Source organism: Tenrec ecaudatus, chromosome 17 (assembly GCF_050624435.1).
Source record: "Tenrec ecaudatus isolate mTenEca1 chromosome 17, mTenEca1.hap1, whole genome shotgun sequence".
Taxonomy (NCBI): domain Eukaryota; kingdom Metazoa; phylum Chordata; class Mammalia; order Afrosoricida; family Tenrecidae; genus Tenrec; species Tenrec ecaudatus.
In genome coordinates this window covers 60,685,148-60,829,326 of record NC_134546.1, presented here as the reverse complement: position 1 = coordinate 60,829,326, position 144,179 = coordinate 60,685,148, and the positions used below count along the sequence as shown (strand labels likewise).

The 144,179-nt window shown below is 44.3% G+C and overlaps 1 protein-coding gene and 1 non-coding gene across 6 annotated transcripts; both read left to right on the top strand.

Annotated features, from left to right (window-relative positions):
* Positions 1–24,529: 24,529 nt before the first annotated feature.
* GLCE (glucuronic acid epimerase) lies at positions 24,530–139,206 on the top strand. Of its 5 annotated transcripts, XM_075535253.1 has the most exons (6): positions 24,532–24,671; positions 29,106–29,250; positions 83,334–83,425; positions 126,723–127,318; positions 128,322–128,567; positions 135,595–139,206. In XM_075535253.1, exons 4-6 carry the CDS (start codon positions 126,736–126,738, stop codon positions 136,617–136,619), a joined length of 1,854 nt encoding a protein of 617 aa, XP_075391368.1. In that variant the 5' UTR covers positions 24,532–24,671; positions 29,106–29,250; positions 83,334–83,425; positions 126,723–126,735; the 3' UTR covers positions 136,620–139,206. The 5 variants fall into 5 exon arrangements, with proteins under 5 accessions (XP_075391369.1, XP_075391368.1, XP_075391372.1 ...); XM_075535254.1 differs by lacking the exon at positions 29,106–29,250 and having other exon boundaries at positions 24,530–24,671; XM_075535257.1 differs by lacking the exon at positions 83,334–83,425.
* LOC142431240 (small nucleolar RNA SNORA49) lies at positions 124,429–124,560 on the top strand. Its single transcript, XR_012780777.1, has one exon. It is a non-coding gene; the product is annotated as a small nucleolar RNA SNORA49 (small nucleolar RNA).
* Positions 139,207–144,179: the final 4,973 nt, after the last annotated feature.

Below are 144,179 nucleotides of genomic sequence, written 5' to 3'. Positions count from 1 at the left end.
AGGGCTACTAGCATTTCAGTAATGCTGTTGGGGACTGACACCCAGCTAGATCCGTGTGCATGTATTGATTCCCTATTTCATCTTCTCAACACCCTCTCTTTTCTCTGATAAGCTCACACACTGGGTTACACAGTTGATAAAGGACAAACTGAGTCCGGGTCTGCCTGGTTTACCACGTGGGCCTCCTCTTAGACTTCTTCTTCCCCAGAAAGTATTGAACAGCATCATCTAATACATTTAGGCAATGGCAAGCCCAGTTAGGGGAGCAGTGTTGTTGTGTTTTTCCTTTTTAATTTTAACAGGCTTACTGACATATAATTCGCATAGCACACAGCCCAATGGCTTAAACACATAACGAAGAGTGTGCCATCATCACACAATCAATTTAAAAGTCTTTTTCCCATCCTTGTCCTCATTATTAGGAGCTGCCCACTTCCTCTCAGCACCTCCTGCTATGACCCTAAGGAACTATTAATCTAGTGACGGTCTATAGATTTACCCATCCTGATTTCATATGTAGAAAAACATACCCAACCACCACCACCACCACAACCACCACCACCACCTCCACCACCACCTCCACCACCTCCACCTCCACCACCTCCACTACCACCACCACCACCACCACCACCACCACCACCACCTCCACCACTACCACCACCACCACCACCACCACCACCTCCACCACCACCACCTCCACCACTACCACCACCACCACCACCATCACCACCACCACCACCACCACCACCACCACCACCACCACCTCCACCACCACCACCACCACCCCACCACCACCACCACCACCACCACCATCACCACCACCACCACCACCACCACCACCATCACCACCACCACCACCACCACCACCTCCACCACCACTACCACCACCACCACCACCACCACCACCACCACCACCATCACCACCACCATCACCACCACCACCACCACCAACACCACTACCACCACCACCACCACCACCAACACCAACACCTCCACCACCACCACCAACACCACCACCTCCACCACTACCACCACCACCATCACCACCACCACCACCACCACCACCACCACCACCTCCACCACCACCTCCACCACCACCATCACCACCACCACCACCACCACCACCACCACCACCTCCACCACCACCACCACCACCACCACCAACACCACTACCACCACCACCACCACCACCTCCACCACCACCACCACCACCACCCCCAACAAGAATAACCAACAGAAAAGACTAAAATCTAGAACAAATTCACAAAGGGCCAAGAAGGAGAAAGAATGATAAGCTGTTCAATTTTAACCTAACTACAGATGCATTGATCCATTTTCCAGTACGCCCTGCCTGATGGGCACATCTCTGATCAATGGCCAGAGGGGGTTCTCCGGAGGTGGGATCCACATGGGACCCCGGGGAATGGCTTTCTCGGCCACCCATAGCCTTGGCAGTGGGTTCCTAGCAAGGTAACGTGTCCCTCTGTAACCTGACCCCATTCTAGCTCCTTCTTGACTCGGACATGGCACTTTCCATGATCAGCATCACATGGGACCTCAAGAATACAGAGTCTTAAATCCTGTCTCTCATGTACTGTGCACAAGTCTTGGTGCTGGGACCCAGGGATCTCTATTTTCGAGTCTCCCGTGTGATTCTGATGATCAACCTCGCTTGGTGGCTTTGTTCAAGACCATAGACTTCGAGGAGATTGGCTTCTCTCTACTTCCACCCACCATCCTTTAAGCCAGTGCACACCTCAACATCCCGATGAGAATGTTTGCCATGATGGCCCCTGGGAATGTCCCTCTCACCTTACTCCAGGACACCTTTGACCTCCACCTGGTCTTCTAACATTAGGTAGAATGGGAGTTTAGAAGCTATAACCAAACCAGTGAACCAGTTGCCGTCAAATCAATACTGACTCATGACAATCCCCGTGTATCAGAACACATGCGCACATTAACCACTCGTACAACCCAGGGACTCCAGACACTGTAGTAGAGACCCCCATAGCAGTTCTGCCTCATAAAAGACCTCGCACTATCTTCCTGTCTTTCACAATGGGGGTGTTCCCAGGCACTGAGCTGCTGTGCCCTGCTGTGTGTCTGGCTGTGAACTTTCAGCAGCTCAGAGTCAAGCAAGAGACAGAAAATTTAAGTGTGGGGTTCCCGGAGGGGTGGATTCCCCAATAAACAAGGGAAGTCTTGACTTACTTGTACTTCCTTCCTAAGAACTTACTAGAACTTACTTACCAATCACATAGTTCACACGAGATTGGTGAATAAAGGCAAGTAAATCTACGCTTACCTTCCTTAAGGGGTCTTCCATTGCTGTGAGGGATTGTCAATTTGGAAAAAGTCTTGGCATCTGTAGAACGTGCGTTGAGGTTAGGAGAGGGGCAAATATCAGCAATACAGAGAAGCAGAATCTTGGATGTGATTAAGAAAATAAGGAAGAAATCATGCACGATGGGTTATTAAGAAGGCACAATTGTAATCTTGCACTTACCTTATTTCACTGGGAATTTGGCACTGGTTCTGGGGTCATCTAAGAAGCCACGCTAGGATAGGAAGGTAACTGAAGGAAGCCTGGATGTTTTCAGGGTCACTGCGTCATGGAGACTCACACTGCCCCTGTGGACACCAGAATGAAAGGCGGCCCGGTTCTGCTTCATCCTCGCCATCTTTGTCCATTCGAGCCCAGAGTTGCAGCTGGCATGGCCGTTCACCTCACTGAGGGTCTCCCTCGGGTTCACGGACTCTCCCGCAAGCCACAGGATGTCCTTCTCCGGGGACAGTTCCCCACGGATCACACTAGACCTAACGTCTGTCGGATGAAGTCTCTTCAGCCTCGCTTCCCAGGACCTTTCTGGCCATATTTCTTCCAAGACCGAAGGAATTGCCACGAGCTGTGGAGTTCGAGGCAAGGGCAGCTACCATAATAAACGAAGCAAGCACTGGTTTATGTGAGCTTTTCCCCTAATCTGATGTGAGCAGTTTCTCATCGTTAATGGGTGCTCATTTTGCTGGCCCTCCACGGCACCGTCCATATTCTTCCCCAACACCACCATTCAGATGCATCCACTGGGTCTTCTTGCCTCTTCCTTCATCGTTGACCAGCCTTGTGGGAAGATTCCCGAGTCTGGTCAGGTGCTTGTTAGTCTCAAAGTGGCAAGTTTGCTTTCTAACACGTTGAAGAGGTCGTTGGCAGCAGATGTACCCAGTGCAATGCCTTGTCTGGCAAACTTGGCTACCAGCAGCAACTTTGCCCCCGGGAGACTTCTCTGCTCCAGGTATGGCGGAGAAACTGCCCTCTGGGAATTTGGGGTCCAGGTTCACACACGTGAAAAATGACATAGTAGCGGAGGGTGCAAGTCACATTAAACAGAAGAACTATCACAAGGCAAAAGTGGCCACCATCCTAATGGCAGCCTTCATTTGGGGCCCAAACGCAATGTGTGCCCCACACTGTGATAGGTATTTATTTTATAGGCTGGCTCTCATTAAATGTTCACGACAAGCTTCTGGGATTACTGAAGGTCATCTAGCTGGAAAGCGGTGATTAATTGTCAGAGGGGTGGTGGGAAGACCATAAATTATGGGCAGTTCAGAAGGAGAGAGCCTGTGGGTGGCGTGGTCTGGAAAGAGCTTCCGGAAGGAGGTCAGGTCGTGAGACCTGAAGCTCGGTGGGGGTTGTGAGAGGGACCTGGGAGCGCAGAGGCCAGGGCGAGACATAGCCAGGGAGCAAATGAGTAAGCAACCCCCCCCCCCCTTGACAAGTCTGGGAGCCATTAGACACCAGGACAAATAAGCCAATAATTGTAGGGCTGAGGGGGGTAGGGCATGGTGGACACACCCAGTAATCATTCAGGGAGAAAGGACGAAGCAACAGGCCGGCACTGATGGCAATGTTGTGTTTTATCTGTGCATGTACACTTAATTATAAGGAGCGCTGGTGGTGTAGCGGTTACGGCTTGCGCTTCGATCTGTAGGGTTGCAGTGGAAAACTCCCAGCAGCTCCATGGGAGAACGACTGGGCTTCTGACTCATAAGCAGTCGCAAAGACCCACAGGGGCCGCTATGAGTCGGTACGGACTCGATGGCGGTGAGCTTGGCGTACATACACACGCATCCCACGGTGGCCTTTGGAAGTTCACGGGGGACATTCTGTGATCTTTTCACTTCATTTTCCCACAAACTTACAGAAGCGCTTTCACGTAGGTATATGTTACCACAACAGGGAGGGAAGAAAGAAAGTGAGGCCAAAGCCAGCAGCTCCCACACGGCTCAGGACAGGCTCAGGGAAAAGCAATTTGTGCCGAATGCCTTTCAATAAGGTCTGTATCTTTTTATCCAGGCGTCTCCTCCGAGGATTTACCCTAAATACAAACTCAGAGACAGTGAAAACTGGAAACGACGAACTGTCTCATAATAGCAGAATGCTTGAATACACGGTGGCATCTCTGCGTGACTACATAGTCTGTAGATCCTGAAATACATGTTTCTGAAGCATTGCAATGGCCTCAGAAAATGCATTCTCAAGGAAAGAGGCAGAAGGGCAACGCTGTGGCTTAAGCTCCCCCTTTGACATGGTGTAGATTGCTGGTGTGTCTAAGTGTCCTGGAGTCAACAGCGCCCCCGTGTGACAGAGAGGAACTGCCCTGCGGGTTTTCTGGGTGGCAATCTGGCCTCAGACTGCCAGGTCTTTCTAGCACAGAACCATCGGTGGGTTAAAACCACCAATCTTTTCGTTAGCAGCCAGGCGCTTAAATGCTGTGCCACCAGGGCACCTTTACAGTGCCATATCTCTGATGTCAGATGACGCGAGCACATGTCATGCGTGTGCATGCTCACTGCGATAGTTTATTGTATACGTCTGCTACTCTTACTAATCCATGGTGGCAGGGATGGAGGTTATGCATGGGCACAGCAACATGGACTTCCACTCACCAAGGCTGACTTGGCCACTGCCACTGCTGAGTGCCCCATTTGCCAGCAACAGAAACCAACATTAAGTCCGAGATATGGGACAATTTCTCGGGGAGATCAACCAGCAGCTTGGTGGCAGGTTGATTATATAGTACCACTTCCATCATGGAGGGGACAGCGGTTTGTTCTTACTGGAATAGAAACCTACTCTGGATATGGATTTGCCTTCCCTGCACGTGATGCTTCTGCCAAAACTATTATTCATAGACTTACAGAATGCCTCATCCACCGGCATGGCATCCCACATAGCATTGCTTCAGATCAAGGAACTCACTTTACAGCAAATGCAGTGCAGCAATGGGCCCATTCCATGGAATACACTGGTCGTATCATGTTCCTCATCATCCTGAAGCTGCCGGCTTGATAGAACGATGGAATGGGCTCCTAAAGACACAATTACAGAGCCAACTAGGTGGCAACAACTTGCGAGGCTGGGGCAATGTTCTCCAGGAAGCTGTACATGCTCTAAACCAGAAGCCAATATATGGTGCTGTGTCTCCAGTAGCCAGAATTCATGGGTCCAGGAACCAAGGACTGTAAGCTGGAGTGGCACCACTCACTATTACTCCTAGTGGTCCACTTGCAGCATTTTTGCTTCCTGTCCCAACAACCCTGCGTTCCTCAGGCCTGGAGGTCCTGGTTCTGAAGAAAGGAACTCTCCCACCTGGAAACACAGCACGGATTCCATTGAACTGGTGGCTGAGAATGCCTCCTGGCCACTTTGGGCTTCTCATGCCTTTGGATCAACAGGTCAGGAAGGGTGTCACTGTACTAAGTGGTGTGATTTATCCTGATTACCAAGGAGAAATTGGACTGGTGTTACATAATGGAGGTAAAGAAGAATATGTCTGGAATCCAGGAGATCACACAGGCTGACTCTTAGTGCTACCTTGCCCTGTGATTAAAGTAAATGGTAAATTACAGCAACCCAATTCTGACAGAACTTATAATGACCCAGACCCCTCAGGAAGGGAGGTCTGGGTGACCCCACCAGGCAAAAATCCACAGCAAGCTGAGGTGCTTGATGAGGGCAAAGGTAAAACAGAATGGGCAGTAGTAGAAGGTAGTTCTACCTATCAATTATGACCATGTGATCAATTGCAAAAGCGAGGTTTGTAATTGTCAATGTATTTCCTTTTATGTGCTTATTGCATATCTTTTCTTTGTTCAGGTATGATATATCAGATACAATTGGACTCGGTGTGTTTTCATTTATATGTATGATAGATGATTGATGATAAGTATAAGTGTGATTTCATCAATGTCCGGAAATTATATAAATATATATGGCTAAAGAATTGTGTACAGGTGCCAGGTTGGCAAGGGGTGGACTGTGATAGTTTACTGTGCCAGCCTGGCCGATAAACACAAGTGGGATTAATTGAAGAGAAGCTCGGTGAGCCTCGCCTTTCTTGACTCTTGCTCTTTAATCATCGGACCAGCGTGCGGCTGCCTTGCTTGTTCTGTGCCTCAATTTAAAGGGTACACTACCTGTGGGATGCATAGCCTGTGGACTGTGTCACTGTAAATTTAGTTCCCTTTAAGCCCACATGATTGGAATGCATATATCTGGAGCTGGGGACCGACAGTTGGTGACAGTTGGTGACCTGCCTTGCTGTTTCCTGCCTAGATATATATAGCCCAGCTCTCTCTAAAGAGGAGGAACTGGCGGCCCTCAAGACTTGAAGGACTGCCAGTGTCTCACAACTCTCTCAGGGGAGTGAGTTGCACTGAGCCATTTGTACTGCTTTATAATTTAACTGTTCATTTCTTGTAATATATATCTATCTATCTGTATATAATTTAACAGTTCATTTCTTGTGATATATATATATATATATAATTACTAACAATCTGGTTTTGTCTCTTCAGAGAACCCTAACACACTCACTCAGGGGAAAAGACAAAAAACACCAGCGTATGTTCCACAATTATCAGTACAGAGAGTATTACTGATGACTGAATATTTTCTTTGTAATTGAGTATATTTTCCAAGTTGTCTTCAGTGGGCATTTACTTTACAGTCATGAAAAAGACTCATCGTTAATCTTTAAAAACCTTGAATGTACAGATGTGCTTTACACAATTGATGTCTGTATGGATTGTGATAAGAGCTGTATGAGCCCCTAATAAAATTATTAAAAAAATAAATACCTTAAAGTCTCCATACTGTGCTTTGTACACTGTGTAGCAAAATCCACTGCCATCGAGTCAATGCCGACACCCAGTTACCCCTTAGGACAGGGTAGAACTGCCCCTGTGAGATTTTGAGACTGTAACTCTTTATGGGAGAAGAAAACCCCATCCGTCTTTCTCCTGCACATTATAAACGACTATACATTCTATATTATAATAGATGTACACATGGTACATGCAGTATAATAAACACCTCGCCTTGCCTTTACAAGACAATTCCTTCTTTTCCTCTGGTATGAAAACACTAACATTCCAGTGAAATGATTGCTCAGTGATTCCTCCCTTCATGGATTTTTGTTTTTTTGAAGTTCATTTGCACCTTCTTCTCCTGGGTTCCTGTGTAAAGCCCCCAGCCCTGTGGCTCCCCTTGATGGGAGCGCTCTAGAGCCCCTCATTAATGTTCTCGGGAGTCATTTAGATCAATCATCCTCCCCGGAGCCATAAATCTTAAATGAACGACACCCTCATTTCAGGCGACAGGTACCAAAGCCTCTTTCAAACTTGGTGATTTATGGGTCTGTGGCCTTCCGAAGGCTAGGAGTCCTTCATCAATATCCCCAGGGCCTTCCCAGGTACAAGAACGTATCACATCTGATGGAAAGACATTACTGTACTCGGGTCAATAGTTTCCACCTTTATCCTTTCTGCTTGGTTTGGCTTGCGGGTTTATTTATTTTTCTTCCTGCCATTGAAATAGTTGGGGTATTAGCTGAGCCAGAGAGGCAGTGCATTAAATATAACTTGATCAGAATCCCCGCCTGCCTTTGCCCTCGCTGCTAGAGGGGCAACATAAAGGTTAATAACAGGGAACAGCCTCCGCACGCTTAACCACAGCGCAGCTCCCCATCGCCAAGTGACAATTAGGAACCCTCCCTGAATGCCAATGATGGGTGATCAAACCGAGCTTCACCCAAACCAGGCAGACCTCTGCATTAGCTCAGCTCTCCATTCATCATGGATCTGACAGCCTGCAGAGCTCGGCGTTGAGCCTGCAGCTCAGCCTTTCTGTTTCCCCCGAGAAATGATGTATGCCACGAGGAGCGAGTGGGGGAGGAGCAGGGGAGGGGGAGAAGAAGAATGAGATGGCTTGTCTGAGGCATGCTTGGGCAGCAGCTCAAAGCGTCTATTTGTGACTTGAAAAGAAATATCTCACAGTGATCTTGCTTGTCCCTGCTTGCAATGTGCTGGCTCTCAGGCAAGGCCGAGGATGGCCCTACCTCCGATCGTCCTCTCTTTGGAAGGCAGCAGGGAAAATTGGAAGCAGCACCTAGCCAGCCGTGTGATGTTTTTCCACTGTAGGTCCCTCAAGGTCTTAGGGTTCCATCGAGGGTCCTCAGCGCCTGCAGAGGTACAGAGGTGGGAGGTTAGCAAAGGCCAGGCCCGGCAGCAACCTGTAAGCCTATTGCTTTTATTTGTAGACTGATCAAACATCTACAGGGCATGTCAAACACAGTAGCCTCCCTTGATTCGCACAACTTTGTGAGGAATCGGACACATATTGCTGTCTATTCCGGTTACTGTTATTGGTAACAAATCACTCCAAAACTTGAAAGCATTAAGACAACCATCATACATGAATTCTTTGGGGGCAAAAATTCAACTGGACCCAGAAGGAAATTCTGTTTTCTTTTTTAACGATTTATTGTGAGTGAAGGGAAGGGTTACAGAGCAGATAATCCATTCGACATTCAACAATGTGTACTCCTTTTGTTTCAACTCATCCATTGTGACCCCCTCACCATCACTCACCCCACTTCTTCCTTCTTTCCTCAGGTAAATGTAGCCCTCTGGGGGGCGGGGGTGTCAGCTCCAAATGTGAAGGGTGACTGGGAGCCATAGTCTGGGGAGTCCCACCAATCTCTATCCAACCAATAAACCTGGTCTCTTTTATAATTTTTAGCTTTGTTCCACATTTTTCTCCCATTCTATCTAGGATCTTCTGACAGCATATGTTTCTTGCCTCTGAGCCACACAGCCAGGACCTCAGTGGAGACCACTTCTTGGATGGGTCCTGAAAACCCAGGATCACTTTTGTTGTCTCCTTTGTTCTCTCCAGCTGACTGAAAACAGAGGCTCCACCAGTTAAGAATTACAAGGCCTGGGAAGAGGGAGGGGCCAATGGATAGAAGGAATAGCTCCCTCTGGGTTCCATTCACCATGTGGAAGACAGAGCCTCTGCTGAATACTTGAACTGACGGGAGTGAGAAATAGAGCTTTGGTTGTGTTAAGCTACTGAGATCGTGTTGGGGAAGAATGTCCAAAGCAGTTGACCCACACTGGCATTAGCCAATGAACTATGACAAGTTTCTGGGAAGACCCAGCAACAGATGGCAGTAGGAAGTCCATGTGGGGAAAGAAAACTCAATAACTAAAGATGAGACAAGCAGGTAAAAGGGCTCATCTTTCGTCTCACCTGGCAGCCAGTGTCTGCAAGGTGATAGTGGAGCCATGGCATGGCTGAGATGGACAGGGTGGAGTCTTGGACTCCATCTGGCACTGGGCTTCCTGTGGATTTCAGCTCTGGAGCACCCAGTTGGCATAGTGAAATACCAATCCTCTAAACCAGAGGTTCTCAGCCTGTGGGTGGTGACCCCTATGTGGGTCAAACGACCCTTTCACAGAGGTCTCCTGATTCATAACAATAGCAAAAGGACAGTGATGAAGTAGCAATGAAAATAATGTTATGGATGGGGGGGGGGTCACCACAACATGAGGAACTGTATGAAAGGGTCGCAGGATTAGGAAGGTTGAGAACCACTGCTCTCTACCACCCCTCACTATGACAGTTTTGTTATATGACATTGTGCATTTACAACAATAATAGAGAGTCTGTCCTATGATTTCCCACCTGAGCAGCATCCATCTGCTGTCTGAGATGAGAGTAATGCTCACTGTAGCGAGCAAGCTGGCGGGGCCAGGATTCTCAGTTGTGGAATGCCACGAGTTGGCAGAGAATGCATTCATTCTCCATTTTGTGATCCGATGTGGTCATCCTCCATTTTTGTGTAACACCAATTTTCACCTCATGACCAGGTCTTTGGAACCTACTCACGTTGCTGTTGGAGGGGAGCAGATGTACTTTAAAAGAAACAATGAGCATATTCAGAAAGGAGTCAGGCAGATCAGGGTAAGAGGACGAAAAGGCATGAACCTGGTGGCCCGTGACTTCAGAACAAAGCAGATTCTGGGACACAGGAGAAGAAGACAAATGAGTTTCCTTGACCAAAGGATAATGTCAGAGGACTGCTTATCAGGGAGACAGGCATTGTGTTGACTTGTACTTATATGAGGATTCAAAGTCAAAAACGATCTCCTTCAGTATGGACTGCAATTCAATGTAAAGAAACAAAAATCCTCACAACGGAACCAATAGGTTGATACAAAGAGAAGAGACAGAAGTTGTCAAGGATTTCACCTTGCTTGGATCCACACAATCTATGCTCACAGGAGTAGCTGCGAAGAAAGCAAATGCTGTATATTGCTTTGGGCAGATCTGCTGTATACGATCTCTTTAAACTACTGAAGGGCAAGGAGGTCACTTTGAAGCCTAAGGTGCGCCTGACTCAAGTCAAGGTATTCTCAATCGCCTCCTACGCGTGTGAAAGTTGAACACTGAATAAAGAATTCTGTGGAAGAACTGAAACATTTGAATCACCGTGTTGGTGAAGAATGTCCAAAGGGCCATGGGACTGCAACAAACAAATTCTGTCTTGAGCCACAATGTTCCGAAGAACTGAGGGTGGGGAGACTTTGGACATGTTATCCAGAGAGACCGGTCCCTGGAAAAAGACATCGCACTTGGTAAAGTAGACGGTCAATGACAAAGAGTAAGATGTTCAATGAGATATGCTTACACGGTGGCTGGTTACCCAGTGGGCTGGAACAGAAATTGCCACGATGGTGCAGGACTGGGCGGTTTCCTTCTGTTGTGCAGGGGGTACTATGAGTAGGGATGGACTCCATGGTACCTAACAACAAGAGTGTTCTTAGTAACTGCAGTCTGAAGACTGCAGGGCCAGGGAGCAAAGCCAGGGGCAGATTAGCGAACTGGAACTCAGAACACGAGGTAAGAGTCAGGAGGTGACCAATGTATGCAGATGGAAAGAGATGGTAGGACTGAGAGTTGACAGGATCAATCAGAGTGAAGGCCGCTGGGATGGAATTTCATGAGCAGCCGACTGCCTTCTAATAGCGATTCCGGTGGACTTCAAGGATGCCAACCAGGAGAAGGGGCACTGGGGAGGTCAGACAGACCCTGACATCCATCAGCAAGGACGCAGCCTATCTCCTCCCTTGTACTGCCGTGAATGATTGATACCAATGGGTGGGTAAGGCCTGGCTTCCTCTGTCTTCCCTACAACCCACATCTTCTCACACGGAGAATCCACCTTCATCTAACTCAGCAAGTAGGACCTAGCATTATCAGGCTAGCTGGGGGCACTGGACAATCATCTGTTACTTAGACACCCACAAAAGAGTTTCCCCAGGCAATGAGCTGCAAGGTTATTAACATTTACATTCTGCCCCCATGCCCAGGAGTTTGGCTTGCTATGTGTGAGGGACGAGAATTCTGCAAGTTTAGCGCCGTGAGACACGCTGTGCTTTGATGGGATAATTAAGCTTCTCGTCTAGAAAACCCGGGAACTCAAAATGACCAGGATGGGACATTGGGGTGCACACATGGTGAGGTCGGCCCCGAATCCTGTCTCTGTCAGGGCATGACCAAGTAGTGGTATTGGTTACTTCTCCCCTCCTCACAGGTTAGAAGGCTTCCGTGTGACCAGAAAACAATGATTTGGTTTGACCTACACGGAGCATCGGCTAGGCTACACATGGGCGGCCCCTGCTTTCTAAGACTTATCTCCTTGCCGTCCCACCCATCCTGCCCGGCTTATCATTCTGTCCAAAGTCTGCAAAGCAGTCGACTCCAGAGAAGACACTTGAGAAGTGCTGGAAGACACAGACTGCTGCTTTCTCCTGTCTCCCACCAGAGCAGAAGGTGAACCCCAAGGGGAAAAGCTCTCTCCAGAGGACCTTAGCTTAAACCCTACATAATCTTGCAACTTGAGTTATTTTTGATAAGTGACAGCTTTTGTTTCTTCCAAGCTGTATTCCCTTTTTCCTCCTGGGGACTTGTTGAGAGAAGAGATACTCAAGTGATTTGCACTTTGCGAATATCTGGATGGTAGTGTGTGTGGACGGGGAGTGGGGGGTGGAGGTGGGGGTGGCGGGGGTGGCAGGGAGGAGGGGATGGCATGAGGAATCGCTTAGACCAAACAATGTAGGTCACCATGGAAACACTCCTTAGAACATATGGTGGGGAAAGCAATCACTGTTCACACGGTTCATATGTTGCCGAGATATCCAATCGCCAAATTCAATTGTGGGCCCTTCAGTCATGCTCCGCCCTCTAAATGCCCGGGTGGCTGTGACCGGAGAGCTCTGGCTATTAGGAAGCCCTTCTCTTCCATGGCTAACCATCCTTATTAAAGAGAATGCCTTAATGAAGGCAACTTACTGTTGCCCTGTTGGTTAATTTGCAATCAGTGAAAGGTCAAGCTTCCATTAACACGGCGATTTTAGTAAGCAATTCCTAAAGTATTTTTATTCTGACAGCAGAGGCTTCTAAAAATATGACCCAAAAGCACATTGGTTTGACTCGTGCACTGGGAAAACAAGAGGTCTATCGTTCTCTTTTCACATGGAAAAGACAGGGAAAACCACCCTTTATTATGCAAAAGGGGCGTTTCTCAGACTTGCTTTTCTGACGGCCACCTCCCCTCCCCCGCCCCAAAGAAGTCTATAGGTGTGGATGACCCCAGGCCAGGAGTCATGGTTCCATAGGGCCATGTAAATCAAACCCCTGGAGGTGGCTGATGAACTCTTTGGTGCAGGTGGATCTGGAGGAATGTCACAAGGAGAGGAGCCGTGACTTTGACAGGTGAAGCCTCAGAGATGGACAGTCCCCACAGTTCTCGGTCTGGCCGGGCCTCAACCTCGTGACCCTGGAGAATGCAGGTGTTGCCTGCCCCCATGCACACTCCCCAGGCATCCAGGCTTCCCATGCAAACACGGGTGCCGTCCCCATAAGAGCTTAAGAGCTAGACTACAGACCTGGCCCACACCCTTGGTGCTCAGCCGGATCACCAGGCCCGTGCCAGGCACCCTAAGGACGCCCAGAAGATCTACTTGTGCTTCCTTTCTCCCCTGCTGGCTGATCCTGAACACAGTCCCAATACCTGATATGCGTGGGCTCAAGACGGACAGAGCTTGCCTGATACAGAAACCAAGTCTCGATAAAATAACCAGTTTCTGTACATTTACTCCTTCTTACAAATATTTCTGTGTGCAGCTACTGTGGCATTCTCAGATGCTTCCCCTTCCCCTCCCTGTGGCTTTTCTTCTCCCTATGGTGGGGATCAGATACCCCCTGTCTGCCCTGCCTGGAGACCTGGGAGGTTGGAGTCAGGGGATTGCATCTTTGTGCCCACGAGAGCGGCTGCATTGCTTATCCAGGGGTAATTGGCATTTAACAACTGAGGTCTCATTGTGGCAACAAACGATTTCCTGTTCAAGAAGTGGTCGACATCAGTTTGTAATCGGAGATTTTTTAAAAAAATCACTTTATTGGGGGCTCGTACAACTCTTACCACAATCCCTACATCCATCTATTGTGTCAAGCACTTTTGTCCATTTGTTGCCCTCATCATTCTCAAAACACTTTCTTTCTACTTGAGCCGTTGGTGTCAGCTCTTCATTTCCCCCCTCCCTCCCCTATCCTTCCTCCTTTACAAACCCTTGATAATTTATAAATTATGATTATTGCTTCATGTCTTACACTGTCCGATGTCCAGAGGAGATATTTTTGAAGTAGGAGACCATCTCCTGCATCTTAGAGTCACACCATCTGGGAGCCACCTACTTGGAATATGCATAAAGTTGGTCCCTTCCTTGCTTATCCTTGGGAACTACATTCTCATGCAAAGTCCCGTCTGAAAGCGCAGGTGCCTCTCCGAGAGGGACCGGAAGAACAGTTATTGCTTTTAAAGTGATCAAATTAGAGGCTAAATTTACCAAAGTAGAGAAATAAATTTATTCCAAGTACGAACAATGCTCTTAGTTACTCTCAGATCATTTCATAGCATACAAGGCCTGTCTGATCAGGCCTCGTCTTTAGACTCTGCCTCGACCACTGGGAGAAAGCCACATCGGAATTTTGTCAGACCTTCGATGAAGATCCTATCTCATCTCAGCACATCTCTGCCTAGACTTTTCTGCTTCCTTTTTCCATGCAAACTCAGACCCCTGCTCTAGGTCTCATCTTAAATGAAACTTCTGCTGGTCTCCTCTGATCCCCGGGGACATAACCCAGCAAACCAGGGGCTTCCATAGCTCTTATCATGACTGTGCTGTCATTTGTCCAAGGAACCTATGCATATGCTGGAGATTTTACAGCTGCATTGCCTATTATTATGTGCCCAACATCTAGCAGAGTGCTGGCTCATTAAATATCAGTGGAATGTATCTACATGGCCAATTTTAAGTACTGTGTCTCTAAGTCATCAAAACCTTTTCAAGAATTCCCTGACTTTTTGGTAATAAAAATGGATTAATTAACTCTGTCCTCCAGAGACGTTTCCTACCTTTGAGGTCCTCTCTTCTTGGGCAGAATCGACAGTTGGGTTGTGCCCTCATTATCTCATGTCTGGGCTTGCCCACATGTCAAACCAACCTGTGAGTTGCTACTGGTTGAAGATGTCCCAATACTGGTTTGTCCAGGTCACTCTAATGCTTAAAAGCCTCGGAGAGAGCAGAGTGAGCTACACAATAAAGTTCGTCTCTGCCTGTCCTTACAGCCCTGACCTATATTTCGGATCCACTTACATTCCACAGTGAATTGTTGGTTCTACTGAATTTCCTTACAGACTCTAGGCTTTTGAATAGATTACATACTCTGTCTGGAAGTTTCCCCCATTACCACCCTGTTGCTTATCAAGGTCTAGGTTATCAGTGACCGGTTCATATTCCACTTTTTCTGGGCAATAGTTCCTGGCCACTTGTGTTAGGCCTTTCCATGGTCAATGAAGAGGTTTGCCTCAATTTGGTTTAAGTGAAAAAAAGATCCTGCATGGGCTCATACTTGGTAAGTCCGGGGATGCACTTTAGGTATGACTTTAGGTGAGTGTTCTATTATTGTTAATTATTATTTCATCCTAGTTGATTTCTGAGTTAGATTTACCACTAAGAGGATGCTGGTGAGTTCATTTGGTAGCTCTGGAAACTCATGGCTTAAACTCACCAGCTTAGCAACCTAAGTTCTCGCTTTTTAAAGTTCTAACAAAAATAAATAAATAAAATTAAAATAAAGTTCTAACAAAAAGCCCAGAAGAGGCTCTCATTGGCCCTGCTTGGGTCACATGTCCACCCTGAACCTATTTCTAGGGTGCTCCGATTGACGGTCCGAGTCACGTGTTCACTTGGTGGACGCAGCCTCCCAGAACTGTATGAACTGAGAGACGGAATTGAGTGGCTCTCCAAAGGAAAACGGAAATATTGTCATTAGAAGAAAGGGGGGATGAGAAGCAGGCAGGCAAACCACTCCACATGTAAGTGGTCTCTCTCGACCCAGACTTCCCGTTGCCTTTTTGTTGTTGTTGAGAATATGCACAACAAAACACTCAACAATGAAACCGTTCCCCCATGCTCCATGTCATGGGATGGATTATCTTCTTTTTTTTAAAAAAAATCCTTTGATTGGGGCTCCTACAGCTCTTAGCACAATGCATCCCCCATCCATCGTGTCGGCACATTGGTCCACCTGCTGCAGTGTTGTGATGATCCCCACGCTCCTTTTCTGAGCAACCCCTCCTCAAGTTACATCGACTCCTCCCTCCCCTAAGATCTCTATTTAACTTTCCAAGATGCTGTTATTACTGTCGTCCCATAAGAGAGTTCTTAAAGAGCATAATGCTCAGCATAGATTTTTTTAATAGTTATAAACAGTTCTATTCTTTGGTTTTGAGGCAACTTCAGGGGGCTTTTTTGTTTGGTTATTTCTGTTCTAAAGTTTAAAGATTATCTCAGGGCAATAGTTTTTCCAAGCTTCATAGCTCCAGGAATTCCGAAGCCCATGAGAATGTGAAATTCTCCTCTAGGCTGCCCCTCTTTTGATCGGGATCCTTCTACGGAATCTTTGATCAAAATGTACAGGACGTAGCCAGACACCGTCAAGTTCTTCTGGTATCATGGGAAGAGAGGCCGTTAGACGTGGAGACGAGACCAAGTGCTGAGTCTTGGAAGTCTGCTTGTAAGAGACGAGACCAAGTGCTGAGTCTTGGAAGTCTGCCTGTAAAATTCTAAGATGCTGGGCACTGTGAAAGGGCGTTCGATTGCTCTTTTTGCGTATCCGCTTATCATTTCCCTGAGTGGCCCATGGGTATCATATGGCTGCCCTAGCCCCAAACACCACATCTTCACACCCCCATTCCAAGCAGATGGCAGAAGGGTACCGGTGGAAAGGGGCTTTCCTTAAGAAAATGGCCTGGGGGGTGGGGGGAGAGAAAATGTTCCATTATTGTTTGTGCGAATGATTGTACAACTCTTCTCCATATGACTGAAGTATTGAATTGTGTGCTATGTGGATTAAGTGCTAATAAAACCTAAAAAAGAAAGAAAATGGCCTCGGAGAGCACCTAGAACACTTGCATAAGACTGAGAAGAAGCCGCTAAGAATGAAGATGTGGCCAAGGGAATAGAGTAGCTGAGATGGGGTTAGTTCAAGTAAGAGTCACTCCTCGGGCTGGAATGCTCAAGTATTGGCTAGGCAACTCAGGGTGACTGCCCTGGATTCTTCTTTCTCCACTCATCTGCTAGGGATGGAGAATTTACGCGTGCAAGGAGCTGCGCGTTTATGACTGTTCCTTAGCCTCTGAGGCTGCTTTACAGCAGGCATGACGGCCTCTACTTTGCATTCTGCACACTGCCTTACAGTCAGTAGCTGTCCGATGAGGGTTCCTTGTTTGATGGCGCCATGTTGAGAGTCGCTGTGGGGTCTTGTGGAGAAGGCTCTCTCTCTGCCCTCATTGCTAAGGGGCATGGAAGACAAAAGTGTTTGCATCATTTGAATAAACACTCCCTGCCGACAAGTCCATGGCAGCTCATGGCAACCCTAAGCGATGGGGTAGGACAGTTCCTGTGTGTTTCTGAGACTGTAACTCTTTAATGGAGTCGAAAGGCTCGTCTCTGACCCATGGAGCAGCTGGTGGTTTCAAACTGCTGACCTTTTGGTTAGCAGCCCAACATGTAACCACTACACCACCATGGCTCTCAAGTGAATGTGTGTGTGTGTGTGTGTGTGTGAGTGTGTAGCTGCAAACTATCTTCTGGTCAACTTGCAAATTATTGGACCATTTTATTTGCATAGCCCATTAGCAGGCTATTTACATATGCAGATGGAATTAGACAGGCCATATATGAAACTCAGCTAACTGGTCTCCTTTTTATGCGGACCCTGCTTCCCTTTTCATGTTATTGCAAAATACCCCCTCCCTGGATCTTAATTCGCAATCTTAAGACTTCAGAAATGGAATCCAGGAACAAAATGACCATCTTCTTGCTGTCAAACACAGGATGCTCCAATAGGGGCACAGAAGGGTGTCAGGGTGCCCATTTTACTTTGACACAATTTCTATCGACAACATTTCCAATTCCTAAAACTTAATCTGGATAGATAAGAGGACATTTGAGATTTCTGCCCCACCCCCCTAGTTTCATGGTTTCCCAGCTGACTGGCTGAAAGCAGGATGTTTACAAAGCACTCTAAGCGATGGAAGGGAAAGGCTTCCAGACCTACTATTATCTGCCTCCAAGTGGCTCCAGAGTGTTGCACTCTGCCATTGCTGTGCCGCTGTGAACAATTGAAAGCACCGGAATCTTTGTTCCCACCACATGCCCACCCCTTCCATTTTCTTCAGGGGGATCACCACTTGAATTTTAAATGTAGCAAGTTAGGACTGCAAGCCATTGTCAGAGGCTCTTTGGCTAGCAAGTGATGAGATTTTAGGTGGCTGTCCAGGAACTTGGGGGGGAGGGGCAGAGCGGGGAGGAAGAGCAGATAGACCTACTCAACCCTCTTGTATTAGCCGCCGCTTACTGTGCAAAAAAAAGGCCCCAAAGGAAGTAGCTCGTACCAAGAAGCCTGCACTGCCTGGCACTGTTTCTGTGGGCAGGACCCAGCAGAGGCTAGGCTGGATGGGCCTGCCTCAGATTTCTCACCAGGATACAGTCAAGGTGATGGTCCAGGGCTGGAGTCATCTGAAGACTTGACGGGCGGGGCTGGGGCTTCTAGGCTGTCTCGCTCTCATAGCTGTTGCTAGTCTTGCCACATGGTTTTCCGCTGGAATCTCCTCCGGGCATGGGAGCTGGTTTCCGCCACATAAGTGAATGAAGAGAGAAACAAAGGGAGAGGCTATCACACTTTAAATAGACTCCTTATATACTAGAACATAAGTTACATACGTTCACTGCTACCATAGTCTATTTTTCAGAAGTGACTCACTAGGAAACGACAATTAAGCTCCACCTATTGAAGGGAAGAGTTTCAAAGAATTTGTAGTCATATTTTAAAACTACTACCAAGTTTGCTGCCATCAGGCCGATCCCTACTCATAGTGACCCTATATCTAAAAACCCTGGGGGCAGAGTAGGCTATGTGTTGGACTACCAACAGCCAGGCCAGCAGTTCTATTCCATCAGCTGCTCTGTGGGAGAACGAGGAGGCTTTCTACTCCTACCAAAAGTTACTGTCTCAAAATACTCCAGGGGCAACTCTATTTGGTCCTATAGGGTCGCTACGATAAAACCACAAAAGGTCTCTTTAATTTGTCCCTTTTTTGTTTCAGTATCTGCAAAAAGTTGGTGGTACAAATAGGTAATTTACTCAACTGTTAACGGAAAAGTGGAGGTTCCAGTGGACCCAGACCTACCTGGGATAAAGGTTTGACCATCGAAGAGGTAGTTAGCTTACTGTGCCAAACTGGCTGATAAACACATGTGGGGTTAATTGAAGGGTGGAGGGATAAATGGCTCAGTGAGCCTTGCCTTTATAGTTCTCCAGTTGCTTGCTTTGTGATGGTCGGACCAGTGTGTAGCTGCCTTAGCCAGTTCCCTGCTTCAGCTGGCAAGGCTCACTTTCTGCAAGACATCCCCGAGGAGAAGCCGCATGGACCTGCCCTGATGCAGCCCTGGGTGCTGGAGCAGCCGTGTGGAGACCCCTGCCAGCACTGAGATGCTTACACATTCACTGATATGGCTTTCCTCCCGCAGTTTCGGTGTCATAGTGTATGTTTTGTGAGATGGAGGAGGACTTTGTGGATTGGTGTCCGACATATGGGTTAATGATGGACTTGTGGGTTTGGGCAGCACTGGGTTGGGATGTTTTCTTGATGTTTCTTGATCTTTAAATAAAACCCCCTCTTATCCGTGAGTTTCTGTGGATTTGTTTCTCTAATGTGCCGAATAACACAATCTACTACTGAAAAGCAACCACTGCACCCTGATGCAGCCTGGGTCACGACTCACACACATGCTGTCACCACGAGTCAGAATCAACTCAATGGTAAGTGGGTTTCTCTGCAAAAAACAATGGCAGGGATTTAATCTGGTCAGCAAATGGATGAATGAATTACCCACTCCCTCCGACTATTGGGCAAGTCATCAGAATTTCAGCTTCCTACCTTAAACAAGTTACAATCTAAAGCCAAATTCACTGCAATTTAGTCTATTCCAACTCATGGCAACCCTCTAGGACAGAGTTGAGCTATCCCTGTGGGTTCCAAGACTGTAACTCTTCTCTTCGTTAAAAAAAAATCATTCTATGGGGGGCTCTTACAGTTCTTATCACAATCCATATATACATCCATTGTGTCTAGCACATTTGTACGCATGTTGCCTTTATCATTTTCAAAACATTTTCTTTCTACTTGAGTCCTTGGTATCAGCTCACTCCCCCCTCCCCCACCCTCCCTCCCTCATGACCCCATGATTATTTATTATTTTTTTCATGTCTTACACCGACCGCTGTCTCCCTTCACCCACTTTCCTGTTGTCCATCCCCCTGGGAGGGGATTATATGTTGATCATTGTGATCGATACTCCCTTTCTCCCCCAATCTTACCTTCCCCTCCTGGTATCACCACTCTCATTATTGGTCCTCTTATCTGTACCAGTGCACAAGCTCTGGTCTAGCCGGATTTGTAAGGTAGAACTGGGGTCTTGATAGTGTGGGGGGAGTGGGGAGGAAGCATTAAAGAACTAAAGTTGTGTGTTTCATCATTGCTATACTACACCCTGATTGGCTCATCTCTTCCCTGCGACCCTTCTGTGAGAGGATGTCCAATTGTCTACAGACGGGCTTTGGGTCTCCACTCCGCCCTCCCCCTCATTCACATGGATGTGATTTTGTTTGTTTGTTTGTTCTGGATCGACTGTAACTCTTCATGGGAATAAAAGCCTCCCCGTTCTCCCATGGAGCAGCTGGTGGTTTCGAACTGTGAACCTTGTGGATCACAGGCCAACCAACACATAACCACTCTTCCACCATGGCTCCTTCCCTAAACAAATAGGTGCGCCCAAAGACTAAAAGATGCTGATGAGTTGGGTCTGAAAAAGCCAGATGTCTTCTTCCAGCTTTTCACACAGCACTCTCCTGTGACCTCCACGAGTCTGCAGGCCCGGGAGGCCGTTCTCCCCGGGTGTACTCAGAGAGCGGGATGCCTGTGAGGACAGGTTCTGAGTAGGACCAGAAAGGGTTGTGGTTGTCCTAATCTAGATTAATAGGTCAGCTCGTAGGCAGCAGATGGCAAGACCGGAGTAGGGAATTAGCTGGTTCTCTTCTGCTGCTGGCTGGCAAAGACTAGTCACAGATGGCGAGGGTGAGGCTACACGCAGACCCAGGCCTGGGACCACGCAAGTGCCAGAGCCTAACTACACTCATTCACAGCACTTTTGAGGTGTGCGCAGGCTCCGTGGGCAGGATTCTAGGCGTGGGTCTTTAGAGTGGAGACCATGGTGGTGTGGACTCCTTGGTGGCTCTTCACACACGACATGAGGAAGGAGCCCGTGGTACCAGATGGAGAGGTTGTGAGAACAGAGCGTGACTGTCAGGCCACAGAGCGAAGCATCATGCCATAGAGACAGATGGTGAGAGGGATGCCCCCGTCTGTCAGCGTGGCTTACTGCCTTTCAATACTCAGCCTGCCCGTGTGCCCTGCACACGTGGTCTCTTCGAGAGTTCCTGTTTCCGAAGTGTTTTTTTTTTTAATTTAGAAGTCAAATGTAAGTGTGTTCCAAGGTTTATTTCAGGAAAAGGGTGCTTCGTAGCTTTTCTTTTTATCATATTTAGAGACACCTGGGATTCTGATAGACGAATAAGTTAGAACTGCATAATTATGAAATTGGGTATTAGAGAAGATGTAACATAGAATAGAGTCGGGAGTCTTTCTAGTACATTGCTGTCATGGAGATACCAGTGTGAGAACAGAGGATGTGGGGAACAGGAGCCAACAGATTGCCTATACATGTCACGACCCGCCTAAAGGAAGTCTGAGCCTTTAGATGCACGCAGGAAGTTCCTGTATTTTAAAGGACTCCACTCTAACCCTTGCCTCCACATCCCTACTTACCGAGCAGGTATCCATTGAGTCAAAGAGATATGCCCACCGAAGCCCAAGGGATATACCCACTGAAGTAAGGTAAGCAAGCCGTACCCTTTCAGACCTCACTATAGGTGCCCAGGAGCCAGAAATCTGTGCTCAAATGGCCTTGAAGACATTCCCAGGGCTCTATGGAGGCTCTTTTCTGAATCTTGGGTCTAAGAAAGTGGGGGAGGTGTCAAAGGGTGAATTGTTTTGGGGAGGGAGAGGAAAGTGGAATTGGAACTGGGATATGTGGGCTACCATGTCCATGAAATGGGAGGCAAGTTGCAGGGTGGGGCTGAACTGACTGGGAGAAGGGAAGAGGGTGTGGGGTGGTAGATGGGCTCTTGTTTCAGCAGGAAACTGAGAAGTCTTAGGATTCTAAGTGTAAACCTGGTCTTCCAAGTGGTTATAAAAGTACATTTATCTAGGTAGAAGAATATATACATATTTGTTTTATACCTTTTATATATCAAGACATATGATATGTGAACATCATCTCTTCCTGGGTTCTATACATGTTAATGAGCCCTGATGACATAGTAGGTTAAGCATTGGGTTGCTAACTACAAAGCTGGTGGGAGGTTCAAACCCACCAGCCCCTCTGTGGGAGAAAGATAGACTTTCTGCTCCCAAAAGAGTTACAATCTTAGAAACCCTGTGGAACAGTTAGTTCTACTCTGTCCTAGAGGCTCCTATGAGTCAGGATCAACTCCATGGCAGTGGGGTTTTACAGGTTAGGGCTGATCTTGGCCTCCCATTTAATACAGAATCAGGTGGAATCAGTTTGATCTGGGTCTTCAAGTGCTTTGACGATTCCCACTGTTCTTCTGCAGGAATATCCCATAAGTCCAAGTGGTCAACCCATGGCGGGCTCAGGCCACATCCTTTCTTATGTCAGGGCTCATACTGTCTCTTCCAACCCAGGCCTCTCCTCACAAAGGACTCAGCATGTGCCCTGCCTGCATTTGTTTAGGTTCAACCTACTGTTGGGAAACCCAGTCCAAATCTCACAGGACCCCTCTAAAAGTGTTCATCTGAGCAACTTAGTAGCACTCAAAATGTAGGCAACCATGTGTGGCCATTTTTCTTATGAACATTAAGGGAGGGCTATAAGATAGAGAGAAGTCCGTACACGCAATAGCTTTCAAACCAGGAAAGAGACCCCGAACAAAGACACAAACAAGAAATTCTGACAGTGGGAGTAGAATCAGGAGAACGTAGGGCAGGAAGAATGTACCAAGGAAGAGATGATCTGCATTGTCAGAAGGCTGCAGGCAGGTCGGTTGAAAAAGATGCTCAAAATAGAACCTTTGTCCACCAGGAAAGAGGTCTTTTGCTACCACGGAGGGAACAGTAGATTGTGTTGGTGAAAGCAACAATGGCGGGGAAGTGAGAGATGAGAACGTGAAGGTGGCAAATGTACTTTAATGCTTCTCTCAAGAAGTTGGATTTTGAGAAGAACAGAGATCGAGTAGGTTCAGGGGCTTGCAGCTTGCGTGTTACTGTTATGCTCAAAGCATCGGGAGAATGAGTGAGTTTGTGGTGAAAGGAGCTGGAATTGAAGAAGAACTTGATCGTGGGTAAAGCACAGATAGTTAATTAAACAAAACCTGGGATCCAGTGAACTGGTGGAGAGGTTAACTTTGATGAAAATAAAAGGCACTTCTTGCTACAAGTGAGGAAAGGAAGACGAATGAAAGCAACAGAGAGACAGAAAGATGAAGAGACTGGACTTAACGAGAAGAGACTGGCTGTCCTTACAGAAGAAACAGCCAGAAGAGCCAAGTGTCCCGAGGCAGGTCCAGATTCATATATTTAAATATCATATTTCCCATTCATCCCTTGTACATTTATTCAATGGCCCGAGTGTGCCAGCCACGACTAGGCACTGAAATTTACGGAGCTGGGACTCTTCGCATAATTTTGTAATTTGTTCTGTCGGTGATTCAAGTGAGATTTACTTTCTATCCTTCTGGAAGTCAGAAATAGATGTATGAATCAGAAGAGAGTCCTTTGTCAGGCCAGCTGCCCCCCACCTGGGGTTTGAGAAGCAAGGGCAGGCAGAAAGGTGGAGGGAAGGAAGGGATGCATGAAAAGGAGGCTTAGACCCAGTCGATCCCAGGCCGATGCGACTTAAATCAGGGTGGGGGTGGGGGGGGCGGACCCCTTGCATCACTCAGGCCAAGCTGCAATCAAAGGTACCATCGCCTCGCTCTACCACTAGCAGGAAGACCGGCCTAAATCGGGTCTATCTACGGCGGCTGAGCAGGACCAGAAACAGAGCTAGTCAAGTTTCCAAGTGACCGTGGCGCGGAAATCTACTTCCTAAAGCTACTTCAGGTCCCGACTACCTACCTTTGCCCTAGGGTTGATGGATGAGGGCGAGGAGGGGTGGGGCGGGGGAGTGAACAAGCGATGGGCGGGGCACATTACCTTTTCTCTTTAGTCATTGGCCGTGGTGGGCACAGAGTCCCGCCCCTCGTGCCGCCTCCGACAGGCTCTCCGAGCGGTCACTCGAGGAGCCTCCGCCGCCGCCCCTTGCCGCGGCCACGCCCCTCGCCGCGGCCACGCCCCTCGCCGTGGCTGGGATCTCGCGGGAAGAGCGGCGGGCACGGCTGTGGCTCCGTCTCCCGGCGGCGCGCGGAGCGGGAGGGCTTGCTTCACACCAGCGCTTCCTCGCGGAGCGACTGGAGCTGCCGCCGCCGCAGGCCTGGGCCGTTCCTTCCCTGCCGCCGAAAGCGGCTTCTTCCCTCGGGCTCCGGAGCCCACTCGCCCCCCGACGCTGCCTAGGTGAGGAAGTCGGAGCGCCTCTCCGCTCCGCGGCGACCCTGAGGAGCCGGGGCGGGCGGGCTCGCCCTGGGGGCGGCTCCGAGGGGGGCGGCTCGGCGCTGCCTGGTGGGCGCGGGGCTCGGTAGGGTTCGGGCGTGCGAGGGGCCAAGAGGCGGACCGGTGAGGCTGAGGGCGGACACGGGAGGGCGGTGTGGAGGATGCCAGGACTGCTCGGGGGAAGGCGACGATTTATTGGGGTCTTGGGGCTCTTCCGGCTGGGGGGTGGGATGGGTGGCGGCGGCGTCGAAGGTCCCAGGGCTTCGGGACGGAGGGCGATGTGTCGGCGCCCCGGGGTTCCTCGAGGCGGGTTCCGGAACGAGGAGCCCGTTTCTCGGGACGACGTCGGGCTCCTCGAGAGCATAGGGTGCAGTTCAGCGAGGTCCCGAGCCTCTGAGGGGACAGATACAGGGACCTCGGGCGTCCTGTGAGTGGGGGAACGTCTATTTCGCTTTCTTAGCCGAGAAAAGCTGGAGCTGATTAGGGTTCCGGAAAGAGGGGTCTGCGTCTCGGGGTCCCCCGGGGCCCGAAGCCGCCCTCGTGGGTTGGTTTGGGGGGCGGAAGGGCGCCCGGTGGGACCGGCGCCTGTACTGGGGGTTCTGCTTGGCCCGGTGGGGGGCGGTCACTGGGCTTGGGGAGTGCGCGGCTGGCTGTCTTGGGGTGAGCAGGCGGGTTTGGGGAGAGCGCCTGGCTGGCTGCGGGTGGGAGGGCGTTTTGGTGACACGCTGTGCCCGCCCAGGAGAAAGTCCAGCCGGAGCAGGAAGCTGGGACCTTTTGGGGTCCCGTCTCTGGCTCTGTTCTCCAGGCGGGCTTTTCCTGGAGAATTGATCCCAGTGGTCTGGCGCGGCAGTCTTCTTTGCTCTGCCGCGGAATCCCTGTGGGGGCGTGTTGCTTCCCGCTGGAGCCCCGGGAGCCCGAGAGTTGGCAGCACCCCTGGCAGTCCAGGGAGGGCTCCCTAGCAGGCGAGTATGTGTTTAGGTGGTGAGAACGCCTGTCGCCTGGGCGTCGGTGACAGCACCTGAGCCCCTAGAGGCCGCCGAGGGAGGGGTCGGCCTTTCGGGTCCTGCATTTTTATATCTGCCGGAAGTCCTGCGAGAATGGTCGGCGGTCAAGTCGTGCTGGGAATTGCGCCCTGGCTTCCCTCTGTCCCTTGGAGAGAGAGTGCATTTGTGATGAGAGCTAACTTCTAGTTCTTTCTCTCGTATCTCAGAGCCAGAGCTCTGCGGACGCCTAGATACTTTCATACCTGTAAACTCTCCCTGCCATCAAGTCACATTCGACTCAAAGCGACTCTAAAGGACGGAATAGAGCAGCTCCTGTGGGTTTCGGAGACGGTAACTCTTTACAGGAATAGAAAGCCTTGTCTGTCTTCCATGGAGCTGCTGGGGGTTTCCAACTGCTGACCTTGGGGTAGCAGCCCAACAGGCAAGCACTATGTCACTTGGTTCTTTCTTGATCATTAATCCAGACTGAAGTAAAATTCAAATAAAATGATATATATAGTGCCCCCCCAAAATGGATAGGTTAGCAAGTCTTGGTGCTCGCCTAACAGTGGTGTCACCCTAAAAGCCACTGCCGCCCAGTCCGTTCTGACCCTTAGCGGCCCTGTAGGGTAGAGTAGAATTGCCCTCTCGGGGTTCCTAAAGCTGCATCGTTCATGGAAGCAGACCACCACATCATTCTCCCTCCCTCTCCTGGTGGGTTCCACCTGCTGACCTTTTGGTTAGCTGCGGAGCACTTCAACCATGGCGGCACCAGGGCTCCTTCCTCTTAACAACAACAACAACAACAACAACAACAACAACAACAACAACAACGAAGCTCCCAGCCATAGAGTCGATTTCGGCTCACAGTGATCCTACAGGTAGGGTAGAAAGAACTGCCCCTGTGAGTTTCCGAGACTGTAACTCTTCACCGGAGTAGAAAGACCCACCTTTCTCTTATGGTGGTTTCAAACTACTAACCTTGCAGATCACAGCTCAATGCGTGGGCACCCCCACTTAGCACAGAAGCCAAATGATGTCTAATGTGGCAAATAGGTCGCCTGGGGCCAGGACTCCTAATAGTTCTGTAAATCTGTAATTTGGGTAAACAGATAAAGTTGCGTATACCAAAGCAAACAATTATGTCTACTTTGGTCTTTTACTTTTTTTTTAAATGACATTTTTTTACTTTTGAATTAGATTAGGGATTGTGAACCTGATCCTTGAATTTTACAATAATAATTTTTTAAAACAAGGACATAGCACTGTTGAATGTTTGGAGGAGCTTAAATTTAACTCCCCTTTTTCTTTTGTCTTTTGGCCATCTGTCAAATCAAAATGGCTGATGAGCATTTGTTTATCAAAACTGGTCAGCTGAGCAGATACTTGGTGGGGACTGCAGCCATAAAGCCTAAGGAGACCTTTTATTTATTTCTCTCAGTGCTGTGAAGAAAGACCCGTGATTGCGCACGTTTCAGTAGCTTTTAAAAATTGAGCAGCGTTCATCATTTCTAAGTTGGATGGCAGTGAGTGAGAGAAACTAATCAATAATGATTCCCGTCTGCATGCACCCTACATCAAGAGGGCAAGACAATAAAGTACATTCATAAAACAATTGTCCGGTTACTGAGGTGAAGAGTTCTTAGGGTTCAGCTCTATTTTATAACTCTTGATAACAGGAGCCCGGATGGCTACTCCCATACAGTTACCGTCTCAAAACCCACGGGGCCGTTCTGCCCTGCCCTATAGGGTCACCGTGAGTCGGAATCACCTCCATGGCTGTGAGTTTGGCTTTTTTTGGTTTGAGATAATAGTCATTGTCTGCCATAACAGGAAAACCAGATGATGGTCTAATTACTAAAGGAAAATGAACTTATCAACTCTACTCATAGAGTACAGTTGTAGAGTTTGAGTGTTAAGTACAGATAATTACAGACTTTTAGAGGATTATCATTTTGTTTTATGTATGCACTTTTATGTATTTTTAAGGATTCACATCAAATTTACCAGTCTTGGAGGGGTTCTTCGGAGTGAGGTGGGGTGTTGCAGAAGAGAGTCTACTCCTCTTTTATACGAGTATATTAGTTAAATCAATTTCAGTGAGTTGGTGTTGCATTGCAAAAAGTGCGTATTAGAGAAGTGCAAACATTACAACATTTTGGTGAGTGTGCACATTTTAAAAATATGCAGTGTGTACAAGGTTTTTGTCAATGTTGCCACCTGTGGGTACTAACGGAACAAGTGAACAAAAGTGTTTCAAGAACCTGAACGTGTGGGGCTTGTTGGGGCTGGAGCTGAGTCTCCAGAACCTTTCCTCAGCAACTCGGTGATGTGATCAGTGTGTTTTATGGATGGTTTCTCCCCTGCTTGCAGTACCCATGCCATGCCACCTGGCCAACTGTTACATGCCGATAAGTGATCCATCTCTGCTTGCTTGGAGATGATGAGAGCTGCTCATTTTCAAAGTTACTTAATAAATAAAAGACCGAAACGTAAAGAAAACACACTTAGATGCTGGTCATCTAATGATATAAAGACCAAGAAATCTTAGGTCTTTTTCTTCCCCTGCAATATTTGTCTTCTGAGTTCAGAAAGGAAGTAGTTTGGGGTAAACAGATAAAGTTGAGTATACCAAAGCAAACACATCTGTCCTCCTAGGGAAGACTGAGGAGCCTGGGCAGGCAGCACAGTGGTTAAGCCTCAGCGGCTAACCCGAATGCACCCAGGTGATCTGCTTTCACAAGGATTACAGCCACGGAACCCTGTGGTGCGGATTTGCTTGATCATAGGGAGTCACAAGGAGGCTGAATTGATTTGTGCCTTTGCCCAAGGAAACAGGAATCGGGTGTGCTTTCGTGGCTGGGTAGAAGGTGTTCTTACCGTGGCACAATTTCTTTTGGACAAACACATGCACCTCAGAGAGATAAAGTTTTTTGTGTGTGAGATGTATAAAATATAAAGATCCTAGCTCTTTTATTATTACACTGCTGAAAATGACAGTGTCATTTTTTGTCATTCACAATCCTACAGTCATGAATGTCATATGCTAAAGTAAGTTCTAGAAAGGAAGTCGTAAGTCTGGGAGTTCTAATTATCACTCTACTACTGACCATGTGACCTTCTGTTTCCATGAGTAAACCATTAGAGCAAGAGGGGGCAAATCTGAAGAAAACACTCGCTGTTGAATTGACTCATGGCAACCCTGTGTCCGTAGTTTGCAAGACTGTAATTTAGAACCAGATCACCAAACCTTTGCCCCAACACGCCTCTGGGTGTGTTTAAAATGCCATATTTTCCATGAACAACCAGTTCCTAACCATCCGCACTGCCCAGGGACTCCTGAAGGAGACCCCTGTGAATTTACAGTTGAGTTCTAATGTCTGAGATTCTACCGCATTGGTTTTTCCTGTTGCAGATCTGCAGTACTCGGTGCTATCGAGTCAGTTCTGAGCCCTGGTGGCGTGGTGGGTTACACATTCGCAGCAAACCTCATGGTCAGCAGTTTGAACCCACCAGCTGTTCCTCCGGAGAAAGGTGAAGTTCTCTGCTCCAGGAAAGAGGTACAGCCTCAGAAAAAGGGACACTTCTGCTCTGTCCTCTCCGGTAGCTATGAGATGATCTCCCATGTTATACTAAAAAGAACAGTTGCCACAAGAGCAACCAGCCTTAGGCTACAAGTTCTTAAATATAATTTCTTATACATCTTACATAATTTTGGAAGCCTCTTCCTTTAAAGATGTATGAAAAATAGTCCGTTCTGAAGTATGCATTCATGAAGCCAAATGATTTCCTTTTGATAACCTCGGTGCGTCTGTTAAAGCATTATTGCTTTTCTTTTTCTGCTTCATGGATCTATAATAGGGCATCCGTGTGGTAATGCAATGTTCTTATGTAACTCATGTTGTAGACTGAGATCTCTTAGTGCATGCCTTCAGACGCGCCCCTTAAATTCATCCTTCATGTAGCTGCCATGGTCATCTAACGTAACAAATCCATGCGTGGGTTCTTTTTCAAACCCATCCTGCCCCATTACGTACAGTGGTGGTGGTGGCAGTTGCTATTGAATCTATTCTGATTCAACCCCTGGTGTGCAGAGTAGAATTGTTGATGGTATTTAGACCTACCTTTTTTATCATTAAGAGGAGCCCTGGTGGCATAGTGTTTATGCGTTGGGTTGCTTAACCACAAAGTCAGCAGTTCAAAACCGCCAGCCACTCTGAGGGAGAAAGTCGGGGTTTCCTACTCCTATAAAGAGTTACAGTCTGGGAATCTCACAGGGTCAGTTCTACTCTGCTCTGTAGGGTCGCTGTGAGTCAGCATCGACTTGGTGGCATTAGTTTTTTGGTTTTTTTTGTATCTTTACCAGGAGTCCAGGTAGTGCAGTGGTTAAGTGCTTGGCTGCTAAGGGAAAGGTTGGCCGTTTGTACCCACCAGATGCTCCATGGAGGAAAGATGCACCCTACCTCTATGAAGATCTCCACCTTGCACACCCTATAGGGCAGTTTTCCTCTGTCCCTCAGCATTGTCATGGCCCGAAGCTGTCCTATGGCGCTGAGTCTGTCATTGCAAGGGGCCTTTATCATGTAGCTCTTCTCCTGTGTTTATACTTGCCCTTGCCTTCAATCCCTCGTTCCAGTTGTGCTAAGGGGAGCAGTTGACTGAGGAGCCGTCCTGTTTCCTCCATCCGGATGCCTTTCCTCCTCCTGTCTTGCTGATAAACGAGCGGTATTTTCAGGACTCAGCCCAAGAGCGACCTGCTGTTCAGTCCTCTTTGTCCCGTGGTCCTCCTTCGTCCCAACCCTCCGAGTTAATCACGCTCAGGGTCATGTTTGTGTGCTCTCCTCTGCTCATTTGTGTGTATAATTACCCACGCCTTTCTGCACAGACGCAAAGGCAGGTGTATAGTTGTTATATATATAGATGCACTGCTTATTGATTGTTTGCACATAGTTGTCTCTCGTTATACATGTGGACCTTACAGCTTACATTAATATCGAAGATGAGTTAAAACCAAATCTTGGAATTGTCTAATTGTCCTAAAATTCGGCTTTTCCTTGCCCTTAAGACTGACATTACGGCTGTAGTCCTTCTTTTTATTTTTGAAGCAGGGGGGGCTCCCAGCACTACAGGAGTTAAAGGTTACTCTCACTCTGTTCAATTTACAGAAAAGTCTTGGCAAAATTTTAAGGCATCTTATACACAAGAGCTTCAAAAAGATCATGGAAGGAATAGATGGGATTACAAGATACTGGATTTTTGCCACACACTTTTTGAGCTCCTTCTCAGCTCTAAAATTGGCAGGAGAGTTGTGAACATTAAAGCTTGCATGTCAGTGATGATGGGTCGTTTACTCTGTCTGACTGTGCACTCATACTGACCCGATAAGACAGGGTAGAACTGCCCCTGTGGGTTTCTGAGAGAGGAACTCTTCTTCATGGGAGAGGAAAGCCTTGTCTTTCTTCCAAGGAGCTGCTGGTGGTTTTGAGCGGCTGCCCTGTGCTTAGCAGCCCTACATGCAACCATTGTGCCACTGTGCCTCAGAATCGACTCAGTGGCAGAGAGCTTGAGTTGGAGAGGGTTTTTATTTTTGAGTCTCCTGTATGGAAATGATTCTTGCCAATACACAAAGGTTTTTATATTGCCTTTCTAATTATGTCATATGCATCCCCTTTAAATTTTCAAAACGAATCCTGAATGTGATGCTATTTCTGTTATGAGGACATTGACTCAGAGACACATGGTCATCTATCTAGTGAGACACAGACTGTTCCTGGATCTAAGTCTGGCTTCATTGAATGTGTGTTTTATTTTTCTACACGGACTAAGACTGCTTCTTCAGTGTGTTTAAAATAATCAAGACATTTTATTAACCAAATAATTAGGTTGTAAGGTTTTATCCATTCTGTTTTTCCAAGGAAAGTGAGAATTTGAGATGGATTGGAGCTTCTGCCCATTACCACCGGGTTGAGTCTGGTTCCTAGGGACACTGTAGGGCAGAGTAGAACTGTCCTCAAAGGTTTCCAAGAGTGTCGGCATTGCTGAAGATCCCTGGTGGCAAGGCAGTAACGCGACAGAACAGCCATGGAAACGGACCAGCCGCCCTGAGGTTGGAAGATGAGGTAGTCTGCTTCTATAAAGAACAGCCTTGGCAGCCCGATAGGACAAGCCCACTGCACCACATAGGTTCGCTTTGAGTCGAAATTGGCTGGACACAGTGGATGGGTTTGGATTTGGAGAATTTAATCATGTCGTAAGCACACTGTTTAATTCAGCTCTCCTACGTTATATGAGGATGCACCAAGTAGTTGAGTTGCTTGTTCAGAACCACATAACTGGTTGAACTGTAAGGTTTTCTTTGTTATCCTGACTGAATACTGGTGATGTAAAACCGGTATTTGCAAGGAATGCCAGATGTGTCTTTTTTTCCTCCCAAGGACAAAAAGCCTAGAGTGGCTTTTCGAAAAGTGATGTTGCGGATCTGAGAGTCTTAAGGACATGGCTCAGAGAAAATCCTGACTTTGGATCAAGACACATGGAGGCGCCTCAGAGTCTTTACTCGTGTGCTTTCCTGGTCTTCATTCCTTTGCTTCCTGGTTCTCTCTGAAAGCATCTTCCCACAGTTTACTGATCTTAGGCCAGCTCAAATGGTTATGAACATCAGCCTTCTCAGTGACTATTTAAATGGTTGCCGTGGGCCAACCAACAGGGATGTGACTCACTCATAACCCCCCTGTCGGGCAGGGGAGCCCTGCCCCTGGGGGTTCCAGACTGTAACTCTTGATGGGAGTGGAAAGCCTTGTGTTTCTCTCATGGAGCTGCTGGGGGTTTGAAGCTGCTGCCCTGGCTGTTAGCAGACGAATGTGGAACCCACAACAGACAGCACGGCTGCTGGGCAGTTGCTTCTTGGGAGGGGAGGCAGTATCTACGGTGAAGCCTGTGGAAGCTCCCACTCGGGGTGTTTTCTGAGCCTCACAAGTGTCCTGCCCTTGCCAGGGCCCCATTGCACCGCTTTTCTGTCACTCGCTTTGGTGGAAAGTATTTGCATTTTCCCTCTCTAACAGATGTCCACCTTACACAGACTCTCGTTTTTGCAGGCTTCACTCTGTTTAATTGCAGGGTCATGTCATGGAAGTACGCTGTTAATTGCCTCTTTGGATGATGAGACTTGTCTTAAAAACTTGGACGTGTTGTCAAGAGAGACCAGCCCCTGCAGAAGGAGCTCATGTTTGGTCAAGTGGAAGGGCAGTGAAAAAGAGGAAGGCCCTTGTTGAGATGGATTGACCCAGTGGCTGCATCAATGGGCTCATGCATAGGAACAATTGTGAGGATGGCACAGGACCAGGCAGTGTTTTGTTCTGTTGTGCACAGGGTCGCTCTGTGCTGGAGCTGACTTGATGGCCCCTGACAGCAACATTGTCACAGACTGAATTTATTACCCACCCCCACCCCCAGTATGTGTCAGCTTGGCTGAGCCATGATTCCCAATGGTTTGGTAGTTAGGTAATGATGTACTCATCCCCATGATGTGATCTCATATGAATAGCCACTCAACGGTAAGGGGCCTGGGGTGGGATGTGCTCACCTTACTCAGATCTGACCTGCATCACCTTCTTCTTACAAGAGATAAAAGGGGAGAGAAGCAAGTAGAGAAGGACTTGAGGACCACCCAGAAAGAAAGAGCTGTGAGCTGAATGAGCCCCTTGCACTGGGCCCTTGTGTTGAGAACCTCCTAGATGCAGGGCAAGGTGGAGGCTGCACGGAGCTGTCCAGAGTACATCGCTTGTACTTCTAGCCTTCTGAACTGAGAGAAGGAATGTCCATTTGTTAAAGCCCTCCACACGTGGTGTTTCTGTTATACCTCTACCGGACAATGAAAACAGGTTGTATGTAAAGAAGTTCAAGTGGGATTCCAAAGAGTACCTAGGACAAGGGTTATTATTTCTGATACTGGGTGGATCTTGGCTGAAAGCAGAGTAAGAATAAGAGGTTTACCTGTGCTTTATTGACAGTGCAAGGATGTTTGACTTTTGTGGACCATCACAGATTATGGATAACATTGGGAAGGATGGGATTTCCACAACACTTGATTGTGCTTATGTGGATCCTGTACATAGACTAAGAGACAGACATCCAAGCAGAACAAGGGGATAGATACTGTGTGGTTTGAAATCTGGAAAGGTGTGCATCAGGGTTGTGTCTTTTCACCATACTTGTTCAATCTGTCTGCTGAGCAAATCACTTGAGAAGCTGGACTATCAAGGAAAACAATAAGTAGCCAAAAATATCCTTAGAAGTGAGGATGCTGAGACTTTGTCTCACATACTTTGGACATCTTCTCAGGAGAGACCAGTCCCTAGAGAAAACCATATGTGTGGTCAAGTTGAAGGGTCGTGAAAGAGAGGAAGACCCTCAGCGAGGTGGATTGACACTGTGACTGTAGAGATGGGCTCAAATACAGCCATGATTGTGAGAAGAACGCGGTGCCAGGCAGTGCTTCATCTGCGGCACACAGGGTCTCTGTGGGTGGGAACCAGCTCTGGGTGTGGCACCACAGAGCAACAATATAAGGATGCCCTGAGTGATACAGCTCTCTTGAGCTCAGAAAATCAGGAGTAGGTTAGGAAGGTTTCCATAGAGACGAGGTTGAGCTTCATGTCTCTTTAGAAGTTGTGATTTGTAGATAATAAAAATAGTTTTTCTTTCAATATTTTTAAATGTATAACTCAGTGACAGTCATCATGTTGCACATCCATTGCCACTGCCCATGTCCAACTATCCCATCACCTTTATGAAAGCTCCGTGTTCCCTAAGCAAAATTCGTCCTTTCCCTCCCTCCTTCTTCCTATGCTTTGTATTTTTATTGTTATTTCTCCTGCACTAATCCATGAGGTCAGGGACTTTATTTTATTCAGTTCTATATTCCTAGTATCTGAAACAGTACCTGGGGCAAAGTAGATATTCACATTTGTTGAATGGGTGAATAAGAATGGAATACTAAAGCGGGAATATGAAGATCAGCTGATCGAATTTTCTCTTTTCAGACCTAGAGAAGAGGAACTTTCCATGTTGGTTAAGCTGAATACATTCATGTAGCTACACATATGTAAGCACCAAGCAGCCGTGGTGGTGTGATGTAGTGGTTACACATTGGGCTGCTAACCACAATAATATAAGGTTACCAGTTCAAAACCCCCCCGCCACTCCACAGGAGATAGACAGGCTTTCTACTCCCACGAAGAGATACGGTCTTAGATACTCACAGGGACAGTTCTACTCTGCCCTGTAAGGTCACTAGGAATCGGCTTCAACTTGATGGCAGTGGGTGAATGAGTGATGTAAGCACTAACCAGATCAAGAAATACGTAGATTTTTTTTCTAGGACCTTGGACACCTCCCTTGAGTTCTGTCCTAGTCAGTATTTTCTAAAGATAACCACTCTTGTGGTCTCCATCACTATAGATTAGTTGTGCCTATTTATGAAGCTCCTATAAAAAGAATCATCATTTTATGTCTGGCTTCATTTGGTTCATTTGTGAGATTCATCTACAAATAGCATCCGTCCATTCTTTTTCACCGCTATGTACTATTCCACTGTATGAGTGTTCTACCACTGATGACTAACTAGTACTACTTCTAGTTCTTTTGTTATTAAGAACAAAGTTGCTGTGAGCATTTTGATGAGTATAAAGATTTATTTCCTGCCTAAAAAATGAGGTGTTGATCTCATTAAAAGTATGTGCCTTGGCATACACACATATACCTTTATCTTGTATAATTTTGGATCATGAAATGCTTTATGATCAGTTATTAACTAATCTTGTACTTAAGGTTATCTTGTATGCTGTAGAAAAAAATTCACATTTCAAGGTGAATTTCAAATTTTCTATTTTCCTATAGTTTTGGCAGAAATAGCAAAAACAATTCTTTTTGACATTGATTTTACTATATATTTTTCTCTGGATCTCTACAATTTGAAATCGTTTGAATTCACAGTGCATTCATAGCATTAAGAGAAAAACATCAATCAGTTTCTGATGTACACCATATCACTAACATATGTTGTGGGATATGCCAAGCAAAAGCATCCTTTGATGGCCTGAAGACACTTTAGAAATGGATTTAGTAGGTGAAGCATGCAAATGAGCACTCTTTCACCTAAAAGAAATCTCCAGAAATATTTTTTGAACTCTGAGAAAGTTTCTTTCCCTTTTGAAGTGACTTCTAAGCTAAGACTTGGCAGTTGAGTGAGTGGTAATCAAGGGGGACCCTGAAGGGAATGGGTAAATGGATACTCCAAATAGGGAGTGGCAAGTGCCTCTAAAGAGGGGACAGCAGATTTGGAGGCTCTGCAGGCACCAGCCTGACACGGAGGCCTGGCATCTCAATGGCTACGCTCTGGGCTCCTAACAAAGGACTGGCAGTTGGAACCCACCAGTTGCCCCGCAGGAGAAGAGACGAGACACAGTCATCTACTTCTGTAGGGAGTGCAGCTAGGAAACCCTGCGGGGAGGTGGGGTAGGGTGGGGGAGCTGTACTCTGTCACATTGAGTCACTATCACTATCACGGCACATAGACTAACAAAGGACAGTGGTTCTCAAACCGTATTGTGCACCTGAATCTCCTGGAGCAGTGGTTCTCAACTTTCCTCATGCCGCGACCCTTTCATACAGTTCCTCACGCTGTGGTGACCCCCTACCCCCACTGTAACATTATTTTCGTTGCTACTTCATGACTGTAATTTTGCTACTGTTAGGAATGGGGCGACCCCTGTGAAAGGGTCGTGACCCATTGGTTGAAAACTGCTGCCCTGGAGAAATATGAAGATCATCTGATCTAATTATCTCTCTTTGCTCTCTAGCAGCTAGCTTGATTCTAAGCCAATACAATTAAAAAGAAAAAAAGAAACTTCAGGCTATCAAGTGGTACCATTTGTACAGAAATTGGAGGGGTTGTTAACCCAAGTTTCCTGATTAACTAGGAAGGGGTGTTGGGATTCCTGAATTTAGAGTTCTTACCTGCTCACAGGTGATGGAGATGCTGGGTGGAGCGCCAGGGACCACACTTAGCAAACTACTGGAACATAAGAAATCAGGAGGAAGGAGGGAGTGAAAAGCAAAGGCTAGGTCGCAGTGAATCTTCTAAACTTTGTAAGGAATCTGGACTGACAAGGTGACCTGTTGACGGGCACTGGGCAGGACAGTGACCCTGTCTGATTTGTGGTTCGGAAACCACCGGCTACTCCGTGGGAGAAAGACGATCCTGTAAAGATTTACCATCTCGGGAACCCACAGGAAGGTTCTGGCTACCCTGACCGCTAAGGGCCTCTGTGCGTCTGAACTGATGGCAGTGAGTTTGTTTTGGCTGGTTTGTTTGATTTTGGTGGTCAGCACTGGTGGGAATAATCTTTCCAGGTAACCTGCATCGATAGTTGACACTGTACAGCACCCATAGTTAATGCCTGAGCAATGATGATCTGCCCGTTTGTTAACAAGTATTCTTTGTCTCACTAGCGTGCTAGGCCATCTAAAGGAAATATTTGGTTATCTGGATTAATTTGGATGTGTTTCTTAGTTAAAACAGTTCCTTCTAGCAGGGATTTTATTTGTTCTAATCAGTCTTACAATTTAACTCATAATTACATTATCAGTAGCATTTGATAGGATTTAATTTTTGTACAAATGGTGCTATTTGATAGCCTGACCTTTTTTAAAAATAGTATTGGCTTAAAATAAAGCTAGCTGCTAGATGGCAAGAATGATCTTAATGATACATAGTAATTTGGGCTAGTTTTGGTTTATCAACTGCTTCCATAAATGTTCATTGGAATGGTTACACTTGGTTTAGCTGTTTAAATACCACACCAGTTTAGTGTTGAAAACTTAAAATACAAAAAAGAAGCTAGCACTTGACTGCTAAGCTAAAGGTTGACAGTTCAAACCCACCCGGCAATTGCCCCCCCCAATCCCCCTCCCCCCACCCCCTGAAGAAAAGGCCTGGCAACCTCCATCCAGGAAGACTGCAGCCCAAACCCTGTGGGGCGATTCTCCTCTGTAACAGATGAGTCACAGTCAACTGGACAGCAGCTAATAGGAACAGCTAGCTTGTGTTTTCCACACTGATATTCTGAGATTTTAGAAACATGCAAAAGTTCAAAAACAAAAAGCGTGCACGTCTCCACCCAGCTGTACCCTGTCAGCATTGTAGTAAACACTCCTCCTCTCTTCTTCCCTGTGCGGAGAGTGGCTCCTTTGTATCTTGGCCCCTCCCTACCAAGCAGACTATCACCAAGATTGTCTTACATTGTTGAAGTGCTTTTCAAAACATGATTTTCAATAGCAGCATGATATTCTAGCGGATGAATATTTTTATCATGGTTGAATATTTTGATCAATATTTAAATCAGTATTGTGATAGGATAGTTACTGAGCCTTGTTTTCTCATGCTAATGACATTGATGAGAATCTGTGCATAAATCTATTTTTGCATACTTGCATGTTTTCTTAAACTTAGTATACACATGATCAGTCAAAGATAAGACCTTTCAAATAGTAGGTATTGCCATATTGCTTTTTAGAAAGATGTCAATTTATATGCCAGTCTTAAGTGCTATTTTCAAAAACTGTTCCTAGTTTGAGGAGCTTGTTTTAATTTGTATTTCTTTGATTCTGAGTGGACTTGAGTAAGGTACATGGTTTTAAAAATACTGTTCAATAATTAGATGTTAGAATATTTGGAATAAAAAGATTTTTAAGCCACCCACTGCGTTTAGAAGCAGTCATTGCTGGGTGTTTCTTGTGTCTATTTCCAGAGATACTGTAGATCATGCATGCATATATGTATGGATAAGTGTGTATGCATAACGTGTGTGTCAATGTGTGTGTGAACATGTATCTGTGTTTACCAAAACACTAGAGGAATTGTGGAGAAACATTTACTGAAATACTGTCTGGTTCAGATGTGGTATTCTATATTATATTGTGTACTAAAAATTAGAAAGGGTCTAAAAATGATTTGTATTTGGCTCCTGGCCCAGAAGGAAGAAAAGCAGGGTCTGGCAGCATTTGGCAGTAATTTTCTATAAGACAAGTGGCCTTAGCTCTTTTTATATTGAATCGATTCTTTGACAATAGCACTTCTGTTTATATTACTGCTTTTCTAATACTGTTCCAGAAGGAAAGCCAGGGTTTTGAAAATTAGTAGACAGCTGATACCTGAAAGAAACACTTGAAGGTACAAGCGACCTGACCGACTCCCTCACTCACCATTGAGTCAATTCCAACTCATAACTGCCCCTGTAAGGCCAGGTAGAACAACTCTTGGTGGGTTTGTAAGACTCTAACTCCTTATAGGAGTAGGAGTTTCACCCGTGGCTCCAGCTAGTGGTTTTGAACTGTTGACAGAAGCTACCTATGGAAAAGATATTGTATTTACTGTATCCTTAGGGATTTTAGGAAGGTTTTTTTTTTTTTGCTCAACTTTTAAAATTGTATTAGAAGTTTCATGACCTCATTACTTCCCAGTGAAAATGTGAGCTTGAATCGCTACAATTAAAAACTTACATTTTCCCAAGTTCTTCATTTACTTCAAGACCAATCAGCCATTATATAAACATTTGAATAGTATTGTGCTTAAGAATTTTTTTTTAACAAAAGATTTCCTGTAATAGTATAACCATAATTTGTCTCGTGCTTCAAAGACCTGTTTGTGCTCGATTTGAATGCCACTGCTACGTGACTGCCTTGAGCACTGAGTGTCAGGTTTTCGTTGGATCCTACAGAGAGTCGTTGCTTAGGGAGGAGAGAGACGAGCCTTTATGATCCTGTGAAGGTTGACGTCCCAGAAGCCTGCAGGCCAGTTCTGCTGTGTCCTATAGGATCCACTCAATGGCAGCGAGTGAGTGAATTTCCAGAAATAAAATTGTGTTGTAGATATTGTTCAGTGAGTACCAAGTAGAGTTTTAATAAGGTTCTTATTTGCTGGAATTCATGTGTAATGCTCCAGGTGAGTTATGAAACTGTAAAGGCTGTTAAAAGGAATTTATATGTAATGAAGGTTCGTAATACCTGGGGGGATTTTAAGAACGAGTTTGTCAGAAGTGGGAAAAATCATCCTTTCTTAAATGAATAATTCTGAAATAATTATATGTTTACTGACGAATTACAAAGCTGATAATTCCATGTGCCCTTCCTCCAGCTTCTAATGTTAACATCTTCCGTAACCCCGGGTAAACTTGAAAAAGCCAAACTCCTTGTCATCGGGAGTTGATTCCAAATCAGAGGGACCCTGAAAATGGAGCATCACTTCCCTGTGGGTGTATGAGGCTGTCATAGTTCAGGAGCAGAAAGCCTCATCTTTCTACTGCAGAGGAGCTGGTGGACTTGAACTGCTAGCCTACTATATCATGAGGCCTTCTTTATAACCATGTCTATTTCTCAAAAGTAAGAAACTCATTCTGATTTTTAGAAATTGAGTCTCTATATGGTGTTGTATACAATAGCCTGAATCCACTGTGCTAGCCACTGGGCCAGTCCATCTCATTGAGGGTCTTTCTCTTTCTCACTGAGCCTCTACCTGTGGCTAGTGGACATCCTAAAAATTGGTTCTTTGTAGGTGCTTCAAATTATTAAGTGCTCAACCATTAGCTGAAAGGTTGATACTTCAACCCAGAAGCATCTCAGGCCAGTCTAGCAGTCTGCTTCTGAGAGACCACAGCTTTGAAAACCACACAGGAGTTTTGCTCTGCACATATGTCTGTGTTATGAGTTGGAATCGACTCATGCAACTAAACCACGTATAGCTGCTATAGTATATACAGTATTGGAAAATAAATAAAAGTTGCAGGTAATAGTAATATGCACATTGCATCATTCCTAATAAAAGTCTCGTGGATTATTGAAGAAATGTATTGTAGGAACTCGGGGGGGAAAGGCACTGATCACTAGGCACCATCATGGGATTCTCCCCAAACCAAACCAGAACATTAACCAACTCTCTTTCTCAGAGTACATCATTAAATCCCAAAACAATCTAGTCAACTTTGAACTGCCCCTTTGGGTATCTGAGATCTTTATAGGAGCCATGTGTTAGGCCAGGTTGACTAGAGAAACAAATCCAGAGACCCTCATATATTTGTATGAAAGAGTTTTATATCAAGAAGCATCCCAGCCCAGCTCAAGTCCATAAGTTTATACTAGTCCATAAGTCCCTCTTCAGAGTCACTCAGCCACATGCAATGATACAGGATGCAGGAAGATCACAGGCTGGTGGGTGCAAAGTCCTGTGGATCCAATGACAGTGGCTCTCGCAGCAATCAGGGTCAGCCAGCAGGAGGGTGAAGGCAGGGGGGATTCCGGGGGGAGGGTCTTAGGATCCTCCTCATGAGAAGGCCCTGCACACAAGGAGTCACCATCAGGCTGTGACTTGATTGACAGGCTAAACTCCAACCCTACACTTTTATATATCTTCAAGGTGACATGAAATTATGTAACTTCCACAAGTAGGTAACCTCATCTTCTCGTGTGGATCGACTGATGACTTCAAAGTACTGACCTTGCAGTTCCCAGCTCAGGGCACGCCCCACTGTGCCCCCAGGACACCTTAATAGGAAGGATTGGTTGCTGAAGGGCGTCTTCACGGTTGATGAAGTAGAGGGGCAGTGAGGGAGGAAGACAGTGAGATGGATGGACTCAAATAACATGGGGCTCATGAGAAGAATGTCTCAGAACTGGAGGGCATTGTGTTCCATTGCACGTAGTGTTACCAAGTCTGATGGACTTGACAGCAGTTCTTTATTTGCTAAACTGGTCGGTACATGAGGAAGTGGTCTCGTCATTGTATATCTAGAAGGATGGGGACGTTTAGTAGCTTTTGAACTATGTGCTGGGAACTGGGTGAGATGCTGTGTTGAGATTGTTTGATTTGGACCTCATTTTCTCCATGAGTGACGGGCCCCTCATGGCTGTACAGATAGCATTTGGCAGTATTTCCTATGATCTTTGTAGATGAGATAGAGAAATGTGCCGGAGTGATTTTTGGAGGAAGGTGGAATTATAATGGATTCAAAGGCCATACCTCAGGACTGATGGATGGGCTTATGTTAATGTTAAATCTCAGTACATTCTTTCCTGGTGTGCCCCCTGACCAGACTGTCCCCAGTACCTAGTCAAGCTTTCTATCAATTGCTCTCAAAAGTGCCAGGGAGAGCTGGTGTTACACAGCAAAACCAGGATCTTCTCTTTACCTCCCTTGTTTCACTACAATATTCATTAGAAATAACACCTTTTGTTGCTGTTGGATGGTAGAAATTATGGGGTAGGAAGAAGGAAGGCCTAGGAAGGACCAGTCAGTCTCTTACTCCATTACACACATGACTATCACGTGTCAGGGCCCAGCTCAAAGGCAGTAAGTACAACAGCATATTTGGTATGTAGCTCTTTGCTAAGGACAAAGCCTTATACTTGAATTTTTATAAGTCTGAACAAATATAGGGTAAGAGGCTTGGAGCTCCAACAGCAGTAGGTGTTTTGTTTTGTTTCTTTAAAACACACCCTAAAATATATTGGCTGTATATCTCATCTGAAATTCTTGAGTCAGTGGTTACGTTATAACTTCCTCAAAAGCTAATGTTGTCTTGAAGCATATTGTCCAAAACACACTTGATTATCCTTTTCTGCTATACATCTGGTGTAGTCTTTCCAGTTCTGTTGGCCATATTTTAAGGAGGATGTTGATAAGCAGTGTATCCGGGGGAAAGTAATCAGGATGAAGCAATGTCTTGAGACAGATACTTGCAAAGTAATTGAAAACCTCTGAGGTTGTTCAGCCCTGAAGAAAGAAGAAAGCTTCTTTTCAAAGTGGGTAATTGGATGATCTTTAATGATCTTGACTTAAATCTGTGATTCTGTAACGCACGTGAAAGGCTGGCATGTGGAGGAGGGATTAAACCTATCTTTAGCATCCCCAGAGAACAGAACTAAGAGCAATGAAGAAATGTTAGAAGAAGGGAAATATTGGTTCCTAATGAAGAAAACCTTTCTAATAATTACAGCTAAATGAGAATGGAGTAGACATTCTCTCGTTGAGGCATTAAAGCATGTATTGAGTTGAGATTTATCAAGCTATCGTTTACAGACTTTTCCCCCCTTTACTCCAAGCTTTATTTATTTTCTCATTCAATTTAATTTCCCATTGCAAACCTTCTCTTGGGCGCATCCCTTATGTCCTCTGTGCCTTATGGCTTCATGTCGCATCGAATTTCTGTGAAAACTATGCTTTCTTGATTATCAGCCTCTGAAATGACCAATGAGAGGAGAGAGAACTAATTTAAGTAGATGCTTTTTCGAAGTTAATGTATAATTCTAAAAGAACCATTACTTAATCAATTTACTTTAGTATTACAGAAATGTCTCCGGCTATTTGGAGTTGCTCTTACATATGAATGGCTTAAGTATCATTAAGTTCAGGTATTTATATCATGTGTCCCTTCCACATTTCGTTCTAAAAACGTAGTATTGAAAACCAGATCTAAAATGAAGCAATGAACTATTTTATTCACTGACTCCTGAACCAGTCAGGGGCTTTTTCTCCCTTTGTGATGTTGCTCTTCATTTTCATCCAAAGACTACTCACTGGCACCCAGTCAGTACTGTTGTGAGGGCAGAACTGCCCCGTGGGTTTCCAAGACTGTCCATCTGTGAAGTAGAACGCCTCCCCTTCTTTCCTCAGAGCAGCTGGTGGCTTCAAACTGCTGACCTCGTGGTTAGCCGCCCGTCTCGTTACCCACTACACCGCAGGACTCCTTAGCTTTGGAATACTTAATCTCTTTCTGCTTATCTACAGTCTAACTTCCAGGACTTTTCTCTAGACCCGTGTCTTAAAAAGTTGCCTTGGGTACCTCCAGCTGAGCCTAGTATTTTTCTTCCTTTTCTGGCAGTAGGCTATTTTGTTAGCATTCTCTCTACATGTGTACTACACACAGTTAACTGTTGTGAATTCGTTTCTTACTGCTTTGCATAAGCAAGGATTTTTTTTTGTTTAATAAATAGGATTATAAACTCCTTGATTTTTGTCTTGCCGGAGACTGTAAAACTATATACTGAATGAAATAAAAATTCAAAAACTCAGTGATTGGATTTCTGTTATTGTTGAAACTCTTCGCAGCAGAAGTGGGCAAAGCCCTCTATGCACCACTTCATGCTTTACCACCAACTTTCCTTTCCAGTGTAGCTTTGCCTTTTCTGTTTAACTAGTAGATTTTAAAATCTGTAAGTAGAACTGTATCCATCTTAAAATTGAAACAAAACATCTTCACTCACCCGGATATTCTAATGCCACTGTCCCCCACCATTTGGGGGTTAACCTCTATTTTTCAAAGCATATACTGGTTTCTTTATAATCAGTCCCTCAGACTGACAGGTGATCTAAAAAGGCTTTCTTACACGGAGAAAGGGAGACAGTGGGAGAGATGAAAATAATAGTAATGTACAATCTATCGGGGTTATGAGGGTGGGAGGGGAGGGGGGAAGGAAAAAAAAGAAAAAACCAAAAGAACTGGTACCGAGGGCTTAATAGAAAGTAAATGTCTAGAAGAGAATGAGGGCAACATATGTACAAACATGCCTGATTCAACGGATGTATGAATTGTGAAGAAGCTCAGAAGCAACAAAGCCCACATGGAAGAAGCACACCAGCCGGTGTGATCACAAGGTGTCAAAGGGATCAGGTATCAGGCATCATCAGAACAAAAAAATCTTACCATAGTGAATGAGGGGGTGAGTACAGAGTGGAGACCCAAAGCCAATTTGTAGGCCACTGGACACCCCCTTACAGAAAGGTCTCGGGGAGGAGATGAGCCAGTCGGTGCGATGTAGCAACGATGAAAAATACAACTTTCCTCTAGTTCCTAAATGCTTCCTCATCCCTCCTCCCTCTCTACTATCATGATCCCAATTCTACCTTGCAAGTCTGACTAGCTCAGTGGATGTATATTGGTACAGATAGAAACTGGAAACACAGAGAATCCAGGGCAGATGATCCCTTCAGGTCCAGTGGTGTGAGTGGTGATACTGGGAGGATGGAGGGAGAGTGGATTGGAAAGGAAAGGGGGAACCGATTACAAGGATCTGCTCGTGACCTCCTCCCTGGGGGACGGACAACAGAAAAGTGGGTGAAGGGAGACATCGGACAGGGCAAGATATGACAAAATAGTAATTTATAAATTATTAAGGGTTCATAAGGGAAGGAGCAGAGGGAGGGAGGGGAAAAATTACCTGATGCCATGGGCTTGGGTGGAGAGCAAATGTTTTGAGAATGATGAGGGCAATAAATGTACAAATGTGCTTTACACAATTGATGTATGTATGGACTGTGATAAGAGTTGTATGAGCCCATAATTTAAAAAAAGTACGAGCCCCCAATAAAATGATTTTTAAACATAATAAAATAAAGAAATAAAAGACTTTCTTTTAAAATGAAATTTCTCTTCAGAAACAAAGACCAGGGGCACGTTCCAATGAACTGAAAAGTGCCAGTGGCATGCATGCTTTTTACATTGGCTGGTTAACATGAACAACAAAAAAATAGTGAAAATAGCAAATAACATTTTAAAATGCGAAATATGGCAGTAGCGATGTCTAATTGCTTCATAGATGAAGTAGCTTATAATCATTGGCTTTATATTTTTGTATTCTCAGTTCCTCATTACAGGAGCCCTGGTGGCATGGTGGATACTTGTTGGGCTGTGATCCTAAAGGTCGGCAGTTTGAAACCATCAGCCACTCCTCTGGAGCTAGACAGGGCTTACTACCTGCATAAACAGTTGCAGTCTCAGAAACTCACAGGGGCAGTTCTGCCCTGTCCTATAGGGTCGCTATCAGTTGGCATCGACCTGATGGCAGTGAGCTTGGTTTTGGTTTATTCCTCATTATGAGGAGACTGGTGGCATAGTAGTTAAGGCTGCCAGTTGCTAACCAAAAGGTCAGCTGTTCAAACCCACTGCTCCTTGCGAGAAAGATGTGGCTAGAATCTGCTTCCAGAAAGATTGACCACCTTGAAAACCCTAAAGCGTCAGTTGCTACTGAGTTGAAATTGACTCAACAGGAAAAGGTTTGGTTTCATTTTCCATTAAATCTTTGCCTGCCCTGTTGATGTTCCAATGTAGCACTTTTAAAAATGAACCCAGCCTGGGTCTATTTTGTTCTGATTGGCTTGCACTCTGGGAAGCATGAGCCCATGTCAGAGATCTGGTTATAGTTATTAGTTAGGGGCCTGTCTGCAGATGTTATTTTCCAGTAAGTATTTTACTTAGAAAAAAAATATGTTTGTGTGTGTGTATATATATACATATATGCACACACACACACACACCCAGGAACCATGTGAACTTATTGAGGATAACAGAACCTCTGACTAGCGCAGCGACAGGTGACACCTGGCACAGTGGATACTCTGGCTAGGGACTCTGGCATTGTGCTAAGAGACATGTAATGTGGTGTTCCCCTGCTTGTTTTAGAAGCTTAATTGTCCATTATGTACTAATGCTGTTTCAAGTAATTGTATTCATGCAGGCTGGATAATTCAGAGTCACATTTTAGGTGGCATAGGATGCAATTATATTTACATTACTACTTTTTACAGCCTAAAGGAACTTTGAATATGTGTCCGACCGATATCCTTCGGTAGAACTGTTTTTAAAAAATATTCCTTAATGATATAGAATCTTAATTAATATTTTTGTAACTTGAAGAAGGGGTTTATAATGTTTAACTTATTATAAATTCATTCAGCAACTTTGAAGATAAACTGTTATACTGTCGTTGTCTTCAATTATATTGCTCACTACATTTCCTGTCTCACTCAGTTTCTTGTTGAGTTTGAAAATGCATTGCAGTCACAGAGTTCAGACAATATTCATACTTATGGCGTTTATTAGGGAAGTTAACAGGCTCCAGTTCAGATACCTGCTCAGGGGACAGTTGTTCAGTCAGGGAAGTGTCTGCCATGCCTACAAGCTGACCTCTCTCTGGCCCCAAGCTTCTGGGCCTGGCCGCTGCTCTGCTTGTGCAATGTTAAAAAGCTTTGTTAGTGCTGCCAATACATACCCAGAAGGCAGGACACTGCACTGTAAACCTAAGTCCAAAGTCGTTCAACTGCTCCAAGAGTCAGCCAAACCCAGCTCTCCCAGTTAAGTGCCCAGAGGCACCCCATTCCATGACCTAGCCTCCTGGCCCCAAACACTCAGCTTTACTTGTTCTGTGGCCTGGGAGGCCCACCATTCTGACTCATGCCCTCACTCCAGGTTCTGCTGCTGCGCCTGCTCCTGTGCCACTCCTCTGACACCAGAGCGGTCTCTTGGATCAAGGAGGTTCAATGCACAGGGATCCCAGAGTCCAAAGGAAAGTGCTCACGCCCAACTCTTCCCTCTTGCTGGTTGTGAGTTCTTACTTCCTGGTTCTGAAATGGCTGATTTATACTCAGCAAGATAGCAATCATAAGTAACCCTGCCAATAGTCACTGAAGCATATAATCTGATCGTTATCTTCCTCCACCTTCTTACCCAGAGTCATCAGGAAAATGAAGGTCATTTGGTGTATGACTGGAAGAGCCTTATGACATAATTCAGTACATTGCATTATTTTATGCCCAACTCTTAGCCGTGTCTCATCCAGAGCATATTCCAAGTGTATCTTAGTGGAATAAATGAACGAATGAGGCCATTTTGGTGTATAAGAGAATTTGAGGGGAGTAACATGACCAACAGCTAAGGTTTCTAATACAAAGCAGTCAGCACAAGGAAGACCAGCAAGCCAACAGAAGAAGCAGAGGACATGAGCAGGTAGCTCACAGCACAAACCATATCAATGGCCTCAAGCTTATGGAAAAAGATAATAAGATTTGGACTTTTTGAACCATCCAACTTGAGTTTTCATGTTCTTGCACATGCAGCCATCTTAAGATGGAGCCTACACATGAACTGGAACACTCAGTCGACGGCCCGAAAGCTATACCCATTTTTGATACATATGACCATGCAGGTGTGAGTGTCCTATGAGGCTGTGGTCTAAAGAGATCCCCCACCTGACCCAGGAGCCAGAGGAGCTGAAGCAGTGGCCAGGGGAAGGCAGAGCAGTCACAGGTGAGCCAGCGATAAGTGACAGTGTGTGAGTTATTGATTGACTGATGCTTGCCTTCCCTTCTGCCCTCCACAGGGCAGACAGTAACTGTCCTCCTCCTGGATAGCATTCCCACACGTGAGGCCACCGTATGGGCATGTTATCATCTAGGAAAGTGTGGGATTGATGTGAAAAGTGATTCTGTACCATTGAATTGTATGTATATTGAGAATTTAGAAGCAAGTTAATGTGCCACTCCTGTAAATCAGTTTAGTATTAAAGAGAATCCTGTAATTAGCATTCTGACTAGAAAGGAGATTATAAAGAACTGAAAATTAATTTGTAGTAAAAATGTGTCCTAGATTCATTTAGTAAAAATTTCAGTTAGAACCACATTCAGAAACAACAAACAACTTTATTTAAGGCCGATTTTCTGTAAAAATTTGCTTAAAAGCAGTTTCTTCATAGATCCTTTGAGAATCTGTTACAGATTCTTGTCCAAAAGGGGAATCTACATGTACACAATTTTGTCTGTGTCAAGATATTTACCGATTTCCCAAAAGCCTATCTATGGGCCCCAGGTGAAGAATTAGATTTTATGTTGTAGATTTTAATAATATCTCCGAACATGATCTGCTAAATCATTCCTTCTCTCTAGTTGGTAGAACTCAGCATTGACCTTGCCCAGATGGAATTCTTTGCTTGCCAGTACTTGTTTCTATTTGGTTTCAACCTTTAGCTTTTTATCCTTTCAGTCACTCACTCACCAAATACTTCCTTACAGAGTAATGTGCAGAGTACTACAGAACAAAACCTCACGGCCACCGAGCTGATTCTTACTCACAGGGACCCCTAGAGGATGGAGTAGAACTGCCCCTTTGGGTCTCCAAGGGAAAGCCTCATCTCTTTCTTGAGGCGCAATTGATAGGTTCAAACTGTGGACAATTGAGGGTATTAGAATACATAAGACATGTGGTGTGTGTAGTCTTATAGGGGAAGTGATGGAAAGATTCAAGCTTTGTACACAGAACAGAGCTTGGCTGATGCCAAAAGAGCAGAACATGTTTTACTGCTTTGAGAGCTTGAAGTGATCAAAGATTAGAAAAATCTTCATGGACAGAGCTTGTAGAGTTGTTAGGGACTCTGATTTTATTCCTTAGCTACTGACTACTTTAGAAAGGTGAGAGGTTTTTCAATGATCCCTCTCAATATAACCTTTTTATTCCCCAATATTGTATTGTGTTTTCAGTGATTGTTTACACAGCAATTTACATTCCCATTTCATATATTTCTTCATAATCATTCCGTGACAATGAGTACCAGTTTCACAATGTTTCACAATAGTCTCCTTACTTGTGTTTTGGTGTATTTTTCCTACCCCCTTACCCCTCCCTACCTTCTCATCTTTGCCGTAGAGCCGTAGGTTCCCAAACTTATTTGCCCTGTCATTCCCTTTTCAGAAAAAAAGATAAGAAAAGAAATTACTCAATGTACCACTAGCAATTAAATGAAAAGTTTTTGTATTCTATAAAGAAGGTAAATTGATTCACATTCTGACGAGACATGAGACCATAAGGAAGGATACTGTTTGTTTTGCATCCCCCTGGATTGTTCCAGCCACCTGCCCCAGGGGGCAGTGTCACCTAGGTTGCAGACACTAGCGCAGTGGTTCTCAACCTGGGGTCGCGACCCCTTTGGGTAACATAAGACCATTGGAAAACAGTATTTCCCATGGTCTTAGGAACCGAGACACCACTCCTCTATCCATTTCCAGGTGGATGCACCCACATGAGGATAAACCCACAACTTAGCCATGCTATACCATTCTTTTAAGACAAAACTTTATTTATTTGCAATTAGAAATAAGTATAATATATAATTACATATAGTTTTGTGAGGAATGACTATGCCTTAAGGATGTTCAATTTGTAATAATGAAAATACATCCTGCATATCAGATATTTACGTGACGATTCATAACAGTAGCAAAATTACAGTGATGCAGTAGCAATGAAAATAATGTTATGATTTGGGTCACCATAACATGAGGAGCTGTATGGAAGGGTCGTGGCCTGAGGAAGGTTTAGAACCACTGCCCTAGAGTAATTGTTGACCTTTTTGATCCTTTCCATCTAATCTTGATACTGTGGCTGGTGCCGTATCATCCTTGTAGGAGGGTCGTGATTTCATCCATCCAGCGCATGTTTGTATGCTGCTTTGTGCCTGCTCCTGCTCTCGACCCTGGCAACACAACAGTAAACACCACTGCCCAAAGGCTCTGCTCTCCGCGAGCTCACTTTTGGTGAGGGAGACAATAAGGAAAATAAATCAGTAACTCTTCAGGAAGCTCAAAATCACTGCTGAGTGGACTCTGCCTCATGATGACCCAGCGTGTGTCAGAAGAGAACAGTGTGCTGGGGGGTCCGAATGGCTACTCTTTGGGAAGTAGAGCTTCAGGCCGTGCTTCCACGGAGACTCGAGCCAGTGGAGTGCTTAACTGCGCGCCACTCAGGGACCTCCTACAGCCTGTTAGGTGATCTGTCATAAATGGGAAAATAAAGCAAGGAAGGTTGGATTAGGAATATGAGAATAGCAAGCTTGAACATGCCTGAGGAATTCAAAGAACAGTGTTAGGATTAAAAATAGAAGTAAAGGAAGGAGTAATAGGGAATGAGGGCAGAAAGATACTTGTGGAAGAGGCCGTTAGATTAGATAGGGCCTTTTAGCTCCTTTTGATGTCCCGTGGGATACACAAGGAGCCCTGGTGGCATCATGGCCACTTCAAACCTACCAGCCGCTCTCAGTGGATGAAAGACGACAGGCAGTCTGTTCTTGTAAAGATCTACAGCCTTGGCGAATGTGTTAGGCTGGGTTGACTAGGGAAACAAATCCAGAGACACACTGTGTGTGTGTAAGAGAGAGTTTTATATAAAAGAGCAATTGTATTTGAGAAAACATCCCAGCCCAGAACAGATCAAGTCCCTAAGTCCGCTATTAGCCCAGATGTCCATAAAGTCCTCTTCAGACTCATGCAGCACATGCAGTGATGCCAAATGCAGGAAGATCACAGGCCGGTGGCTGAAAAGTCTATGGATCCAGTGGCGGTGGAAGCATCTTCAGGGCGCTGACTGCCATCAGTGTGGCTCCATGTGTCTTGTGAGCAAGTGCTCCAGAGGAGAAAGTTGAGGTGTTTACGTCCATACCGAGTTACAGTCTCAGACACACTCGGGGGCTATCATTCTCTCACTTGGAGGGTTGCTATGAATCAGGATTGAGTTAATGGCAGAGGAGGAAACCTGTAAAGGAGCAGACAGCCTCATTTTTGGTAGATTTGAACAAATAAACTTGTGGTTAGCAGCTGCTATCCAACACATTGTGCCTCCAGGGCTTCTCATCAATGTACAGATGATATTTGAAGAAATCAGACCTAATGAATTCATCAAGGAGTAAGTGCAGAGGGAAGTTCCAGGACAAGGAATGTGTAGCGGTCAGAGGCATGAAGAACCAGCAAAGGACCCGAGGTGGGGGTTCACTGTCACTATTTCAGAGTAAACCAGGAGAGCATGCTATCTTGGAAGTCAGGTAAAAGAAAAGTTCCGAGAGAAGTGATGAACCTCTCTCAGATGCTACTCGTAGTTCAAATAAAATGGGCACCTGCATTTGTTCAGGTTTAGTAATGTGGAAAACATTAGTGATACTGAGAAGAGCAGGTCTGTGTAGGATGATGTGGGGAAACCTTGGTGGGTATGGTTTCTGAGAAAACAAAGTGAGAAATTGGAAATGGGCAGAAATAATGATCACTTGAGGAGTTCTGCTGACAAGTGAAGAAAAGAAATGAAGCAGCAGCTAGAGAGAAATATCCAAGAGCAAGTGTAGTTGTTGTTGTTCTGTGCTTTCGATGAGGAGATTGCAGCATGCTTGTAGGAGGATGGGAAAGATAAGGGGAATTTTCATGGGGCCGGATGAGAGGTTAGTGACTGTTAGTGGGTTCTCGTGCACACATGCAAAGCTTCGTCTTTGCCAGGAGCAGAGTTCAGACGAACACTGAAAGCTAAACCAGAGTCTGGCGGAGTGAGGTCAGTGGGTAGATAGGATTGTGGGAGTTAATTGAAATTCTTCTCTTAGTGCCTTTGTTTTGTCAGTGGAATTGGAAACAAGGCCATCAGGTGAGAATGATGATGATGGGAGGGAAAGTTAGAGGAGAGAAAAGTATGAAATAGCCATGTGGGAGAGAGACTGAAAGAGTGACTGAATGAATCAAGAAAATTCAGTATAACTGCTGGGGCTCGTTTAAGATTCCTGGTCATTGGTTTAAAGAGAAACTAGTTAATCAAACACCGTGCGCGCGCGTGTGTACACTTATCTACGTTGAGCTGTGCCAATACCAACATGGAATAGGCCAAAACTGAGTTGAAATCAATCTTAGTCAAGCCAGATTGACAGGGTGAGAAGGAAGGCAGGGGAGGAAAGTGCTTAAGTGACTGGCTATGGATTCAGCTTGAATAAGGAGGGAATGGAGGAACTGGGAGGTGAGAGCAAGGGAAGAAGTGGTAGGAGCAACAGATTCGTGCGTTTTGAAGGATTGTTGGAGTTGGAATACTCCAGGGAGCGGTTCTCAGCCTGTGGGCCGCAATCCCTTTGGGTATCGAACGGCCCTCTCACAGGGGTCGTTGCCAGATTCATAACAGTAGCAAAATTACAGTTATGAAATAGCAACAAAAGTAAATTTATGGTTGGGAGGTCACCACAACATGAGAAACCGTATTAAAGGGTCACGGCCTTAGGAAGGTTGAGAACCACTGCAGAAAGGGATTCCATCAGTTGGTGTTTCAGAGATAGGTGAAAGGAATGACTTGGATGAGATAATGAGGGGAAAGGACACCTACCCCAATATTCAGGTGCGGTCATTTACGTAGTTGGGAGAGAAAAGACAGTCTTTGAGAAAGAAAGCTTGCGTAGGCAGGGGTGGAGTCAGGGAGAACCACCCTGGTTAAAAGAATTAATTTTAACCACAGAGCTGGCAAAGAACATCTCACATTGAGCAACATTATAACAGCAATAGGGCAGGGCAAGAATTGCAGTGGGATTTGGGATTTTAAGTTTTACTCTGATGTCTTCCTTTGTAGCCTTCTCTGGGTTACTTTGAATTTATAAGCATGCTCTGTATTTTCAGTATCTGGAAATTTTTCATGGAAATGAATGTCAGTCCTAAGAATGTGATCAGTAGTGCATGATTCAGTGTTTCCCAGGATGGATCCGGGACCATCAATAATGATTTTTTTTTTTTTACAGCTCCCCAAGTACTTCCCCAATTTAGTTGTAGCTCTGGGTATGCAGGACAGAATGACACTCCTCTGCTACAAGTCTCCCTCCTCCCCAAGTTTTTCAGCAGTATCCAAATGAGAGAAACATTGATGATAAAAAGTCAGCATAGGGTTAATCCTTTTCTTTTTCAAGTTTATTTGCTAAATTGTTTCATCTCTTTGAAAACACATCTGAGTTACTTTTAGTAGTGAAAGAGTACATTTAAAAAATAATAGTAATCCAAGAGCACATTGTGGTTCTCAAGCTAATGAGACAGTACATCTATCAGCGATAATACTTCTGTCCAACGAATAGAGATGTGAATGAGATAATGCACCTATCATTCATAGTTCTATTAGTTAGACCTTTTTTACAGTTTTAAGGATCAGAGAGCCCAGTCATACACAATAAAGAGATTCATTAATTGAGCATAACTGAAAGTTCAGGGGGTAGGTAGGCTTCAGGAATCGTTGGCCAGTAACTTGATGAAGACATCAAGGATTCAGACTGCATTATCCCACTGTGCTGTACATAACACTGGCTTTCTACCAAGATAGGGCTCTCTGCCTGGTTCCAGGAGTTGCTCAAGTGTTCTAAAGAGAAAACAAAACATGGCTTCTTCTAACAGAAAGGGCAAAATTAACCAGAAGCCACCAACAAATGTCTCCTCTTACCTCATTGGCTTGATTCCTTCTCCCTGAATCAATTTTTGGCAGCTCATGCAGGCCCGCTCCTGAGCAGCAGCCAGTTCTGAGCATTGCTGTCTCGCAGTTATGAGCTGGATACTGGAGCGGACAGACAACCAGTGTCAACTACTGTGGCTTTTCAGTTGTAATCTGAAGCTTTAAAGCATTTTTTCCTGTTATATTTTCAAAATGAATCAAAATATGTGTTGCTGTACTGTATGTTTGGAATTGGCCATTATATAAAGTAGTATAGCAATTATTAAACATTCCTTTCATGTAAAATTAATTAAAGGTTGGAGTAGTCAGAAGATTCGAGTTAGTTGACAATTTGAATCTGTACCTACTTGTGACCGATAATTGTTAACCTCCTCTCCTTCACCTCCAGGTGATTAATTTAGCTACCATTTATGGAGGGCTTAGTGATTGGATTTCTATCTCCTTTCCATCAAAAGTTGCCTGAAGCATTGTGGTGAAGTGGAACGTGAAGTGGATTATGATTAATTCTAATTCTAGTGGGGGTGATCAGGGTCATCATGACTTGGAATTGACCAGAAGACACTGGATTTTTGTTTAATCTGTTGTTAACCCCATTCAGTGATACTTTTATTTGAGATACTGGATTTCTATTCTTTTTCTTTGTTTTGAGAATCATTTTCTTCATCTTTAGAAGTCCCATGCAAGTCTTTTATAGAAATATTTTAGTACCATCATGTCTGCATTTTCTCTCACATCTTTGCCTGTGTGAAACATTTATCTGAACTGTCTTAATACCCTCCCCTAGTTTGATCATCACTTTCACTTCGGTTTTGTTAATCTTGAGTCATTTTTTTCTAGGTCATGTTTTATTGCTTCTTCATAGGTCTAAAATTGATTTTATTAGCTACTAATTGTGAATTTTATATTGTTTATTGAATTTTGTTTTGTTACAGTTACAAATGTTGCACTTATTTCTGGAAAGTATCTAATAAATTATTTGCAGAAGGGTTGGATTCTTTCATGACTTCTTTAAAAAACACTTTATTGTGAATTGGGTCAAGGCTTGCAGAGCAAATGGGTTTTCTAGTCAACAATCCATCCACGTTTTGTTTCATGTCCTTAATAGCAATTCCGCGATGTAACATTACTCACTCCACTCCTACCTGTGCTTCCGGTTACCACCCTTCCTCCTCTTTTAATTCTCTGCCTTCTGAACTTTATCCTTGGACAAATAAATGCCTTTCTGATCTCAAATGTTGATTGTTCTAAGTACTGCCACCTTCCTAGGGTTATTGTTTATGTGATAGACTTGTCTTTTGTTTGGCATAAAATTAAGGGGTGGAGGGGTGACTTCAGTACGAGGCCTGATGGGAGACTAAGGGCCATAGTGTCGGGGATTGCACTAGTCTCTTGTGACTGGGAAGATGGTCTTTTTAATGATTGCGATTTCATTCCATATTTTTCTCCCACACTAGCTCTAATGCCTTATTTGTAACCAGTGAGCATCAGGGTGAAAACTTGAGTACCTTCTACTCTAGCACTAATTTACTCTCACTACTAAAAGCCCTGGTGGTGAAGAGGTTAAAGTAATTGGCCACTAACTGAAAGGTGGATGGTTTGAACTCCCCAGCTGCTCCTCGAGAGACAGATGTGGCAGTCTACTCTGTAAAGATCTACAGCCTTGAAAGCCCCGAGGGACCCTTGTGCTCTGTCCTCTACCATTGCTTTGAGTTGGAATCGACTTGGTGGCAGTAGCTTTGGGTGTTGAATGCTAAGAGATGAGGTCCATCGAGGGTGCACAGTTTGTGGTTAACTAGTAACCTAAATAGGCTGTTGGTTTGAATCCACAGAGCAGCACTCCAAGAGCAAGGCCTAACAATGTACTTCCATTAAGACTATAGCCCCCCCCAAAACCTAAAAGACCCTAGAAACATTTCCACCAAGTACCCTGTGGAGATGCCTAAGACTGTGTTCTTTCGGAGGCACTGTTGACAGTCCCATGTATTCAGCAAGATTTCTCTTTTCTCTGCGTAGTTGGAAGCTCTGCATTCAGTTCCCCTCATTTGTAAGCTGTAGTAATAGTCATTTTATTTTCAAATAATTTTTCTTCCCCCAAAGTTGATTTTGCATGGTGTATCATGGGATTTCATCCTCCTGATATACAAATTGATAGTCTGCCACAGATCCAGTAGGACCTCCATACATTTTTCTGAGTTTCTTTCTCTGTTGCTCTCATCTCAAATAGCCTGTCCTCCACAGCCTAGCCATCTTGATGGCTTAGCCCAGTGTTTCCCAAAGTGGGTGGTATTACCTTTGGGAGGGAGCTGGGGGAGGGGGAGTGCTGGAACTATTGGATGGTGGGGACAGCAAAAGCAAGCACCTATACTTTATCCTGGATTATGGACAATAGGACACAATCTTTTAATTGCTTGAGGTGGGGACTCTGGGCAGTTGTTTTTTATGAAAAGCGGGTGGTGGGCCAAATAAGTTTGGAAACCTATAACCTAGACCAATTCTAATATGTATCTTTTCAACTTGGCAATATTGGGGATGGGTGGGGGTGTTCAGGTGCCAAATTACATCCCTGTATGAAATTACCTTTAAGTAGAAAGCTGGGGTGATGGTTGAATTCTCTCATTACCCTTTTCTCTGGGACCACAATCTGTTTCAGTCTTTTGTTCAGTCTGTAAATACGTGTTTCCTACATGTTGTTCATGTCTTAGTTGTTTAGGCAGGAAGATAATTACAGAGCCTCTTTGTTCAGGAGTAGAAATCTATCAACATTTCAAATTTTTCCCTTCACACTATAACTCTTCCCCTCTCTAAAGCAACCAACTAAAAATATGTGCAAAAATGTCAAAACCTCTCCTCTTTTCGCAGCGTGTTCAGAAGTTAGCTATGATGAATGTGATCAGACTCACGCACTCGGTTCTGCTCAGGTACTCACTTGTAACCACAAAATCTCCAATGTCTGTGATGAAGTGGGGGACCTACGTATTTGTAATATCTAATCCCAGTGAACTAAGCTTTGGACTAGAATGAGGCCAATGGGTACATGTAGGGAACACAATCTTGAGGAGGCACTCATTCTGGGCATCAGCCCGTTCCTGCACCACTGGGAGAGCTAGTGTCTCCTGGAATTTTGCACTCCTGCACTTCAGTCTCTCTCTCACCGTCTGTGTGGCATGTCCTTTCCTCAGTACTGGCTGAGAAAAGGCAGGACGCAGGGGAGAGGATCTGATCTGGCCACAGCCATGAGCACTAAAGCATTACTTATTTTTAGGTTAGTCTCCCCTGGCCCTAGGAATTAATCACTCTCCCCACCGAGGTCAGAGTCTGTTCATTCCACGTGGACTACTGCCCACAGGACTGCCAGCTCTGATTGCAGGTGGAGTGTCAAAGAGTGCCTGACTTGGCTTCATGAATGAATCTGCATCTCTAGGAGGAATTTTAATGTGGGTCAGGGACACATAACTGAGCTCTGACGGTGGGAAGAACAAAGCTCTGACTCTCACATGAAATGTACTCCTTGTGGGATTTTTTTTTTTTTTGGCTCGTGACAGTTTTGGATTGCTCTAGTGTGTTTTTTCTTTGCCCCTCCCCCCTTAGAATATTGAGGAAGCCCAGTTGATCTGAATCATGCAGCTGTGCCTGAACTGACCTTAGGTATACATCTGTAAAAATGGAATAGGAGTGGCATCTGACTGCTTCTGATCTTCCCCAGTTTCTGTGAAGCAGGGATCAGTTGTTCCTCCACCCTCTAACCTTGGGTTTTTTGTTTTTGAATCAGTTCCTCCCACAGTACTCTCCCAGAGAAATATCTTCTGGGTTCAAAAATTAATTGCAGTGGCCATATAAAATTTACAAACAATACTCATGAGTATGGAGTTTACTAGAGAAGTTAACAGGTTACAATTCAAGATCAGAAATACTCAGGATACTGGTCTTTGGTCAGTACCACCTCTTTGCAGCCATGCCCGAAAGCATGCTTCTCTCTGGTCCTCAGGCATATCTCTCAGGCAGATAGCCCCTTGGCCTCTCTCTGCCCTGTTCTAGTAATGTAAAGTTCTTGTAGTGGTGCTGATAAATGCCTAGGACGTACACTACTATGCCAGAAGCCCGGCCCCAAAGGCACTCAGCTGTAGCTCTTAGGGACTGCAAACCTAGCTCCCCCAATTAAGTACCCAGAAGCAACCTACTCTGCACGTGAACCTCTTGTCCAAAGGCACTCATCTTTCTCACTCCATGGGCCAGGAGGCTCACAACTCTGTCTCCTGTGCTTACTGCTTTTGCCACCACATCTCCAGTGTACAGGGATTGTGGAGTCCAAAAGGTAAGCTCTGCTCCTGACTCTTCTTTCTTGATAGTAATGATATCATCCCATTTTTCCTTCTGAAATGACTCATTTTAAACCTAGTAGGATGGCACAATTAATCAGTCTCCCTCCTCAGAGTTCCTAATCCCAACACCTACAAGAGTGCCATGTAATTTTTTTTCCTTATTAGTAAGCCAGCCATCCTTTAGAGGGGCTATAGATAACTCACATTTGAATTAGAATTGACTCAATGCCAGGGTGTTTGGTTTTTTGCTTACCAATTTTCGTACCCAGTCATTTGATAGACTATAGCCAGAAGAGCCATACATATCAAGGAATTCATTACATTGTAATAGCTAAACCTAAACTTAAGAAAGAAGGGCAAAAACAATTCATTTGTGTCATTTTTCATCCAGTTTTCCAAGATTGTTCAGATAGAGATTTAGGTAGAGTTCTAGCAATAATAATAAAAGTAATTTTACCTGGAATGGTCTCGGTTACTATTTCTGGTAGTTGCAGTACTAGTAAGTACCTGGTTAATAATTCAGTGACTTTAAAACTTTGGCCCTGTGTGCATAGAAAGCAATTGACAGTCTTATGCCATTATTGCTTTGGATATTGAATTTCTTGACCCAGTTATTGATTGCTTACATCTTGATCTTTTTCTTTTTTCATCTCATGAAAATATTTGCATATTTGTTTCATTTGAAAACATTTTTATAATGAGTTGGTGTATAAATACCCCTAATCCTGAAGGAGGAAACTTATACAATCAAATATTTGTAGACATATGCAGTTTAATCTTGTAATCACTAGGTGAAGCAATGCAGTGTAATAGAAAATAGTCGAATTAAATTGAGTTATTGTCCAGGTTGAACCACTTACTCTTTAGCATGTCATTTCATCTTTTTGAGAGTTCATTTTTTCCATATGTTAAGTGCGTGCATGTACGCGCAAGGGAATGTGACACTCTGTCTGCGTATTGTACAGTCTGGAGCCCTAGTAGCACGGGGGTAAGTGCTTGCTTGCTGTTCAGAATGTTGGTGATCTGTGCCCATCAGCCACTCTGTGGGAGAAAGGTATGCAATCTGATTCTGTAAATATTTATTGCCATGGAAACTCTGAGGGTCAATTCTACCTTGTCCACTATGAATCAGAATCAACTCGATGGCAATAGCTTTGGTTTTCATTTGGATTATATGTTCTGTACCAAGATTATGATAGAAGATGTGATGAAATCATTTTGAAAAGTTTGTAAAATTCTATATGAATACAAATTCTTAAATGATACATTTTTAAAATCGTTTTAGTGAGGGCTCATACGACTCTTACCAAATCCATCCATCCATCCGTGTGTCAAGCACATTTGTACATTGGTGCCATCATCATTCTCAAAACATTTTCTTTCTACTTGAGCCCTTGGTATCAGCTTCTCATTTTATCCCCTCCCTCCTCCCTCTTCCCTCCCTCCCTCATGAACCCTTGATAATTTATACATTATTATTATTTGTTCATGTCTTACACTGACTGATGACTCCCTTCACCCACTTTTCTGTTGTCAGTCCCCCTGGGAGGGGGTTATATGTAGATCATTTTCAGTTTAATTAAGTCCTGTTCTTGGGAACTGTAAATCCTATTTCTCATTTAATTTTTTTCTATAATAATGGCTTCATAAAAGGCAGGTGAAGAAAAATTAGGTTGGAGAATGTATAGAAAGCATATTAATGCAGAAGACCAACTTCACTGCTGTCCAGTCATTTCTGACTCCTAGTGACTATTAGACTGAGCAGACTGCTCCTCTGTGTTTCCGAGGCTGTAATTTTACAAAAGCAAAAAGCGTCCCCTTTCTCCCATGGAACAACTGCTAACCTGTCGTTAGTAGTCCACTGTACGCCACCACACTACCTTAGCATTTATAAATTACCTGTGGGATGATTTTCAATCTCTTTACAAGTGTGGGGTGGTGGTGTACTGTGCACCCTTTTTTTTTTTAAACATTTTATTAGGGGCTCATACAACTCTTATCACAGTCCATACATATACATACATCAATTGTATAAAGCACATCTGTACATTCTTTGCCCTAATCATTTTCTTTTTTTTTTCTCCACTTTTCTTTTTTTACATTTTATTAGGGGCTCATACAACTCTTACCACAATCCATACATATACATACATCAATTGTATAAAGCACATCCATACATTCCCTGCCCCAATCATTCTCAAAGCATTTGCTCTCCACTTAAGCCCTTTGCATCAGGTCCTCTTTTTTTCCCCCTCCCTCCCCGCTCCCCCCGTACTGTGCACCCTTAATTAAACTTGATTGAAGTGTTGACTGGTTTTTCATTAGTAGACTTGGTAAATCCTTAAGCATTAGATTCTGTGAAATGATGTATGTGGATATTTCACGGAAAATTGTTTTCCTCATTCAATCTGGTTATTCTTTGTTACCTAGGATGCTTCTGAACTGCGTTCCCTCTCCTAATTAGTATACATGTGAATGTAAACTAATTTAATACAAACCTAGTTTGAGTATAATCAGAGAGATAAATCTGTCAGAATTTAAATCATAATGATTGAAATATGAATGTAATATTTTGGTTTCTTCAATTATTCAAATTGCTTCCCTCTCCTAGAATATTCTTGACTGGTTCATTCATTCATTTATTCATTTATTTACATAGTGTCTACTATTGACAGGAATTGTTGAATAACAACATATACCAGTAAACAAAACAGACAAAAATCCCTGCTTTTGTGGATCTTACATTTTAGTAGAGGTAGACCAAAAAAAATACAGAGAAAATATGTAATGTGTCAGATAGTGATAAATACTGTACAAAAATATAAGCAGGGAATTGTGGGAGGGAATGTTGGCAGGCATGACAAAGAAGGTAACATTTGAATAAAGACTTGAAGGAGCAGCCTGTGCAGATATTGCAGGGAAGGGAGTTTTCAAGGAATAGCGAATGCAAAGGCCCTAAACAAAGGGCACGCAGAGAGTGCTCTAGAAACAAGGAGAAAGCCAATGTGATCCAAACCTGATGAGAGTAGTAAGTACATGTGCTTAGCAGAGAGCATGGGAGCTAGTTAAATGAAACACATTGGGGACTTGGTCTTTGAATCCGAGGAAGGAAACCATTGGAGAGTTTTGAGGAGAGTAATTACATCTGACTTATTCTGGTTTAAAGCATCACCATTGGCAAGGGAACGGGAGTGCAGGGCAGGAATGAATCACTGAGAAAACTCACGCTCGTCACTATCAGGTTGATTCCAATATATAGGGCTTCCGAGAGTCTAAATCGCTGTGGGAGCAGCCAGCTTCATCTTTTTTCTGAGGAATATCGGGTGGGTTTGAACCGCTGACCCTGAGGTTAGTAGTTCAGTGTTTTACCCAGTGGCTCCTACTCTTCGCAGTAACACAGGTGGGCTCCATTGCAATAGAAATGGGGGAAATGGTTGGCTTTGATGTTGAAGGTAAAGCCAAAAAGTTTTGTTGAAACATAAGAGATGCTGTGTTACTACTGGAAGATTAGAGATTCTATTTTCTAATATGAAAAGGACTATGGAAGAGGTTTGTGGATGGACTAGTAATGGGATTAATCAAGAGTTTGATTTTGAACATGTTGAGAAATGCATATTAAATTCCCAAGAAAAGCTGAGTAGATAAATAGGTGGGAATATTAAATAGGCTCTGTGGAGAGAGAACCAAATTTTCTATCAGTAGATCATTTGGGACCCGATCAGTTTAGGTGATGTTTAAAGCCTGCAAATTGGCAGAGACCACCTAAGGAGGGAAAATAAAGGGAAGCCAAAAGGACTCTCTCTAATGTCTGAGCTCCAGTGCACTCAGTATTCGGAAGATGGAGATGGGAACCAGTACAGGCAAGTGAGAAAGATGAGGACCAGGAGGGTGAAGGGTACTGAGACACACCCACACATGTCAACGAGGGTATTATTGTTTGTGTCAGCTGCTGCTCACAGGTAAAGTCAGATGAAACTGAAATTTGACCACTGAGCATTACTGGTGACTTTAAGAAGAGCAAGTTGGTTAGGTGGAGGGAGAGCCAGACTGATGGGGATTTCAGAGAAAATGAAAGAAGACGCAAGCATAAACAACGCTTGAGTTTTGTCCATTTCACAGCTTTTTTTTAAATCGTTTTATTAAGGGCTCATACAACTCTTGTCACAATCCATACATACATCAATTGTGTAAAGCACATTTGTACATTCATTGCCCTCATCATTCTCAAAACATTTGCTCTCCACCTAAGCCCCTGGCATCAGCTCATTATTCCTCCTCCCTCCACGCCCCCTCCTCCCTCATGAACCCTTGATAATTTATAAATTATTATCTTGTCATATCTTACACTGTCTGATGTCTCTCCCTTCACCCACTTTTCTGTTGTCCATCCCCCAGGGAGGGAGTTATATGTAGAGCCCTGTAATCGGTTCCCCCTTTCGACCCCACCCTCCCTCCACCCTCCCGCTGTTGCCACTCTCACCACTGGTTCTGAAGGGATCATCCACCCTGGATTCCCTGTGTTTCCAGTTCCTATCTGTACCAGTGTACATCCTCTGGGCTAGACATATTTGTAAGGTAGAATTGGGATCATGATAGTGGGGGGGGGCATTTAGGAACTAGAGGAAAGTTGTATGTTTCATTATTGCTATATTCCACCCTGACTTGTTCCTCTCTTCCCCCAGTCCCTTCTGTAAGGGGATCTCCAGTGGCCTACAAATGGGCTTTGGGTCTCCACTCCGCACTCCCCCCCATCCCCCCATCCACAATGATATGATTTTTTGTTCTGATGATGCCTCATACCTGATCCCTTCACTGGTCTTTTTAAAGACCTAGTTTGGGGTTTTGTTGATTAACCCCCCCCCCCCAGGTTTCCCTAGTTTGAATTTTATTGATTTCTAATAATTTTTGCTATTTCTTTTCATCTGATTGCTTTATATTTAATTTTGCTTTTTCCAAGTTTCCTCAGATAATCGTTCTGCTGTTAGATCTTTCCTTTTTAAAAAACTATATACATTCAGTATTATCAGTTTTCCTCTAAACACTGCTTTTGCTGCATCACATAAATTTTGACAAGCTGTGTTTAAATTTTATTCAGTTCAAAATGTTTTGATTTCTCTGAGACTTCTTCTTTGACCCATGTGATATTTGAAAGTGTTTGTTTAATTTTCAAATATTTCAGGATTTTCCATTACTGCTTCCTAGTTTAATTCCATTATGGTCTGAGAGCCTCTTTGTGATTTTTGTGCTTTGAAGGATTAGGTATTAGGCCCACGGTATAGTCTGCCTTAGTGAATGTTTCCTGAGAAGAAAATGTCTTTTATTATTGTTGGATGAAGTCTTCTACAAATACCAATGAAGATTCATGGTGCTCTTTAGTTCAGCTATATCCATACTGATTTCCTGCCTGTAGATTCTGCTGGTTACTGATACGAGGAATATTCCATCTCCAACTAAAATAGTGAATTTTTCAATTTTTCATTGAAGTTCTGTCAGTTTTGCTTTTCTATGTTTACTTTAAAACTCTGTTATTAGTTATCTTATATTAAGGATTATGTTTTTATTGGGAATTGACCTCTCTTTGATTATGCAGTGTTCCTCTTTCTTTATCCCTGGTAATTTTCTTTATTCTGAAATCATACATGTCTGAAATTAATACTCCATTAAAAAAATTAGTGTTAGCATGTTTTCTCTTTCTCCGTCCTTTTACTTTAAAACTCTTCTTTATATTTAAAGTGAATTTCTTATAGATAATATATGGTTGAGTCATGTTTTTTATTTTTATTTGGCCATTCTGGCCGTCTTGTCTTTCAGTCGATGAATGTAGATCATGTACATTGGAAGTGATTATTAATGATAGGGTTGTTAGTATCTGCTTTTCCTATTTGTATCTACTTTCTATTAATTGCCCTCGTTTTTGTTTTGTTTTTGCCTCCCATTCTCTGTTCTGTATTCTCCAGTTTTTAATGTTCTGTTTTCTCTTCTTAGCATATTAGTTATGTGTGTATTTTTTTAATATTTAATGGTTGCCCTAGAGTTTGTGATTTATATTACATCAATCTAAGTCCATTTTTAGTGAACACTATACCAATTCATGGGATAACAATACTTTATAACAGTATTCCTTCTTTCCATCTCTTTTTTTGTTGCTGTTATTTCACTAAATCATAAGCTATAATTACCCTAAACATTTTTATTATTTTGAACAAATGTCTTTAAACGATTAAAGTTAAAGTTTTATCTTAATTTTGTTTCTTCTATAGTACTCTCCCTTTTCTATTTTCTTTCTCTCTGAAGAACTTCTTGTAGTATTTCTTTTATTTATTTAATTTAATCATTTTATTGGGGAGTATTTCTTTTAAAACAGGCCTACTAGAGACAAATTTTCTCAAATTTTGTCTGAGACAAAGTATCTTACTCACTTTTGAAGGATAATTTTGCTGAATACAGAATTCTAGGCTGGCCCTTTGTTTTTTTTCTTTCACAACTTTTAAATATTTCTCTATTTTCTTATTTGTATGATTTTTGAAGTGAGGTCATGTAATTCATATTCTTACTTTCTATAGGTAATGCAGTTCTTATTCTCTGGCTTATTTTGTTTGTTTTTCTCTGGCTTATTTCAGGATTTTCTTTGCCTTTGATGTTCAGCTGCTTGAATGTAATATCTTTAAATTTACATTATTTCACATTTATACTGTTTGTTCTCTGGACTTCCTGGATCTGGGCTTTGATATCTGTAGATAATTTTGGAAGATTCTCAGCCATTATTACTGCAAAGTTTTATTTGTTCCTTTCTCTCCTCTCCGTCTGGTGTTCCCCATATGCTTACGTTATAACTTCTGTGATTGTCCCAGAGGGCTTGTGTTTTGTTTTTTAGTTCTCTTGTTCTCTTTCATTTTTATTTGGGAACTTTTTCTTGACATAGCTTCTAGCTCGCTGATAATATTCCTTAGCCATCCATGTCCAGCTACTTATGAGCCTATCAAAAGCTTTATTTCTGTCAAAGTGTTTTTTATTTCTGACATTTGTTTTGAATTTTTCTTGGAGTTTCCTTTTCATTGCTTACATTATATGTCGGTTCTTATATGTAGCCCACTTTTTCCATTAGATCCCTCAGCCATATTTATCATTAACCTTATTTACCATAAACCAATAAACTAATCTCATTGCCTTAAAGTCAGTTCTGACTCGACAACCTGTAGGACAGGGTAGAGCTGCCCCTGGGGACCAAGGCTGGCAGTTGTTTGGATGCAGACTGACACCCCTTTCTTCCAGATTGGGCCGGTGGGTTCAAGCCTTTTGAGTTATAGCCACTCATTTAACTGCTACACCAGCAGCACTCTTGTATTTATCATGGTTACTTTGAATGCCTGGTGAGATACTTTCAAAGTCTCTACCATGTCTGAGTCTGGTTCGCATGCTTTGTCTTTACAGAATGTGTGTATTGTGTATGTGTGAGTACATGTATTCTAGTATGTCTTGTGATTTTTTGTTGAAAGATGACAATGCTGTACCAAGGTCTGAGGTGTGTAAGTCTATGAGGGGGCTTTAAAAAGCCCATGGGGAAATTCTATTGTTTTTTACTTTCTTACAGTTATTTTAACTATAATCCCCTGCTGTCCAGGAGCCTATTGCTATGATGCTAAGCTATGAGGTATTAAAACAAACATTCTGTAGTTCTTTGATTAGATTTTAGTCTTTTAATGAGACTGTGTCCCTGAGCTGTCTACATACATATTCTCTCTCTCTCTCCCCCTCTCTCCTTTTCTCCCTCTCTCCACCCCCTCTCTCCCCCTCTCTTTCTCTCCTCCCCCTCTCTCCCCCCCCCCCAATTGGAAAGTCCAGAGAAGCTTGAAGGTGGGGAATTCACTCCTCAGTCAGTTGGACTTTAGTCAGACTCACTGCAGACAGCAATAAAATTGTTTTTCTTGAGGATAGGCCTTGGTATGGAGCATAGAGATTACTTCCCTTCTCCCCTGCTGGAAGCTTAGATCTCTCTCTCTCTCTCTCTCTCTCTCTCTCTCTCTCTCTCTCTCTCTCTCTTTTTCCCCCTCCCTCCCTTTTTTCCCCTCTCCCCCCTCTCTCTCCTCTCTCTTGGTCTGTCTTTTTTAACCTGATCTCTCCTTTGAGAGTTTGGTGAGGCCCCTGCAGTTAAAATGCACAGAGAACCCCTGTGGCTGGGCTCCCAGAGGGAGTCACTCTGAAGCTAGTGGACCTCTCCAGCATTTGATCCATGACAGCCTCCTGTTCTCTCCAGGAATGGCGTCAGCTATGAGCTTCTCTGCTTGGACTCTGATTCCTGGTAAGCTGTAATTGCTTATTAGCATCCTTTCTGCCACTCCTGTTTTGGATTAGTTTGCTCTGTGACCTCAATTCTCTGGTGGATCCCAGGAGAGTGGTTCATTTTTAATTATTCAGTTTTCCATATTCTCTTTTTAGACAGGAATGAGCACTATCCAGCTCTCTATATTTTGGACCAGAAACCCATTCTATCACATTTAATATATTCTGTTCTCTAGAAGCAAGTCACTAAGCCTAGACCACACTGAGAGGGGTTAGCCAAGCCCATCAATACCATCCAATGGGAGGGCCATGTTAGAAGTCTGCCACCACATTGCTTTTACCCTACAAGTGTAAAATGATGAATTTTTGAGTCTATTGATTGTTTTTCACATTCTCTCACAAAAGCTCGTATTTGGAAGGGGCTAATCAGAAATGAAGATTGGGTTTGAGGCTGTCAAACAAGAGTGACTTGTTATTCAGGCATGCTCTCAAGCCATTGTCTTGATAATTCATTCATGAATTGATTTTTTTAAAAAAATCTACAGGATTTAAAGAAAACAAGAATTTTGTTTTTAAAGTCAAATAGCATGTAGCTAGTAGTTTTTTGAGAAATTCAAGAAATGGTCTAGTAGCAAGCTATTTATACAATAGCTCGAGTTTCCAGCCTGTCGTTTTATGACGTGGATGGACCGGAAGTCACTGGGTTACTAACTCCTGGGCTCTGGACAACACCTACTTGCCGTTTAAACCGGCTCTGGCATGGCTCCCAGCACACCACAGGCACAGCCCAAAGCATTACAATTTTGCAGATGGAGCGTGGTGCCCAGGGCAGGAAATGTTTAGGGTCGAAGCCTAGAACAGGAGACTCCTGGTGAGCCTGCCCCTTGGGGAGGCTGATGCTTGAGATTATAGCTAGAGCGGTAGGAGATTGGCACACATTCGCAGTCTTTGAGTGGAATGTCGCCATCTTTGAGTGAGTTATCCACCCATCTTCTGTAAGACAGAGATTACGTTCTAGCAAGGCCATTGTTGCAGTTAGCCATAACTTTAAATATCCAGATCTGCCCTGGTGGCGTTTCATTGTCCAAGACAGAACTGGAGAGAGCAGACTCAAGGTCCTGACAAATTCCTCAAGACATAGTTTGAACAGCTTTTATTGGTAACCTCGGGATTCCCTGTATGTCAAAGGTTGTGCAATTAAGGTGTTGCTGAACTTGATTCTTTCTGTAAAATAATTTTTTCCTTTTACAAATAAGTTCATAACAGGCATCTGATTTTGGATGGCAAATGTTTCTTTTATTTTTATTAACAATTTGAACATTAGGACAATTTGTTCTTTAGAGGAAAAGTAGGGCATCTCATCATGGACTCATGCCATATTGGAGATAACTTGTTCAATCCTGTCTTTTTTACTGGTAAGAAAATAGCTACCCAGTGATATGCCCAAGTTGGCTGTTGGGAGAGCCAGGGACAAATTACAGGCCTAATTAACCTGATCCTTCAGTGCTCTGTACCATTTCACATCGTTAATAAATCATATCAGAATCATTTCAGAATCTGGGAGGAAATGAATATATACTCCTATGTTGCCTGGCTCTTATCCCTCACTTTCTGATTTATTTGATAGGGGGTTTGCACCGGACATTGAGATTTTTTTAAAGCTCTCCAGGTGATTCCAACATGCAGCAAAGTTTGGAAGCCAGTTGTAAATGGAATTAGTGTTTTTAAATAGTTGACTAGAATGAAGTCAATAGTGCAAGTTTACATCCATTTTGATTCCTTTAATCACATATTTGGCTAAGTTTTGTCCTGCATTAGGCCTCTACTCAACTACTCCCTGAGCACAAGAACACTTTGTTCTAATAACTTGACATTCCATGATACTCACCTTCCCGACATGATCGCTGAAGACAAAGTGGGTGCATAAGCAAATGTGGTGTAGAAAGCTGATGGTGCTCAGCTATCAAAAGACATAGCATCTTGGGTCTTAAAGGCTTGAAGATAAACAAGAAGCCATCTAGTTCAGAAGCCACAAAGCCCACATGAAAGAAGCACACCAGCCTGTGTGATCATGAGGTGTCGATGGGATCAGATATCAGTCATCAGAGACCCAGAACAAAAAAATCATATCAATGTGAATGAGGGGGAGCACCGAGTGGAGACCCAAATCCCAGCTGTAGACAATTGGACATCCCCTTATAGAAGGGTCACAAGGAAGAGATGACCCAGTCAGGATGCAGTATAGCACTGATGAAACATATAACTTTCCTCTAGTTCTTTAATGCTTCCTCCTTACCACTATCATGACCCCAGTCCTACCTTACAAATCCGGCTAGACCAGAGCATGTACACGGGTACAGATAAGAGCTGAAAACACAGGGAACCAGGACAGATAATCCCTTCAGGACCAATAATGAGAGTAGCAATACCAGGAGGGTAATGGTAAGGTCAGGGGAGAAAGGGACAATCTCTCACAATGATCTACATAGAACCCCTTCCCAGGGGGCTGGACAACAGTAAAGAGTGGGTAAAGGGAGACAGCAGTTGGTGTAAGACACGGAAAAATAATAATTCATAAATTATCAAGGGTTCATGGAGGGAGGGAGAGTGGGGGAGAGGTGAAATGAGCTGATACCAAGGGCTTAAGTAGAAAGAGTTTTGAAAATGATGGCAACATATGTACAAATGCGCTTGACACAATTGATGTATGGATTGCTATAAGCTGTAAGAGCCCCCAATAAAAGATTTTATTAATAAAAAATTTAAAAAGATTTGTCCTGAACAAAAGATTTCTGAATCAGGTTTTCTTTTCGCTAGTTTATGTTTTGTAAATGAGATAGCCTGCGATAAAATTCTTCTTAATCGTGAAATTGGAGACGAGTTCGTTGACACTAATCATGAAGGAGAAAGCTTCCCTGCCATCTGTGTTGTGGCATACTCTGCTGTTGTTTTAACTCGATAAACTTCTAATTACTGTTAAGCAGATTGTTTATGAGGTTGTTTTAATATTTTAGAAGAAGTGTATATAATGCTAAAGAGGCAAAGAAATGGTTCCAGATTTAAAAACAAAAGACGTTGCCTTTGAAAGTAAGTTAATCAGTAATTTGGGCACATGGGGTTGTTTTATAACACATTTTCTACGTATGTCCTTGCTAACTGCATGTTGCAAGGGATGTGAAATCACAGCGTGGTGTAACCATTCTATGGTGCTGGCCTGTACTCTGGCATAATGCTCACCACACACTTAACTCGAAAACATTCATGATTGGTGAGTGACAATTTGTTCTAAAATGCTAGTTTTAAATAGGACTTGTCCTTTGCATTGCCAAATGTGGAGCGTATGAAACTGAAGAGATAGAGATAAAAGATTGTCATCAGATAGAAGCATTTCATAATTTTAAGTCTTTTATGGAAACAGCAGCAGGCTGATAGCAAGAAGCTCTGTGTGAAGGTCACTAGAATTCAGTGTCACTAGAATTCTCATTGCTGCTCTCTTGCTGCCAGAACAAATTACTGTAAATTTAGTGATTTGAACAGAAATTGACCATTTGACGGCTCCGTAGATCTCACCGACCTAACATCAGATGTCAGCGTAGACAGTGGTCTCTTTTCTTGGTCGTTCAGATATTCAGTCAATGGAGCTATAGAACTGAGATCCCCCTTCCTTTGTGGCTTTCGGATAAGGGCCATTCCCTGCTTTGTCCATTTCATTTTCAAAGCCTGCTACAAGAGGTGAAGTCTCACACTTAAAGTAGCTCCCTCCTCCTCCTCCTTTCCTCCATCCCCTGTCTGACCTATGCTATGCCCCCCTCTTCCACTTGGTAGCACTCATGTGATCGGATTGGGCCCTTAGAATCCAGGAGAAGCTCCCCACCTCAAAGGTCCTTAACCATAGTCGCAGATGCAATTCCCATGAGCCATGGAAGGTAACATACTCGCAGACTCTAGGGAATAAGGATGTGGACATCTTAGAGGGTGACTGTTCTGTACATCAAATCAACAGTGGCGTCAAGGAGCCAATATTAATATGAACATAGTTGGTCTCAGACGTACCCAACAAATCAGAATGAGTGTTTACCATTTTCTAGGCATTGTACTGGGCAACAGGACCATCGTGATGATAAACAAGCTAGACACAGTCCATGTCTTTGTGCATGTAAAGTATAATGGTAACAATAAGGGTTGGATACAAATTCTTCATGTGTTTTATAGTCTTAATAACCAAAATCCCCAAATGTATTTGGCCTACTGCCTTTTTTTCAGAAAAAAAATTACATTATGCCCTCTTCCCCAAATTAAAAACTTTTTTTTACCATAGCATGTAATCCAGGATAAAATAGAAGTATCTGCTTTTATAGCCCCCCCCCCCCCCGGCTCATTTCAATGCCTTGCAGGAGGTGGTATTGCCCACTTTGAGAAACTGATGAAAACTCTTAAAACTCGTTCTTTTGGCCCATTCCTCACCCTTACCCACAACCCCAGTGCTGAGCGTGCCAGATGCTCACTGGATATTACCCACAAAGGCTGACTTTGTTTTCCTTGTGTTGAGTTGGGAACCTGGTTTCTCTCTCTCTTCTACTATTTTCTGCTTCAAAGGCAGCGAGGAATTTTCAGTTTGGCCATCCAGACTCCTGACAATTTAGTATGTAGTCAGAGAGACATTAAGGAATTTTTTTTAATGGCCTTAAGAATTATCATGCACTCAGTTTGACTTTTCTTAGTGAAGAATTTAGGATGCTAACTGCAACTCAGCAAATGCTGTCATTTAATAAAGTGGTAAATTTTTGCTTCCCCCTCCCCCCAAGTTCAACAGCCTGAAAGCGCTTACACAGTCAAAACAAAACAAAACAAAAACAACAGTTGCTCCAAACCAGTGCTCATCAATAGATAGCGAAGAACTGCCAACCCAGAGCAGACTGAAGCAAACTTCTCAGTAGGGCCTTCCTGTAAATGGATAAACTTTTAAAATAGTAGAAAAGATATACTATCTATTGTTTACTATTCTTAGCTTATCTTTCTCATCTGCTACTCCTTGTGCTGAGGCTATGAACTAGATGTCTGTCCACTCTTTGAAGGTGAAATCATGCAATTCTTAGCACTTTTTCCAAGTTCTAAAGATAGTTGTACTGGGTTTTCTCAGGGATGCTCATCAAGAGTATCTCCCTGCCACCTAGTCTGTCTGATTCATAGCAATCCTATAGGGCAGAGTAGAACTGCTTCTGTGGATTTCTGAGACTCTGAACTCTTTATGGGAGTGGACAGCCGCCTCTTGCTCCTGCAGAGCAGCTGTGGTTTTGAACTGCAGACTTTGTGGTTAGCAACCCAATGTGTAATCCACTACACCACCTGGGATCCTTAGTCAAATGCATAGTTTGTTCTTTATTATGTAATTTTCTAAAACAGCAATGGGGGATTTTAGTAATACTGATTTGTGTAAACATACCAAAGCCAAAACTGATGGCCTTCAAATCCATGCCAACTCATAGGTTTCCAAGACTGAAACCTTAAGGGAACTGACAGCCTCATCTTTCTCCTGCAGAGGAACTGGTAGTTTGGAACTGCTGACCTGGCAGTTAGCAGTTCAATGCCTAACCCAATACATCATCGTGGCCCCTCGGAATAAACATGTTATTAGATCCTGTTGAGTTGATTCGAACGCACAGCAACCCAATGTACAACAGAAAGAAATACTACTATCTTCATAATCGTCACTGTGTTTGATATTGGTTACAGTCACTGTGTCCAATCCATCTCCACTTCAGGTTTATAGATCGCCTACCAGGCATGAATTTCAAACTTGACCATCGCAGAACTTTTTACCAGAGTGGTAGCAAGCAGACTGCCACCTCTTTCTTCCATGGGCCACGTGGTAGGTTCAACGGCAACCTTTCAGTTAGCAGCAGAGCTTTCACACTCTCTTCCATCAGGGCTCTCCGTTTGGGCTACAGAGTATAATGTACAGGGGCTCTTGGGTACCTTGTTGTTCCAATACCCAGCTTTCCATCCAAAATCCCACTCCTCTTTGGCAAGTTAATGTTATTTGTGGACAATTTCTTCATTGATCTATGTGTTTCCAAGTAAATAAACAGATTGCATACATTTGTGAAAGGAAAATAAGTTCAGAATGCTGAATAGGAAATTCATTTGATTTGCTTATGTAGAGATGCATAATACTAATGAGGATGAAGGCAGGGTTAGCTGCTTTTAAAGACCTAGGTGATTTTATTTCTGATCATCTTTAAAATGTGACTAGATAATGCTCTCCAAACACTTTTAGATTTGGTTTCTCGGTGCCTAGCAAAGTGTAGTATCCTGATGGATTTAGTTCTTCTATTAAAACGTACTTATTAAATGCAAACTTGTGAAGAAAGCTGCAAGTTGAACAGCACTTTAATCAGTACCTTGGATGAGGTCTGGTAAGAGCAGATGCTGATCAAGAGAAAGACTGAATGTTATAACTATTTTACTATCTTTATGCTTCCCCAAGGAAAATGCTGCAAGCCACGGCATGAGCCAGGTGTGGTTGCTCAGCAGAGGGCTCATGAGCGGCAGGTAGGGTAGGATGGGCCAAGTTTCAAGGGACTGGGTAATGGAGCCTGTACCTGGTTGTTGGGTAGCTGACCCTAGAAAGAACAGGAAGGTATATGGCCGCCCACAAGTGTGAGAGTTCAATAAGGGGAATAATTAGAGAGTGGGTTCCATCGGTTTTTCTAAGAGGAAACTGACCAGCCTCCTGCCAGAACTTCAAAACCAGGTCAGGGCAGCATTTGTGGGACATTATATTATGAACTGTGGATGGTACAATGATAAAAATGACCGAGGTTTTCTTGATTCTCTTAAAAGCAGGGGAAAATCTTGTGGTTCTGGGCATTGAGAATATGAGTGACTTAACTACATGCCATGCCACAGAGAGACAGATGAACTTCACGGACTACCTTGAAAGCTTCTAACAGATACGTTCCATCTTTGGAAGTCAGATTTGAATTATTAAGGCGGCCTTTGTTTGTAAATGGAGTGTCTACTGAGCAGGCGCTATGGAGCGGGAGACATTCATATTTGCAGTGGGCGCTGATGGAGTGTCTACTGAGCAGGCGCTATGGAGCGGGAGACATTCATATTTGCAGTGGGCGCTGCTTTAATGGATAGCAAAACTCCCCTGACCTTTGTGAACTATTAGCAGGGACTAGACCCAGATGGCTTCGGCTGGAGAGGGTGTGGTTAGCAGAGTCTAGTCATCCATTTGTCCAAACGTGTTTCTGGGGAAACAGATCCTCTTGAAGCAGATCATTTTGCTTCCTACTGAATGTAATGCTTGGAAAACAAAACACTCTGTAAATGTTTCCATTTGAAGTTGAGACTGTTGCTGCCGGGTTTGTTTTTTCCTCTCCTCTTTCCCTCTGATTCTTTTAGATAAATTATAGCAATGCGAAATTGTTGCAAAATTGACTAGCACAACTAAGAACACCCGGGTCCTTAAAAGCAAGTAATCATTGCAGTTAGGGAGACCGGGGGTGGGGGGTGGGGTGGGGGGGATGGGGGGATGTAATGGGTTAAGCTTTGGGCTGCCAAGTGCACGGCCTGCAGTTTGAACCCACCAGCCATTCTGCCTGAGGAAGCGCAGAGTGCGCCCCATAAGGATTTGCAGTCGCTCAGACACGAGGAACGGTTTTACTCCGCTTCATAACAATAATAGTTAGTGAATATGTTTATTTATTTGTTTTACACCTAAGATAACTTTAGCAATCACGTGATTAAGTAATAACAATGAATGTTTGCAGAACAGCCCCTATGCTTCATTGTTAAACTCCCCCACTCCAATGAAAATGGATTTCAATGTTTTGTAACCCTAGGTATATGTAGTATAATAGTAATTCATGGGGAGCTTGTAATTCTGCTCTCTGAGCTGATGTAAGATAAATAAATTCTTACAGAAGAGTGTAATACTTCTGCAATATTAAGCTGTCTGGTTTACATCCATGCTTCTCATAGACATCTTCAAATAAAGCAACCCTTTTTTTAAAGGAGGATCAATCACATTTTCCCACTCCGTAGAATTATCTATTGGCTTTAAATCAATATGTATAAAGTGTTATTCATATTATTTTTAAGGAAAGCTGTCTTTTGTGATGTCACTAAGGAGGGACATTGGTGGCACCGTGCTTGAGGAGCTCGGCTGCTAAATGAAAGGTCAGTGGCGGCATGACCCACCTGCCCCCGTGAGCTCGCCGCCTAGGAACCCCCAGCGGGCAGTTTTCTGTTCTGTCCGGCTGCTCCACGTCGGAACCAGCCAGGTGACCGCAGGATCTGCTTAGACGGATGTCGAGATTTACTTTTCAGTTGGTTGGGATTGCAGAGGTTAGCAGCTCAGATTTCTTTGCAATCGCTACATCTCCTAGACAGCGATTCTCAACCTGTGGGCCGACTCCTTTGGGGATCAAACAACCCTCTCACAGGGGTCGCCCAAGTCATAACAGTAGCAAAATGACAGTTATGAAGTAGCAACAAAAATAATTTATGGTGGTGGGGGAGGGTCACCACAACATGGAGGAACTGTGAAAGGGTCGCAGCATTAGGAAGTTTGAGAACCACTATCCTAAAGGAACTGGCATATTTAGACTATTGTTCTCCCAGTGAGCAGGATATCAGGAAGTGAACAGAGCAGTGTGTTGCTCAACGGAGCTTTTTTTTTTTTAAATCATTTTATTAGGGACTCATACAACTCTTCACAATCCATACATATATCAATTGTATAAAGCACATTTGTACATTAATTGCCCTCATCATTCTCAAAACATTTGCTCTCCACTTAAGCCCCTGGCATCAGCTCCTCATTTTCCCCCTCCCTCCCCTCTCCCCCCTCCCTAATGAACCCTTGATAATTTATAAATTATTATTTTGTCATATCTTACACTGCCTGATGTCTTCCTTCACCCACTTTTCTGTTGTCCGTCCCCCGGGGAGGAGGTTATATGTAGATCCTTGTAATCGCTTCCCCCTTTCTACCCCACCCTCCCTCCACCCTCCCGGTATCGCCACTCTCACCACTGGTCCTGAAGGGATCATCCGCCCTGGATTCCCTGTCAATAGAGCTTTTACAGGCTTTAAAATCCAAGCAAAATATCCCGGAAAGGCCTTCATGACAAAGGCTTTTTGTTTGTTTATCAGTATCAGAAAATTTTACTCTGTCACTGAAAATGCAGTAAAGTTACACTTTGTGGGGTACAGTTGATGAATTTTAACATGTATATAGATTTGATGCCTCCTATTTGAGAGAAAGTTGGGCCTTGAACAAGGAAGGCCACAAGAGAATTGGTACATTTGAATTATAGTGCTGGCAAAGAATATCGAGAGTACCTGACTGCCGAAGAGCCAACACACCTCTGTTGGACCAAGTACAGCCAGAGTGCTCCTGAGAACCAAGGCTGGGAGACTTTCTGAGATGGTACAGACGGAGCGGTGTTTCCTTCTGCTGTGCGTGTACATAGGTTGCTCTTGAGTGGAAACAGCCTCCGTGGCACTGCACAGATGCATAGATAGATGCATGTAACTGCTAGTCGGACCCAGAACCTCCCACATGCTGTCCTTCAGTTGTTGTGCCCGCTGTCTCCTTCCTGCCATGCCCCTCCCTCTCCCCCAGCAACCACTGGGACTATAGTCTTGTCTTTTTAAGAATGGTCTAAAAATGGAATCATATTCAGCAAAGCACCTTTGACATGCATCTAAATGATTTTGTGTATCCATAGTTCATGTCTTTGTATTGCTGGTAGCATTTAATTATATGGCTGTACCAGATTTTGTTTATCCATGTATTCATTGAAAGACACTTGCATTGTTTCCAGTTTTTATGACTAGAGTTGCTATAAATATGAATTGTGAACTTACATTTTCTTTTGGGTAAATTCTGAGGAGTGGGATTTCTAGATCTTATGATAAGCGTGTGTTTAACTTTACAGGAAACTGCCAGATTGTTTTCTAAAACGGTTGTTCCGTTTTGTCCTCCTCACCAATGCACGAGAGTCACATTAGTGCTGTGCTATGATCCGCCATTTTAATACATTTATGGTAGTATCTGATAATGATTATAATTTGCATTTTCCTAATAGCTAACGATGTGGAACATCTTTTAGTGTTCTCTTTATTTTTTTTTTGGCTTTCAATCGTCTTTAGTAAATTGTTCATTTTAGCCTATTTTTCTGTAAAGAAAACTTTCAATTTTAGATTCATAGAAAAGCTTCCAGGATATTATACAGGGTTTCATATATCCCTTGTCCATCTTCCTATCATGCATTTACCAAAACCAGGAAATAAAGAGTAGACCCTTGCTATCAGCCAAACTTCAGGCTTTATTCGGATGTTGCAGTTTTTCTGTCTGTTGCAGTGATCAAAGCTGGGATTCCTTGTTGAATTGAACTATTAGTCATCCTTAGTACCGACTAGTTTATGATAATTTCTCGGTCTTTCCTTGTTTTTCATTACCTCAATTGTTTTGTCTTTAGTAGGAAGGGAATATTTTTTTTGCTAAGAGCTAGCTATTAAGATCTCCAATTCATTGAAAATGATTAGGACAAAGAATGTACAGATGTGCTTTATACAATTGATGTATGTTTATGTATGGATTGTGATAAGAGTTGTATGAGCCCCTAATAAAATGTTTTTTTTAAAAAGATCTCCAATTAAAATGTAGAACTATTTCTTTCCTTCTGTTGTTTCTACTTCTGTGCATTTATGTGTTTCTTTTGGTTAATGAAAAAAAAATTGACTTTGTGTGTATCTCTATCCTTTTATATCTGTGTGTGTCTCTTTTTCATTTACTTTCTTCCCAGCCTCTCCATAACCTTCAAAGTATGCTTCCTTTGGTGTGAAAGCTATTTTTCTTGATATTATTTTCCTAATAGTGGCCTTACACAGTATTTGTCTTTATGAGACAACACTACTTTGATCATTTTAAGCGGTATGGCCACGTGTTTTGTATTGTTCCTCAAATTCAGCTTGTCTTGTGCTTTCCTTATCAGTAGACTTGGGTGTGAGTTTGGGGGAAGAATATCGCAGAGGAGAAGTGCTTCTCCTAGCATACGATCGCATCATCATTTGGTGATAGTAGTGTTTGCCACGTGTCTCTTCTGTAAAGAGTGTTTTTCTCTTTCCACACACACACTGAGCTGACAAGTCCAGCCCACACCCTAAAAGGCCAGTCCCAAGCCCACTGCTATTGACTCTATTCTGATTTATAGTGTCTGGAGGACACAGGGTATAACGGGCTCTGGGGGTTTCTGAGACCAGCAGGACGGGAGACTTGCTGGCAGAGTGGGATTCCTCTAGACACTCAGTGTGTAGTTAAAGAGCTTTGTAACACTTGCCTGAGCAGAGCAGAGGCCAGGCTGGTCTAAGAGGCTGATGGTCAGAGAAAAGAGGCTATCCTGACTAGAGAACTGTATCCTCTGTCTTTTTAAATGTTATTTCCCTAGTAAACCCCACTACCTTCAGTGTTGTCTCTGAGTTCCGTGTGGCCACTTCAGTGAGTTACAGAACCCAGTGGAGAAACAGTGTGATGGGAGGGACAGCTGGAGTCAGACTTGTGTCTCTGAGAGAGGAGGTAAGCCTGGCTTCTACCTCATAGCAGTCAACCTTGGACTGATGCTGATGGTGCTCCCGGGATGAAATTGAAGGAGGGCAGATGACCCACCGTGTCATTTTTGCAGTAATTTAAACATGTTAGGTGTTTTGTGTTAAGTTGCTGTCCCTGTGCAACACAGCCAAACCCCGCCTGTCATCCTCACAGTTGGTGTTGTTGGGACCATTGTTGCAGCCCCTCCATCAGTCTGTCTGCTTGATGAGGGTCTCCCTCTTTTCTGCTGACCTACTTTACCAATAAGACGCCTTTTCCGGGGACTAATATCATGCCCAAAATACCTTAGATGAATTCGCCCTGTCCTCGTTTCTGTGAATCATTTTGTATGTTTCCAGTCTACTGTATTTTTTACACGAATAATGTACACATTCTACATTCATTTGCCAACCATGTCCTTTACCTCATGAGGTTTTTGCAAGCACAGTATGAATTTTTATACAGCATTGTTAAAAAAAATTGGCATCATGTGCTTACAAAAGTACCTCGTGGGAGGAAGATACAGTTGGCCAAAAACAACAACATAACACACTTGTTATTTCCGTAAGAACACAGTAATGTCAAGTTTGTTTTTTGTTTTACGACCCAATGTCCCAGGGTCATATTGCTGCTGTAACAAGCTACCACAAATACCGAGGCCTAAAACAACGCACATTCATTATCCTACTGTTCTGTAGTTGAGAGGTTTGATGCACTGAAGAATCACAAGATTGTGTTGCTTTCTGTGTCTTCTAGTGGAGAATCTGTTGCCTTGCCTTTTCCAGCTCCTTTACCAGTGCCCCTCTTTTCTTGACTTGCACCCCCTTCCAACCAATGGCCTCACCACATTGTATTTGAACGAGATTTTTCCCCCCAACATGTGTCTTTTTAGTTGTTAAGTTTAGACCGTTTACATTTAATGTAATGTAATTATTAATATATTACTTTTCTCAGTATTTATTTCCTCTGGTGTTCATTTCTCTGATTTCTTTTTTCCTACCACCTTTTAGGTTACTTAATTGTTCATATTTTATTTTGTTTTGGTGATTGTGTTTTTGCTTATAATTTTATGTAGTTTTATTTCTGCTGCTGCTATTTTAGTGTTCGAAACCACCAGCTTCTCTGAAGGAGAAAGACAGGGCTTTCTACTCCCGTAAAGGGTTAGTCTCAGAAACACACAGGCGAAGTTCTATCCTGCCCTGCAGGGCCACTTTGAGTTGGCATCAGCTCAATGACAGTGAGTGGCTTTAGTGACTATGAGTACTTAGCTTTTTACTGTTCCTTAAGAGCCAGTATTTTTCTAATTAAACTAATACATAGGAACCTTACCAACATATACGTCCCTTAACCCTTCCCTTTATTTTATAGTTACCTTACATATTGTATAGGGTCCCTCTACAATGGTGGTTTAACTCCAGCGAAGGGCAGACTCCTGTGCTGGGTGTAGTACAGGTGGCTGCCCTCCCTGCACGGTCTTTTATTTTCTCAGCTGACTAAGGGATGGATTCGTAGCACGAAGGCACTTCCTCTAAGTAAACCAGGAACGAGGCGGCAGACCAAACACTAGGTTTCTCATAACAAACTGCCTTATCAGGAAACTCAAGGTTTTAGTCCTTGTGAAGGAGGAGCACAGCGCCCTCGGACAGGTCCTGCTCCCAGAGCTGCCTCCAAGCCGTTTGCAGCCCGGATGCCCAGGGCTTCCCTGATGTGCAAGGGATAGATACATGGTGTGTACGCAAACAGTCCACTGCCTTCAGCCTCTGTCAGAAGAGTCTCGATTATATTTACGCAGATATCTAACCCTGGTCATGATCTTTTCCACATTCCTGAAGATTCAGGTTATCCCTCTGACATCACTTCCCATTTGCTAGAACTTCCTTTAGCAATTGCTGCAAAGTCGTTGGCTGGCACACCCATCCTGTGGTTGTCCTCCATCGGAGAATGCCTTTACTTCCCTTCCCCTGCACGATGTTTTTTCCTAAGACAGAATCGGGGTGACTGTTCTTTTTTTCAGCACTTTAAAGATAACTCATTTCTTTCTGGCCTCCGTGCTTTCCAAAGAGAAATTTCAATCATTTGAATTCTTTCTCTGTGAGTAATATGTTTTTGTTCTGATTGTTGTCAATTTCTTTAATTGTCTTCCGTTTTCTAAAGTTTGGGTTAGGATGTGTTTAAGGATGGATGTCTCTGTGTCCTGTTTGGCGATTTGCTGATCTGGAGTCTTTTAAGTTTTTGTCTTTCACAATTTGGAAAATTTTAGAACTGAGATAGGCTCTTTCCCTCGTTTTTTCCCCTTCTATCTTTGCTATCTTTGTTGGTCAGATTGGATAATTTGTATTCTTGTTAAGTTCACTTACTCTTTCCATTGTCACCTTCCTGAGGCTTTCTATACCATAAAGAGCTACAGTCTTGGAAACCTAAAGGGCAGTTCTAGCTTGTCCTATAGGATCAGAATTGACTCTATTGCAGTGAGTGAGTGAGAGTTTACATATTGGTTATTAATTTTTAGCTTCCAAAATTATCTTGTGTTCTTTATATATTCTATTATTTTTCTGAGTTTTCCTATCTTTCTATTTAGTTCAAGAATGTTTTCTCTTGTTGATACATTTTATTATGGTTGCTTTTTTATCTTTGTCACTTAACTTCAACATTAGTGTTTTCTTGGTATTAATATCTGTTGATTACTTTTTCCCATTCAAGTTGAGACTTTCTTCCTATGCCTGGTAACTTTGGGTTGTATTCTGGACATTTTGAGTATGTTATTAGATTTTGGGTCTACAAATGTTGAAACGTTTGTTTTCACAAGCTACTTCTGACCCAGTTAAGTTCAGATTTCAAGGCATCTGTAGGATGTGGTCATGTCAAAGTCTTTGTCAGTGCTGTTTGAATTTGTACCACGTGTCTGCCACCCAGTGGCTAGTCTGGGGCTTGGGTGGTCAGCAGTTTGAGCCCATCAGCTGCTCCGAGGGACCTGTAAACCTCTTGAAACCCAGACGCAGTTCTCTGTCCTCCAGGACTGCTCGGCGTCAGAACTGACTCACTGGCAGTGATTTAGTTTGGGGTTCACTTGTCGTTGCCCTATAGCTGCCATGAGGGGCTAAGTGTGAGACCATACAGAAGGGAAAAGGAGGGGCCCCACAAACAACAAGAGATTCTGGGGACTTCCTTGCCTTTTCTGAGTGTTAGGAGATCCTTTCCCTTCTCCTCAAGCCATGACTAGGAGGGTTCTCCCGAGGCTTTCTCCGTCCATGCCAACAGTATTCATTTCTCATGTTTGAGCTATGTGATCTCAGGTGGAAGGACACCCAAGGGAGGAAATTGTAAGCTCATTGCTGCTTTGGAAATACTCTAATTTTGATTCTCTTACTCAATGCACCTGCTGCTGTTTGCTTTTCCAAGCCCTCAAGTAGGTGACCCAGGCATACTGTCCAGTAGTTTTCCAGTTCTGTTCTGTTCTCGCCTCACCTCTCCTCCCCTCCCCTCCCCTCACCTCTTCTCCCTCCCCTCTCTTCTCCCTCTTCTCCACTCTCCTCTTTTTGAAGAACAGAAGGAACAGTGTTTACTGAACTGTGCCCAAAGCTGAGCCAAAGGGAGTCTCCCCAGATTCCGTCTGCCTCACGACGCTTTGCAGATTTCTTCTGTGGTATAATGATGACATCAGAATCATACCGTACATCCAGCTTCGTGGAATTACATGTGCATCACCACAAAGGTGGTGCCGCGTAGTATGTCTTATTATAATGCTAAATCTCTAGCCAGTGGAATATGTTTAATATGCTAATGTCTTTAGTGTGGCTGACCTGTGGTTTATGACTCTTTTTCTCCCTCTTTCATATTTGCTAGGTTAGCAGGCTTTCTGACCATGGGGTTTTAAAAAGATACTTTTCTGTCACCTTTCTCCTATTGGGGAGAACTTTGTAAAACTCTTTCAAGAGCACAGTGTAATCTTTTGATAATGCTATGCAACATCCTCCGATCCCCCTTTGAAGCTGTTGCTGCTTCATTAATCTGAACTTCCTGGTCATGCTTCAGGGAAGGGCAAGGGTGGGTAGGGTCAACCTGAAGAAGTAACTGCTTGTGTATTTGACTAACACCAGATCAAAAATGAAGCAATGCATGCATGAAACAGTATACAAAGATACCTACTAGAATACAGAAAATGAAGCTTATGATTATCTGTTAAAGTCAACTGAAGTTGGACAACCATGAAGTTAGCCAAACTATGTTAAAACTAAATCCTATGTTCTACTGCTTTATATTTGAGAGTACTTCTTTGGTTTGTTTTGCATTTTCTTCTGTAAATTGAGAGTTGTCAATAGATTAAAATAGAAAACTTGAATTCTTCATATCCATGATTCTTTCTTAATAGCAAGTATGGCTGCGGAATTTTCTAAGACCGGCTCCCTGACATGTTCTAACTCTGGTCTTAAAGTTTCTATAACTTGGGAGGTTCGAGCCCAAGAACTTTCTGCCTTTCACCGCGGCACAGGCTAAAGACATGTTTCTGGCATTGCTAGCTGCAAGCCCCAGTATGCCGAGCAGAGAAGTCGCGAGGACCGCACATCCAGCCTGGCTCTTCCCGTTACAGTTGTCCTTGGCTTAGTTAAGGAGCAGTGTGCTCTAAGTGGATTCTACTTGGCCTGGATTTGGTGTCATTTCTAATCAGTTGTATTGGAGCGCTGACTCCTACTGGACACACAATGAATGTTTCTTCTGCACTTTTCCTCCCCCTGGACAGAACACAGCTATTTCAGACCTGTTGAGCTAGGGCATTCCAGACGTTGTCATGTTTGCTGAAATTTTACTCTCCAACTGGGGAGGTCCTGCCGGAAAGAACTAAAGCCTTCATTGCCTTTTGAAGAAGAACTTGGGACTTCAGGGAGATCACAGTTCCAGTTGTTTCTGTGGGGCTCAGCCGATGGGTCAAGTTAAGGGGTGGTAAATCCAAGGTTTCACTCCTAAGTTTTCTGTGGTGTGCGTGGTCCAATGGATGACATAAGCAAGGCCTTCTCCACTTTGATTAAAGAGTTTCGTCTTCCCAGGGTCATAGGAGGACTTGCTTTTTCAGGAAGAAGTGATATGCAGGAATGTCAATGCGTTACTCCTGCCATAAATGGGAGAGCCTCCTGGGATCCTCAGGGTCTGTGGAATCTGATGGGGTATAAGACAACCTTTTCTTGTCCTTGACCTCCAGGAGGACTGCTGAGAAAGATGACTTTGAACCCCATCCTCATCACCATCTTGTTTAGCTGTATTCTCTTGCAGAGGCTGATGAAAGTGTACATACCCCATCTTGCCTAGCATTGGGACTTGACTTATAGGTTGTTCATTTCATTCTCTAGGAATTTGCCAAGAAACTGAAGTTTTGATTCAAATATATTTTGTGTGTGAAGCCAGAGATATACTAGAGTTGAGATTCCTTTATTTGATTAAGGTAAGATTGTTTAATATTCCTTCTCAGACTTGTATTCTAATGTGCTTTTTAAAAAACATTTTAATTTTCAGTCTAGAGATACTGACCTCTGAAATATGGCCTTGTTTTACTCTTTGAATTAATGTTTCACATGACAACTTCCAGATGCCTGGAATGGTCTTTTTTTTGCCGTGCTTCTCAAGCTCTCCTGAAGAAAAATGCTTGTATATTAAACATGTCATATGAATTAGGATTTTCAAGCAATGCCAAGTAAAGGGATTTCAGGTCTAGGAACCACAATCTGATGTTTAAAAAAAAAGGCTGTTTTTGCTATAGCCAGGTAATTATAATCAAGTCAAGCATGTTTGGGAATTTTGATTGTATAAAGCCCGGTCTGGTTTGAAAGAGAGCCCCTCTTATGTGACGTGTAACCTGAGATATGCTTACTAAGAACTTTGTGTGAGATGTGTCTCTTTGCTTGCATTTTTACAAAATGAATTTAATATTGTTTCCCCTTTTATTAAAGAGAGAGAAAACTGGACATCTGCCCCCATCCCCCAAAATAAAAGTGCTTTGCATCTTTTCTCTGTACACCACCATGCTGTGGATTAGATTGTTTTCAGTAAGGGCAACAAAGAGAGGGGGAAATAGGCGGACACTCTCTTTCCTTACCAGTTGTATTTTATCATTCCCATTTGGAAAGTTTCTACTTCTGAATATTTCTTAGTTTATTGGCAGAAATGCCTTGCCTAAAACCTGTCTTTACTAAAAGTAGTCAGACTTCTTCATCTTCTCTTTCTTTTGTCTTTTAGTAACAGGCTGACATTGACATTAACTGCCCTTTAAGACGTGAGGGACTGTAGGTGAAGGCAACTGATGCCGATTTGGGGTATGCACTATGGATCATTGCAGTGTCATACTAGTGTCACTGTGTGGATGCGATACATTTTGGTGGTATAAACATGAAATCCCTTTGAAACAAATAGAGTTTGAGAAAAATAATAGTTCGTATCTGAAAATTTTATCTCCAAATTACTGTTTTTTATATATATGAGCTAGATACCAGTCTTCCTAAATGTTAAGCTACCTAGTCATCATGCCTTGTATATTTAAACCAGTCTGGATTTAGAATGAAAGTACTTGTACATTTGAATTATGGAAGGTAGATAAGATTAAGCTGCAGAGAAACTGACAAGAATTTTCATTGCCTCCGTGAATTACTGGGGCCAACTTAGCACTATGCTTGCACAAATGAACAGAGAAAAGATTGGATTTGTCAAGGATTTTGTCTTACTTGGACCTACAGTCAACGTTCATGGAAGCAACCGTCAAGAGACCAGATGACACATCGCATTGGGAAGATCTGCTGCTGCACAAGACCTCTTTAAAATGTTGAAAAGCAAGGATGTTACTTTGAGGACTAAGGTGCGCCCGACCCAAGCCATGGTATTTCCAATCATCTCATACTCATATGAAAATTGGACATTAAATAAGAAAGACCAAAGAAGAATCCATGCATCAGAATTCTGGTGCTGGCGAAGAATCATTAAAGTGACATGGGCTGTCAAAAGAACAGATCAGTCTGCCTTGGTAAAAGTGTAGCCAGAATGTTGCATCCTTAGTGTAAGGAGGCAAGGACGGTGAGGCTTCATCTCACATACCTTGGACATGTTGTCAGGAGAGAGCCAGTCCCTAGGGAAGAGCATCGTGCTTGGAAAACAGAGGGGCAGCGAGAAAGAAGGCCCTCAGGAGATGGATTGACAGCATGGCTGCAACAAGGGACCCAAACACAGCAATTACGAGACAGTGCAGACCTGGGTTGTGCTTCATTCTGTCGCACGTTGGGCGCCCAGTCACAGCGAACTCAACAGCACCGCACCAGAACGTGTTTTGCAGTGGTCCAGACTCAGTTGGGCTTGGAGAACACCTGAAAAATCCATAGACTGACTTATGAATAAGAGTTTACTTTTAAACTATGAGTGCTATTGGTAAGTACTGCAAAAGCTTTTGTTTCTACCAATGTCAGACCGTCAGCTATCTGTCTTTTTTCTCCAACACACTCTAAATGTTTATTTTATTTTTAGTGTAGAAAGAAAACATACTTACTAAAATAAAAGTGATCCATGGTCTAGCCACACTAAAATGACCATCAGTAACTTACTTATTTCTTACATGTAACATTATTATTATTAATTGGGATTAATACATACATCAAGTCATTCCATAGTTCAGTCACACCCAGCAGAATTGTACATTTACTACCACAGTTTCCAAACATTCTTTTTCTATGTCCTTGACATCATTGCCCCTTCACCACGTCACCACCTCGGTGTCCCCTTCCCCCAAACCTTTATTCCCCTTGCTGACTCCATAGGTTCATCAGTCCTGGGACTCTCGCTCAGACACACGTAGGGCTTGAAGACTTAAGCTGGAAAGCACAGGAGTCTAAGGAAGCAGAAGACAGCTGTGCCAGTTTTGGAGAGCTGTTGGTGGGCAGACAATATGAGGTCTTGCTGCATCAGGGCCCTCTATATTGTATTAAGATGTGTATTATTCTGGCAAACCTGTAGTGATCATTCCGATGGATTTGGGTTTTGTTTGTTCATATCAGGGTATATCAGAGGTGCTGTGGAGTGGGGGGGGGGTGTTAGCCTCTTGAAGTTATGAAATGAGTTTTGCTGGTTTTCAGTAAATGAAGTCCATATAGGTTTATCAATCCTATAGGGATAGCAGATAGAACAAGGGTGTTGGGAGGAGGTCCATTCTGTTTGATGAGATTTAAGGATGCAATTTATGTTTCGGTTGTAGTATTTAAAAGCAAATTAAACCTATAAAGAAAATTCACTTTATTTGATACTTTTCTTCCATATAACCTTAACTTCTATTTTTCTAGGTCATACAATATTTCATTTTAAAAATTAAATACTGGGCTATTGCTGGCTTGACAGTATCATTGAAGTGAGATATATGTGTGTTGAAGTCATGGCCAGAATTTCTTCCTTAAATCAAAGGTGCTGCTTGTCTTTGTGGCTGGCTGAAAAGGGCTGGGATTCGCTTATCTTAGAATTTTCTCTGCTCATGTCTTTGAAAGTATTCAGGCTAATAAAGAATTTCAATTTTTAACATGTAGATCCTAATCAGTGTCATTGTATAGCCTTAAGGGTCGTGAACCAAAAAACAAATCTGCTACTGGTAAGTCAATTTCTACACTAGAACTGGCTTCATAGGGTTTCCGAAGCTGTAACTCATTAAGGAATCAGATTGCCACATCTTTCTCCCATCAGTGGTAGGCAGGTTTGAACTGCTGACCTTGCAGATGGCAGCCGAGTGCTTAAACACTGTGCCACCAGGTCTCCTTTTAGGTAGTACAGATACTAATAAAGTAAACTTCCAAGCTTTATCCTCAAAAGAGATCATGTAAAAGTACATTAAGTACATACTACTTTAATCGCCCATGAGGGAAATTCGGTGACTGCCTGCTCCCATCAAGATTTACAGTTTCAGAAACAACCTTGCTTGCTGAAAGTGAAGAAGACTTGAAACAGTATTGATGAGGATCAGTACTGCAGCCTAAACTATGGCTAAACACCACAACATAAAGCAAACAAAGATTGTCATACCCAGACCAATAATCACCATCATCAGAAATGGAGAGAATACTGAAATTGTCGAGGATTTCATTTGATTACTTGCATTCACAATCAATACCCACGGGAAGGGAACAGCAGTCAAGACATCAAAGAGAAATAGTATCACACAGATTTACTGCAGGAGACTTCTTTTCAGGTGTTAAATGCAAAGACATAGCTTTGAAGACTAAGGTGTGTCTGACCCCAGGCCATGGTATTTTCAGTGGCCTCCTATGTATACACCAGCCAGACAATAAGAAAGACTGAAGAAGAATTGATGCATTGAATTATAGTATTGGCAAAGAATATTGAGTACAAATAACATGGAATGCCAGAAAATTGAACAGATCTGTTGTGGTAGTTACATAATTTCCTATCAACTTGAAGATATATAAAAGTGTAGGGCTGGCGTTTAGCCTGTCAATCAGGTCACAGCCTGATAACCTCACTTGGAGGTATGACAGATATATAGTCTCTGGAGACCAGTCTCTCTTTCTCTCTCTCTCTCTCTCTGCCTTCACCTTCCTGTTGTGGGCCACTCTGAGAGCTGCCAGAACCTTGTGATGTTACCACCGCCATTGGATCCACATGACTTTACACCCACCAGCCTGTGGTTTTTCTGCATTCTGCATCATTGTGTGTGAGACTGAACTTAGGGACTAGTATTGCACTCAGGACTTGAGTTGGACTGGACTGGGATGTTTTCTTGATCTATAATTAATCCTTGAAATACAGATCTTTGTTATACATATATGAGTGTCACTGGATTTGTTTCTCTAGCCAATCTAGTCTAACGCATTTGTGTTAGATGAAATATACCCAGAATGCTCCTTAGAATCAAGAATGGCGATATTTCATCTCATGTACTCTGGACATGGTATCAAGAGAAGGACACTGTGCTTGGTAAAGTAGAGGGCAGCGAATAAAAGAAAGACCTGTAGGGAGGTCTTTGTTGAGGTTGTAACAACGGGCACCAAATAGCAACTATGAAAATGGCACAGGGTCTGGCAGTGCTTCAGAACTGACTCAGTGCCACCTAATCACAACATTACTTCTAGTTATAAAATCATTCATCTAAAAAATACACATTTACAGTAACTATTAGTCTAATTTTAATTAAATTCTTATAAGTGATACTTAGTATAATATTTCTGAAATAAACTGTCGCACAGCTGCAAATAATGCTTTCAACTGTTTTGTCAATGACTTGTTTTATGATAGATCAATAAATTCCATTTGCTGAGTGATTAAACCATCTTTGTCTCAGTGATGTTTTGCCCTGTAGTAAGGCCTAGTTTTGTCTTGTCATTATTAAAAACTGTGGAATTGTTGTCAGTTGTATGACATTTTCTTAACATTTTCACTGGTTTACTGTCATTGTACACTTAACATAAATGTATCTATATACAAGTCATTGTTATTTAATAATTATATCCAGTATATTAAAATTCTCATATATGAGTAGATGTAGATCACATATCAAGTGTGATGAAACTTTATCAGAAATTATTTCAGTATGTAGTAGTCAAAATATAAGATATTTTGCTTAAAATGATCTAAATATTAGTTGAAATTTGGTAAGGAAAAAGTCCAATCATTCACTATTTCTTTAACATTCCAGTGTAAAGTAGATTGCAGTACTGAATGGGATGGCAAAGGGACATGATCTCTGTCTGCTGATTTATTTACTTTTTTTATGTGCAGATAGATCCGCAAAGGCACTTGATTGTAATGAAAAACAGTCCTAGAAATCTGAAGTATTCATTTCTATTCAATGTTGGTGTGTCAGAACTAGGCATCCCTAAATCTTAATTTGTATGTCTGTGTAATTAAAGTGGTCGGAATGTCGTTTCTCAGATTATTCCCAGCTTTGGGGTTCTACTGCTAGAAGTTATGTTGGTGATAGATCCACTATAATAAAGATATAGTTTCTGTTTTTATCTTTAGAACTACCAAACTCATTGCCACCAAGTCAGTGCTGACTCATAACGACCTGTTGCAGATTTCTGAGACTGTAATTGTTTATGGGAGTAGAAAACCCAGTCTTTGTCCTGAGGAGCTGCTGGTGGTTTTGAACTGCCAGCTTTGGGGATCACAGCCCAATGCATAACCCCTATACCACCAGGGCTTCTTATTTTTAGAATGGGCAGCCCAAATCAACTATTCTAGTGGTGGTAAGCAACTATATGTGAACTTGGTGGTGCGGTGCTTGAGTCCTTGACTGTATGTGGTCTTGGAACCCTAAGGAGTAGTTCTAAATCAGAATTGAGTAAATGGCAGGCAGTCGCACAGTAGTTAAAATGCTCAGCTGCTAGCCAAAAGGTCATCAGTTCCAGCCACCCTTGGGAGAGAGAACAGTGTGCTTTCTTAAGGATTTACACTCTTGGAAACCCCATGAGATAGTTCTTCTCTGTTCTAATGAGTATGTCTGAGTCAGAATCCGCCTGATGGCAGTGGGGTTGGGTTTGGGTGTATATGCCTATAGTGATATACTGTAAGCTCATTACCATTTTATGGTTATGCAATTAAACGGTTTCATGTGTAGGTACATTGAATAAGAATTAGATCTTTGATCTAACATCACTTTTTTTCCAGTTATGAGCATTTTATAAATTGGTGCTTCGGGATTAATAATGGTGGACATGCTCTGCTATTAACTTACAGGATGTCCATTTGAGTTCACCCAGAAGCACCTCAGAAGAAAGGCACAGAGACACCCCCCCCCCCCCTCAGGAAAAGTCAGTTCCTCTCTCGTGCATATGGCGCCTATGAGCCAGAGGAGACTCACAGGAAACTTCTTTTCTAAAACGGGATTTCAGCAAGGTCTCAGACACTGTTCTTGGAAACCACAAGGGAGATAAAATTCTTAATACTCAATTAGAATAAATATCATAAATGGAACTTTTAATGAAGAACTTATAAACCTTAAAACCAGAAAACCAGTCTCAACACCACTGGGTTGATGGTGACTCATAACAACCCTATAGGATTGGGGTAGAACTGCCCCCATGGGTTTCCACGACTGTCACTCCTTTTTTTTTTTTTTAAGTTTTACTAGTATTTTATTTATTTTGAATCATTTTATTGGGGGTTCGTACAACTCATCACAATCCATCCATCTGTACATTTGTTGCCATCATCATTCTCAAAACATTTTCCTTCTACTTGAGCCCTTGGTATCAGCTCCTTATTTTTTCCCCTCCCTCCCCACTCCCCCTCCTTCACTAACCGTTAGTAATTTATACATTATTATTATTATTTTGTCATGTCTTATACTGTCCGACAAGACTGTAACTCTTTATGGGAATAGAAAGCCTCCTCTTTCTTCCATAGAGAGGTTGAGGGTTTTGAACTGCTAACTTTCTTGTTGGCAGCCCAATGCATAACCACAATGCCACCAAGGCTCCTTCAGTCTGTATAAACCTTGTCTGTCTTGCAGTGAACCAAAGCCGAACATAGGAAAACCTGAAGTAATAAATAATGCCGTCCATCAGTCACTTTTGTAACGTATCAGTTTTACTCTGTCTACAGTGTTTCACAAAGCATCAGAGGAGTAATGGTATCGTCAGAGCAAAGCTAAGCTGGAAAGTTTATCCCTAAATGGATTCCAGTTCTTTCATTCCATTCCTTCCAAATCAGAACATGACTACATGGAAGCATTTGGATCCATTTGTGTAACCTGCGAGTAAGGGCTTTTTGTATAGATTCGGGTTCTTAAACAGATAGAAGCCTGCTAAATAGATAGCAATGGGGAGAAGTGTATATGTGGGTTATGTTATACATGTGTTTTGTAAATATATCTGTGTGTGTATGACTCAAAACAACCGCACTGAGTGGCAGCACGTCAGTCCTGACTCATTGTGACCCTTAGGGCTGAGAGAGCTGACCCTGCGGGTTCCCGGGATGGTAAATCTTCATGGGGACGGGTAGGGTCTTCTTTCTCCCAAGGAGGATGAATGGATTCTAACTGCTGGCCTAGCATAACCCACTGGACCGCCAGGGCTCCTCTGTACGAGTGTGTGTTTTAAAGGGAGGGTTGCTGTGATCTCGTGACTGCTGCGTCCGAGAGCACTGGCTGTGGACCCAGGAGGACACGGTCCTCGACAACTACAACCTTGGCTCCATTGACCACGCTGTCACCTGTGGGTCCGGCGGTGAGGGTGGTTGTCTGCTTTACATTGGGTTGTAATCCCTACGAAAGGCTGCAGTCTGCGATCTAGTGGATAAATACAAGGTGATACAGACAGCGGAATATTACTGAGAACAGAATATTCATACGTGCTACAACTTGGATGGACCTTGAAAACACTGTGCTCCGTGAATTAAACCAGACACAGAAGTACACATATTACTCTACTTAGATGAGATAGCGAGAGAAGGTGAATCCCTGTTCTATATACACAGATAGAATATTAGATAAGAGGTTCGTTCTACCTTTCTTACAGGGTCCCTGTGAGGAATGGACTCCATGGCTGTGAAAAGATGAGATAGCGAGAGAAGGCGAATCCCTGTTCTATATACACAGATAGAATATAGATAAGAGGTTCGTTCTACCTTTCTTACAGGGTCCCTGTGAGGAATGGACTCCATGGCTGTGAAAAGAGAAAGCACCTTTGAAGGAGTAAACAGACCACTGCATATGATCATTAAACCCAAATAACCAAATTCACTGCCATCTAGTCAGTGTTGATTCCGTGACACTCCCCCCGCCCCCATGAGTTTCTGAGACTGGAACTGATTATAGGAGTTGAAAGCCCAGTTGTTGTTGTTTTACCACTGTTGGTTTTGAACTACCAACTCTAGATCACAGCCCAACACTACACGTTATCATTATTCCCTTTTATTTACAGGAAACCAGTGTCGTCATTATTTAAGCTGGAGGAGAATTCCCTGTATCTAATATGTGAGGGTCACTATAATTGGAATCGACTCAGCAGCAGTAGATTTATGAGTAATATGTTGACATATCAATACTGTTAGTCAAGTAAGAGAGAAAAAAACAGGAAAAAGCTCCACTAGATGAAGCTTCCATAGTACACATTTTTCGAGCGAGGCGAGCACCAGCAACTTTGCTTTGAGTTAGTGCACCCAGTGGCATTGCCTGGGAAGGTTCTCTCTGGTCACAGTGAATTTTTTCATAAAAGCAGTTTCGCTTGAACCTTGTTTTTTTTGTGATAGCCAATTTAAGAGAATAGTGTGCGTCTGTGAAATTCTGTCTCCTGCTCTGGAAAATGCTGCAAAAATTGTTGTGATGTTGAACACAGCTTACATGGACAGTGCTGTGGGGAAAATTCAAGTGTATGAGTGGTTTTCTTATTTCAAAAAAGTTGAAATGTCAATGGTGACAAACTCGTTCTCAACATCTGCCAACTCCCTAAAAGGAGAAAAATGTTGATAAAATTCATGCACTTGTGCTCAAAGACAGATGGCAGTGGACCATTGAAGAGCTGGGGAAGTTATCTGGACTATCTTAGAGCTCGGTTCAGTGAATTTTAACAGAATATTTGGGAATGAGAATGGTTGCTGCAAAATTTGTCCCTCAGGATCTGACTGACAGGAAAAAGAGCATCAAGTGGAAATAATGTGGGGCTTTGAAAGAACAGCGCCAAAGCGACCCAGACTTCTTTTCCAAGGTCATTACTGGTGACAAGCATGGTGCTATTCTTTTTTTTTTTTTTTAATTTTAACAATTTATTGGGCTCATACAATTCTTTTCACAGTTCATACATATACATACATCAATTGTATAAAGCACATCTGTACAGTCTTTGCCCTAATCATTTTTTTCTCCTTTTCTTTTTTTACATTTTATTAGGGACTCATACAACTCTTACCACAATCCATACATATACATACATCAATTGTATAAAGCACATCCATACATTCCCTGCCCCAATCATTCTCAAGGCATTTGCTCTCCACTTAAGCCCCTTGCATCAGGTCCTCTTTTTTTTCCCCTCCTCCCTCCCCATTCCCCCCTCCCTCATATGCCCTTGGTAATTTATACATCGTTGTTTTGTCATATCTTGCCCTATCCGGAGTCTCCCTTCCCCCCTTCTCTGCTGTCCCTCTCCCAGGGAAGAGGTCACATGTGGATCCTTGTAATCAGTTCCCCCTTTCCAACCCACTCACCCTCCACTCTCCCAGCATCGTCCCTCACACCCTTGGTCCTGAAGGTATCATCCACCCTGGATTCCCTGTACCTCCAACCCTCATATGCACCAGTGTACAGCCTCTGTCCTATCCAGCCCTGCAAGGTAGAATTCGGATCATGGTAGTTGGGGGGAGGAAGCATCCAGGATCCGGGGGAAAGCTGTGTTCTTCATCGATACTACCTCACACCCTAATTAACCCATCTCCTCTCCTAAACCCCTCTATGAGGGGATCTCCATTGGTCGACACTTGGGCCTTGGGTCTCCACTCTGCACTTCCCCCTTCATTTAATATGATATATATATACATATATATACATACATATATACATATACACATACATACACACACTTATATCTTTTTTTTTTTTTGCATGATGCCTTATACCTGGTCCCTTGGGCACCTCGTGATCGCACTGGCCGGTGTGCTTCTTCCATGTGGGCTTATTTACTTCTGAGCTAGATGGCCGCTTGTTCACCTTCAAGCCTTTAAGACCCCAGACACTATCTCTTTTGATAGCCGGGCACCATCAGCTTTCTTCACCACATTTGCTTATGCACCCATTTGTCTTCAGCGATCCTATCATGGAGGTGTGCAGTCAATGATATGATGTTTTTGTTCTTTGATGCCTGGTAACTGATCCCTTTGGGACCACTCGCTCACTCAGGCTGGTGTGTTCTTCCATGTGGACTTTGTTGCTTCTGAGCTAGATGGCCGCTTGTTTATCTTCAAGCCTTTAAGACCCCAGTCACTATCTCTTTTGATAGCCGGGCACCATCAGCTTTCTTCACCACATTTACTTGTTCACCCACTTTGGCTCCAGCCGTTGTGTTGGGAGAGTGAGCATCATAGAGTTCCAATTTAATAAAAGAAGGTATTCATGCATTGAGGGAGTGTTTGAGTAGAGGCCCAAGGTCCTTCCGCCACCTTAATACTTGACCTATAAATATAGACACATAGATCTATTTCCCCATCCTCCTATATATATTTGCATGTACATGTCTTTGTCTAGACCTCCATGAATGCCCTTTGACTCCTAGCTCTTTCCTCCATCTCCCTTGACTTTCCTCCTGCCCTACTACCATGCTTCATCGCCACCTGGGCTAGAGTATACCTCTTCTCTAAGCAACCTTACCCTTGATCATTTCCCACCAGGCCTGTCACTCCCCCTTCTCTACCATTTGGGGTCCCATGTTTTTCCCTTGTCCCTGGGTTTGTTAACACCACTTCCTTACCCCCCCACCCCAAGTCCCCCCAAAACTGTCGGTCCCGTTGTTTTTCCTCCAGATAGTTCATCCAGCCTGTCCTATTCAGACAGACCTGTGGAGTCACTAACATGCACGAAACCTAGACAGAGGAAAACAAAGCAACAGTATACAACCAGACAACAAAACAACAAAAACAAACCACTGACAAAGAACAGAATAAAACAGTTCACAAGAGAAAAGCTTGTAGTTAGTTCAGGGATCGTTTGCTGGCCCTTAGGAGCGTTTTCCAGTCCAGTCTGTTGGGGCACCACGCCCTGGCCCCGAAGTCCACTTCCAGCATTCCCTGGGGACCTTGCCACTCCATTCCCTTGCTGTTCCGCTGCACTCCCCCAGTGATTTGCCTCGGTGTGGTGGGATCAGGTCAGGTGCAATTCCCACACTGTGTCTCCGGTGCTGTCCCCTGTATCGCCCTTAGTCACTGAGGGGCATCATGTCTCATAGTGGGGCCAGCCATGTTGTTCTGCATGGTGCTATTCTTATGATCTGAAAGCAAACATCAGTCAAGCCAGTGGAAGACACCATCGTCACCTCCCCCAAACAAAGCTCCTCAAGTAAAATCAAAGATCAAGATGAGACTCATTTCTTTTTATTATGATGATGATTTTATTTAAATGGGAGCTCTTACAGATATTGTAACAATCCATATTTCACTTAGATCAAGCATAATTGTACAAATGCTACCACCATTAGTTTCAATATATTTTCTTCTTAAACTCTTTATCAGCTCCCCTTTATCCCTTCCCTTCCCTCCCTCACCCTGCCCTCCAGGAACCCTTATTATTATATTGTATAATATATTGTTTTTATTTGCCTTATCTAACACCATTACCTAACATGTATCCATTCACCTGCAGTTCTGTTATTTGTTCCCCTGGTGTGGGGTTTTACAGTTAACATTTCTATCAGCTTCCCCTTCCCCCCTTACTCCCTTACCTTCAAGGAATCATTGCTTTCATTACTGTTGCTGTATGGTTATGCATTTTGGCTTTCATGCATTAATGCTCTTAATTATACAAATGAATATACTCAAGTCTAAAAAGGTTGAAGAGGTGAGACAAAGACCATCATAGTAAGGGGAGGAAATATTAAATAACTGAAGAGTAGTTATGTGTTTCATCAGTGCTATAGAGTCCCCTAGATTTATCATCCCTTCCATGTGGCTCTTTGAAGGACTGTCCAATTATCTTACAGGTGGATTTGGGGTCTTCACTTGGTCCACATTCCTTCACGTCAATTTGATTGCTTGTTTTTGAACTTTCTGATACCCATCCCCATTGACACCTCATGATCACACAGGCAGGTGTGCTTCCTCCATGTGGGTTTTGCTGCTTCCCTGCTAGACGACCATTTATTTAACTTCAAACCTTTAAGACCCCAGACGCTGTATCTTTTTAATAGCCAGCACCATCAGGTTTCTTCATATTTGTTTATGCACCCATTTTGTTGTCAGCAATCGTATCAGGAAGGTGAGTATCATATAGTGCCACATTATTAGAAAACATCGTTCTTGTACTGAGGTAACATTTAAGTAGAGGCCCAAAGTCCATCTGCTTCCTTACTGAATTTACATATACATACCTATATAGACAAATACTCTTATCTATATGTTTACATCTATATGTGTATTTATACCTATATACAATTATTACTTTCTTCTTCGTTCCTTTTTTTCTTTTCTCCCCGTCTATCCAGTGTCCCATCGTTCACCTCTCAGTTATTCTTGGAGACATTTCAGTTGATGAGACACGACCATTTTAGAACCTTAGCTATTCCCCTATCCCTCTTTTGTTGTTGACTCACCGCTCCCCTCCCCTAACCTCCTCTCCTCCCCCACTCGCCCCAACTGTCAGTCCCGTTGTTGTCTCCTTGGGATTGCTTATCCTGCTATCTTTTATTTTTAAAATTATTTTACTGGGGGCTCATACAACTCTTATCACAATCCATACATACATTAATGTGTAAAGCACATCTATACATTCTTTGCCCTCATCATTCTCAAAACAATTGCTCACCACTTAAGCCCCTAGCTATCTTATATGGATAGATACCAAAAGAGGAACGGAAAGGGGGGTTGGGGTGGAAAGGGAAAGCCATACTAATAGTTATAAGTCTAACTGATCTCCTGACCCCTAGTAGCTGGGCATTGGCTGTTATCATCCATCAGTCCAGTCCCCTTTTCTTTCAGGGCTCCATATCCCTGGACCCGCCTACTCAACAGCAGTTAGACCCTTTTATTCCCCAGCATTCGTGACCAAAAGACTCTCCTACAAGTCCCCATTGCTCTTCCTGCAGTCAGGGATGGAGCCGTCTAGTCCCCCACCTCCACTCCATTACATGTTTAGACTTTGAGTGTGCCCCCTTGTGAGTAACCCCCAACCAATTTAGATGAGAGGTCAAACACTGCCCCCGAGTCAGAACTCTACAATCAGGATTCCTCAGGGACTTTGGGCTTTGCTCCCATTGCTGGTCTGTTACGTTCCCCTCTTGGTTTGCCCATGTGGGTGGTCAGACCTGTTGTACTCCCTGAACTGGATCTTCAGTGCTGCCCTCCATAGCACTGTCATCCAGGTGGGGGTGGGGGTACCATCATGTCTCTCATTTATTTTGTTTTGGTTTTCTGTGAGGGGGAGAGTGCATTTGAAGTTGGTTCCACCAGCTCAGCCTATTAAATCAGACATTCTATGTAGAGGTACTGAAAAGATTGTGTAACAGCGTGTGACCAAAAATTCCCTGATTTACCACCAAGACAATGCACCTGCTCACGCAGCCATATCAGTGTGCCAGTTTGGGGTAAAAACAGCATGCCTCTCTTGCCCCACACACCTTACTCACCTGGTCTTAGTCCATGCAACTTCTTTTTGTTTCCACGGATGAAGAGGGACATGAAAAGACAGCAATTTGACAACATAGAAGAGGTGAAGGAAAAAATGAGGGAGATACTATCCAAAGAGATGAGTTTGAAAAATGTTTCCAAAAATGGAATCAAAGATTTTACTAGTTGACAAATGTATTAAGTATAATGGAGAGTACTTTGAAGGTGATAAAGTTTTTTTGTTTTTTTAAAAATTACATAACCCTGGGGGGGGGAAATTCTGGTTGTTTTGGGGTACCTTCTCATATTTGAGTTGTCATTACTATTTTTCTAACAAGGTTCTTTATTTGATTTATGTGGGTGCAACAATGGGGTCAAGTGTAGGAACAATTGTGAGGACGAGACAGTTCGTTCTGTTGGGCATAAGGTTGCTATGGGTCGCAACCAGCTTGATGACACCTAACAAGAACAAGGTTCTTAACTAGTGGCGATCTAGGAGGAATCGTGTGTTCGGAGTAACTAGTGATACTTCTAGGCAAGTGCTCATAAGAGATGGTGCAAAAGGTTATATATTATAAAGGGAGATGTGTTATTGCAAGAGCTATAGATCTTGACTCATCACTTGGTACAACAGGATTGTGCATATGTGTGTGCATACTGTGTACATACATACGTTGGTATGCACACATGTGCCCATTATCCCTCCTTCTGTGTTCACTTGTCAGGAAAAAATGGAAATTATGGAGTTGTGAATGTATTCTCCTATCTGCCAATGGTCGTAAACATTTCAAATACTTCAAACAAAATGCTCTCCTTTCCAAATACTTCCCTTGTTGCAGCTCTTGGGATCTTTGACACGAGCTGCAGCTCCTCAGGGGGAAATAGCGAGGGTATAAATTGCTAGCAACACAGGTGTTGAGCGGTGAATTCTGTTCATAGTGCTTTATTCAGATCATTCCAAGACAGGGTCCTTGTACTCGGTCATTGAGTTGTTGCCTGACAGCTCACAGTGACTTTACAGGCCAGGCTAGAATTGCCCTGTAACTCTTTACGGGAGTAGAAAGCCCCATCTTTCTCCCGTGGCGTGGCTGGTGATTTTGAACTGCTGATCTTGCGGATTGCAGCCCAGTTGGGTAACTGCAACACCACAGACACCTTGGTGAGGAGTGAAAACCATTACGGAGGAGCTTTGGTGGCCCAGGGGTGAAGCATACACTAGGATCCAAGAAGTCAGGCATTTGAACCACTCGCTGCTGCTCCAGAGGAGGAGGAAGTGGCAGTCTGAATTAGCCTTGGAAATCCTAAGGGTGGTTCTTCTCAGTTCCAAAAGGTCTCCCTGAGTCAGAATGCACTTTGACAGCAGTGGGTTTAGAAACCATTACTATGTGCTTTCCCCCTTAAGGAGTCTGTTTTGAATATAAATGCAAAGTGGTAGGGGTATGTGAGTAATTCATTCTTGGAGAGGGTTAGAGATTGAATTGTGTCTCTTAAAACTACCTGTTATAAGTAGTGTTGTGGCCCAAGTATTGGGCATGATATCCTCCAGGTTGGTGGTTCAAGCCCACCAGCCACTCTGCAGAAGAAAGATGAGGCTGCCTGCTCTCATAAAGGTTGATAGTCTCAGAAACCCTAAGGAACAATTCAACTCTGTCCTATATTGCGTTGCTGTGAGTAAGAACTGACTTGATGGCAGTAGTGGTGGTACACTTTAGTTAGCATTCCATTTGGGGTTATGTTTTCCTTGTTATGTTTAGAGGCCTATCTATAGAATCTTGAAGCCACTGAATTCTAAGTCAAGAAGTAGACCTGGGTAGCAAGTGTGAACGCGATTGCTTTCCCCACCACAGGCAATAGTGAGGGCTAGAAGTCGCTGCTGTTGTGCCTTCCAAGTTTAGCATATCATGTTAAGGGTCTGTTACTGGTTTTTTAAAGAACGTTGCTTCCTGGAAATGGCACTACCAAAAAGAACAGTCTTTGCCCTATTACAAGTGTGTTCCATGGAGCATGAGAATAGACGTGGTCTATAACCCACATGTGAATTAGGTTTTTTAGAGGCTGTAGTAGTTGCTTTATCAAAGGTTTACTTAGAAAAGGAAAGGTTTCTATCTCATCTTAATCACTCTTTGCCAGATTCAGAAATTAAAAGTTTATGAGATATGAAAACTTCTTAATAACATGAAGCTAAATATGGTTCTATGATCAAGCTTGATGTCAGGAAGAAAAAGTATAGATATTAAATATATATAATACACTTGTGTACCTATGTGAAGGAAGGGATTTTCATTTGGTATGAAAAATACAGTGAAGTTTCCTCTTTGCCAAATATTTGCAATTCAGGTCTCACCTTTTTAAATAACTCTAGTGCCAAAAGCTTAAGCTGTTTATATGAATATTGCAAAAAAGCTTAGTTTCAGACCTTAAAATGGGTTTAGAAATGTATGCATAGGAAATGTCTTTCTATACATCAAGAAATGCAGTTTGGGATCGATTTCATTTCCACCTCCACCACCTGATTTAGGTAAATGGAATCCCTGCATTACCTTGCACCCCTCACATCTAAAAACCACCACAAAGCAGCGGCCTCCTTTGCACATCATGCCGTAAGACCTTAAGTAGGCGGTAAATTAAAGTTCCTACAGTGCTGAAGTCAATTCAATTTGATAATCTTCCTATTTGTTTAGAAAATGGTACATCTGGGAAATCTTAGCCTACATCTTATTTAATTCACATTTATTGCTGATAAAATTTACACTCCTTGCCAAAAGCTCGTTCTGTGGAAAGGCAGATTGTATTTGCTTATTGATTGCTGTTCCTATCAACTTTTATGAAACAATCAAAATTATAGAGCATAGAGAATGGTGTTCTGGTCAGGACGTCTGGTACTTCTCTGGATGTTTTGTTGTCGTTTTTTTCCAGACTGCTTATTTGGGAAAAATAGATAGATAGATGTTCCATAATATTTGTTGGCCAGCTGATCTGGTATAAATAGGTAAGAGTTAATCTTATCGACTTAAAAAAAGAGAAACAAATCCATCTGTCAGCATTTTTCTTTGTCTGCTATGAAACTGATATACATGCTCATTTAATATTACAACTACCAGGTGAGGGAGAGAAAAGTCACTCACGAGCGAGTACACAAGTGGTAACTCACGGTATGAGGAAAGTCCACCAGCAAGCAGGGCAAAGGAGGACACCGAAAGGGACGTGGGAATAAAGGACAATTATGGTACATAAAGGACAATTAACGTATGCAATCCTACCGAAACAGTGATAGCAGTCATTTGAGAGTAGATGTCCATGGGTAGATACATATGCTTAAATAGGAGAAAGAAATAATAGGAGGATACTTCTACATGTATATTCACATACAGGCATGTGCCCTTTAACATCCATTGAGGCAGCGACAAACTGCCTGTAAGCTCCTGGTCCTTTAAGGTGATAATGGAGTTCAGAAATCCCATAAGGTTATAATAGAGTTCACAGAATAGAACATAGTAAACGTGCTAAATAAAGAAATCTGACTCTCACTAGTTCTTTGCATCCTGTATCCACTTTGGCCTTGGGGCGGTACAAGAAGAGAGGCCTGCCACCCATTTGTGGCTGCCTGTCCTACTGCCTCTCCCTCATGCAGAACCACTCAGATGGCAGGGGAACTACTGCCCCGGTGAACCAAAGCATGACACCAGGGCCTGAGACCAGGGCTCCTTCTGCAGTAACGGCTGCTGAGTGGTCTAGGCTAGGGCAGTACTGGGAGCAGGAGTGGGAAAGCTGGCCCTTGGGAAGGGAGGGATGTTTAGAGCTTTAAGAATTTCAAGCCCATTCAGGAAGTAAGGGAGGAAGAAGGAGAAGAAAGCTGGTGGCAGGCGGGCAAGGAGGTGGTCAGCTGAATGGTGAATGTGTGCCAAGCAAGAAGGGGCAGGCTCAGGGACAGGGATCAGGAATGAACAGCAGTTCAGCAACAGCGGAGGCGGAGCCACAGTTTCCGTGGAATTCCTGTGTGGTAGCACAGAGGTGGGTCCTGGTCCTGTCAGTGATGACCCCGTGCTCCTCTTTCCTGTATATATTATTACGGTGTTTACACAGCCCAATGATGTTTGCACAGTATGGTGGCTGGTCAGTGACACAGACTGTATAGAGCATACAGGGGTGGCAGTTAGGAACTACTTAGAAAAAAGCACTGACTTACAGGACTTGAGGGCTAAGGACCTTAGTCTCAGGGGCCTCTAGGTCAATGACGAATGCTCAATTCATAAATATAGTATCCTTCATTCTAGTTTTCTAACAATATCTGGGGTCTTAAAAGTTTGTGAGTCGGTCAAAGAAGGGCAGTTCTCTTTGTTAGACCTATAGGACCCAAAAGAACCCAGAAGATTCATCATGGACACTTCTGGCAAAACAATTACATGCCAAGCAGCTCTTTCCTGCGCAGTAAATTCTCCCCATTCACTTGAAAAAGTTCAAGTAGATCCACCAAAGGTTGGGGAAGTTTGTATTAAGCTGGCATCTTCGGGGATCTGCGGTACTGATAAGCATGTGCAGAAAGGAGAACTGGCCGTGGACTTTCCTTTAACCCCAGGCCATGAAGGAGCAGGGATTGTGGAGTGAAACCAGGAGACAAAGTCCTCACACTCGTTCTTCCACAGTGTAGAGACTGCAGCTCCTACTTGCACCCCCTAGGCAACTTCTGCAAGAAGCAAGATGTCCTACCCACTTCTGGACTTCTGATGGATGGGACCAGCAGGTTTACCTGCAAAGGTAAAAGGATTTGTCGCTCTTTCCGCACAAGCACTTTCACTGAGTACACTGTTGTGCCTGAGATTGGAGTGGCAAAAATTGATGAGGAGGCCCCTATGGATAAAGTGTGTGTTGTGAGCTGTGCGGTGCCTACAGGTTATGTTGCTGCTGTTCGTTCCTCCAAGGTCACCCCTGGCTCCACCTGTGTGGTCCGTCTGTGGACTTGGAGGAATCAGCTCGGCCATTGCCATAGGATACAAAGCTTCTGGTGCTTCTAGGATCATTGGGGTTGACATCGATGAGGAGGAATTTCCCCGGACAAAAGCCCTAGGGGTCACTGATTGTATCAACCCTAGGACACTCAAGAAGCCCGTCCAAAACTTGGTGGTGGAACTGACTGGCTTTGGCGTTGATTTTGCCTTTGAGACCATTGGACTCCCCGATGGTGGTTGCTGCTTGGAATGCCTGCCATGTGTACTGTGGTGTCTGTATGATAATTGGGTTGGCTCCGACCAATAGTTATCTTTCCCTCGAAGCACCGAAACTTATCACTGGACGAATAATGAAGGGATCAAGTTTAGGAGATTATAAAGCCAGAGATGAGATTCCCCAACTAGTAACTGATTACCTGAAAAATAAAATTAGCATAGATCTATTAATTACCCAACACCTGCCTTTTAATCAAATCCGCAAAGCCACGGACTTGTATAATGCTGGAAAAACTGCCCGCTGTTCTGAGATCCAGATGATTACAGGAGAAAGGGTGAGGTATTGTTTCCTGTTTTTCCTCCCTGATAATCTTAGTGCAGTTGGAAGAAATATCAGAGACAAAAATAAAGTGGAATTGAGAAAAGTGTTTAAAAAAAAAAAGTTTGTGAGCCTGACAAGGAAGCCTTACTTAGGAAGCACCCTTTCCCGTCTGCTGCCCAGAAGAATGGAGACAACTGAAGACTTTAGAGAACAATTAGTCCCAAGGGCCAATGAAGCAACTTCCTCTAACTGGGATCAGAAGATCTAACTGTGGTGCCTTGTGAGCACGACCACCACTCTTGACCAGGACCTGTGTACAATGGCCCAGTTAGAAGGGGTAAAAAATGTACAACGAAACTCAAGAGGGGCGGTGGTGGGGTGGGAATGACCAGAGTTTCTGGTCTGAAAGAGACTGGAGGATCTGTTGACACTGTTGCCCTAAGACACCTGCTAACTTGCATAAACCCCTGGAGGCCAGTTCATGTGGTTGTTAGTAGTGTCATCACACCAGTCTGACAAATCGCAAGCCTATGTGCAGCAGCACTAAACGCTGCCCAGGACTGCACCATCACGTGACCTTGGAGTCCATCATGGTGGCCAGTGGGCCCATCCGACTCCTCGAGGGTCTTCTCGCTTTCACTGTCACTCCACTTTACCAAGGATGGTGTTTTTGTTTCAGGGGCTGGTCCCTCCTGGTAAAATGCCCCCAATACGCTATCTCCTTGCTTCTAAGGAACGTTCTGGCTGTATTTCTTCCACAACGGATTTGTTTGTTCTTCTGGGCAGCTGTGGTACTTTAACTGTTCCTCAGCCACACCTTAACCCGGATACAGTAGTCCTTCCTTAGTCATTCCTGACTCCAAATCACAGAATGCAGCCCTTTGAAAAGGTGTAGTTTGATGAGTTTTGACAGATTTATTCACTCAGATAAACCTCTATGACATGAGTTAAGATCTAGAACATTCCCAGCCCCTTCCACAAAAGTCCCTTGTGTTCCTTCATATTTGTGTTATCCAAATTAATGTTCTCTATTTTACTCCTCTGATTCTAATATCCATTACACAAGCTGTACAGAATTCACAGACAACATTTACAATGAAAGGGTTTATTAAGTTACCAAGTTGTAATGCCAGTAAGATATGCTTAGGGTTGAGTTTTTTATCAGGATGTGTTACGAAATTCTTTCAGATCTGCTAACAGATGCCTAAAGGGCATACTACTCCAACTGTAAGCCTCAACCAGAAGGCATTCAGCTCAAGCTCCATGGGTCAGCAAACTCAACTTCCTGAATTAACTGCCCAGAAGCACCCCACTCCACTAAGCCTAGAAAGATGATATGAAATTAAAACAAGCCCCACTTCCTCACTCAAGTGCCCAGCCTCTATTGTACTTACTTTGTACTTACTCCCTGGGTTGGGAAGTCCACCATTGTCCTGGCTCCTGGTTCTGCTGCTGCTCCTTTGGTGGTATAACTGTCTTCTGGATCCTTGAGGTTCGCTGCACAGGTGTCTCGGGTCCAGGGGATGTGCTCCAATTCCTGCCTATTTCTGGTAATGAGATCCCTCTTCCTGCTTCTCAGGTGGCCTGCTTTCATACACAGCAGGAGGCATTCTTCCTGTTCCTCCTATCAAGCCCAATTTTGAAATAAGGGAATCCTGTTTACAATTACTCACAGGTGAGCCCTGACGGTACCTTCCCCGGATTTCCGTACCAGACTCACAGCAGGAAAAAGGTGTTAGCTAGGAGTTAGAGACTTTGTCTAGAAGAGCCTCATTATATAACTTACTGCCCCTGCATTGGTCAGTTGACCTACATTCTATCCCTATAGTTCGACCTTTTCCAGAATGTTCTGTAAATGGAATCAATCACATAGCCTTCTGTGCTAGGCTTTTTTCGCTCAGTATAATGCTTTTAAGGTCCGTCCGTATTTCCGGGATCAGTAGTCGATTCCTTCTATTGCTTAATTGTATCTCACTGTGCGGCTGTCCCACCGTGTGTGTGTCCATTCAGCTGAGGGACCCCTGAGTTATTTCCAGCTTGGCATTCTTATGAATTAGCTGCAGTAGATGTTTTGTTCATGGCTTGTTTCATTTTAGGATTTCAGGGTTAGCATGGCATTTTCTTGAGTGACATGGCATTCTCTCAAGTGACTAGTTTATAGATCACTTCCTGTTCCTCCTATCAAGTCTAATTTCAACACTCAGTGACCTTATAGAACAGAACTGAACTACCCCATCAGGTTTCCATCTTTCTGTAACAGATTGTGCTGTCTCTCAGAGAGCAGCAGTGGGTGCAGACCACTGCTTAATCTCTACAGAGCTGTAGATAATTTGAAGTATGAGACACTTCTTTGGAGGTTTTGCACCTTCTGTTAAAAATTTGCAATGAAGAAACGTGGCTGTTTTCAAATATTGGACAGTAATATGTGATATTTGATACATTTAAAACCTTTAGTCTACTGTGGTAATAGAAAGATTGTATGAAATTAAATACAGCAAAAATATATTTATCATGGTAGACACTGCACAAGGAACTAGAAAGCCTTATCATTTGTTTTTCCCCTACTGGTATCACGTCTTAGATTTGTGACCAGACAAATTCCTAACCTCTCTGAGAGAAAAACAGAACATGGTTTTCCCAAGTGTTTGTCTCGATCCGCATGATCTCACTAAGCCCTGCAGACAGCCCTGTGAGTCCCACTGAGGTAATGCTACTCCGGTTTTCTTGATGAGAGGGGGTCGTCGCTCTGAGAGGCGGAACACTTAGCAGTGCTGGCACAGGTAGGCGGAGGGGTGGACTCAGCAGTGGACTCCACATCAGTTCCCTGGTCCAACAAATGGCGAGAGCACCCATGCTGTGGTTACAGGCCTGCAAGGTGATTATCTTAGTAAGAACTCTTGCTCTGCCCCTTGGAAATGAGATCCCCTGTCTCCTGTCATATTAGTTCAATAACTATTAGTGAAGCAAATTGTAAAGTCTGGATGTTGATCTTACAGGTACATGTTTACAAGCAAGAGCTCAAACCATGTCAGAATACTCCTATACTAAGTGTATGTTTCTTTGAGCCATAAGCAGTTGGGCAGGGCGGGGCGGAAGGGGGGGCACCACAAAGCCAAATAGAAGTGCTAACTAAATCAGACAAGGTGGCAGATGATTCTCACTTGATTCCTCTGAGCACATGCTTTTCATCAAGTTTTCTGATGTGAGCTCCCCGAATTGCTTCGTGAACTAGCTCAACACTGCATTTTACTACTTCATTATAAAAAATTAGCACTATTTAAAAATGAGCACCAGAGGGACATGTCTGCTTAGAGCACACAGGAGCAAATGAAGGAAGGGGAAGAGAGTGGAACACATCCTGGTCCACCAAGCCCTGAGGATGATATTCCTGCTCAGAGAAGCCAGTGCACAGAGAGGACCATAAGGCCGGCCCCACTTCAGACACAGCGTCACTCACTGCCCCATAGCACTACGGGGGATAACACTGGAGACACAGTGCAGGAATTACACCCGATCTGACCCCATCACAATGAGGTGAAACACTAAGGGTGTGCAACAGAACAGCAAGGAGAACAGAGCAACAAAGTCCCCAGGGAATACCAAAGATAGACTTTGGGGCCAGGGCATGGTACCCCATCATATTTGACTGGAAAACATTCCTAAAGGTCTAAAGACCTTGAACTATTTACACGCTTTCCTTTTTTTGTCATTGGTTTTGTTGTAGTTTTGTTTCCTTTGGTTGCTTTGTTTGGCTCTGTCATTTTTTGTGCATATTATTATCTCTACAGGTCTATCTAGGTAAGATAGGCAGGATAAACAATCTGGAGGAGAAAACAACAGGACCAATGGTTCCAGGGGGGGTGTGAGAGAGGAGGAAGTGGAAGAAAGGAGATGGGTGTTAACAAACCCAGGGACAAGGGAACAGCAAGTGATCAAAAATTGATGGTGAAGACGGTGTAGGAGGCCTGGTAGGGCTTGATCAAGGGCAATGTAACTGAGAGGAATTACTGAAACCCAAATGAAGACTGAATATTGTAGTGGGACGAGATGAAAGTAAAAGGCAATAGAGAAAAGAACTAGGAGGCAAAGGGCATTTATAGAGGTGTAAATACAGGCATGTACATATGTAAAGATATTTATATATGACGATGGGGAAATGGATCTATGTGCATATATTTATAGGTTTAGTATTAAGGTAGCAGATGGACATTGGGCCTCCACTCAAGTACTCCCTCAGTGCAAGAACACTTTGTTCTATTAAACTGGCATTCCATGATGCTCACTTTCCCAACATGATTGATGTAGACAAAGTGAGTGTATAAGCAAATGTGGTGAAGAAAGCTGATGGTGCCTGCCTATCAAAAGATATAGCATCTGGGGTTTTAAAGGCTTGAAGATAAACAAGTGGCCATCTAGCTCAGAAACAACAAAGCCCACATGGAAGCACATCAGCCTGTATGATCATGAAGTGTCGAACGGATCGGGAATCAGACATCAAAAAACAAAAAATACAGATCATTGTGAATGAATAGGAGTGTGGAGTGGAGACCTAAAGTCCATCTGTAGGCTGCTGGACATCTCCTTACAGAAGGGTCGCAGGGAAGATATAAGCCATTCAGGGTACAGTATAGCACTGATGAAACATACAGCTTTTCTCTAGTTCTTTAATGCTGTCTTCCCCCCACTATCATGATCCCAATTCTGCCTTACAAATCCAGCTAGACCAGAGCATGTACACTGATACAGATAAGAACTGAAAACACAGGGAATCCAGGACAGATAAACCCCTCAGGACCAATAATGAGAGTAGTGATACCAGGAGGGGAAGGGGAAGGTAGGGGGAAAAGGGGAAACCGATCACAATGATTTACATATAACCCCCTCCCTGGGGGATGGACAACAGAAAAGTGGGTGAAAGGAGATATTGCACAGTGTAAGACATGAAAAAAATATCTAAATTATCAAGGGTTCATGAGGGAAGGAGGGGTGGGGTGGGGGGATGAGGAGCTGATACCAAGGGCTCAAGTAGAAAAAAAAATGTTTTGAGAATGATGATAGCAACAAATGTGCTTGACACAATGGATGCATGTGTGGATTGTGATGAGTTGTATGAGCCTCCAATTAAATGATTAAAAATATTTTTTAATTAAATAAAAATGAGCACCATTTCAAAATCAGCCTGGGCACTGATCTCTCCCAAATACAGCTTCTCCTATACTGCCCAAACTCTCAGTTTTGTGGTTTAGAATTGTTTCTTTAATGACTGTAAACAAGCTACTTGATAAACCTTTCCCATTCTGACAGTTCTGTTTCGCAGGATGCCACCAAACGTGATAAAGCGCTTCAGTAATAAGCTGGTGCTCACCAGCTGTGTTGTAGACGGAGGGTCCTAAGCTAGTCCCCCTAGTTTGTACTGTGAAGTCCCCCTGTGCATGAGTAAACACGTCATTAGGTTTCCTGTCTCTTGACTTTTCTAATGAGTTCAGAAATCCTACACAGCTGGAGAAGCCAAGGGCTCTTCTCGGAGCCGATTTATTGACACAGCATCTGCTTGGTTTGACGCTGGCTTAGGGGAGAGTGGAGAGCTGCTTCAGTGAAGTGCTATACAACACTTCAAAGAACACGTTGGCTGCACTCTTAACTGTTTGGGCTTTTCTAGATACAAAGCAACTCCTGCTCTGTGAAAATATTCCCATCCTACTTCTTTATGTGATTGCTTTCAGGGTGAGAGACAATTAAGCTGAATACATTGGGAAGCGCTTTTGAGAAACACATCTTGGTTTCAGATGCTGCTGCATAATGCCAGTGCTTTCGAATTGTGCCTGCACAAACCAAGGGCAAATCATTCTTCTCTGGGCTGTGTGGAAAGCAAGTAAATATTGATTTGGAACAAGATGCATTTCATTGTGATCTGAAGTTTAAAAAGCTGTACCTCGAAGCCAGGTAAATTTAAGTTACGATCCCACCATGGGCTGCTAACAGTCTTTCTTCCGTACGTTCAAAACTACCTCATGCCTTCATCTGTGTGCTAGTGATGGTAAAAACGCCTGCACAGAACTGGATCTCAGTAGCAGAAAGCATGTGTGCTAGAAACTGAACCCATTGCCATCAGGTCATTTCCACCCTGTGGCCTTTTGTTGTACGTCTTTGTGGAAGCAGACATTTTGAACAAGCACGGTTGTGTCACCTGCATATTGCAGCTTGTTAATAAGTCTTCCTCCAACCCTCAGTTCTTCTTGACATAGTCCAACTTCTGGCATCATTTGCTCAGCATACAGATTGAATATGTGTGAGAAGAACTGATGCATTTGAATTATAGTGTTGGCAAAGAATATTAACTATACCATGGACTGTCAAAAGGACAAAACAAATCTATCTTGAAAGAAGTACAGCCAGAATGTTCTTAGAAGCAAGGATGATGGCATTTTGTCTCTGGACGATCTGTTGGGAGAGATGAGTCCGTGGACCAGAACTTCAAGCGTGGTAAGGTGGAGGGGCAGTGGGAAAGACGAAGACCCTCAAGGAGATGGATTGGTGCAGTGGCTTCAACAATGGGGTCAGACATAACAGTGATGGTGAGGTAGTTGGTTTATTGTGCCAACCTGGCCGACAAACACATATGGGCTTAATTAAAGGGTGAAGGGATAAATGGCTCAGTGAGCCTCGTCTTTCTAGTTCTCGGCTCTCTTGGTTTCTGATGGCCGGATCAAGGTGCAGCTGCCTTAACAGTTCCTTGCTTCAGCTTGCAAGGCTCACTTCCTACAAGACGTCCCTGAGGAGAAGCCACATGGACCTACCTGATGCAGCCCTGCGTGCTGGAGCAACTGTGTGGAGACCCCTGTCAGCGCTGAGATGCTTTCACGTTTACTGACTCGGCTTTCCTCCTGCGGTCGGCATCATTGCGTCTGTTTTGTGAGATGGGGGAGGACTTTGTGGATTGGTGTTAGACATATGGGTTAATGTTGAAATTGTGGGCTTGGGCAGCACTGAGTTGGGATGTTGTCTTGATGTGCACTTAACCTTTATATAAAACTCTCTCATACATGAGTTGCTGTGGATTTGTTTCTCTCAAGTACCCAGACTAACAGATGGTGAGGATGGCTCATGGCCGGGCAGGGTTTTCCTTTGTTGTTCGTAGGGTCGCTGTGAGTCAGAGCCAACTTGACAGTCTTAAACAGCATAATGCAGTGTTTAAAGTTTTAAGGAACCACCAAATTGTTTTCACAACGACGACATACTGCTACCAGCAATGTATGTAGAGGCTTCAAAAGTTTGTGGGAGAATTCTATTATCAATTCCATTTCTCCTTGAACTTTTGGAAGCCTCCTCATAGGAGGGTCCTGATATCTTCACATACTCACCATTGTTTGTTTTCGGTAGCCATCCGTATGGGTGTGAAATGGTAACTCGGGGTGGTTTTGCTATGTATGTTATGGTTATGCGTTGGGCTGCAATCTGCATGGTCAACAGTTTGAAACCACCTTGGGGGAAAGACTGGGTTTTCTACTTAAGTAAACAGTTACAGTCTCAGTAACTCGCAGGGAGTCGTTATGAGTCATCATTGACTCGATGACAGTGAACTTGGTGGAATGACTAATGAAGAAGCCTGGCTGCTAACAGAAATGTTGGTGGTTCAAACACCCCCCAACCCCCACCCCTCAACTGCTCCAAAGGAGGGCAAGATGGCAGTCTGCTCCTGTAAAGATTGACAGCCTCAGAAACTCTCCCGGACGGTTGGTTCAGTGAGCAGCTTTCCCTGTGTGTACGAGCCATTTGTGTGTCTCCTCTGGAGAAGACGTGATTCGTTCTTGTTATGGTTGAGCTGTAGGATGTATTTCCTCTCTTTCTATAGGTATAGGTTACCTCTCTACTTTCTTAATGTGCCTTTTCACACGCACACACACATATTTTCAATATCATTAACATAGAACTTTGTTCTTGCCATTTTCTGGTCATTTTGAAGCAACTCTTCCAAACTCAAAGTCATGAAGATTCACTCTCAGATTTTCATCTAGCGTTTTTACGGTTTTAGTTCTTGCACATTTAGATCATGATCCATTTTTTGTACTCACTATTTTGAAAATGTTGAGAATGAATTCAAGGAAAGATTTTAGCATTAATTTTACCTTTCCTGTATTAACATTAGGGTGATCATATTGTTGACAGGGGTAGAGTTTTCATTGTAGAAATGTTTCTGCTAATACATTATGAAATAAGCCAGAATAGCTCGGTTTTGCAGCTTTTAACGAAATAATCGTCAGTGGGTGCTAACAAAAGAGAACTTTGTAGTGGCTGCATCAGGCTGACACCCCCGAATATACTGGATAGTCAGATATGAATTGACATCAATTCAATAAGCCGTGAATTTGAGGGGGTTTTTTTTGTTTGGATACCTCTAGACATGTTTCATTCGGTTGTACATAGGGTTGCTATAAATCTGAACTGACTCAACGGCATCTAACAATGGCAACATATACTTCCTATCATAGTTTATACTTCAACCTAAAGTATTATTTCTTTAAAAAAAAACACTCTTATCAAGCCTCCAGATCTTGCTACTGGTTCACAGGAAATACAGTGGAAGAATCTGAAGTAAAGGTCTACAACCATAAGAGTGTAGCATTGAATACAGAGCAAAAGGATATCCTTAGTGGGAGCCCCGGTGGCATGGTGGGCTATGTATTGAGCTGCTAACCACAAGGTCAGTGGTTCGAACCCACCAGGGAGAAAGAGAAGGCTGTCTGCTCTCATCAAGATCTGTAGCCTCAGAAAACTGTGTGCTATATACTGTATATTCAGAAACCCTATATACAGGACAGAGGGTCACTGTGAGCCAGAATTAACTCATGGCTATGGGTTTGGTTGCTTCCCATCCCAGACTACTAAGTCAAAAACCTTGGCGGTGGGACGCAGCAGTCTGTGTTTGAACAAACCCTCCAGGAAATTCAGATAGCTAGTACAACTTAAGAAGCACTGGTCTAACATATTGGTTCCCAAACTTAATTTGATTGGTCATCAGAATCAACTGTGAAGATTGTGAAACATCTATTTGAAATATCTCTCTCCAGCCCAGGTCAGAACTGATTCTCTGGGCTTAGCAATCACCAGTGTGATTAAGCTTGAAATGCAAACTCTTGGGCCCTAGGCTTGCTTGGCTCATTCGTGCCAGTTTAAACCAGGTCTTTATACCCCTCAACCTGAGTTTCCATTTTTGTCCAGTAGCACTCACTTTCCTGCCCACCTCATTAGACTGTTATGGAAACTTAGGGAAGAGATGAGTGGAAGGAAGTCTGTGTGCATGGTTTATGATCCTGCATCTCACTTACAGCATGTACTTCTGCGTTCTGCTTGAGTGAAGGGGTCTTGTGTAGCTCCTTCAACCATCTCTCCCTGTCCTAACTCCCCACTGCACTACTTTCCCTTGATTTACAAATCCAGCCATTGTAGTTCTCTCAACACCTTTTCAAGTTGTCTTCTTCCATCTACATCAGTGGTTCTCAACCTTCCTAATGCCGAAACCCTTTCATACAGTTCCTCGTGTGTGGTGGCCCCCCCCAACCATAACATTATTTTTGTTGCCACTTCATAACTGTAATTTTGCTACTGCTATGAATCAGGTAACCCCTGTGAAAGGGTTCGACCCCCAAAGGGATTGCGACCCACAGGTTGAGAACCGCTGATCTACATTTTCCCATGTGCGCAAGTCTTAGCTCTTCTAGGCTGAATGCAGAGATGGCACCATAAGCCTTTTGTATTTTCCACAACATCAGACTATATTCTGGCCAAGTGAAACACTTTGTTCATCGGATGTAATCTGCTCAGCAGCTCACGGTCACAGCTGTTAATTGTGCAGAAAATGATAAGGATCTGCCTTTTCAAGTTCATTTCGTGTTTCTGTGCAGTCAGAGCGTCTTCCTTGTTGTCGTATGGAAGGGAGGTTGGTCTAGCACCACTCAATACGTGTGCGTCCCTCATTGGACTATTCTTTATGCCTAGGTTTGGCTGCTGTACTTCAGAAAACCAGAACTCTTTTGGTATTCTGTTGGCAAAACTCAGGGTGTCAGATGGAAAGGCCAGTGGGCTTACAATAAGACCAACTACACCAGGCATGGGGAACTTTTCAATGTCCCAAGGGCCGTTTGGATATTTATGTCATTTGTAGGCCCTACTGGTCAAGCATTCAGTTAACTCATCCCTAATGTGATGGTTGGATGGCTTCTGTTTGATAAGATGTGTGATGTTAGCTGGTGTCGATGGTTTATTAAGCTAGGCATTCCCCACCCCTGGCCCCCACTCTGGAATGGGAGCTGCCAGGGGAAGTCTTTGGTCGCTGGAACGTGGCAAATAGAGCACACAGCCTCAAGTGTGCCTTGTGGTTCTATTGTGAGTGTTTGTTTATACTGTTAGCACATTCTTCTTTCAACAGTTTTTAAAAATCTATAGTATTGATGTTTATTTTTCTTTTATTTTTGTGGCAATGGGTATATTTATAGGAAAGTCTGTGAGACAGTAGAATTACTGGTTGAAGCCAGATGTATTTGAGCTTTGATGTCACAGATCATTTTCCTTCTGAAGATAATTACAGGCGATCTGTGTGCAAAATTATATGCCAGTGATTAAATTAAGTAGCGTGGGGAGGAATTTAGAACTTTTATGTCCCATTTTTTGAAATGTCTAACAAAAAGATAATCGTAGAACAAAAATATTTTTATCTTAAAACGCCTTCCGTTTTACCCCCTAACTTGTTATCCGTGTATGTTCTCACGGCCGTTGAGTCTATTCCAGCTCCCAGGCCAGGGGAGAACAGCCCTGCGAGTTTCCCAGACTGCAGCTCTTCCTGGGAGGAGGAAGCCGCCTTGGGAGTTTCAGGACGTCATTTTCAAAGCCTCACATTAACATGGACTGATGAAACTGTTACGCTCCATTGCTATCTCTTGGGAAAGATTTTGTTTCAACAAGCTATAGCAGAACATCATAATAATTACTAACAGAAAAAAAGGGGTGCATAATGCCTTTGTAAGCTGTTACTGGATTTACAGGGGTGGGGGAGGTTTATCCTATTTTCAAAGGCTTAATTATGCTAAACTACCTGGAGACCAGGTAGATTTATTGGACTGGATATGCATAAACAAGTTCATAATTATGATTCATTTCTGCTGCTTGCTAACCCAGCGCAGCCTGGGAGAGCTAGGGTCTGACAAGACTCCCCTGCTTTGCGAGGTCTTGCTGGTTCTCCTCCTCTGGCCACATTTCTCTTCCTCACTATGTGTGGAAAATATTTGAGTTTTCCTTCTCTGACAGGTTTCCAGCTTACACAGGTTCCCACTTGCGCAGGTTTGACTCTACCAACGGAGTGTGTGATCAGAATGTTGGATCTGAAGGAAAGTCAAATATTGCAATATCCTCATTCAGAAATGCTGACAGATGTTTGTTGTTGTTAGACCCATAGCAACCCTGCGCCAGCTTCACACTTGGCCCTATGCTTGAGCCCGCTGTTGCACCAAAGGTCAGTCCATCTTGTTGAAGGCCTTGCTCTTTTTCACTGCCCCTCTACTTCAACCACGCATGATGGCTTCTCCTAATAGGGTATTTTACCTGTGGGAACTTTGGATTCAGGATCAAAATTCACCTTTGCCCAAAACAAGACCTGTTAAAGGTCTAAGTCCAGCTCATACTCTGTAACCTGTTATGAATCGAAATATTTTCTTTTTTTTAATCATTAATCATTCTGGGGGAGAGGGGGTTCTAACAAATCTTATGACAATCCATTTTTCACTTGTGTGAAGCACACTTGTACATATGTTGCCATCAACATTTCCAATACCTTTTCTTTCTACTTGATCCCTTGGTATCAGGTTCTCGTTTCCCCCACCCTCCCACCCTCATGAATCCTTGAGCAATTTTATATTGTTGCTGCTATTTCGTGTCTTACACTGCTGTCTCCCATCACCCACATTTCTGTTACACGTCCCCCTGGGGGTGGGCTATATAACCAACCTTGTGATGGGTTCCCCCTTTCTCCCCCTCTCTCCCTCACCTATTCCCTACTCTTATGATATCACTACTCCCACTACTGTTCCTGAGGGCTTTATCTCTTCTGAATTCCAGGTGCCAAGAGCGTTTATCTGTACCTATGTGTACACTCCAGTCTAGTCAGGTTTGTAAGGTAGAACTGGGTCATGGTAGTGGGCAGGAGGGAGGAAGCATTCAAGAACTAGAGGAAGGATATGTGTTTCATCCTGCACCCTAGTAAATCGTCCCTTCCTTGTAACCCTTCTGTGGGGGGGGGGTGTCTAATTGTCTACAGATGGGCTTTGAGTCTCCACTCCATCCCCCCCTCATTCACATAGATATGAGTGTTTGTTTTGGATCTTTGGATACCTGATAACCTGATCCCGTCGACAACCTCATGATCACACAGGCAGGTGTGCTTCTTCCATGTGGGCTTCTTTGCTCCACTGCTAGATGCCTGTTTGTTTAACTTTCAGCCTTTAAGACCCCAGTCGCTATATCTTTTTTTTGTGTGTGTGCTATATCTTTCTATAGCCAGGCACCAACCACTCTCTTCACCACATTTGCTTATGCACCCATTTTGTCTTTAGTGATTGTGATCGTGTCATAAAAGTGAGTATCAAAGAGTCCCAGGTTATTAGAACAAAGTGTTCTTGTGTTTAAGGAGGCCTTGAGTAGAGGCCCAAAGTCTGTCTGCTATCTTAATACTTAACATATAAATATGTGTACATTGGTCTCTATCCCTTTCATTGTGAATGAATATATTTACATATATACATGCCTATAGCTATACCTCTATAAATAGCTTTTGCTCCTTCTTTCCCCTATCTCCTTTCACTTTCCTCCTGTCCCACTATAATGCTCACCTTCCACTTGGCTCTCAGCAATTCCTCTTGGATACATTGAGTTGATCAAATCCTACCAGGCCTCTTCACCATCATTTTTAGATATCTTGTTGTTCCTTTCAGCTTCTGAAACAATACGTCCATGCCTATTCCAAGATACAGGTTGGGAGTCTAAGAAACAAACTTGTTACACTAGTTTTGTGACGTGCACCACAGGGTCAGCCTGTGGTCAGCTACTTTATCATCACTAGGCGTAGTTTTGTCATGGAAAACAAACTTTTTAAAACCGCATTGAGGTTCTCATATGGGCTTTCTTCTTAGTGATTTCTTCTTTAGTGCTTTTCCAGAGGTCCTTAGGCTTGTTTCCTCCTCTGTAGAACGTGAATAATGATATATGGCCAGGGTCCCCGCCTCAGTTTCTTTGGGATGTTTGCCTAGAAATTTAATTTAATCAAAGCACGTTAAGCTTCTTGTGTCAAAGAGGAGTTTAACTTTACTGTGAAAAATATGAAACGGACTAGCAAAATTACCTTCCCTCTTTGACTTAGCCTGATTGTAAATCAAAAGAATCCTACTTGTTTATAGTACTGGAAGGGCCCTGACCACTAAAAACATTAAGCCGTTCTCTTTTGAGTCGGATCTGTCTCTACACCATGTGAGTGTAAGATTTAAATCTTGTTCTATCAGGAAATAAACAGATGGAACATTACTAGCGGCAGTAATTAAATTGTAAATCTGTTTTAAAGAGTTGGCCAACATACAGTATCTCAATCCATATTCTGTTGTGTCAGTTATGCTCATTTTCACTTGGATTATGATTTCAGAATACCCAAATATGGGAAAGAAAACCAAGTTGTCTCGTTTAAAAGTCTGTTATTTTTAAATTGCCGGTTCAACCATGTTTATTCATACTATTTCCACCCATCTTTATTTGCTGCTTGGTGTGAGCCGGGCACATTTTAGGCACTAGGAATCCACCGTGAGCAAGCGCAACCTCCTGCCATCGAGTCACCCATGACTCGAAGCAACCCTAGAGGGCGCACCTGTGGGTCTCCACGACTGTCAGTCTTTACAGGAATAGAAAGCCTCATCTTTCTCCCTCGGAGCAGTTGGTGGTTTCAGCTGCTGACGTGGTGATCAGCAGCCCACAGTGTAGCCCTTACAACACCATTCTCCTTCCAGTAGTGACCCGGAGAAGCAAACCCAGGCCTCCTGGAGTGAATTCTAGTGGATGGAGATGGCTAATGATCTGAGCGTGCAATGCGCCGCTGGTGCGAGTGTTATGAGGGAAAGGCAAGCAGAGGGAAGGCCTAGAAACGAAAGGGTTGCGAATGGCTGTTGTCACCAGGTTGGTCAAGGAAGGGTGGGTCCTCTGGCAGTTGACAGAGAGGCAGAGATCTGAGTGAAGGAAGTGGGTAAGCTGCCTAGATTTCTGGAGTAATAAAATTCCAAGTTATGGGAGTGGCAAGTTCAAGAACGTGACTCGGTGGGCATGTTTGGCTGTCATTCACCTGCTCATTCTACCTTGAAGGCTTGAACACTTCTTCCCTTCATTGGGGGAGTTAAGGGCTCCCTTTCAGGGGTCCATAGCTTACTTTCATTCTGTTGCCATAGCGTTACCATTCCTCGTGCTGTGTCTCCCGCTAGCCTGTCCTTTGGGGACATGGATAATAGCTTCCTTGTACTGTTGTTGGTGGTGCCATCTAGTCAGTCAGTGAACCTGTGTAGAACAGAACGAAACACCGCCTGCTCCTGCACCATCCTTGTCCCTGTGCCCAGCCCGTGGTTGCAGCCACTGGGTCCATCCATCTCCTTGGGGACCTTCCTGTCCTTCGCTGCGCCTCCGCTTTACCGAGCATGATGTCCTTCTCCGGGACTGCTCTCTCCTGACAGCGTGTGCAAAGTATGTCAGAGGAAGCCTGGCCACACTTCTTTCATGACTGATTAGTGTGTCCTTTTCGCCTTAGTATTACTGAATCAATCAATTTATTTGATTATTAAACAACAACTAATCCTTCTATTTAGGTATTGATGTTGTTAGGTAAATTCCAGTTGATACTAACTAACTCCTTACAATCTACCTGGAGTTTAAGCCTGTGGTTGCAGCTAGCTGGGTGATGGTATCCCTTTTCTGCTCACCGACTTCTTCACTGACCACAATTTTCCTTTTCCAGTGGCATGTCCTTCCTGATAACCTCTTGAAAGTGCACAAGATAAAACCATACCTTCCTCACTTTCTTTTTATTAATCATTTTATTGGGACCTCTTGCAGATATTATAACAATCCATAATTCAATTCGATCATCATTGTTCACCATCATTTTCAAAATATTTTTCTTGTGGAACTCTTTGATACCATCTCCCCTTTATCCCTTCCCTCCCCCACTCTACCCCCCCCCAGGAACCCTTGTTGTCATTATATTTTTCCCTGTATCTTACACCATCCAATGTAAATGTTCACCTACAGTTCTGTTATTTACTCCCCCAGGTGGGGTTACACAGTGATCATTGCTTTCTGTCTTCCCGTCCTCCCACCTCAGGGAGTCATTACTCCTATTACTCTTTCTAAAGGGTTTATCTACCCTGGACTTCATGCATCAAACCATCTTGATTATACAAATGAGCATATGCAGGTCTAACAAGATAAATGAGGTAAAATGAAAACCATAATAGTAAGGGGAGGAAATAATTATTAAAAATATACACATGTATAAGCCAAGTTTTCAGCACATTTATTATGCTGAAAAAGCACCCCTTGGCTTATACTCGAGTGAGGGTCCCACTTACCTGTTCTCCGGTGCAGTGTGGGTGTTCTCTGTTCTCTCCCGCTCATCAGTGGGTGCCTGCAGCCTTTGTGGGTGGTCCAATGACTGCTGATATCACCGCTCTCCTTTTCTCCTGCACGCCGCCATCCTCTGTGTTGTCCGTGCCCTACTGGGCAAGAACCTGCCCGCTTCTGTGTGCTGGTACCTGGGGCGCACCGCATCGTTGACAGATGAAAGTCGGATGTGGCTGTTCTTCTCCAGGCCTGTGATCCGTGACGTACCTTTACAGTATTACCTGTGCTGGTCACGCCCCCTTGCTTCGCCCAAGCATTGCTGAATACTAGTACTGGTATATCTCTGGTCTTGGATATACAGTGTATTTATTTACAATACTTAGTCTATTTTCTTATTAATCTCTATCGGGACCCAGTGTTGACTCTGCATAGAGCAGCCTGTGTTAGGGCTTATAATATACATGCTGTGTTGTGTACACACTGTGTTGCTGCATGTGTTGCCTTAGCACTTACCATACATATGTGGTAATGTTGCGTATGCCGTAACGCAGCGCATACAGTAACAGTGCACACGCAACACGGTGCGTATATTGTGAGCCCTAACACAGGCTGCTCTGTGCAAACAGTCATGTCAGCACGTTCTGGAATATCAACAGCCTGCATTAGGCCTTGAGGTGTATAAGCTGTGTTGTGTGCATGGGGTGAGGCAGCGTATGTAGTAATGGCAGCGCATGCAGTAACACAGCGTGTACAGTTACTGCTGATACCATCTTGATTTTGTTGACCCTCTTTTCCACTTACAGAGCTAGTTTACTGTTTGTCTTTGAAATAAATAGTCAAAAACATTTAACCTACTGATGTTCCAATGTAATTTTATGGGTATCTATTTTCATTTTGAAACTTACCAGTAGCTGCTGCATTTCCCACCCTAGGCTTACACTCGAGTCAGTGTTACCCAGTTTTTTGTGGTAAAATTGGGTGCCTCTGCTTATATTCCGGTCAGCTACTACTTGAGTATATACAGTAACTAGAGGAAAGTTATATGTTTCATTAGTACTATACTGAACCCTTGATATGTCATCCCTTCCCTGTGGCCTTCTGTGAGGAACTGCCCAATTGCCTTACAGGTGGTTTGGGGTCTCCAGTTTGTTTGTGCTCCTTCATATCAATTGGATTGCTTATTTTTGAACTTCTGACACCTATCCCCATGACACCTCATGATCTCATAGGATGATGTGCTTCTTCCATGTGGGCTTTGTTGCTTCCCTGCTAGCTGGCTCCTTGTTAGACTTCAAGACCCCAGATGCTATACCTTTTAATAGCTGGGCACCATCAGTTTTCTTCACCACATTTGTTTACACGCACATTTTGTCTTCAGCGATTGTGTCAGGAAGGTGAGTATCATACAGTGCCACATTATGAGAACAAACCGTTCTTGTACTGAGGTAAGATTTAATTAGAGGCCCAAAGTTCATTCTCTTAGAGAGAGAGAGAGAGAGAGAGAGAGAGAGACCTATCTTTATATGTTTACATATATACATATCTATATACCTATAATTTTCACTTTCTTCTTCTTCCCTCTTTTTTTTCTCCTTTCCTCCTGCCCCACCATCATGTTTACCCATTGTTTACTTCTCAGTAATTCTTCATGGATACATTTTAATTGATCAAACATGACCAGGAGGGCTAGTATTCTGCACATAGATCCTTTAAGGCAGATGGATGTCTCTGTTCTGGCAGTCCAAGTTATGCTGAATGTTCTTCACCAACGTCTTAATTCAAAGACATCGATTCCTGTTGGGTCTGCCTTCATCACTGTCTAGCTTTCACGTGCGTATGGGGCCACTGAGGAAGGACGCGGTGGCTGGGGTCAGGCACACCTCTGTCCTCAAAGGCCATCAGTGCTCTGGAGCTCTCACAGAGGTCTTTTGTAGCAGATGTGCCCAGTGCAGTATGTCTTTGGATGCTGGCTGCTTGCTTCCATCGGCATTTAGTCATTACCAAGGGATTATAGAAAATACAAATTAGCAGGTACATAAATAGAAGAATTAATCAAGTCCTGCTCTGCACTATTCAGAGAAAGAAAAACAAAAGCAAACTACAATTCATTAAATGAGATCTTTTTAAAGTTTGTTGGAAGGCTTGTGTTTTTAAGGTCAGCAACGAGAAAAATTCAGGGTTTCTTTTTTTTTTAACCTTGAAAGGTTAATGTAGTTCATGGATGTGGGGAAAAAAGGTTTCAAGTAAGTTGGAAGCTGATCTCCTCTCAGCAGAAAAGCCTGGTTTTAGCTATAAAGGTGACTGTCATTTTATACCTAGCAGGATGTTCAGTCTTCTCTTTGAAACTTGAAGGTCGTTATGGTCAGATTTCTATAATGTGAGCAATATTCTACAAACGACCTCATATTTAGCGTTAAAGAGCCTGGATGGGGCTGTGAGTTAGGCATTGCACTGTTAACTTCATGAGGGCAAACAGCTTGAACCCATCGACTATTCCTTTGGAGAAAGATGAGGCTGTCTGCTCCCGGAGAGATTGGCAGTCCTGGACCTTGTCTCCATGAGTTGGAATCTACTCAACGACAGTGGGTAGTTTGCCTTTATATAAATCTATTGAGCAGTTCAATCTGTTTGATGGTTGATGCTGCATGTCAACAATAGGGATTCCCCCCCCCCCTCTCTCCTTCTTCTGTCTTGTCTTTCTCCTCCCACACAAAGATTGCCGGTGTCTGTTTTGAAAACTAAACATTGATGAGCATTTCTGACTTAGAATTTATATTTCATTCTTTTAATGCTTTAACAAAATTAATCTTGCCAATTGTAATTTTCCATTTTTATGGTAAAATATGTAATCAGAGAGAACTAGATAAAAACATCTTAAACATTTATGTACCTATATATGTAACCAGTTTCCTTTGAGTCTATTCCAACTTAATTCAAAATGTATGGATGTGTGTCAGAGTGGCACTGTGCTCCATAGGGTTTTCTGTGGCTGGTATTTTTAGAAGTAGATCACCTGGCCTTTCTTCCAAGGTACCTCTGGGAGAATTGAACCTCCAAAGTGTTGAGTGAGCAGCCAAGCACATTGACCATTGGCACCACCCAGGCTCCTCAGCTACCATCAAGTAAATTCCGACTCATGGCCCCTCAGCTGTGTTGGAGGAAAGCTGCTCTTTCTACCCTTTGCCATTGTAGCTGTAATGAACCCTGGTGGATATGTATCTGTGTGTATGTATAGTCCACATACCATACTAGGTCAGTCTATATTTAACTTTCAAGGAACCTCAAAACTGTCTTTATTAGCTGCTACACCGCTGTACATTCCCACCAGCAGTGCACGGTGGTTCAAATGTCTCCACGTCCTTGTGAACACTGTGTGTGTGTGTGTGTGTGTGTGTGTTTTCTGCTGTCTATAGATTATAGCTATTGTATCAGATGTGGGGGGCCTACGTTGCAAATGGTTGGTACTCAACTGCTACCTAAAGGTTGCTGGTCCAACACACCAGGCACTGCAGAAGAAAGGTGTGGTAGTTGCATAATCCGTGGTCAGTTTGAGGATTAAGCATGAAGGGGTAGAGTTTACCCTGTCAGTCGGGTCACAACTCGATGACCTCATTTGGAGACGCTAAGGAGATTAAATAGTTTACTCCCTGGGAGACACTGCAGCTGAGAAGACACACTAGTGTCCTGACCTAGAGGAGCCACATGGAGACCCCTGCCAGCAATGAGATGCTCACACTGCCATATATCCACAAGACTTCCCACCCTCTGGCCTGTGATCTTCCTGCATTTGGCGTCATTGCATGTTTTTCATGAGTGTGAAGAGCAATTTATAGATTGGTATCAGACGTATGGGCAGATACCGGATTTATGGACTTGATCTGGACTGGGCTGGGATATTTTCTCAATATTCAATTGTTCTTATACACATATGAGTCTCCATGGATTTGTTTCTCTAGTCTACCCAGACTCACACAAAAGGCTTGTCAATCTCATTCCGCAAAGAATTTATCCTAGGAAACTCCACATGACACATGGGATTGTCATGAGTTCGAATCCACTCCAGGCAACCATGCAATGGTTGTGAAGTGGTAACTCTTGATTTTAGTCAACATTTCCCTGATGACTACTGAGATTGAGCCTCTTTTCATTGCCTTACTAATTGTCTATCTCCTGTACCGTTTTAATGGGATTATTTGTGGTTTGGGTCTTGAGCTGCACGGGTTTGTTGTGGATTCTGGGCCCTTGTCTGCTGTGTGGGGTGCATGTGCTCCCCCCACACTGTAGACTGGGTCTCCTTTCTTGACGTGTCATGTTCATCACACAGCTTTCCATTTTGATCAAGTTGAGTGGACTTTCCTCACTTTTGTCACGTGTACTGTGTGTGTCATATCTAAGAGGCTTTGCCTAACCCACGATTTTGAAGGTTTACACCTGTGTTTCCTTTTTTACACGCCATATTCTGACATTAGCCCCTGTCTTGAGGTCCCTGGCCTGTTTTGAGTTAATGTGGTTATCTGGTCTGAGTGAACGGCGTGACTTCATTCTTGTGCTGCTCAGTTGCCCAGCATCATTTGTTGCACAGTTCTGTAAGCCGCCGGCTTTGGCCTGCGGGGATTTTGTTGAGGCCTGTGCGTCTGTAGTCATCAGAATATTGACCTATGTATCTTGCGTCGTCTTTGTGTGCTTTGGGAATCAGAGTTATCTGGGTCTCACTGAGGTGTGGGCAGTGTTTCCTTCTATTCTATTCTGGAACAGTTTGTGAAGGTTTCTCTTCTCCTCTCCTCTCCTCACATTTACAACCGTAATTGAAAAATCTGCCCGGCTATGTGGGGCATTAATGATCTATATCTGGCAGTAACGAGCACCAGGGGCCAAGGCAAGAGTAGCACTTGGCTGGACCTTGATGATCAGCAGTTTGGGCAATTATATACTGTTGCCATGTGACCGGTGTGTGTCATCCTCCATTTGTGATACGATGTGGCCATTCTACATTTTCTCAAAACACCAGTTTCATATAACAATCTGGTCTTTTTAAACTAACTAGGTTGATAAGTGAAGAGAAGGTGCAATTCATCTTTAAAATAACTGGTGTAATCCACCAGGGACACCTAGGCCTGTACTTTACTGATGGCAACTGTTTAAATTAATAATGTGTTATCTTCTTAAACCTATTCAGATTTTCCATTTCTCTGGAGTCCATTTCAGAAGTTTATCTTTTTGGAATGTTCTATTTTATCTAATTTTCTATTTTATTATCTCTAAGTTACCTAATTTGTTGTGAAGGTCATTAGATTTTTTAAGTAATATGCCAAGATTTTCCAAAATGCTTAGAGATTCTACGTCCTTAAAAAAAATACTGGTAGTTATTTTCAATTTGCAGCATTATTGGTTCACCAAAAAGACTGGTAACAAAGTTGTCTGAAATCAAATTTATAGCCGTAATAAGAATGAAGCTAGTAATGCCTAGGGGAAAAGCCATCCGTTTAATATAATACATCAGGACTTAATTAGATAGGGTATTTAATGTTCCTGCCATTAAATATAAAACTTAGCTATAATTGCCAGAGTATCCCTGTTTAAAGCGATATTTTGAATACAGTTGTATGAACCTCAGTACCATGGATCCCTGTTGGGTCGTGTGTTCTTGGGGAAATGATGTCAGCCAACAAGAAGTGATGCGGTGGAACTCTGCTAAGGAAGCAGATTGGGGTGCTGGAAAGAGCGTTGGAGTAGGAGTGGGAACTCTGCTGCTTCTAGCTTCAGTGAGGTACTTGACTTAGCCTCGGTTCTGACCTATACAACAGGGATAATCCGTCTCCTGTCTTCATTGTAGGTTAGACTACCTATATTGTAAACGGTTCAAAGACTAAAGAACTGTATAAAAGGACTCTTTGATAACTAGTCCTGGCACTTGCTACAATACAACACAGACACATATAAAAGGGAATGAGCATGGATCATCATTTCAACATGGGTGAACCTGCAGAGGCATGCAGAGGAAAAGAAGCTAGTCACGAGAGAGCGTATAAGACATGATACCTGCTTCCTCAGCCTTACTCCAGGGCCTTCTCGCTATGGAGTGCCCGGGCATTGCCTGAGGATAGATAAGAAAGCCCGTGTCCCTCCCCAGGAAGAACCCACTTTCTTCTGGGGCCTACACATGGAGCTAACAGTGCAAAAAGAAGAACAAAAAAAAAAAAAGACATGATACCACTTATATAGAATGTCCAGAATAGACACATCTGTACAAAAGACAATAGATCAGGAAGGGGGGCTCCTTGGGGATCAAGAGTAAGGGAAACGACCCTACGGAGTGAGAGATGGGAATAACTGCCTCTGGAAACAGGTCTCTTTTGGGGTTGATGAAAATGTTTTATACTAGATATGGTTATGCCTGTGCCACTCTAAATATACTAAAAGCCGTGGAATTCTGCAATTTAAATGGTTAAACTCTGTAGCACTTAAATAGTTAATACAGTTTTAAACGGCAAAACTGGATCACTAAAAGAATGTATGTTCATATTCATGTTACTGTTAGGTTACTTAAAGGAGTCTTGGTGATGTGGTGGGTTATACATTGGGCTGCTAACCACAAGGTCATCAGTTCAAAACCACCAACCACTCCATGGATGAAAGATGAGGCTTTCTGCTCTGTTGTGAAGATTGACCGTCTCTGGAGTCCACAGAGGGTGTTCCATTCTGTCCTCAGGGGCCATTCAGGGTTGGACTCAGCTCGGTGGCAGAGAGTGAATTGTGTTATTCTGAGTTGGAATTGACTCCGTGGCGGCGCATTTTGTTTGGTGTTTGTTATTTTATACAAGGGTACCCATCAGAACCGGGTCACTCTCTGCCTACAATAATAAACTGAGACCTGAGAGCCTCTGGCCATTTCATATTTCCCTACTAGAGATTCATCATTAGGAGCCTAGCACGGTCCTCTTCCACTAGGAATACAAGGGGCTTCAGAATGTGGGAAAATCCCACGATCCTGCAATTAATTTTCCCCGAAACATTTTAAGGCCCCTTATCCTATGGCACTATTTGTCTTAGTACAACATAAGGACGGTCTTTTCCCGTTCAGAAGCTGCCGTTTCTCAGAGCGCGTCCAGTGCTTCCTGCACTGTGCCCTTGCAGGGTTGGAGGAGTAGGCACATGAGTGCGATGGTGCTTGCCGTCACCAAGCCCCCTCCGCTTTGAAATGCCCTCTCCTGGTCCCATCCGGCTTACATGTAAGGGTGTCTAATGCCAGTTTCTCCACTCTTGTTTTTGTCTCCATACTTTCTTCAGATAGGAAGGACTTAGCTGGTTAAAGAGGGCCTCCGAGGCCTGGGCTCCACTCTCTAGATTTCCCTCCTCTTTCTGATGCTCCTTGAAAGACCCTCGGCGCACAGTTTGAAAGCCTGGGACCTAACCCAATAGCCAAGGAGCCCAGCGCTCTCAAGGCGTGGTCCCTGTTTGGCACTTGAGTATCACTTGGGACATCATTAGAAATGAAAACTCTGAGGTCATTGCTCCAGATCTTCTGAACCAGGAACCCCCTTGGGGGGAGAGCGGCGTAGCTATCTGATGCAATAAGCCCTCTGTGCGGTTCTGATGGTAGCATGAGAGCCACTGTGCTCGTGGGCTTAATGGGGTGAGATCATGCATAAGAGGCATGGTTCCCAAACTGTGTGCCGGGTGCCTCCAGGTGCCCCAGAGAACTCAAAGGGGGCTCACAGTGAGCACCTTTTAAAGTCTAGAGGGAAACACGGTTGACGTAGCTTGGACATTGAGCAAACTACTAGCTTGAGGTAGTTAGCAATCTCAGTGTCAGATTGATGATGTCATGTCTTTGCAGAGCTGCTGGATTTGCAAAGTTCTGTGAGAAAAAGGAAGTACCAGTGTGGAATTGGCAATCAGTTTGGTGTTGACTAATCCATTTCCAAGGTTCGGGACGGTTCATCATTTATGGGCCCAACACACCCTATTAATGATTAAGAATGTAATTTTTAAAAATTTCTGGTTGTGTTTTATTTTTGAAACATATAAAACTATGACTTGTTAAGTTGTTTGAATGTAACCACGTGATAATGGAACTATTGGTTATTCTCTCGGCTAGGGGCATCATGGGGAAGTTACTGAGACACCACGGGACTTACAACACCAGAACGAGCAATAATTTCTGCTTTAGAGGGTTATGCTAACCAGGCATTAAGTTAGTAGCTGTACATCTGATTAAATGAAATGCAAGTGATAAAGTCATCTTAACATGGCTATTCTGCATTAAAAAAATAGGTGTTTTATCTTGTGAAATTTCAGCAGTCCATCTTTGCATGAATTTCTCCTTGCCTCCTTAGGTATGGTGTGAATATGCGTTGCTTGGCAGCCCGGGTCAACTACAAGACTTTGATCGTCATCTGCACGCTCTTCACTCTGGTCACGGTCCTCCTGTGGAATAAGTGTTCCAGCGACAGGCCTATCCCGTTTCCCCGACACTTGAGTGGTGGCTTCAGAGATGGACTAGAGAAGAGAGCAGCCCCATCCGAGAGTAACAACTATGTGAACCACATGGCCAAACCACAGTCGGAGGAGGGATTCCCTCAGGAACAGCAGAAAGCGCCCCCCGTGGTGGGGGGCTTCAATGGCAATGGGGGAAGCAAGGTGTTGGGGCTCAAGTATGAGGAGATTGACTGTCTCATAAATGATGATCATACAATTAAAGGGAGGCGCGAGGGGAATGAAGTCTTTCTGCCATTCACGTGGGTCGAGAAGTACTTTGACGTCTACGGAAAGGTGGTTCAGTACGATGGCTATGACCGCTTTGAGTTCTCCCACAGCTACTCCAAGGTCTACGCTCAGCGAGCCCCTTACCACCCGGATGGTGTGTTCATGTCCTTTGAAGGCTACAATGTGGAAGTCCGCGACAGAGTGAAGTGCATAAGCGGAGTTGAAGGTTGGTATTTGTCTCTTCCACTTGAGTTTGACCCCCCTGATTGGTTGAGGAGGAAGGAAGTGAAAGCTTAGTTATGCAGCCAGTGCACAGAGTACTGTTAGAGACCTCGTTCCACCTTAGCAGGGAGGAGCGGGTGAAGTCTGAGCACAGGACTTCTTTTCTCCTGGTGGTCTGATTTAAAGACTGCAGCAAAGCCGTACTACATCAGAGGATCATCCCACCAACCTGCCTCAGAATCTAAAATTCTTACCAGTAAGGCCAAGGCTCAGCATTCCCGGAAATTTCATGTTAAAAATATAATTATTGTCCTTTGACAAGAATCTTCCTACCAGATTAGCCAGATGTCACCCCCAAAAGATAAGACAATGCAAACAGTCCATCTTCTCGGGACTAATGGCCGAACCCCAATAGTTCATTGTATGCTTTCTGTATGGTTTGTCATTCTTTCATAGCTTCTAATCCCTGGGGTAATAGGCATTCTTGGTACATTTTGGAATCTCCAGAAAAATTGATCACAAAACCAGCTTAACTTTCAAGTATATAATTTTTAAGTGGTGTGTTGGGGGGGGGGGCAGGGGATACTTAGCTGAATGTTGATTGCTAAGTCCAAATGGTAGATAAAGTTTCAGAATTAGAATTTGCAGGATAAAGCGTTGTAGTAACATTTTCTACATTTATCTCAGTAGTTTCAGTTTGCGTATGTAGAATGGGATTATCAACCATGCCACCCATATCTAAGATAAAATGAACACACACACACATGCAGAAAAAGCCAGTCCTTAGAAATATTTCATAACATCGCACTCCTATCTATCAACAAAAAGACTGCATGCTGAATCCTTAATGTTGTCTTCGGTATCCGGCTAATCTGACTCTGGTTCCCGGGACTGAGGGAAACATTATAAAAAGGAAATACCCCAGAAGTCAAACAGTGGGAGTGGTGCTTAAGGTTGACTTGTAAACCCCTTGGCATGGCTGTTCACTTTCTCTCTCTGTTTTATAGGCGTTCCATTATCCACACAATGGGGGCCTCAAGGCTATTTCTACCCGATCCAGATTGCACAGTATGGGCTCAGCCATTACAGCAAGAACCTCACTGAGAAGCCCCCTCACATAGAGGTGTATGAAACAGCCGAAGACAAGGACAGAAACGGCAAGCCGAGCGACTGGACGGTGCCAAAGGGCTGCTTTATGTCGACCGTGGCGGAGAAGTCCAGATTCACCAATGTTAAGCAGTTTATTGCTCCAGGTGAGTTATTATGTATGATATGTGTCTGCTAACTTTATGTTGATAGTCTTTAAAATTTTTTTTTAATGGTTTCATGTTGTTGTTGCATTTTAAGCACATTGGCTAATCCCTTTGTATTAATTTTATAAATAAGCAAAGGGTGTGATCCAAACAAAAAGAAGGAACAGGTGGGAACTCAAGACGATAAGAAACCCTACCTTGAATGTTAAGGCTGGTGCATGGCATGTGGTTCCCTCCAAGGCCCACTGCCCTTCCGGAATGAAGTGCCTTGATTATTGCATTATTTCATTAATTTTTGAGCAGTTTTGCATTAAGGCAGGAATTCTTCTTTCCAGAGACAGCCATTCTTTCTTTTCTACCAGGAGCTTTTTGTCTTCTTTCCTCAGCATAGCATGCCTTCAACACACACAGGTCTTTTTCCCAGAGCAAACGATGCTGATGTACAAGATGGTCTCAAACTTCATATAACACCATTTCCACGATTAAAATCATTTATAAAATCAAATTAACTTTATGTAACATTTCCCCTTTTACTAAGACAGTCTCATTAATTAGGATGCAATGTGTTTTCCTCCTCTAATCAATATCCATGAGAATTAATGAGTCCATTACTTAAAAAGACAATGAAATAATTTTAGTTAGCACCTCAGGCTTCATTCTCTGTGGAGCAACGCTGTGGAGAACAGAAGTCAGTCCCCCTCCATCCACCTTGCGGTGTGTAAATAAAGAGAGAGGAGAGGTGATAAGACCTCCTCAGTATTCTCTCCTTGTCCTTTATCGATGACTGTGTAATTCACAGACCTTGAAAGCCGCAATACAAACCCACTCACTCTAGATGGCCTCAAGTAATGGATTTATGAGTGTTTAATGCAGTGCAAATAATGGGTGACCTTTAGTTTTTATTTTGTGACTAGAACTCCATGGCTTCCGTGGCATTCTGTGGTATTTCAGTAGATAGAGCATCTTTGCTTATTGGAAAGCAGGAGGCTTGGCTGGGTGAGAAGGTGCATTGATATGTTTAAGAATATTTACCCTCTCATAACTAAGTAGTTATTTCAGCAGGAAATAGTTAAACTTGATTAAGCAAAAGAAAAAACATTTGGTTTGGGGTCTACCCAAGGAATTTTTTTTAATCGTTTTATTAGGGGTTCATACAACTCTTACCACAATCCATACTTACATCAATTGTGTAAAGCACATCTGCACATTCATTGCCCTCATCATTCTCAAAACATTTGCTCTCCACCTAAGCCCCTGGCATCGGGTCCTCATTTCCCCTCCCTCCCCACTCCCTCCTCCCTCATGAACCCTTGATAATTTATAAATTATTATTTTGTCATATCTTGCCCTGTCCCACGTTTCCCTTCACCCACTTTTTTGTTGTCCATCCCCCTTGGAAGAGAACACATGTAGATCCTTGTAATCGGTTCCCCCTTTCCAACCTACCCTCCATCCACCCTCCCAGTATCGCCACCCACACCACTGGTCCTGAAGGGATCATCCGCCCTGGATTCCCTTTGTTTCCAGTTCTTACCTGTACCAGTGTACATTCTCTGGTCTAGCCAGACTTGTTAGGTAGAATTGGGATCATGATAGTGGGTGGGGAGGAAGCATTTAGGAACTAGAGGAAAGTTGTATGTTTCATCGTTGCTACATCGCACCCTGACTGGCTCGTCTCCTCCCGGAGACCCTTCTAAGGGGATTTCAAGGAACTAATTCTTGTACGACGGAGTCATCTTGTCTAGCCCTCATCTGAGTGTGCCATGTCTTTTTATCCTGTATTGTTTGTTGGGTAGTGTGTGCTCCTCGGGCTGATTGGGAAACGGGGTACTTGAAACTCTTTACAAGTTCCCTCCGAGCACCTCTCCCCTTTCAGAAGCACGCAGTCCTCTGGGTGTTGCTCTCCTCCTCCTCGCCGTCTCATGTCTCTGTGTGCGTGCTTTCTCGGCTCCTTGTGAGCTTCTCCTCCTCCGCCTGGCCCTCACCCTTCGGTGTTCTGCAAGCATGTATGTGATCAGGGCCTCTTCTCAGTCCACACAGTAACCTTGTTGATTAAGTGAGTGAAGGAAAACAGTTTGCAATGTCTGTGGAGACACTGACTTAGCATCTATCCCTAAATGAGTATTAACCTTTGTTGCCTAAAATGCATATCCTGAAAATACTGTGACTCATGGTGACTCCTGGAAATAACTGCTCTGGGAGAGGACAGGGTCAAACAATAGAGAGCCCGAAACTTTCTATTAGCGGTCTCCAGGTAACCTAAGGCCTTGGCAAACCTTGCTGCACCCATCCCATTTGCCGCTGTGTCCATCCCTGTGGGTGAAGCTGGCAGCCCTTTAACCTCTCTGCGTTTCTATTAAATGAGAAGTTGAGACTTCTCATAAGATGTTGGGAAGGCTGTGCTAGGTAGTGGGTTGATTTAAATTGGAGATTGTGGCTGCTCTGTCAGTTCTCTTCTGTGGTTCAGAAATCCCTCGGTTTAGGTCAGTCCTTCACCTTGTATCTCAATGTTATATTCAATACAAGTAATGTACTCATCAGTTAAGTAGTTGGGACCCTTGGGTCAGATAGACCCACCCACACTGGTCGAGTCCAGTGGAAGGAGAGGTGAGTGAACGATCCCTCTTTTTGTTCAATGTAGACTTAAACCATATAGCTTCATGAGGTTGTATACTTACTGTGAAAATGACAAGGAATTCTGAGTGGAGAGTTACTCACCTTTCTCTGATTGGGATTTCTAACGATGAGTCATTTTGACCCAGGTTGATGAGGAAAATGTCATGGTTAATAATCTTTTATCTGAAAAAAAATCTTTTATCTGCTTTATGAGGAAATACCCTAAGTTTTTATTTTTAAGCAGTACTCGAGATAATTCCGTCTTGGCTGATTCATAAGTCCATGCAGAATCCTGCTGTGTCTGAGGCCGCTGTCTGAGCATCAGTTTCCATGCTGCCAACGCTGCAGAGAGGTGTTGGCTTAGGAGAGACCGTGTACTGACATTTGTCAGAGCAAAGGAGTGTTCGCTCTGTCAGAACTATACCTATAAGCTCATCTGTGACAAGTCACCCAGAGCATCATTTGAGGAGTGAGTCTATCAGTGGTGTTCTCATTCTTGGTGCACCTTCCATAACAGCGGCCCCAAGGCACTAAGTAAGAACCGCGGGCCATATACACCCACACTGGTAGTAGATGCGGGATTAGGAGGGTTAGTGATCAGCTCCACATGTCACTGTTCTCCAAGCTGATCACACTGTAAACACACTACCAGCAGTCCATACTTCCTATCTTTGCCTCTGGTGGCACACTAAATATTTCCCTAGCAACACCTCGAAACATCTGTTTCCATAGCTATGAAAATAACCCTTCCATGGATTATCCTCATGGGCATGCCATTTCAGTGTTTGAACTGAGGCCCAGAAAGCCTAGCTTGTGGCCTAGGACAAAATGATTTAACCTTAGAAGCAAGGATGCCGAACCTTTGTCTCATGTGTTTCTGACATGTTAAAAGAGAGACTAGTCCCTGGAAAAAGACAGCTTGTTCCGTCGAGTAGGGGCGGGGGGAGGCGGGGCGTGGAAAAGAGGATGTCTCTCGACAGAAGGGATTGACACGGTAGCTACTACAATGGGCTCAAGAACAGCAGACGGTGCGGCAGTGTTTTTCCATCTTTTGTACAGACAGTCTCTGAGTCGGAACCCAGCCAACAGCAACAAGAGAAAGGTTGGTGCAGACCACACCCCTGGGGCACTCCCCTTCCATCAATCAGGCCTGTGACCTAAAAAAGGGTCCCTTTACAAATGACTGGCATACGGTGGTGACCAGTCACATCATTACATCATTTCCCGATGCCATCATCACATAACTGCTAAGCCACTGAGAATCCTAGTCTGGCCAAGGTGACACGTGTGCCTGACGAGCAGTGTGCTTGTGTTCTAAGACGGTCCACAGAATAATCGGTGTTGCTTGCGGACACCATCCACTCTGCAGTTTTCCTTTTCCTTTCTCCAACTGCCACGTGCACATGAACCCCCTAAATCAGACCAGGGCTTGGACCAGGCATACCATATATACTCGAGTATAAGCCGACCCGAGTATCAGCCGAGGCACCTACTGTTACCACAAAACTGCACTAAAAATGTGCAGAAAGACTCAGCTTATACACAAGGACATACAGTGCCTTAGTCCTCAAGGTACCGTGCGGTACCTCTTTGCTTTTGAAAACTTTAAAGAGACCTTTTGCAGTAGATTTGCCCGGTATGATGTATTATTTCATTTCTTGACTGCTGTTTCCATGGATGTTGATTATATCCAAGTAAACGAAATCTTGAACAACTTCCTGTTTGTTTTCCTGTATCCTCCTGTTTTCACACCAGTTGTGGGGATTTCTGTTTCTTCAAGGTTCAAGTGTAACCTTGTATCCTATGGGTTATATAGTGTTACCCTCCTCAGTGTGTGCTTCCAGAGGCTGTCATCGTGTTCAGTAAGCAAGGTTCTGTCTGCTGAAGATGGAAGGTTGTTATTAAAGTCTCCTTTAATCCTGACACCACGTTCTTCATTCTGGCTTCTTAGATTATGTGTTCATCATTTAGATTCAATAAGGCAAAAGGATACAACCCTGTCACACCTCTTTCCACTTTTAAACCACACGTATACTCTTGTTTCGTTCACACAGTGGTCATTACACCCATGTGCTTGTTCCACATGAACACCGTTCCGTGTTCTGGAGTCCCCATTCTTCATAATGTTAATCTGTAGTTTGTCATGATCCATATAGAGCATAATCAATAAAGCACAGATAAGTATCCGTTATCCATCTGGTATTCTCAGACAAGATCCACCGGATGTCAGCAATGGCCTGAACATCTGACACTTCCCTGTCCATGTATGGCTGTGGCTATTTGTAAAACTATCTTCAGTGAAGGTTTATTAGCATGTGATATGAATGCCGGTGTCCAGTGATTGCTACATTCTCCAGATCCCCTTTTGGGGGGATGGGTGCAGATAGGAAATTCTTCCAGTAAGTTGGTCAGGTAGCTATCTTCCCAGTATCCTGGCATAGGCAGGTGATCATTGCCAGTGTTGTGCCACTGGTTGAAACATTGGTGTTCCATCAATTCCTGGAACTTTATTTTCCACCAGTGCGTTCAGTGTAGCTTGCATGTAGTTCTCCTGCATCAATGCTCCTCAATCTACACTACCTCTTGAAATGGATAAATGTCCATCAACTGTTTCTGGTACAGTCACCCTGTGTGTGTGTTCTGTCTTCTTCCTCTGCTTTCTTTGTCATTCAATATTGTACCCATAAAATGGTTCAGTATTGTCACTTGAAGCTTGCCCTTCCTCTTCGTTCCCTTCGCTTGAGAAAGACCGAGTACATTCACCCTCACTGGTATTCTGCCTCCAGTTCTTCATACATTTTGCCACAATCCTTTCCCATATCTTCTCAGGCCGCCTCGGCGGTCTGGTCGGCTCTTTTGCTCTGTCCTTTCTCCTACTCCCTTTAGTTACTCTGTGCTCAGAGTTTCTGTCAGAGTCTCTCTGGCATCCATTTTGGTCTTTTCTTTATTTCCCTTCTGTAGTGACCTTCTTCATGGACGATGCCCTTGATTGCTTCCCATAACTCCTCTGGTCTCTGGGCATTAGTGTTCAGTGCATCCCTTTGTTTCTAAGGTGGTCTCTAAATTCAGATGGAATGTACTCAGAACCATAGTTTGGTTCTCAGAAACTTACTTTGATTTTTGTCCAACTTCAGCTTGAACTTACATGGGAGCACTTGATAATCTGGTCTGTAATCTGTCCACAGCTGTGATCCAGCCAGCACGGTGCGGGTGCACAGTCGTTGATTGTGTTGAGTCGAGTTAAAAGAAGGCCCTGCTCTTGGAGAGTGCTGGCCTGTGACCTCCAGCCTGAGTTCCATCACTGCGGCCGTATTCTCTAACTGCTCATCTCCCCAGCACTTGCGCTCGAATGGCCAGGAACGACCAGTGCACACTGGGTCGATTGCAGGTTGTCTGCATAAAGGCTTCATTCTTCATCTCCGGCCTTCGCGGTTGGTGCATGCATTTGAACGAGTGCTGTGTTAACCAGTCTCTCTGTAGGCCGATGCACTTCCCTGACGGACGGAGCTCTGCTTCCGGAGAGCTCTTGAGAGGTCCTGTTGTTCCCGGATGCTGAGTACAGCCTCCGTCCGCAAACTTGCCATTCTCAGCAGTGTCGACCAGGTGGCTCTTGGATTCAAAATGGCCATAATCGGTCCTCGTCAACTTGCTTAATGTGTTGGACATCAATCTCCAAGTGAAACGTTTCATTTTTCATGACTCCCAGTTCTTCTTGATTCATACTTTGTATATTCCTCATTCCAATTACTAGCTAATACTGGAGGTGTGCCGCTGCCTGCGATAGAGCCTTCCAGTCTGGGGGCTCTCCCTCCAGCTCTGCATCGGGCAGCGTTCTGCTGTGCTGCCAGGGATTCTATTGGCTCCTCTAGTCTGGAAGCTCCGCTGGAAGCTCCACCCTGGATGACCCTGTTAGTGAGTGTTTGGAACACTATGGTAGACAGTGTCCGGCATGAGCCGTGCGTAACAGTACACAGTGAATGCATAGTATGTGTTCTCTCAGTAACAAACCTTAAGCTCATGGGCAGCCATTCTTTCCGTCCAACCTCTACCCTGTACTGCTGTGTGCCCAACCAGCTTTACCAGAGCGGCTGTGGAAGGCGCAGGAGCAGCCGGCATCCCATCGAGACATGGCAGTTAGATTAGTAGTGGCTTGCCACCTGCTCTCAGCCTGCGGGGCAGAAAGAGAGAGAACGCGGCTTCATGCCCCACGCACCGTCCTGAACGCACCACTCCTCTCATTTGTTTACCATTGATGTCACATTTTGTTTGTTTTCCTACTGATGATCGGACACCCAGAAAGTGGAAGTGTCAATTTTGGCTAGCCAGTGGTTGCCATGACAAATAAGAGTTAAGTTTTAAATCGAAAGAGCTGCTGCTAACGGGTCTCTGTCTCGGTGTCCGTCCCCTGCAGAAACCAGCGAGGGTGTGTCACTGCAACTCGGGAACACCAAGGACTTCATTATTTCATTTGACCTCAAGTTCCTGACCAACGGCAGCGTGTCGGTGGTGCTAGAGACCACGGAGAAGAACCAGCTCTTTACTGTGCACTACGTCTCCAACACCCAGCTCATTGCTTTCAAAGAGCGGGACGTGTACTACGGCATCGGTCCCCGCACGTCGTGGGGCACGGTGACCCGGGACCTGGTGACCGACCTCCGGAAAGGAGTGGGCCTTTCCAACACAAAAGCTGTCAAGCCGACCAAGATCATGCCCAAGAAGGTGGTACGCTTGGTGGCAAAAGGCAAAGGCTTCCTGGACAACATCACCATCTCTACCACCGCGCACATGGCCGCCTTTTTTGCCGCCAGCGACTGGCTGGTGCGGAACCAGGACGAGAAAGGTGGCTGGCCCATCATGGTGACCCGGAAGTTAGGGGAAGGGTTCAAGGCCCTGGAGCCGGGCTGGTACTCTGCGATGGCCCAAGGCCAAGCCATCTCGACCCTCGTCCGGGCCTACCTGTTAACAAAAGACCACACATTCCTCAGTTCAGCTTTAAGGGCCACGGCCCCTTACAAGTTTCCATCGGAGCAGCACGGGGTGAGAGCTGTGTTTATGAGTAAACATGACTGGTATGAGGAGTACCCCACCACACCGAGCTCCTTTGTTTTAAACGGCTTCATGTATTCCTTAATCGGGCTCTATGACTTGAAGGAAGCTGCCGGGGAGAAACTCGGGAAAGAAGCGCAGGCCTTGTATGAGCGGGGCATGGAGTCCCTGAAAGCCATGCTCCCCTTGTATGACACCGGCTCGGGGACCATCTATGACCTCCGCCATTTCATGCTCGGCATCGCCCCCAACCTGGCCCGCTGGGACTACCATACCACCCACATCAACCAGCTGCAACTGCTCGGCACCGTCGACGAGTCCCCGATCTTCAAAGAATTTGTCAAGAGGTGGAAAAGCTACCTGAAAGGCAGCCGGGCAAAGCACAACTAGAGCTCACGACCAAAGCCGGCGCCTCCGCCACCGCATTTCCCAAGGCCGCCAGTGGGCTTCGTGCTTCACAGCAAGGAGATCCTTGAGGCCAGTCTGCGGAGAGAATCGCAGTCTGTGGGCTGGGGGTGCGGGGACATCGGTGGGCGAGGCCACAGGGTTCCGGCTGGCTTGCTGTCGCTCGGAGGTGCCTCTCCGTGGGGCTGTGGCGGTGGTGGCACCCCTGGCCACTCACCTCACTCATCCCTGACAGCTCTTTCAGAATGTGCTTCTGTTTCTGGCTGGACGCAGACTTGTTACCAAGTCGTGGACTGTGAGCACCAGGAGAGTGTACTTGTGGCCCGGAGTGTGGTCCCTGCAGCGTTTTTTAAAAGAGACCCGTCCTTTCCAGCGATTCCATTTCTTGGGCCAAGGGAGCCTAGGCTCTCTATGGAGAGGACGTGGAGTCTGCTTGTCTTGACGTGCGGCAGCAGAAGCCCATTTGGGGTGCCGGCGTCAGTTATGTAATGTAAGCACAACTTTCACGGGACTTGTCGACCGCACAAGGGTTACGAAGATGTTGTCTGTGTGAGGAAACTTGATCTACAATCAGTAAAGGTTTGATAATCAGCCCCCCCACCCCACCCCCATTGTGATGGCTTGGTTTTGATGTCCTCAGCTAGGGTTTTATGTCTCATTTCCAACGACCCTTGAGAGTTGGCTGCGTTGAGGTGCAACCTGATTGGGGGACATTTATCACAGCCTAAACAGGAGCCCTTATGTAGGAGCTAGAAAAGTGTGGGAAGGAACTAGCGAGCTTACCGCCACTACCCTTTCAAGATTTCTTCCCCACCGCCCCCCTGTAACGAAAGCTACGTCACAGATGGCATGCAAACGGTTCTTGGTGATGAGCGTTCCAAACCAGGGGCCCTGGCCATGGCTTTTCGTGGGCAAGTGTAATTTTAATTATCCCAGCTACCGGATCGAAGGGCTGCTACTGCCCTGTCGCACCCATGTGACCACCAGGCCTTTGTTATGCTTACCATCCTGCTGTACCTCCACGCAGCCCACGGGCCAGGTGTGCCCTTAGCTCCAGGCCTCGGGTGAAAAGTTGGGGGAGGTGGGGGCAGTGATTTCGCTCTGGCTCTGGTTTTCCTTGGTGACAAATTACAACATTAAGGCTCCGACTTCTGCACTCTGTCATGCATTGAGTCTAAGGTGCACCTCGGGGGAGTGACCAGGATCATGCGCCCATCAGGAGCCAGGTGGCTGACTTGCCTGCTCACTGCTCGCCTCGCGAGGCGGGGAGCCAGGAAGGGTCAGGGATGGGGACAGAGGCACTCTTAGACAGACCTCAGCCAAGGAGGCTGAAACGCCGGCGTAGCGGGCCACCCCTCTGGATTTTGCCCCCAACCCCAACAACTGTGACTTCTGAGCGTGTTCCCATTGTGAGGTGTTCATGCCCCTCAGATGGCTCAGCAAGAGTTCCTGGGACTGTAAGATACGCAAGGCACCCTCCAACCCAAGCACCCTTTTTCTTCCTTGTTGCTCTCAGAGGTCTGGATGCCTGCTTTGTGCTGGCGCACTGGCACCGGGGCACAGGGCACTTGACGAGAGGGGCCTGGTACTGCTCCCGTGACACACTTCAGTGCCTTACCAATGCGCGTGCCAGTCCCAGCCAGTGGTTCTCACACTGCAGCGTCCTCAGTCACCTGAGAGCGTCTCCCAAGTGTGGGCCCCCGGGGTGTCGTCGCGGTGTCCTTGGAGCCCAGTGAGCTGCCTGTGTCAGAGCACTCGGGGGTCCCTGGGGACAGTGGGGAGGGACACTGCCCAACACACTCCCTTCCATCTTTGCTCTTGAACTCCTGCCAGCTTGCTGCGGCTTCAGGGCTTCCCCTGTTTACTTAGCTGGAGCTTAAAGCGAATGGGGAGGGTCTTTGCATTTTGTGACTTTGTGTCTACACATTTTTGCTTGGTTTTGTTTCAGAATCATGGGTTTTATTTTCTGGTGGGGGGTGGGACGGTGCTTTATGTTTTGTTTTGTTTTGTGTTGTTTTTCACACACACACACGCCCCTGAATTAGCTTCGGGGTTCACTTCAATCTGTTGTCACCTCAGTTGGAAAGCTGGCCAGACGCTTCTGGGTGGAGGCGAAGTTGGACCCCTCGGGGGTGATCTCACGCAGGCTGCATCCAGGCAGCACACAGTGCGCATGCGCGCAAGCACATGCCCAACACCCAAGCACAACGCTCCCGTGGTGGCTGCCCCCCCCACCCCCGTCTCCGTCCACATGCAGACTCCCTCAGAAAGCTGCTGTCTTCCTCCTCGTGATTGTTTCTCTGGTTTCTACATCGTACATGTGGGTTATAGACCATGTGTTAAATATGCAATAAAGTGTTTACTGGATGCCCTTCTGAAGGGTAGTCCTTTGTAAAGCTGTGCAGACTGCAGTTTAAGCACAATGTGCACACGTTAGTTTTATATACAGCAAAACTTGATTTTTTGCAGATGGAAAGGTATTTTGTTTCTATACAAAGTAAATGGATCGTTTGTGCTTCATGTAAAGCTGCTTTATAACGTTGTAAAATAAAGTTTTATCTTGAAAGGTGTAGCGAGGCCGGCATCCTTGCTTCTTTTCTGACCACTCGCAGATCCGGATTTCTCACCCTCCTCCCCTGGGACTCCCTCGGGAGGCCGCAGGTGCTATGAAGCCCTCCCTCCACGATGGCGTGGACCTGGGCCCTCGGACTGGTCACCTGCAGAGTGGATACAGTGTGCGGAAAACTAAGAGAAAAGGCTTCGTTTGCTTCTTCTCCGGAACATTAAACATGTTTCGCTCGCTCCACCCCTGGCCCCCCTAAAGCCTCTCAGAGTCATTATTAGATTCCCACATGCAGAGAGCAGGCTGGCTGCTCGTTGTGTCTTGTTGCACGTTATCTTGTGGCCCAAAACATTTGTGTGGTGGAATTCAAACTGTTCACCAGCCCTGCTGTCCCAGCCAACTAGCTCACCGGTTTTGACAGGCACCAATTGACAGGCCAGGCAGCCACCACTATACCCCGACACGCACACACACACACAAACACACACACACACACACACATCACCCACCTTTCCGTTAAGATGCATCTAGAAAGTTACCAGAAGTCCTGGGTAGGATGAGGTCTCAAGAGTTTTGCTCTGTGTAGCCAATCTGTGATACAATTGGCTATTCTGCTTTACTGCCCCGAGCACCATATATCTATCTGTACCCCCATGGTCTTTGAGAGGCTGCAGACCCTCCTGTCTGCTACAGAGGGACCGATTCAGCCTTCCGCAGTGCTCCCCTGCCCGAGTATGCCCCCTTCGCATGCATGCATACTGCTCTTAATACACGTCAGCGCTTCCACTTCTGCAAGCTGGGCCCACACTTCAGGGCACTAAGTGGGCACTGTGTGACCCTGCCGCTCTGGCCACGAGCAGTTAGGCCAAGGCTGAGTCGCTCATCCAAGCCAGGTGGATCTGTCTCTTCCCCAGGAACCCCTAACTCGGGCGGGTTTTCAAGGCGGCAGCGTATGTGAACAGTGGGAAGAATGTTGATGGTGCCTTTCTGAGGCCAGCTGCGGGCCTCCCGGGTCCCAGGAGAAGCCACTGTGCCCCGAGGATAAATCCCCTGCTTGGGGTCAAATTGGCTAAGCTTAGTATCTATTGCTTGAAAGCAATGAGCTCTAAATTAATAAAACAATGCCCCTGTTACAGAGGAAAAATAAAACAGTAGGGAGTCTGCCTTCTTCTGCCTGGACCACTTTTCATCCAAAGTGTGCAGGCCCAGGACCAGCTAGGTTTGCATTTGACAGGGCGGTAATCGGCTAAGGTCAAAGCTGAAAGATCTTTAGGGGACATTGGTTGGGCAGAAATCGGGATGTGGCACTCAGATGGCTCCCTGGCTGTGCGCCTGCAACAGCGGACTGACTTTACCCGCAGCTGTCAATGGGCTCCTGACACCAAAGTCAAGCTGCAAGCACTACCAGGGAGTCCATCCGGACTCACGGCAAGCCTATAGGACTGGGTGGACCTCAACAGTGGGTTTCCGAGACTATAAGCCTCTGCAGGAGTAGAAAGCCTCATCTCCCCTCAGAGAGGCTGGCGATTTCAAACCACTGACTACAAGGCCACCAGGGCCCCTCCCTCACCATACAGTGCAAGAGATCACCAGAGAAGCCATTGATGACCAAGTTTCCTCATACGCTGACACAAGGCAACCCATTAAAATGGTGTCTTCAAAAGTAGCTACCCCACACCTCATGCCAAATAGGAAAGTCAACTCACAATGCGTCCATGACTTTTACATGCAAGAACGAAAACCATTGAAGTCTTAAAGCATGGCCGTGGTATAGTTTGGGGCAGTGGGGTGCTTACATGTGATAGCAAACGCACAAGTCAGACTGGACCCCAGTAAAACGAAGGAACTCTTGTGGTTCAAGGGCTTTGCCTAGAAAGTAACGACGTAGCCTAAGGAATGGGAGAAAATGTTGACTAACTCCGCCAATATGGAGTTACAGCTCAACAACTAAGACGACCCAATGAAAAGACGGGCAACGAAATGCTGGCCTTTCTCCAAGCAGGCTGACCAACAGTGGCACGTGAAGGATGCTCAGTGCCATGCCCCACAGCTCAACTGCCACGGAGTCCGTGCTGACTCGGGACGGCCCCTGTAGGTTTCTGGGAGCGTAGCGTTTAGGAGAGTAGAAATCCCAGTCTTTCTGCCTCCAAACATGCACGTCGCAGCCCCATTTGTAGACACTGGGAGAGTGTCCATAAGCCACAAATGAGACACCCACCACCCACTATTTAATAACGAAATAGCAAGTGGGGGGCTGGGGAGAAAGGAATCTGAAATGGTACAGCTGCTGTAGGGAAAAGGCACATCTTTGTTGTTAAAAAAAATTACACAGTGGCCATCTAGTGGTGCTGCTGGCTGCTTTCCCATCGAATCCAACTCCTGGTGCCCCCGTGGCAGAGTGGAACCTGCCTATGGCATTTCCTAGTTAAAGCAACAGATTTCTTTGGTTTTGCCCTGCAAGGGGCTGGGAGCTTTGAACTGCTAACCTTTTAGGTAGCAGCCAACTGCTTAACCGTGTGAGCTAGAAATTCCACCCCTAGCACATAACCAAAGGCTTGAACGCAGCAACTTGTCCGCCAATGTTCCCAAAAGTCAGAAGGTGGCGACAACTTAAATGCAGATGCGTGGGTAAACGAAAGGTGGACCACACATATAATGGAGCATCATTCAGCCACAAAGAAATACTGTGAGAGGGACGGACCTTGAAAACATCGTGCTGCATGAACTAAGCCAGGCACAAAAAGAGAAATCCTGTATGATTCCGCTCACGGAAGAATTGCCTAGAACAAGAACCGGGCATGGGGAGGACTGCTAAAGGGCTTCTGGGTTTCTGTTGAGTCCTGGTGGTGTAGTGGGTTACACACTGAGTTGCTAAGTGCAAAGTCAGCAGTTCGGAGCCACTCGGCACTAGAAAGTTGATGCTTCCTAGTCTGGTAAAGAGTCTTGGAAACCCACGGGGCACGTCTACCCGTAGGGAACTATGGGGGTTCCTTATGAAAACCCAAACCAAACTCCCAGCCACTGAGTTAGTGCTGACTCATATCAACCCCCTGTGGGTGTGCGAGGCTGTAACGGTTTGAGAGAGTTGAAAGTTGTCTCCCGAGGAGTTGCTGGGGGATTTGAACTTCCAACCATGTGGATCACAGCTCTCCGCATTACCACTACACCACCAGAGCTCAGAATCAACTCGATGGCAGTGAATTTCTCAGCATTGGCAATTTTTTAATAGTGGCAACGATTGCACAGTATGCTGTATGGCTTAGTGTCACAGAATTGTACACTTAGGGCTGGTTGAAACAGCTATTTGGGGGGGTTGGGGGAGGAGTATACACCACAGCATCAGCAGCCAGAACCTTCTGCCCGTAGATCGGCATGCATGCAGATCTCTGAGGTGATGGGAAAAGCGTTAGCTGTACTTACTATTCGATAGTGCAGCATGACAGAAACCTCAAGTGGTGGGTTTAACAAACAGAACTTTATTTTCTCACTAGTTCGGAGGTGAAATGTCTAAATCTCTCTTTGTGGGCTCAGGAGGAAGCTCCTTGTCTCTCTGGCTCCTGCCCCTGGGCCATCTTCATGTGGCCTCGGATCCCTCATCGCTGCTGCAGGCTTGTTTAATGTCTTTTATATGGCACCTGAGAGGGACACAAGACAACCAATACTAACCTGCCTCAGTAACATAGCAAAGACAACCCCTGCCCAAATGGGATTGTAATCACGGCCATAGATGTTAGAAAGTATAACACATTATTTTGGCGGGTGGTGGTGGTGGGGAGCTGTCCACAATTCCATTGATATGCTATATGTAGATGTAGATTATATAAATATTCCATTGAGTTGATTCCGACTCCTAGCCACCCTACAGAACAGAGTGGGACTGCTTCTGGGGGGTTCTGAGACGGCAATCCTTTATGGAAGCAGGAAACCTCATCTTTATCCATGGAATGAACTCCTGACCTTGCGGTCAGCAGCCCACTGCGCCCCCAGGGCACCTCGTGAAGAGTACACACCGCCTATCAGCATTGCAAGTTGTAAGATTTTGTTTGGTGGTTTGTGTGTCTTTTTAGGTTGTTTTTTCTTTTAATCCCAAATCTGCACTATTGTAACTGTTAGAAATCGTCAACCATAGAGGGATAAAATATTGATTTTCATTAGACCAGATCATTAAGGATGTCAGATTGAAAATGGATGGGTCTTCCAAGGCTGCACTGGTGGTGCATTTGAATCTCAGCTGCTCAATCTCTGGCGAAAGAGATACATTCACCATCTGGCAAGAATGATGGATGCCCCGTGTATCGATGCCGCACCTCCTGGATGGCAGCCAGCACCCGCACGGCGTACCTCTGCCCCTCCTATTGTGTGTGTGTGAGGGGGGGGGCGGTGCCATGGCAGAACTGCGCGGCGGCTGTTGAGCCCTCGCACAGAGATGGGCCGCACAAGACCAGTAAGTGACGTTGTTAGCTCTTGGGCCGGCAGTACACCAGCTTTGCCCGATGAAAAAATTCACGCTGCAGCCTGTTTTGTAGCCCAAGTGGGTTTTTATGAAGGACAGGACAGGTTTCGGGTTTGACACCCTCAAAGGAGTTCACATCGGGGCCGGAACAACAACGTGGAAAAGAGCACCCATGCGTTCAGCTATTTGGGTGGGTAGGGCCGGTAGCCCGGGAGGCCAGAAGCCCAGGAACCTAGAGGCTGAGAATATGTGGGCCAAGAGGCTGTGAGCCCCGAGCAGGCCTGGAGCGGGCACCTGTGCGCCTGCGCAGAGAAAGACACCCTACCCCTCTACCTGCCTCTGGCCAGGAGCAGTTTAAAGGAACATCTCAGAGCTTGCTCCTGCCTTTATTCTAGCCCAGCCCCTGGCTGGGGGAAGGCCTGGTTGATGGTATTGGTTGGCCCCCTTGGCTAAGTTTGGCCCACCTGGGTGATGTCATGAGCATGGGCCTAGTTTGGCCCACCCAGGTGTACCTCAGTTTGGGGGTTTC

Coding starts and splice junctions, on each gene's coding strand:
- GLCE (XM_075535254.1), top strand. CDS start 126,736: ATGCGTTGCTTGGCAGCCCGGGTCAACTACAAGACTTTGATCGTCATC. Junction 127,319..128,321: donor GTGCATAAGCGGAGTTGAAG/GTTGGTATTTGT, acceptor TCTGTTTTATAG/GCGTTCCATTATCCACACAA. Junction 128,568..135,594: donor TAAGCAGTTTATTGCTCCAG/GTGAGTTATTAT, acceptor CGTCCCCTGCAG/AAACCAGCGAGGGTGTGTCA.